The sequence below is a fragment of the Oryctolagus cuniculus genome, chromosome 1 (assembly GCF_051225735.1).
Source record: "Oryctolagus cuniculus isolate XC-2025 breed Fujian yellow rabbit chromosome 1, ASM5122573v1, whole genome shotgun sequence".
Lineage (NCBI taxonomy): Eukaryota > Metazoa > Chordata > Mammalia > Lagomorpha > Leporidae > Oryctolagus > Oryctolagus cuniculus.
In genome coordinates, this window is record NC_142867.1 from 178,415,894 (window position 1) to 178,560,072 (window position 144,179).

The 144,179-nt window shown below is 42.8% G+C and overlaps 2 protein-coding genes and 2 pseudogenes across 8 annotated transcripts; 2 read left to right on the forward strand and 2 right to left on the reverse strand.

Moving 5' to 3' along the window:
• Window positions 1-15,639: 15,639 nt before the first annotated feature.
• Window positions 15,640-65,758, forward strand: SNAPC3 (small nuclear RNA activating complex polypeptide 3). 3 transcript variants are annotated; one of them, XM_002708086.6, is made up of 9 exons: window positions 15,640-15,960; window positions 16,679-16,756; window positions 32,052-32,136; window positions 47,577-47,681; window positions 49,193-49,342; window positions 56,441-56,523; window positions 59,576-59,740; window positions 63,671-63,778; window positions 65,388-65,758. In XM_002708086.6, the coding sequence occupies exons 1-9, from the start codon at window positions 15,644-15,646 to the stop codon at window positions 65,533-65,535; spliced, it is 1,239 nt and encodes a 412-aa protein (XP_002708132.4). In that variant the 5' UTR covers window positions 15,640-15,643; the 3' UTR covers window positions 65,536-65,758. The 3 variants fall into 3 exon arrangements, with proteins under 3 accessions (XP_002708132.4, XP_089173467.1, XP_089173476.1); XM_089317341.1 differs by lacking the exon at window positions 16,679-16,756; XM_089317350.1 differs by lacking the exons at window positions 15,640-15,960; window positions 16,679-16,756 and adding an exon at window positions 22,679-22,886.
• On the forward strand, window positions 35,317-36,739 carry LOC127484784 (cytochrome b-c1 complex subunit 2, mitochondrial pseudogene; annotated as a pseudogene).
• Window positions 43,543-44,322, reverse strand: LOC149128773 (large ribosomal subunit protein eL37-like; annotated as a pseudogene).
• A 2,364-nt stretch (window positions 65,759-68,122) lies between the features above and the next one.
• On the reverse strand, window positions 68,123-118,861 carry PSIP1 (PC4 and SRSF1 interacting protein 1). 5 transcript variants are annotated; one of them, XM_002708085.6, is made up of 16 exons: window positions 118,712-118,861; window positions 117,965-118,177; window positions 114,516-114,592; window positions 96,509-96,647; window positions 93,346-93,450; window positions 91,581-91,643; window positions 84,434-84,533; window positions 83,162-83,237; window positions 77,652-77,880; window positions 76,412-76,530; window positions 73,778-73,833; window positions 73,126-73,196; window positions 72,824-72,925; window positions 72,518-72,731; window positions 70,353-70,464; window positions 68,123-69,795 (listed from the first exon to the last, which is right to left on the reverse strand). In XM_002708085.6, exons 2-16 carry the CDS (start codon window positions 118,034-118,036, stop codon window positions 69,735-69,737), a joined length of 1,596 nt encoding a protein of 531 aa, XP_002708131.4. In that variant the 5' UTR covers window positions 118,037-118,177; window positions 118,712-118,861; the 3' UTR covers window positions 68,123-69,734. The 5 variants fall into 5 exon arrangements, with proteins under 5 accessions (XP_002708131.4, XP_017196680.4, XP_008252859.4 ...); XM_017341191.4 differs by lacking the exons at window positions 68,123-69,795; window positions 70,353-70,464; window positions 72,518-72,731; ... (1 more) ...; window positions 73,126-73,196; window positions 73,778-73,833 and adding an exon at window positions 74,495-75,045; XM_008254637.5 differs by lacking the exons at window positions 68,123-69,795; window positions 70,353-70,464; window positions 72,518-72,731; ... (1 more) ...; window positions 73,126-73,196; window positions 73,778-73,833 and adding an exon at window positions 74,495-75,100.
• Window positions 118,862-144,179: the final 25,318 nt, after the last annotated feature.

Genomic DNA, 144,179 nt, shown 5'->3' on the forward strand with positions numbered 1-144,179 from the left:
CAAACTCCCTCCCCTTCCAGTTCCCAGAGCCAATCTGACCCAGAGCCAGATGTGTTCAAATGATTGCAACTCCACATTCACTGCCTGTGAACTCTTGACCCATTACTTCAGCCTTTTTTTTTTTTTTTTTAAGGTAGCATTATAGAGAGGAAGGGAGACACAGACAGGGGGAGAGGATTCTATCCTCTGGTTTATTCCCCAAATGCTTGCACTGGCCAGGGCTGGGCCAGGCCAAAGCCAGGAGCTGGGAATACCACCCTGATCTTCTATGGAAGTGGCAGGGGTCCAAGTACAGGGGACATCTTCTGAGGCTTTCCCAGTCACATTAGCAGGGAGCTGGGTCAGAAATGGAGTGGCCAGGATTCGAATCAATGTTCATATGAGATGCCAGTGTTGCAGGTTGTGGCTTAATCTGCTATGCCACCACGCCAGCCTCTGTTGGTCAAGTCTTAATGGTCAAGCTTCCGTCTGCTCTCACAAACCTGCTTTCTGCTCTCCCCTGACTTGCTGCCACTCTAGCACACATTGTTAGGAAGCCTACTTTCTTGGTGCCTTGGGACCTCAAACAGTCAAAACTTACAATGACTGGCACATAATGATTTCTCCAAAAGCCATGCATGTGCTGCCCTTCTTGTCTTTAACTGTGCCTGAATGAGCCAAGGGAAGTGGTTGCTGACCAACCAGGATCTTTCCTGAGAGTTGTGAGAACTTAATTGGAGATAAAAAGTGGTAATTAGTAACCTCTTGAAATTTTCAAAAGAGAAACCTGTGGGTTCTTCCTGTTTCTGAAGGGCTAACCCTGTTATCATCCTTCTTGAGAATTAGCTGTTTGTATCTTCTATGTTAAGTTTCCACAGGCAATCCAACTTTTGCTTAAGTGTGGAAAGATCCAGAACAGAATCACTCTCAGCTCAGCCAAGCCAAATGCTAAAGCAGAACAATACACACTGTACCTAATATTGACCATGATCTGAGGTTCTCATAAACCGTAATCTTACTCAAGCTGATGTCTTTGGTTGTACTCACTGATTCATCATCTCTCCATCCATCTCAAGCATAGACCGCTGGGCACTGTCCATGGTCCTGGGGTTACAAAAAAATATAGCAGACAGCATTTCTGCTTTCCAACATCCTAGAACAGTGGATGAGACTTCCATACCAATTAATAATCTCAGTGTGAAGGTGTAAGAGCATGGTGGAGGGGTGAATACAGGGCAATGAGAGCACAAAAGGTGAGGGCAAGCAACTATTCTCAGAAAGGAGGTCAGGGAAGCCTTCAAGGAGTGGCTAGTATTTAAAATGAGAATTGGAGAATGAGGGTGAATTTTCCAAGAGGAAAAAGGAAGTATTAGTTTATGAAAATACCATGAGTATGACAAATTTATGAGCTATTAAACCTAAGTAATCTATTGCTGGAATTTATCCTACAGATGTATTTTAAATAAATGACTTACGTATAAGATGAAATATTGCAGCATTGTTTGTCAGAATAATTGAAAACAATCCAAATGTAAATTAATAGAGCACTAGTTAAGTAAATACGGCATATACATTTGATGGAAGTTTTCAAGGGCGTAAAAAAACAGAATGAGAAAGATCTCTATTTACCAATAGGAAATATCATTAAGATACAATGCTAAGTAAAAAAAGAAAAATTTAGTGCAATAGTACATTTTGTTTCAAATAGGAAGCAATGATAATATATATTTATACTTGTTTACCTTTATGTTAAAAAGCTGATGGAGGGACTGGCGTTGTGGCACAGTGTGTTAAGCTGCTTCCTGTGATGCTAGCATCCCATGAGTACTGGTTTGAGTCCTGGCTGCTCCACTTTCAATCCAATTCCCTGCTAAAGCACCTGGAAAATCAGAGGAAGATGGCCCACATACTTGGGTCCCTGCCGCTCACATGGGAGACCCAGATGCAGTTTCTTCCAAGCTCCTGGCTTCTAGCTGACTAGTGCTGGCTGTTGTGGCCATTTGGGGGGTGAACCAAGGGATGGAAGCTATATATATCTCTTTCTCTTTCTCTCCCTATGTAACTCTGCCTTGCAAATAAATAAATTTTTTAAAAAATCTGAATTATATTCATCTGATAAGATAAATGTCATTACTATTAGAGTGGAGTGGTGAGAACTAGAAGACATCAAAAGGGATGGGAGTAAAGTTTTTCACTTACAACTAATTTTTTTGTTTTTAAGCTATGGAAAATATTATATATTAAAATTGTTTTCAGGCCGGTGCCGCGGCTCACTAGGCTAATCCTCCGCCTAGCGGCGCCGGCACACCGGGTTCTAGTCCCGGTCGGGGCGCTGGATTCTGTCCGGTTGCCCCTCTTCCAGGCCAGCTGTCTGCTGTGGCCAGGGAGTGCAGTGGAGGATGGCCCAGGTGCTTGGGCCCTGCCCGCCATGGGAGACCAGGAAAAGCACCTGGCTCCTGGCTCCTGCCATCGGATCAGCGCGGTGCGCTGGCCGCGGCGGCCATTGGAGGGTGAACCAACGTCAAAGGAAGACCTTCCTCTCTGTCTCTCTCTCTCACTGTCCACTCTGCCTGTCAAAAAATAAAAAAAATAAAAAAATTAAAAAAAATTTGTTTTCAAAGACTGTATTGTGGCCGGCGCTGTAGCTCACTAGGCTAATCCTCCGCCTCCGGCACCAGCACCCCGGGTTCTAGTCCCGGATGAGGCACTGGATTCTGTCCCGGTTGCTCCTCTTCCAGTCCAGCTCTCTGCTGTGGCCCGGGCGTGCAGTGGAGGATGGCCCTGGACCTTGGGCCCTGCACCCGCATGGGAGACCAGGAGGAAGTACCTGGCTCCTGGCTTCGGATTGGCACAGCGTGCCGGTCGTAGTGGCCACTTGGGGGGTGAACCAACGGAAAAAGGAAGACCTTTCTCTTTGTCCGTCTCTCACTAACTCTGCCTATCTAAAAAAATAAATAAATAAAAATAAATAAATAAATAAATAAATAAATAAAACTAGCAACTGACTAATAAAGGCGTGATAGGCACTGTTCAGACTGCTTTATAAAAAAAATAAAAATAAAAATAAAGACTGTATTACAAGGAAATACCAAAGTTAGACCTAGAACTTAGAAGACAATACTTTTTTTTAACTACTCTATAAATCAGAAACTTGACAGCAAAAGAAAGTAATAACTTCATATGCCTCTTTTTTTTTTTTTTTACAAAGATTTATTTATTTGAAAGACAGTTACAGAAAGAGGGAGAGGGAGAGGGAGAGGGAGAGAGAGAGAAAGAGAGAGAGAGAGAGAGAGGTCCTCCATTCATTGGTTCACTCCCCAAATGGCCACAACAGCCAGAGCTGAGCTGATCCTAAGCCAGGAGCCACGAGCTTCCTCCAGCCTCCGGGTCTCCCACATGGGTGCAGGGGCCCAAGCACTTGGGCCATCTTCCACTGCTTTCCCAGTCACATTAGCAGGGAGCTGGATCTGAAGTGGAGAAACTGGGGCAGGAACCAGTGTCTATAAGGGATGCTGGCATCATCACAGGCAGTGGCTTAACTGCTACAGCACAATGTTGGCTCCTATTCTCCCTTATTCTTTTATTTATTTATTTATTATTTTTTTAAATTTTTTTGACAGAGTTAGACAGTGAGAGAGAGAGAGAGAGACAGAGAGAGACAGAGAGAAAGGTCTTCCTTTTACTGTTGGTTCACCCCCCAAGTGGCCACTGCGGCTGGTGTGTTGTATTGCGGCCGGTGTGCTATGCCGATCTGAAGCCAGGAGCCAGGTGCTTCCTCTTGGTCTCCTGTGCCAGTGCAGGGCCCAAGGACCTGGGCCATCCTCCACTGCACTCCCAGGCCACAGCAGAGATCTGGCCTGGAAGAGGAGCAACCGGGACAGAATCCAGTGCCCCAACTGGGACTAGAACCTGGGGTGCCGGCGCCGCAGGCAGAGGATTAGCTTAGTGAGCTGGGGCGCCAGCCCTGCCTTATTCTTAAAAGGACGTGAAGACTTTTCACTGCAAACACTAAGAAAAAAAAATTCAATTGCTGCCTTGCCACTAGGGCCACTGTAACAAAATACCACAAACTGGATGACTTACAAACAACAGAAAGTTATTTCTCCCAGTTCGGGAGGCTGGCAAGTCTATGATTAAGGTGCTGGCAGATTCTGTGTCTGGTTGGGACAGTCCCCTGATGGCACCTTTAAGACAGGGAGTTGGAGGGAAGAGTTGCGCCACCTGGAGTTACTTCCTATTATCTCAAGACCTGCAGGGTAAGTATTTGGTTCCTCTTGCTCTGAAGATAAACAGACCCCCAGCCCAGACCAGGCTAACACCAGGGGATCAAGCCTGACCTAACTTGACCTACATCTCACTAAGCGCCCATTATAGTACATTAGCATGCTAAATGACACACCCACCTGCCTGCCATGACAGGAAACATTGGAGCAAAAAACAAGGAGCAAAAAGGACAAGTAGTTAGACTCTGGAAAATCAGGAAAAACCATGAATGTTCCTCCCCTTTATTAGAATGTAATTCTCTTTTCATTAAATCCGCATGTCGTTAAATATAGCTCAGAAACCTTCCCTCCAAGTGAGGCCACATTCTGACTGTGGAGTATGTACTTTCTCTTTCTCAGTGAAACACTTGTTGCCCGCTATTCACTGTTCCCTAACTGGCTCCTGGATTCTTTCCTTGAGGCGAAGTCAAGAGGATAGGCAGTCCGTCTCCACCTTCTTGCTGTGTCCTTACACAATGGAAGGGAAACAGTTTCTGGAGCCCTTTTATAAGGGCACTAATACCATTTATGAAATCACTGCCCTCATGACCTAGTTACCTCCCCAAAGTCCCATCTCTTAATACCACGTCAATAGCTCTCAACATGCTTTTAGGTAGTTAGAAGGGAGTTAAATTCGTCTGATGCATCTGCTGGTTCTCAATTGACTTCAGCTCAAAATAATCCTTATGCTTAAGTGGCATATTTTGGGTGACATAGCTTAATGGCCAGACTGGAAAAATGTGAGCCGCAAAATAAATAAGTAGTCTATGATTTTTTTAATTGTTTATTTATTGGGACCAGCATTGTGGCACAGTGGGTAAAGCCACCGCCTGCAACACTGGCACCCCATATGGGTGCTGGTTCGAGTCCTGGCTGCTCCACTTCCGATCCAGCTCTCTGCTATGGCCTAGGAAAGCAGTAGAAGATGGCCCAAGTCCTTGGCCCCCTGCATCTGTGTTGGAGACCCGGAGGAGGCTCCTGGCTCCTGGCTTCAGATTGGTGCAGCTCCGACTGTGGCAGCCATCTGGGAAGTGAACTAGTGGATGGAAGACCTCTCTCTCTCTCTCTGCTTCTGCCTCTCTGTAACTCTGCCTTTCAAATAAATAAATAAATCTTTGAAAATAAAAAAGAAGAAGAAAAAGATTTGGCTGGTTTGAGTGGTTTCAGTGAGCTCTGGGGCACAGGGGTTGTCCCTGGGTGTTTGTCCCTGGGCCTGGGGTAATAAGGCAGGGGAATAGTAGCCCTGAGTATGAGAGCCCAGTAGGAGAGGGGTTGGGAATATGTGCTCTGGTCTGGTTGGTTTGTATATGAAATGTGTACCTGCTCAGTTAGATTCCTAATGATTTCTATAAATTGGTCATCCCTGGGCCGGGGAGGGGGGGTGGTCTTGCCAGCATCAGCAGGCCCCCAAAGACAAAATATCAAAAACACATGATTAATACAGTTACTGTAGGAGAAGTCTTCAAAACATCCATGGAAAACATGAAACAACTATGCATGGATTTCGAAGTTTTTTGTACCCAAATAAACTTATCTTTTAATTCCATGTTTCACAACTTTTTGAGGTACTCCTATTGGATGATAATCTGATAAAAATAATTATAAGGAGCAGGCATTGTAGCACAGTGGCTTAAGCCACTACTTATGAACCAACCATTCCAAATCAGCATGCCTGGTTTGAGTCCTGGCTACTCTGCTTTTTCTGATTCAGCTTCCTGCTAATGCAACTTGGGACAGAAAGAGATGGTCTTCATGCTTGGGTTCCTACCATCCTCATGGAAGACCTGGGTTCCTGGCTCCTAGCTTTGGCCTGGCTTAGTCCTGGCTGTTGTGAGCATTTGGGGAGTGAATCAGTGGATGGAAGAACTGTGTGTGTGTGTGTGTGTGTGTGTGTGTGTCTTCCTCTGTCACTCTGCTTTCAAACAAATAAATCTTTTTATGTTAACTTGACAGCTTTGGGCTAAACCAACAAAGACAAGACCCAAAGAAACTGCTCCCTCCAGCTGCCCATTACTTTCCTGTATGCTGAAGATCAGTCATCAAGGCAACATTGCATCCTGCATATAGAACCAACCAAGAGGCAAAAAGCTCTTCTCTTTAGGGACTATCCTATCCCAGGACACGGCTGGTTTTGTCATATCCCACCTCCCATCTACAACCACTGTAGGGTCAGCATAAGCAGCTTGTGTTCTTCTCCCACCAAATTTCACTATAAAATATCCTGGTTTTTTAGAGTCAGTGGACCTTTTTCCCAATACTACCTCTCATGCTGCTAGTAGCATATGAATATGTCCCAGCATCGGTCCTTTATTTAAAGTGCCTAGCATCTGTAACAGCTCAATAAAATTTTAGAGATCTCTTGATATCTAAATTTAAGAAATTAAAGTATAAAATAAATACCCAGGCCAGGTATTTCGTGTAGTGATGAAAGACACCATTGGGAAAGACACCATATTGGAGTGCTTGGGTTCAAGTCCCAGCTCTGCTTCCAATTCCAGCTCCCTGCTAATATGTACCCTGGGAGGCAGCAAGTGATGGTTGAAGAACTTGAGACCCTGCCACTCGCTGGAAGACCTAGTGTGAGTTCTAGGCTACCACCTTCAGTCTAGGCCTGGCCCCAGCTGTTGCAAACATAAAGATAGGGAGCCAGCAGATGCAAGGTCTCTGTCTCTGTCCCTCTGCCTTTCAAATGAATAAAAATAAATTTAAAATAAACATCCATAGTTTAAACTGATATAAATAAAATATTGGCTAACTGAATGATGAACGAAAGTCTCCTTCATAGAGTTGGTTTTTTTAAGATTTATTTATTTGAAAGGCAGTTACAGAGAGGCACAGGCAGAGAGAGAGAGGTCTTCCACCACTGATTCACGCCCCAGATGGCTGCAACAGTCAGAGCTGCTCCAATCCAAAGGCAGAAGCCAGGATCTTCTTCTGGGTCTCCCACATGGGTACAGGGGCTCAAGGACTTGGGCCATCTTCTACTGCTTGCCCAGGCCATAGTAGAGAGCTGGATCATTAGTGGAGCAGCCGGGACTTGAACCAGCATCTATATGGGATGCCGGCACTGCAGGCCGCGGCTTTACCCACTATCCCAGAGTGCCAGCCCCTTTCACAGAGTTCTGACTAGTGTAACTACTCCCTACTCCAGGAGATGGAGCTTAATCCCCACTGCTTGCCCCTTGAGCATGAGCTGTGTTGAGTGACTTCCCTCCCAAAACTATGGTATGGAAAAAATGGGGCCAGTGGACAGGGAAGTAGCCTTATAATTCAAAGATGCTTTCCATCCAAGAGGGGGGCAAAATCTTATCTTACAGTGTTTGATTATCTGGTTCCAGAGCTTTTAGCCTTCAGTCACTTTCTGCTATTACCAGGATCCGTTCCCCTTATTACAGAATATCCCCCCAAACCTGGTTGGAGGAATTGCTATAGGAACCTTAAAAGTGGGTCTGGGCCGGCGCCGTGGCTCAATAGGCTAATACTCCGCCTTGCGGCACCAGCACACCGGGTTCTAGTCCCAGTCAGGGCGCTGGATTCTGTCCCGGTTGCCCCTCTTCCAGGCCAGCTCTCTGTTATGGCCTGGGAGTGCAGTGGAGGATGGCCCAAGTCCTTGGGCCCTGCACCCACATGGGAGACCAGGAAAAAAGCACCTGGCTCCTGGCTTTGGATCAGTGCAATGCACCAGCCGCAACGCACTGGCCGCGGCAGCCATTGGAGGGTGAACCAACGGCAAAGGAAGACCTTTCTCTCTGTCTCTCTCTCACTGTCCACTCTGCCTGTCAAAAAAATAAAAAAAATAAAAAATAAAAAAGTGGGTCTGAAGTGGGAGAGGTGGGGTTTAACTGTATTCCAGGTCCTTGCCTTCTACTTAAGAGAAGCATTCTAAGTACAGGCACGTATATGGCGCACAAAGTTAATTTAAAAGGTGAGAAAGCAGTCGCACACACCTGTGGGTATAGTTGAGGAGTGGAGTGGACTAGAGGGAGAAAAGAGGTGGGGGAAGGGAAGTGGAGGGATGGCACCTCAGCACCTTCTCTCTTCTCTGTCAGCAGAGAGCCCCACCCAGGTGTCGGCCCCTTTTATCAGAATAGAAGGGGCATGGTTACATAGCAACTCCCCTCGTAAGTCCCGATGAAGGTGGGTGGTTTGACTAACAGGTAGGTGGATAGGATTACATAGGGTGGGGGTGGAGGGCCAGCTGTGGCTTCCAGATGGAGGCCTTAATCCAGCTGTCCCATATTAGGTGCACCCACCCAGCACAGAGCAAACCAATCATTGATTCCAGGAAGACAGAAGGAGTTTATTTGCGCCATATAGAGGAAGAAGTCAGGCATCTGTCGCTCAATTCCTAAACACCCTGAGAGATTAAGGACAGTGAATCTTATAAAGTGGAGAGTGAGCAGTGCATGATCAGCTCCAGTGTGGGCCTTTGGTTGGCCCACAGTGCTCATGGCCTTCCTTAGTTGGTCGGCAGCAGGAAGCTGGTATGTTCTGAAGGTGCATGTGGGCTCCAGCCTGTCTGGGGTTTCCAGGTGGATTGATTATCACTTTGATCATGGCTTGAAGATCCTATACAACATCTCAAAATACCCTAACATAGGTTGTTAGTCATAGAGTTGATGATGGAATTCTGAGTCTTGCAATCCAGAGCTCTGCGGAGTCACCCTGACCCTTGTTCCACTCCGTATTAATCTTTAAGAAGTTGATTTGTTATCACAAGGATCACGAGGAACTGGGAGCTGCAGGAGAGACTATGGCAGGATAAAGTCTGCACCAAAGGCATTAGGGATGGGTGCTAGGTTCTGCCCTTGCACCAGTAAATGTGATTCACAGATACCCTTGAATTCAAGAAAAACTTAAGCAAATAAAAAGAATGGTTGGTTGGCAGAAATTCAGGCTAATGCCAGCCTCACCTCATGGGAGTTAGTGTTCTCGTCCAAGCCTCTCTCCAGCTTCTCCCAAATGTCCCCTCTATGTCCACAGCCCCTGTAATCAATAGGGGCCAAAACATTTCCTAATTGTTTTCTGTGCTTTCTACCAGTAGACATTTTTTGCTTTACTTGCTCATCCAAAATTGAAAACATCTTACAATAAAATTGGCACTGTTCTGGGGGAAAATGTATTAGCTAATTTTTGCATATCACCAGAGCAGAGCTGGGGGGGGAGGGGTGGGAAAACTGGAAGCCACAGAGATCGCCTAAGACAATGAGCTGGAGGCAATTTAGAGAATAAAAAGAGAATCATTATGCAAATATAGATCTACTAATAGTTATTCAGCTTTGAAAAGGAGGGCTGCTTTAGAATTGCAGAGGGCACAAGATGATTGCACTTTTTCACCTGAGTTGCTGGAATCCTATAAAATTAATGTCAGGCCTCTGAATGGTTGTTATTATTCAGCTGACGGCCCTGGTGACTAGGAGCTTTCTGTAGTCTTCCAGCTCACAGTAATCTCCATCCTACTAAGACTCTGTTCTTTGATAAAAACACATCCCTATGCGACCCTCTGGCTTCAAGAAAGCTGTTTTAACAGATGGGTGAGGATGAGGCATATGACCTATCCCTTTCTCACTAGAAAGGTTTTGGCTGTAGCAGCAGCTGTTCCAACCAGTCGTCCAGGGCTTGTCTTTGAACCTGGTACATATGCCTGCCCCACGGAGCAAGAAGGAGAGAGCGATCGAGCTTGTTCGGAATTGTCACTGACAAGGTAAAATGGAGGATGCTTCTGTCTTAGTCTGTTTGAGCTACTGTAACAAAATCCCATAGGTTGGTTGGCTTATAACAACAAAAATTTATTTATCACAGTTCTGGGGGCCGGGAAGTCAAAAGATAAAGGGGCTTGTAGATTTGGTGTCTGGTGAGGGCCTGCGTTTTTGTTCACAGATGGCATTGTCTGTGTTTCTCACAGGGTGGAGGAGACGATGCTAGCTTCAGGGGTCATTTTCATGATGGCACTAATCCCATTTATGAGAGTTTTGCCCTCATGACTTACTCACTGCCCAAAGGCCCCACTTCCTAATACTGTGAGGAGCTGGGTGGGCTAATAGGAAGTTAGGTCAGATCCCTGTTGGAATGAAAAAAAAAAAAGGAGAGGCCCCTTAAAAGTGGGCAAAATGCTTGCTTCTCCCCAGGAGCCATCTTTAGCAGGATCAAAGTACTGAATGGACCCCTCTGAGCTTCTAATTTTATCATGGGAATAGAAAGATGAAATTGCCAATCCCACCCTTCCAATGAGAACACTGGACAGGGTCACAATTCCAGCCCTCCGATGGGCTTTGTGCCTCCCTCCGTTGATTGTTGGCTGTTATTCTGTCCCTCTCCAGAATTGTGCTTAGAAGGCCTCATTTTGACAAGTTTTCTGGGTTTCCTACCTTGAAGACCCCTCCTGATGCAGCAGCAGGAAGTTTCTGACTTAAATAAATACATTTTGGATTTATTATGTGTTTACCTACATAGGCCATTGTAGAGGAGCTTCTGAATGTATAAGTAAACATGATTTATCCAGAAAGATGCACAAAAATATGCTAGTATGGTTATCATTTCTTCCAGGAAGGTGCTCTCCATGGCTGATAATGTGTAATATTTTTATTTTTAAATGATATGCTATATAAGGCTATTGCCTGTTCAAAAAAAAAAAACTAAATTAATTCTAAACTAAGGGGGAAAAAACCCTGAAGCCAGAAGATAATAATAAACTAAATGACTGATCTATAGGAAAGATTTAGACATTAGAGAGAACTGGCTGGAAATGCAGCTGCTATAATTGGCATTGAAGTGATGGGTAATGGGCATGCGTTCATCCCAAGGTGATGCTCTCAGGCGTCTATTATCTAATTCTGAAAAAGAATGCCTTGAGCAGTGGCAAAATTACTCTGGAAAACAAACTGAAAGAATTTCACATGTGGAATTACCTAAATTGGGAGCTAAATAGATTTTAGAGACAGAAAAGATCAAAGATCACAAACTGGCAGACCCATGGGCCAGATGCCTGTGTATATTGTATTTGGCCTGAATTCTGTTTTTAAAATTTTGTATAAGTTACTTGCTAACATGTTAAGATAATTTCGCATAAAAAAATTAGTTATCTAGCATCTTTTGAAAGTTTGGGAGCTCTGGAAGATAAAGCCTGCAGATTCTGGCATGGCATCATTGCAACTGTGCCCTTTATACAGAGGCTGAGGGATCCCCAGTTTGTCACAGGTCCCACCATCAACTCTTTCTAATTTTATCACCTGCTGAGTCCACCTAAGCATCTCAGGTGAGGAAAGTAATGCTCAGAGCAAACACTGGGAGCCCATGTGACCCTATTCCTGTCCACCAAGTCTTAGCCTTTGATAAACAGACTTCGGAAACCAAGAGCCAGACAATACTCTATAATCTTGATTATCAAGAATTCCTCACTCTAAATCCCACACCACTACCCCAGTCCAGTGCTTTGTTCCAACACTCACAATTGGGAAATCTTAGCTTTTTTTTTTTTTTCCTCCCCTAAGATTTGTACAAAGCTCACCCAGAACTGGAGGGACTCTACTTATCCTGGACTTTGGAATCACCCCACATCTTTGCTGTTGCTGTCCAGTTATAGTGAGAGGCCCAGCAACACTCCTGTCTTCTCCCAAGTTTGCCACAGAGCCAGAACCTGCCTTTGCCATGGCCTCATCCCAAGACCGGGCAGCTGCTGCTAAAAACCACTGACTGCCACATTGTGACTGGTGCTGATGCTCCCCATGAACCCTTTCCTGCGGATCCCTGCAATCCACGCCTTTTTAAGTTGCTGTTCTCTGATGCTGCACCTCGCAGAGACACCGAACCACTTTCCCCGTCATGCTCACTCTGATGCTACTCTCACCCACAGCTGCCCAGGAACCTCTCTGTTCTCCACTCCTGAAGCCAATGTTACTAAATCTCCAGAAGTGTGTTCCTCTGAGTTCTTCCCCAGGGAAGTGTGACCTCATTGTCTGGAGTGACAGCTCCCCCTATTGAAGGATTGGTACCAAATCTTACAGGTTTTGTGAAGACCATTAGTTTTTAGGATGTAAGAGAATACATCTCAAACTAGCTTAAGATAGTAAATATAAATATAAATAAACATATACTTATGCATATACTGATGGAGTTAAAACATGTCATCCCAAAAATATAACTGGAACATTGAATATTTTAAGTTAAAGACAAAAAACAGGTGCAAGAAGGTCCCTCTGCTTTTCTGTTTCTTAAAAGCAGGAGATGAAATTTGCACAAGAAAGATACCCTCCCTGTAGCAGAGGTATATTGGCATTGTTATCATCAAGGATGGGGCGCTGAAGTGGAAGGAAATATGTACAGACAAGCCTTGTTAAAAACAACCCTTCTTTTTCTTGTCACTTCTCTACCCAGTTAACCACCCTAGCCTAAACCCCTTTACTTGATCACACTTTCATAAGTTGCTGTGCTGTAGTCAATTCAGTATCAAGATTACTTCAGAGTTCATGGAAAAATGAATGAAAAGATGTGCAAATATGGCTGAAATCCATGCCTAGTTTTTTTCATATTTTCCATGAACTTTTTGAGGCTACCTTGTATAAGGGTTCCACCAACTCTAATTGCATCTTTACACCTTCATTTCCTGTGAAATCTCCTGTGCCACATAAAACTTGTATTTAATATAGATGTGTGCACTTTTCTCCTGTTGATCTTTCTTTCAACAATTTCATTCTCAGGTTCAGCCAAAGATCTCTGAGATGGTCAAAGTAAAGTTTTGCCTCCCTTTCCTTGGCAAGTATAATGGAGGAGATAGCTTTAGCCACAATCGTTGGCTCCTTTTTCTCTATTTCCTGCCTTTGTTTTTTCAAACTCTTGCTTCTCTTCCTAACTCTTCCACTGACGGAGGTAGGTTCTGTCTAGGACACATCCTCATGGCCTTGGAATGGAGGAAGAGTTTCTTAGTTCATTGATAAAAATCTCAGAGGAAGATTCTGATTGACTGTAGTTGAGCCACTTGTTCATCCTTGAACCAATCTCTATAGCCAGAGGTGGAAGGGTTCTAGGATTGGCAGCCCCAGGAGGACCAAAAGGAGCAGAGAAGATAAGATCTAAGAAATAAAAGGCCAGGCAGACAAAAATGAGAGACGTACCCTACAAGACTATACTGAGCTTCTCGAAAAAGACAGCTTTACATTAAAATGGGCAAAAGGACTTGAACAGAAACTTCATTGCCTAAAGAAATATGCCAATGGTCAATAAGCTTATAAAATTTTGTTGGAGATCATGTCATCAGGGAAATGAAAAGCAAAGCCACAGGAGGCATGGGTGTTGGGGCGCAGTGAGTCAAGCTCCACCCACATCAGAGTGGGTGAGATGGAGTTCCAGCTCCTTGGCTGTTGATCCAGCTTCTTGCTAATGTGTCTGACAGTCAGCACATGATGGTCCAAGTACTTGTGTTCATAAAATGTACTGTCTTATCTATGGTGCCATCTATGCCCCTGAGGCTATCTTAGGCCCTACCCCACCCCCACCTCGGGGCATAGTAGGCTTTGGTCCTAAACCTCATGGTCCAACCAACATGTTAGCTTCACCCCACCCTAATGGGATTCGCTACCCCTACTTCCCTACCCATCCCCTGACAAAGGGATATTAGGACCCTTTTCCCGGGACACATGCTCTCTCTTTTTCCTTGTTTGCCCCTTCCCTCCCGTCTGTCGGGTTTCTTCCACCAATAAACCCAACCCTTTCCCCTTACTTCAATGTTTGGTGTGTTTTGTGGCGGCCTTACACTTGGATTCCTGTCACCCTCGTGGGAGACCCGGATGGCGTCCCTGGTTCTGGCTTCTCCTGGCCCAGCCCCAGCTGTTGTGGGGGCATTTGGGGAGCAAACGAGCAGATGCAAAATCTTTTGTCTCTTTGTGACTCTCTGCCTTTCAAAAAATAAATCTTTCTAAAAAACACAAGAGATTGATAAGATTGCTTTTTAAAACTACAAAGAATACTATTTCACAGCTACCAAGATGGTTACAATAAAAAACTAAGATAGTGTTGGCAAGGATGTGGAGAAGTCCATACATCATACCCTACCAGCAGGAATACAAAATGGCATAGCCATTTTGAAAAAAAGTCTGGCAGTTCTTTTAATGGTTTAACCACATAGACTGACCATGAATAACATCCTAGGTCTCTACCCGATAGAAATGAAAACATGGTTCTGTACAAAATCTGGTACACAAATGTTCAGAGCAACATTATTCATAATAGCCAATAGGTGGAAACAATCTTTTGCTAAATAGCAAACAAAATGTAGTACATTCATATAATATATTTATCGGGCTCAAAAAGGGGGGTTACTGATATGTGCTAGACATGGATGAACCTTGAAAATTTGCTAAGTGAAAGAAACCAGACACAGTAAAACCAAGTGTTATACAATGCTGTTTGCACTAACTGCTCAGAATAGGTAAATCTCTAGACAGAAAGCAGAATAGTAATTGGCTAGGGCTGGATGTACTGGGCGGGCCGAATTGGAGGTGATAGCTACAATGGATGCAGGTTTCTTTCCTGGTGTGGTGAAAATGTTCTCTAAACTGGTTGCAGTAATGGGTACCCAACTCTGAAAATCCTAAAATCCACTAAAGAACACTTCTCGTGGGTGGATTACGTGGTACGTGATCAGAGCATCATAAGCAGCCAGGGCTTTTTCTGTGTGTCCTGCTCCGCTTTTTGGGGCCTCCATCTGAAGCTACACCAACTGAGCTCCAAAATTGCTGGTTCTTGACAGTTAACTCCCTCCTCAGCCAGCAACAAGCAGATGACAATGCCTACCTGGCAATGTTTGGTGATTTAAATGACACATACATAAGGGCTAACGATGTACACTATGGGTTACACAGGGGGCACTCCGTAAACAACATCGTGCGTGTGAACAGCCATGCTTGGGTTTTACACAGGAGCAGGGGGTCTGGGGAGTTTCAGAAGGAACCTGGTTTTAGACCTTGCCCCCTTGTCTAGCACAACAGTGCAGCCTCCGAATCCCAGAATCAAGTAAAAGTCCTGCACTCTTGAGCCTCGGGAAGCAAGGAACTGGACCGAAGGGAGTGGCAAGGCCGCGCTAACATGCAGAGGAACGCGCTTCGTAAATGGAGGCCAGGAACCCAGCCAGGACTGCCACTGTAGCACAGGTGCAGCAAATGAGCCACAGCCGCATCCCGCACCTCCCCGCCCGAGAACAATGCGCTCAGACCTGGGCGCAGAGCCTCGCGCGACCGCGCCCGGGGACGGGCCTGGCCCGGGGCCTGCCGGGAAATGCAGTTTGTAAAGCCCCGCCCGCGCCGCCCCGCCGCTCGCCGGCCGGGAGCCTTACGCAACTACAAGTCCCGTCACGCTCCGCGAGACCTTGCTCGCTCGGCTTTGCAAAAGGGAAGGGAGTGGGGACGAACATGGCTGAAGACAGCCGGGGTGGCCCAACGTGCAGCTGGATGGGGGACAGTCAGGACCCGGTCCCCGGCAGTGGTGGCTACAACTTTCCAGAGTACGAGATTCCCGAGGTTAACACGCGCGCTTTCCATGTGGGCACCATTGGGGAGCTGTGGCGTGGCCGGCTGCGCGGGGCCGAGGACTTGTCGCTGAAGGAGCCGCGGGCACCGGAGCTGCCTGGGTGCCCAGGGAACGCTGCCTCCGATCCGGGGGATGCCGCGGTGGCCCGGGATCTGGACTGCAGCCTGGAGAAGGCGGCCGAGCTGAGGGCGGTGTGCAGGTGAGTGCAGGGTCAGGCGGTCCTTGCAGCTTGGGGCCCGTCGGGAGCCTTGCTCCCGAGCTCCCTGGGGGATCCCTCTCTGGGAGGGCCTGCGGTTCAGACCCGGCGTAGGAGGACCGCCCTTCCAAAGCGTTCCACACGCTGGAACCTTCCCGGAACTCGGGGACAGGTCCTGGCATCCGAATGCTCAAAATCTCTGCGAGTTGGAGTGAAAGAAGGAGACAGCTGCATAAAGGCTAACGTTTCCATTCGCCCGTCTATAAAGTGCTTGTTAATGAAGAGCAGCGGTCTGGGTAACACGACGTGTCCCTGCCATTGACACTTCGACAATGGAGGAGCAGCGGAATGATGAGGCTGGAGGAGACTTAACGCGAGGACTGTTAAAACCTTGCTTAACTCTGACCTTTTGAGGGACGTCCGAGGGATGCTGTTACTGCCCCCCAAAGTGGATTGTTTGGGGTGCAAATATAAACATAACTTTTAGTGACCTTTCGTCATTTAACAGTACTGGTCGTCTTCAGTCGGCCGTGTATCCCTTTCAATATGCACTGACGGCACAGAAATCATTGCGGTGGATTGTAGCCTCTCCTCTGAGCCGCCTCCTGGGTTTTGTCTGACTTCGTAATTATTCGGTGATGTGTTTAGCACACAGCCCCAGCTCGCAGTGGACAGGATGCACGTGCGTCGTTGAAGCAGCGCTTTCCCTTTTTTGTTCTAGCCTTGATAAACTGAAGTGCCTAGAGGAAGGTGAGGATCCGGAAGTCATCCCGGAGGACACGGAGCTGGTGACGTTAGGGTATGCCTGACTTTTTTTTTTTAAGGTGACACTGGTTGAAGCATTTTTTTTTTTTTTAACATTGTGTTTTGGAAAGTTGAAACTATAGTGTCGTTACCCTTGCATTCACACCTTAAATACAACTGTTGTTAGCATTTGGCCATACTAACTTCAGCTGTGTCTGTGTGAGCTGACTGCTCTGTCCTATTCACTTGCTGTGCCATTCATTAAGTTGCACCTGGCGTGATATTTCACCCCAAATACATCAGCATGTCACTCCTAAAAGTGCCATTTTCTTGCATAATCAGCACCTAGGAAAATTCACGATAATTTGATAGCCTCTGCTATCTAACCCATATTCAAATTCATGTTATTTTTGAATGTGCATTTACAAAGGTAGAGTTAATTTGGGGTGCAAGGTAGTAAATACTTGGATAGTGTTTCTCAGACTACCTGTGGTAAAGAACCAGTTCTTTGATTTTTAAAAATGTTTAGTCTTTGACACATCCATACTTTTTAAAATACTGTTAAGATTATTTATTAGAAAAATGGTATTAAAAACACAAGTGCACTTTTTTATTAAATTTAACATCAAATGATTGTCAGCTTACACTGAAAGCTTCTAAATGCTTACTTTCATCTTTCCTGTACATGTTGGATAATAACTAGTTCAGAAATTGGTTCCAGTCTGCCATCCACACTCTGAGATGCTGAAGTATACTATAGAAAATTGTGTGTGTTGTGATGAAATTTATAATTTCCTGTTTGCGAGCCACTTAGTTCACACCAGCGGAGCTGTTTCTGTCCTCCTTGATCCTCTCCTTTCTATTGTTCCCGCAGATACTCAGGCACTCACTTTGCCTTTGTTTTCTTTTGCTGTAACTGCCAAATCTGTTCCCCTGATCTACATTGCTAACATTTACATTGGCAGCTCTGGCTTCTGCCTTGCTTAAGTCCAGTCTTCTGTCCTTTTAATTTATCTATCATGTTATCACCTAAGCATGCTGTTTTGTTTAGATACTGTCAATGGTGCCCATATGGAAAAATTGTTAACTCCTCAGCTAGACATTTGAAGCCTTCCAGGTACCTCCCAAATCTTCCCTTCCAGATTTATTTTCAGTCAATTACTGTTTTAAATGGCTCAGGCTGTTCATGGCCTCTTCCATCTGAAACCTACCCATCTTTTAAAAATATTTAGGGGTGGCGCTGTGGTGTAGCAGGTAAAACCGTGCTGCCTGCAGTGTTGGCATCCCCGTTTGAGTCTCGGCTGCTACACTTCCGATCCAGCTCTCTGCTATTGCTTGGAAAAGCAGTAAAAGATAGCCCAAGTTTTTGGGCCCCTGCACCCACTTGGGAGACCCAGAGGAATTTCCTGGCTCCTGGCTTCAGATTGGTGCAGCTCTGGCTGTTGTGGCTGTCTGGGCAGTGAAATCGGGTGGAAGGCCTCCCCACCCCCCACCCCCTCTGCCTATCTGTAACTCTGCCTTTCAAATATATAAATAAATATTTTAAAATATATATTTATTTGAGAGGCAGAGAGAGAGAGTTCCCATTGCTGGGTCACTTCCCAAATGCCTGCAACAGCTGGAATGAAAGCTGGGAACTGGGAAGTCGACCTAGGTCTCCCATGTGGGTGGCAGTGGGTGACAGTGGGTGGCAGAAAGCTGGAATCAGGAGTGGAGGCAGGACTGAAACCCACACCCTCTGATACAGGATGCGGGAGTCCCACATGGTGTCTTTACCACTGGGCCAAATGTCTACTCTGAAACTCATCTTTGAGATTCCTTTCCAGCTTACTGCAACCCACCTGTTCCTTAGGAAGCAGAAGTGGTTGTACTACCTTGAGCTCTCACATTTCTGAGGTCCTTGAAAGCTCCTTGAGAGTCCAAACTCTGCTGGACTTGTGTGCATTGCTCCGGTTGGTGCTCTCTAGTGCCGATTGATAGTTATTTGGCTTTGTCTAAAATGCATACCTGATTGTATTACTCTCTTGCTTAAAACCTTTTGTTGTCCCTTTGGCTAAAGACCTGAGTTCCTAAGTGGCTCACAGAGGCCTCAATGGAGTGGACCGTGCTGATCTTCGGCGCTGTGGAAGCTCTCTCTCTGGGGCTTTGCCTGGAGTGCTCGCTCTTCCTTATCCCCTTGGCCTTGCTAATTTCTACTCACCCTTTAAGTCCTAGCTAAAGAACTCCGGACTCCATCTAGGTCCCCTTGTGTGTTCCTGTGGTACCCCGTGCTTCTCTATGGAAATACTCATCACATTTAAATTGTACTTGTATGATTTTCTGTCTTGTAGATAACTCAAAATTCCCATACTATATCTTTCATACTCACTGCTATATTCCTAGTTCCTAGAACTGGGACACACAATAGGGAGTCAATAAATAGTTGTGGAATGAGCAGAAAAATAAAGCTTTCATAGACTGAGGTACGTTTGTGATAACCATAAACAAGCAAACTCATTTTTGCCCTAGTTAATAACATGTTAATTGGCTTGCAATGATTTTATTAAGCCATGTTAGATAGTAATTTTAAGACTGTTTACCACATTGCTCACTTTGACTGCTTCCCACTACTTAGTCAACTGGATGTCCTTCGTTGCCTTCTCATCCTTCCAAATACAGGATATGTGGGTAGAATTAGATCTATAATCTAATGTAAAAGGATTCAATACAGCATTCCTTAGCTGGGATTGTTTTTGATGTACTGTGAAGTTGTTGTCTTTAAAACATGACTAATGTTAATCTCATTGATCCTAAAAAAGAAAATTAGACTGGTGGCAAAAGTCTAAATCTATATCACTATGCTTTCTCTTTTCTAAACACCTGTAACATGAAAACAAGACCTAAACATGTGATCCTTTATTATGACAAGAACATTTCTGGTTCTCTTTTCTTTTCCCTGACAACTGAGAGAGTCAACCATGAGGTTGACTCATTTTGTGTAGGTAAGGGGAAAAAGGTGGTTGGTAGAAGTCTCTAGTAGTATTCTTTTCATGTATCCATGGCAAGCTAGATAACACTTTTAGCACTCTTGAACATTTTTGACTACTTCAGTAATAGATTTTATTTCCTAGAAGTAGAATAGAGAATTGCTACTACTGTTGTGCTGCTGAAATTTATCTGTCATCCCGGGGCCGGCGCTGTGGCGCAGCAGGTTAATACCCTGGCCTGAAGTGCCAGCATCCCATATGGGCGCCGGTTCGAGTCCCAGTTGCTCCTCTTCCAATCCAGCTCTCTGCTATGGCCTGGGAAAGCAGTACAGAATGGCCCAAGTCCTTGGGCCCCTGCACCCACATGGGAGACCCAGAAGAAGCTCCTGGCTCCTGGCTGCAGAAGGGTGCAGCCCCAGCTGTTGCAGCTGTCTGGGAAGTGAACCAGCGGATGGAAGGCCTCTCTCTCTGTCTCTACCTCTCTCTGTAACTCCGTCTTTCAAATAAATAAAAAATAAATCTTTTTATTTATTTATTTATTTACTCTCTAACACTACCTCTCAAATAAATATATAAAATCTTAAAAAATAAAAAAAAAAGTAATGTTGAAGCTTTTGGGATGACAGATAGATTTTTTCAAGATTTATTCTTGGCCGGTGCTGCGGCTCACTAGGCTAATCCTCCGCCTAGCGGCGCCGGCACACCGGGTTCTAGTCCCGGTCAGGGCGCCGGATTCTGTCCCGGTTGCCCCTCTTCCAGGCCAGCTCTCTGCTGTGGTCCGGGAAGGCAGTGGAGGATGGCCCAAGTACTTGGGCCCTGCACCCCATGGGAGGCCAAGATAAGTACCTGGCTCCTGCCATCGGATCAGCGCAGTGCGCTGGCCGCAGCGCACCAGCCGCGGCAGCCATTGGAGGGTGAACCAACGGCAAAGGAAGACCTTTCTCTCTGTCTCTCTCTCTCACTGTCCACTCTGCCTGTCAAAAAAAAAAAAAAAAAAACTTACTGCAAGAAAATCAGAAAGCAACTGTTCATACAAATTGGCTTGGGAGACTACCTCCCTTCCCCTAGAAAATAACTAGGAAACAGAAGTAAACCTGGACTCCAAACATTGTTGAATATGCTCACACAAGTATTTAATGGTGTGGAGATTCCTTAGGTTAGAAACTTTAAAGCCGAAAAAGTAATTGATTAAAAAAGAAATGATGAGAGCAGGTGTTTGGTGCAGAAGTTAAAACATGGTTTGGGACACCTGCATTCCATGTCAAGAATTCCTGGGTTTGAGTCCCACCTCTGCTTCTAATCCAGCTTCCTACTCATAGAAAAGCAGCAGGTGATGGCTCAGGTTTGTGGTTCCCTGCCATCCACCTGGGAAAACTAGATGGAGGTCCAGGTTCCTGGCTTCAGCCTGGTCCCATCCCAGCGGTTTTAGGCAATAGATGGAAGATCTCTCTCTGCCTTTCAGTAAAAATGAGAATTAAGAAAGAAGGGGTAGGGGAGGTTAAAGGAAAGAAATGAAAGAATAACACAAAAGTATCTCACAAGCAAAAAAATTGTGAGACATGCAAGGTAGAATAAACTCAAGTAGAAATTTAATAAGAGGTGGGGCTGGCGCTGTGGCACAGCAGGTTAATGCCCTGGCCTGATGTGCCGGCATCCCATATGGGTGCCAGTTCGAGACCCGGCTGTTCCACTTCCAATCTAGCTGTCTGCTATGGCCTGGGAAAGCAGTAGAAGATGGCCCAAGTCCTTGGGCAACCCTGCACCCATGTGGGATACCCAGAGGTTCCTGGCTCCTGGCCTTGGGTCAGCTCAGCTCTGGCTATTGGGGACAATTGGGGGAGTGAACCAGCAGATGGAAGACCTCTCTCTCTTCCTCTCTCTCTCTTTTTCTGCCTCTCCTTTCTCTGTGTAACTCTTTCAAATAAATAAATCTTTAAAAAAAAAAAGTTTAATAAGAGGCAATGAAGAAAGGCATGACAACATCTAAGAGAACTGGAAACTAAATAAAAAAAATGAGTTAGGGAAAGCATTAGGAATGGAAGAAAGGCAAAGAAGATAAAATAGTTATATTATCAGAGTCCCTGAAGAATAAAAATAAAGAAATTGAAAAAAATTAACATTAAAAATATAATCTAAGAAAAATTTCCAGCAATGGAAAACAAACCTAAGTCTGCAAATTGAAAGGACTTGCTAAATACTGGGGAAAACTGATCCAGAGTTACCAATTCTGAGATTATATCTTAGTAAAACTATTAGGTTTCAGAAATAAAGATAAAATCATAAGGCTTCCAGGCAAAATGAACACATAATTTACAAAGGCAAACTTCCAAGAAATATTAAACCACAAAAGTGACATACAAATTAAGATCATAAAAAGGCAGTGTTTTTAAGATCTTGAAGTCTGAAATAAGGATTTTATATGCTACTGAGATGTCCCTCAGATATCAAGGTTATAAAAAAAAAGTTTCCAACATCCAAGATCCTGAGTAACTGTACCTACTAGCCATTTCTGAGAAATATACTAGAATATGAGCTTAATGCCTCTGCAGATGACTAGAAAAGTTTCAGCAGAAGTACCATTCAGGTAAGGATGAAGGTGGGAGACTACAGTGGCTGTGTGTTGAAATGGAGTTTAATATTGCAGCTGAGAAGAGGAGAGAAGAGGATAATGTGCTAGCCATTGATGGCTTTAGTGCTGGGGACTGGGGGAACCTTAACTAATAAAAGGTAAAATGAGATAATAATCCAGACTAGAACAAAAGTAGAAATTCCAATCCCCTCTGCCCAGTTTCTAAATTTCTAAAAAGTATATGAGAATACACATAAAACAGCTATTATGACAAAATCTGTGTGATTGGAAGATACTGTGATAGCATTGAGACTAAGTAACCTAATAAAAGGAGTTTCAGGGACAGGTGTTGTGGCCTGGCATGGTAAACTGCACTTTAGACTCTTGCATCCCATCTCAGAGTTCCTAGGATTTATTCCCTGTTATTCCACTTCCAATCCAGCTTCCTGCTAATGTGCATCCTGGGAAGGCAGCAGATGATAGCTCAAGCGCTTGAGCCCCCACCACCCATATGAGAGATCTGTATGGAGTCCTTGGTTCCTGGCTTTGGCCTGGCCCAGCCCTGGCTGTTGTGGGTCCCTGGAGACTGAACCAGTGGAAAAAAGATCTCACTCGCTCTCCCTCTGTCACTATGCCTTTGAAGAGGATAGGTAAGTAGATAGATGAAACTTTAAAGAAAATAAGTTTCAATTTGGCTTCTAAAACAAAAACCTTGGCAAGATGAAACACATCTAAAATAGTGATTCAGAGAGGCTAAAAATAAGGGGTTGGAGAAAAGTTTATCAGGTAAATAGAAAAATAAAGCAAGAGAAGTGATTCTGGTACTAGATAAATAGAACCCAGGCCTCGAAGCATTAGATGTAGCAAAGGACACTTTTTAGAAAATTATGTGTTTGTGAGACAGAGCTCCCATCAGCTGGGTCACTCCCCCAAATATTCACAGGGACCAGGCCAAAGCAGGAAGATAGGAATACAATCCAGATTTTCCATGTGGGAGATAGCAAGTGGATTATTTGAGCTATCACCACTGTCTCCTAGGGTCTGCATTGGCAGGAAGGTAGAGTCAGGCCCTAGAGCTAAGAATTGAACAGTTTAGGGGCCGGCACCGTGGCTCACTTGGTTAATCCTCCGCCTGTGGCGCCGGCATCCCGTATGGGCACTGGGTTGTAGTCCCGGTTGCTCCTCTTCCAGTCCAGCTCTCTGCTGTGGTCCGGGAGTGCAGTGGAGGATGGCCCAAGTGCTTGGGCCCTGCATCCGCATGGGAGACCAGGAGGAAGCACCTGGCTCCTGCTTTGGATTAGCGCAGTGCACCGGCCGTAGCAGCCATTTGGGGAGTGAACCAATGGAAGGAAGACCTTTCTGTCTGTCTCTCTCACTGTCTATAACTCTGTCAAATAAAAAAAAAAAATTGAACAGTTACTCTGATATGGGACATGGGCATCTTAATTGGTATCAATCACTAGGCCCAATAGAACTAGGCCCTAAAGAACGTTTTTAAATATATATCTTATAAGGGTATATATACATAAAATTTATAGCCTGAATGGAGACCATATGGCATGTTCACAACAATTATCTATTAGATCACAAAAGGAACATCAATAATGCCCATAAAATAGAAATATTACCAGTAATATTCTCTCATTACAATGACATAAACCTGGAGTTTACCAACAAACACAAAAATCAGATAGGCCCTTCACCTGAAAATTTTAAAACTTACTGATTGAGTAATTAACTCCTGGATCAAAGGGGAAATATATTCTGAAATTACAGAATATTAAAAAGGGTATTGAAAACACATGGTAGAACATAAGATAAGGCCAGCGCCGTGGCTCAATAGGCTAATCCTCCGCCTTGCGGCGCCAGCACACCAGGTTCTAGTCCCGGTCGGGGCGCCAGATTCTGTCCCGGTTGCCCCTCTTCCAGGCCAGCTCTCTGCTATGGTCCGGGAGGGCAGTGGAGGATGGCCCAAGTACTTGGGCCCTGCACCTGCATGGGAGACCAGGAGAAGCACCTGGCTCCTGCCTTCGGATCAGCGCGATGCGCTGGCCGCAGCGGCCATTGGAGGGTGAATCAACGGCAAAGGAAGACCTTTCTCTCTCTGTCTCTCTCTCTCACTGTCCACTCTGCCTGTCAAAAAAAAAAAAAAAAAAAGAACATAAGGTAATATATTTTAAGCAGTAATTAAAGGAAAAGTCAATGCACTAAATATCTGTTAATAAAAGTGAGAGAATGCTCAGAAAACTAAAAAGGGACAAACAAGTAAACCAGGAGAAAAGGAAATAATAAAGTATAATAAAAGCAGAGATTAATGAGGGAATAATGGGTCTAATTAGTAAATCAAAACACTTTTGAAGTAATTAAAACAGGGGGCTGGCGCTGTGGCACAGCGGGTTAACACCCTGTCCTGAAGTGCCAGCATCCAATATGGGCGCTGCTTCACTTCTGATCCAGCTCTCTGCTATGGCCTGGGAAAGCAGTGGAAGATGGTCCATGTCCTTGGACCCCTGCATCAGCATGGGAGACTCAGAAGAGGCTCCTGGCTTCGGATTGGTGCAGCTCCGGCCATTGTGGCCGATTAGGGAGTGAACCATCAGAATGAAGACCTCTCTCTCTCTGCCTCTCTTTGTGTAACTCTGCCTTTCAAATAAATAAATAAATCTTTAAAAAAAAATAAAAGCTTAGCCCAGTTGATTAAGACAAAATGGGAGTTGACACCATTGAAATGAATTTTTAAAATTTGTCCAAGGATTAGCAAACTGGCCCCCAGGCTGGCTGTTTCTATATATAGCCACACCCTTTTATTTATATAATATGTTTTGCCTCTTTTTTACTTCAATGGCAAGTTAAATTGTTTTGAGAGAGGTCAGATTGCCCACAGCCTAAATATTTACTATCTGATCTTTTAAGGAAAAGTTTACTTATCTCTGTTCTTCATAAATAAATGATTGATAATTAGAAAACATTGTTAAAGAGTAATCTCTGCTCTATACAAATAGATTTGGAAACAGATGAATTAGATAATTTCCTAGGGTAAAACAGATTATTGAAATTAAGCACATTAGAGTTAGAAAACTTAGATAATTTCCATAGAAAACAGAGAAAATTATTTGATGGAAACTGTTCCTGAAAAACTGCAAGTCCAGGTGGTTTCACAGAAAAATTTTATCAAACACTCAAAGACCAGATAGTCCCAGTGTCTTAGTTTTTTTTTAATAAAGCAAACATGATACTGATACTTAAACTGGAAAGCAACAGTACATAGAAAGAAAACTTGATACCAGTATCACTCAACACAAAATAATAGCAAACAGTGTAACACTGTATTAAAAAGATACTATATGGGGAGGTGCTGTGGCACAGCGATTTAAAGCCCTGGCTTGCAGTGCTGGCATCCCATATGGGCACCAGTTCAAGTTCTGGCTGCTCCACTTCTGATCCAGCTCTCTGCTAATTTGCCTGGGAAAGCAGCGGAGGATGTCCTGAATCCTTGGGCCCCTGCACGCATTTGAGAGACCCAGAAGAAGCCCTGGCTCCTGGCTTCAGATCTGCTCAGCTCTGGCCGTTGTGGCCATTTAGGGAATGAACCATTGGGAAGAAGATCTCTCTCTCTCTCTCTCTCTCTCTCTGTCTCTCTGTCTCTACCTGTCTCTGTAACTGTCTTTCAAATAAGTAAAATAAAGCCGGTGCCGTGGCTCAATAGGCTAATCCTCCACCTTGCGGCGCCGGCACACCGGGTTCTAGTCCCGGTTGGGGCGCCGGATTCTGTCCCGGTTGCCCCTCTTCCAGGCCAGCTCTCTGCTATGGCCAGGGAGTGCAGTGGAGGATGGCCCAGGTCCTTGGGCCCTGTACCCACATGGGAGACCAGGAAAAGCACCTGGATCCTGGCTCCTGCCATCGGATCAGCGCGGTGCGCCGGCTGCAGCGGCGGCCATTGGAGGGTGAACCAACGGCAAAGGAAGACCTTTCTCTCTCTGTCTCTCTCTCTCACTGTCCACTCTGCCTGTCAAAAATTAAAAAAAAAAAAAAAAATTTAAAAATACATATTTATATAAAAAGATACTACACAATTGCCAAGTGGAAATTACTTCAGGAATGGAAGGTTCAAAATGAGACAACTCATTTGATTATTTCCAGAGATGATGAGAAAGCCTTAATACAATTCAGCACCCATTCATGATAAAAAAAAATAAATAAATATACTCAAGGAAACAGATTTTGGAGAGAGATTGATTCAACATGATAAAATACATATACTTGAGTTGCAAAGTGTCATTTAATAATGAAGCAGCACAGGTATTTCTGCCAATATCTGGAACAAGGCAAGTGTGCCCATTTTCTGTACTATTTTGCAACATTGTCCTACAGGTATTAACCATGCACTTTGGCATAGAATAGATAAAGAAAAGTTCTCTATTAAGCTGAAAAATCCCAAAGAAATCAATGCTAACTCAAAAGAGCAAATAATATGGTGAAGTGGTAGGATACAAAATTGACATACAAAAATCAGTAATCTTTTTAGATACACAAAGGTAAATAATTAGAGTATATAATGGCACAGGAAATTCCATTTACAATAGCCAAAGTAACATTGAGTGCTTGGAAATGAGATTTAACAAGAAATGTGTAAACTCATGTGAGGAAAATTTTTAAATACTGCTGAAAGACTCAGAAGAAGACTTGAACAAATTGAAAGTTACTCCCTGTTCTTCAATAGGATGACTAAACATTATAACAATATCAGTTCTTCCTAAATTAATGCATAAATTAAGTATAAGCCCAATAAAATATTTTAATAGAATTATCTCTTATTTTATGGAGTTAGACAGTTAATAATTTCATATGAAAAACATGCAAGAATAGCTAGGAGGGAAAATTATGATAGAGTGGCAATTTTATCAGATACTAAAATATACTACCAAGCCTTTATAATTAAAACAGTAGGTACTGGATCATGAACAAGTAGACCAGTGGAACAGATTAGAAAGTCCAGTTAGAGTCAAACACATATGAACATTTTAGTATGGCACTACATGTAAGAATAAACTCCGGGGCCAACACTGTGGCATAGCAGGTAAAGCTGCCGCCTGCAGTGCCGGCATCCCATATGGGTGCTGGTTTCAGTCCCGGCTGCTTGACTTCCGATCCAGCTCTCTGATATGGCCTGGGAAAGCAGTGGAGGATGGGCCAAGTCCTTGATCCCCTGTATCCGGTGGGAGACCTTGAAGAAGCTCCTGGCTTTGGATCGGCGCAGCTCCGGCCATTGCAGCCAGTTAGGGAATGAACCAGCCGATGGAAGAACTCTCTCTCTTTCTTTGCCTCTCCTTCTTTCTGTAACTCTGATTTTCAAATGAATAAATAAATCTTTAAAAAAAAATAAAAAGAATAAGCTCCAAGGAGATTAGGGATCAAAATGTAGAAAATGTAACACCTGAAAGACTTTCCAACTGTGATTTTAAACAAATGATGAAATTGACTACCTAAAAATTAAAAATGTTTGCATGACTAAAGACACTATTAAAGTCAAAAGACAACTGCCAAACTTGGAGAAAATATTTATAATGTGTTCCACAAAGTCCTAATTACCTCTGATGTAGAATAATTCTTAAAAATTGAACAAAGACCAAAGCTGGGAAAAAGACACAAACCAGCAATTTAGACAAAAGTAAAAAAAAAAAAAAAGGCTCGTAAACATTTAAAGAAAGCCAAAACACACTTGTAAGAATGTTAAAACTACATGAAGATACCTTTTCTTAACCTTTCAGATTGGTACAATTTTTAAAAAAATATTTATTTATTTACTTTAAAGAGTTACACAGAGAGAAAGAGGTCTTCTGATGGTTCACTCCCCAATTGGCCACAACAGCTGGAGCTGCGCCAATCTGAAGCTAGGAGCCGGGAGCTTCTTCCGGGTCTCCTACACAGATACAGGGGCCCAAGGACAGGGGCCATCTTCCACTGCTTTCCAGGCCATAGCAGAGAGCTGGATCGGCAGTGGAGCCGCTGGGTCTCAAACTGGCACCCGTATGGGATGCCGGTTCCTCAGGCCAGGGCGTTAACTCACTGCGCCACAGTGCCGGCCTCTCCGATTGGTACAAATTTTAAAAGTACACATTCCATCGTCGATGCAGCTTTGGAAACAAACATATTTGGAAGTTGCTTGGGGAGGCAGATTGGTGTAGCTCTCCTCTAGGGGAATTTGGCAGTACCCAACACAACTGCATTTGCTCTTACCTTTTGACCCATTATCTGACTTTCAAACTATACTGAAAATACACATGTCAAAGGTTATTCATTGTAGCATTGTGATCGAAAAATATTTCAGATACCTTAAATTGTTTATGTAGAATAATTTTGAACACTACTTATGGGAAATCTACACAGTGGAATATCTTGTAGCAAATTAATAAAGTATGAAAAAGTGATATTCAGGATGTCTGGGTACTAGTTGGTGAAAAAAGCTAAGCTCCTAAGCATGTGCTATCTTTTAGGTAGGAAATAAGGTGTGGCGGGTGTAATTTATCGGCTCTCTTCGACAGATTATTCCTTTTGCCAGCTCTGTTAAAATAGACCTTGACCCTTTAAATATAAGTGTTTTTCTATTGCCAGTTGGCACATTATTAAGTGTTGTCAGAAAGAGGGATGCAGAGATCTTGCGGATACCTGGGAAGATTCGTTTTGCTTTCTGGTCCAGTGTACTGGCTCGGCAGGATCCTGCAGTGCACACAGCTTCCTTTGTGCCAGACTTCTGCAGTACAGTGCACCCAAGGCCCAGCACCTTTCCCAACCTCCCGCACTCACATTGATACTTCCCTGAACACTTCTGCTGGTGCCCTGGGGAGTGGACTTTCAGCCAGTTCTGCTGATGCAGCACTTTAGTGACTTCTCTGCCCTCCTTGTTACAGCCATGTCCTCCCTAACAAGTCTGGACTTGAATCTTGGCAGGAAGAAATGGACTTCCTTGGGAACTTTTTCTCAGCCTTAGGGGAAGGGTGCTCCTTATATCTGCTCTTCCTTTATTCTTTAGGGTTCCCTTTACTTCTTCCTTGACAATGCTTCATTACTCCAGTCCTCTGTTAAAGTTAGTAATTCCTTAGATTAAGCTTTCTCTGTTCAAATTACTGGTCCATTTCTTCCTCCTAATTGAATTTATACTGGTACAAGAGATAAAATACACAAATATCTGTTCATTTGAACAAAAGAAATGGAACCCAGAGTTGTAGTGATTGGTTGTCTGCAGCAGTTACATGTGAAAGGTATGTAAAGAAGGAGGGAATTAGAACAAGTAAATGGGGGCAAAGAAACAGTGACACTTGTGACTTTTAAAGTCATAGTCATGTTTCACCCATCTTTCACTTATCTCAGAAATAAAAAGACAGTAAAACCAAGTAGGGGAGGCCGGCGCCGCGGCTCACTAGGCTAATCCTCTGCCTGCGGCGCTGGCATATCAGGTTCTAGTCCCGGTCGGGGCGCTGGATTCTGACCCGGTTGCTCTTCCAGGCCAGCTCTCTGCTGTGGCCCGAGAGTGCAGTGGAGGATGGCCCAAGTGCTTGGGCCCTGCACTCTATGGGAAACCAGGAGAAGCACCTGGCTCCTGCCTTCGGATCAGCGCGGTGTGCTGGCCGCAGCGTGCCAGCCACAGCGGCCATTGGAGGGTGAACCAACAGCAAAAGGAAGACCTTTCTCTCTGTCTCTCTCTCTCTCTCACTGTCCACTCTGCCTGTCAAAAACAAACAAACAAAACAAACAAACAAAAAAACAAGTCGGGGAGTCGGTGCTGTGGCACAGCAGGTTAAAGCCCCGATCTGCAGTGCTGGCTTCCCATATAGGCACTGGTTCGAGTTCCCAGCTGCTTCACTTCTGATCTAACTTTCTGCTATGGCCTGGGAAAGCAGTGGAAGATGCCCCAAGCCCTTGGGCCCCTGCACCCATGTGTGAGACTCAAAAGAAGCTCCTAGCTCCTAGCTTCATATCAGCTCAGCTCAGGCTCTTGTGGCCATTTGGGGAAAGCAGTGGACAATGGCCCAAGTCCCTGGGCCCTTGCACTCCCATGGGAGACCAGGAAGAAGCTCCTGGCTTTGGATCGGCCCAGCTCTGGCTGTTGCAGCCATTTAGTGAACCAGTGGTTAGAAGACCCCTCTCTCTGTCTCTACTTCTCCGTGTGACTCTGTCTTTCAAATAAATAAAATAAATTAAAAAAAAAAAATGGGAACCAAAATAAAAAACAAAAACTTAACAGATGAGCCTGATTGCATTATAAATGAAAGCTAACACTGAAGATGTTGAGGAAAAGGAATTAAGACTCAAGTCTATATATAAAAGTATATTTTGATATAATATAAGGCTGGAGACAAAGAGAAATGTTCTTAATTTTTACCAGTTTTCTTATAAGGGTATAGGTCAGCAATTCTGTAACTATTTATTAGAATTGAACAAATGTTAATATGTCAGTAATGAGAGCTGGCCTTCTCACTTGTGGAGAAAGAAGTTGTAAACAAGGAAAGGTTTAAGACTAAAATGAATCCTGTGGTTTTAATTTGCCATCAAAAGTATCAGTATAAACTCATGGTTTTAAATATAAAGTATAAAAATCCAGAAGTACACACATTTGTACATATATGCACAGGATCATACACATACATTTGTTTCCTGCCTGTCTCAGTTCAGAGGCCCAACAGTTATCCCAGTAACAATGAAAATGCCTGGCACTCAGATCCTGGCCTCTAAACCAATAAAGGATCTGCACTCCTAGAAGAAGTGATTGATTCCAGGACCAAGACAAGATAATAACAGGATGGGCCTTGAACATTTTGTAGTGTCAGAAAGTAAAGAAGTGCATAAAATAAGCATCAGAACTTGTTGAAACAACAGGAGCCAATCTGAGAGGGTTCATCATGACCAAAGCTGAATAACTTCAGCAACGAAGTGATTATTGTGTTGGGTTTTAATCCTTTGAATAAAGTAAATATCTATAAGTTGGTACTAATTATGATGAAATAAATGGGAGGAGAGGGACAGGTCTTCCTCCTAAAAGAATTCCCAATGGATAAATGTAGAAGGAGGGAAATGGAAAATGCAAAATTACCATTACAGGTGTACTACAGTAACAAATGTTGTAGACGACATCTAGTGATGAATGCTAAAATTCCTTGGTGAAATTAAAGCAAAGGAAGTGTCTAGTGGAGGGACCTGGCAGAGGGAACTTGACCAAGGTGGACGTCAGTAAAATGACATATTTCCATCATGGACCTTCTGGTATGTGAACTCTGATTACATCATTCTTCATGTTTATTCTTGCCCAGATTGCCAAGTTTACTCCAGTGATGAGCAAACAGCAGTCAAATCCACATTGAAGGGCTCTTCAAAAGTGTCAAGATCATGAAAGACAGGAGAGTCTGAGGAACTATAACAGACTGGAGGGAATCAAGGAAAAATGACAGATACAATGGGGGATCCTGTATAGGAATCTGGAATAGAACAAAAGAAATGACATTTAAAATTGTGTGAAATTTGAAAAGGGTCTAATAATAATTATAATAATAACATAATATTATAGTGATATAATATAGTAATGTTGATTAATTATTATATATGTTATAATATTAATGTTGTTTTCCTGTTCTCGGTAATTCTAGGGTTATATAAGGTTTAATTTAGGGGAGGCTGGGAAAGAGATATAAGGGAACCCTGTACTGTTTTTGCCACTTGAAGTTTAAATTTAGTTCAAAATAAAAATTAAAGATGTTTTTTGCAATCCCAGTAAAGAATGTTGAACTTTGATTTTTTATTTTATTTTCTTTTATCTACAACAGGATTAGAAAGAGGTTCTTGGAACATCGGGAAGAAACCATAACCATAGATCGCGCCTGCCGACAAGAAACATTCGCTTATGAGATGGTGAGATTCTCAGCTCTTTGACCCTTTTCCCATGAACCAGTGAGCTGTTCATTGCTGACTGTTAGTGATGACTGTATGGTGGCTTTACATAGCTTAGCTTTGGGTATTCTTAGTTGAAAACAAACTAGGGAAACTTCTTTGGGGCTGGGGACTGGTGAGAGAAAAGAACCGCAGAACTCCTAGGTTTACATACCTTTCAGCTCTCTGCCTGTACTGGTTTTTATTTTATTTTTAGTTTGGCCTTGTTCTCAGGTGAAATTTCTGCCTTTTCATCACCCTACTTCTGATCTTTTTATTCTGCTCCTCATTTTGGTTCAACCACTTTCATATTCTTTTATTTATTTTTTAGATTTTTTTTATTTAATTATTTGAGATGGAGAGACAGAGAGAAAGGTCTTCATCTGCTGGTTCACTCCCCAAATGGCTGCAATGAGCAGAGCAGAGCCGATCGAAAGCCAGGAGCCAGGAGCTTCCTCCGGGTCTCCCACATGGGTGCAGGGACCCAAGGACCTGGGCCATCTTCTAATGCTTCCCCAGGCCATAGCAGAGAGCTGGATCAGATGAGGAGCAGCTGGGATGTGAACTGGTGCACATATGGGATACCTGCGCTGCAGGCGGAGGCTTAACCTACTCCGCCACAGCCCCAGCCCCAGCAGTCACTCTTTAGTCTCCTCTTGCAGAGCCTGCCAACCTCTATTCTACTATTTCTCTCTGTGAATTTGCCTATTCTAGATGCCTCACATAAGTAGAACCGTAACAATATTTGCCCTTTTGTGTATATTATAATGCTTTAAAGGTTCATCCACGTTACATCATGTATCAGGATTTCATTCTTCTTTAACTTCATTCCTGTTTAATAATACTGTATTGTATGTTATCTATTCATCTGTTGATGGACATTTGGGTTGTTTCTACCTTTTGGCTATTTTAAATAATGCTTTTGAGCCTATTGATGTGTAAGTATCTGTTTGAGTCCTTGTTTACAATTCTTTTGGTTATATATTATACCAAGAAGTGGAATTGCTAAGTCATATGGTAATACTATATTTTAAATACTGAGGAAATACCGAACTGTTTTCCACTGCAGCTGCACCATTCATTTTCCATTCACATCAGCAATATATGAAGCTTTTAATTTCTCCATATCCTTTTCAATATTTATTTTTTGTTATTGTTTTAAAAAATAGCCATCCTAGTGGGTGCGAATGAAGTGGTGTCCTATTGTGGTTTTTACTTGCATTTCTCCGACAGCTAACCATGGTGAGCATCTTGCCACTTAATTATTGGCTATTTTTTATTTTTAAGAAAAATGTCTATTCAAGTTCTTTGCCCATTTTTTAATTGAGCTGTTTGTCTTATTGAGATGTAAGAGTTGTCTATTCTGGATAATAGACCCTTACTGCAGATATTGGGGTTTTTTTTTTAGATTTATTTTTTATTTATTTGAAAGGCAGAGTTACAGAGAGAGAGAGAGAGACCTTCCATCCACTAGTTACTCCCCAAATGGCTGCAATGGCTGGGTCTGGGCCAGACTGAAGCCCAGAGCTTCGTCCAGGGCTCCCACATGGGAGGAGGGGCTGAAGTACTTAGGCTATCTTCTACTGCTTTCCTATGCCATAGGAAATAGATGTGAAGAGGAGCAGCCGGGACATGAACTGGTGCCCATATAGGATGCCAGCCTGCGGTCAGAGGTTTAACCTATTATGCCACTGTGCAGACTCCTCTAAGTCAGAATTTTTAAAGACTACATTGCTCAAGCAGAAATAGCCCTGCTGCTCTCCCTTTTCTACATCCTGGACATTCCTCCAACCTTTGCTTTTTTTTTTTTTTTTTTAAGAATTATTTTATTTATTTGAAAGAGTTACAGAGAGAGGTAGAGCCAGAGAGAGAGTTCCACTGGTTTACTCCTCAAATGACCACAACAGCCAGAGCTGAGCTGTTCTGCAGCCAGGAGCTTCTTCTGGGTCTCCCATGTGGGTGCAGGGGCCCAAGGACTTGGGCCATTTCTGCTGCTTTCCCAGGCCATAGCAAGAGCTGGATCAGAAGTGGAGCTTCCAGGACTCAAACTGGCGCCCATATGGGATGCTGGCATTGAAGGCGACGCTTTTACCCACAGTGCTGGCCCCAGCTGCTCCATTTCTAATCCAGCTCCCAGCTAGTATGCCTAGGAAGGCAATGAAGAATGACCTTAGTACTTGAATTCCTGCTACTCATCTGGAAGACCCAGATGGAGTGCTGGACTCCTGCCTTCAGCCTGGACCAACCCTACCCATTGTGTCAATTTGGGAACCAGTAGATGGAATCAATCAGACTGTGTGTGTGTGTGTGTGTGTGTGTGTGTGACTCTCACTCTTCCCTTCAAATAAGTAAATATATTTTATTTGAAAGATTTATTTATTTGAAAGGCAGAGAGACAAGGAGGGAGGGAGGGAGGGAGAGAGAGGGAGGGAGAGAGAGAGCGAGAGAGATCTTCCATCTGCTGGTTCACTCTCCAAAAATCCACAATGGCCGGAGCTGAGTCAGTTTGGAGCCAGGAGCTTCTTCTGGTCTCCCATGTGGATGCTAGGGCCCAAGGACTTGGGCCATTTCTGCTGCTTTCCCAGGCCATAGCAAGAGCTGGATCAGAAGTGGAACACCCAAGCCTGGAACTGGCACCCATTTGGGATGCTGGCACCACAGGTGGTGATTTCACCTGCTATGCAACAGCACTGGCCCCTAAGTAAATCTTAAAAACAAAAAAAGGATAGTTTGAGGGGCAGTCACTGTGGTGCAGCAGGATAAGTCACTGTCGGTGCTCCCACATCCCACATTGGAGTGCCTGGTTTCAGTCCTGTTTACTCCACTTTTCTGATCCAGCTTCTGCTGATGCACACGCTGGGAGGCAGTGGGTGATGGCCCATGTACCCACGTGGGAGAGCCAGATGGCTTCAACCTGGCTCAGGCATTTGAGTGTAAGCCAGTAGATAGAAGATTTTCTCTTTCTATCTTTCAAATTAATAAATCAGCATTAAAAAAAAGTTGGCTTGTTTATTAAAACAGGGCGTAGACATGAGGTCTCCAACAGTTTAGGATCCTCTCATTTGCAGTGTCTACATCTAGCTGGACTATAGAAGGTGGGTCATCTTTCAAGATAACAGGTAGAATTGAAATGGTTGGTGGTAAATTAAGTTTGACCGCTACATGGGAAAACATGGCATATATAGTGTGGAATGCCTGGGGCTGGTATGAATATTCTAATGAATTCCTTGCTCACTGTCACCATAGCACTGGAATTTTGTGTTAGGAAGTAGCTGCGGCAGGCGCCACGGCTCACTAGGCTAATCCTCCACCTAGCGGCGCCGGCACACCGGGTTCTAGTCCTGGTCAGGGCGCCGGATTCTGTCCCGGTTGCCCCTCTTCCAGGCCAGCTCTCTGCTGTGGCCCGGGAAGGCAGTGGAGGATGGTTCAAGTGCGTGGGCCCTGCACCCGCATGGGAGACCAGGAGAAGTACCTGGCTCCTGCCTTCGGATCAGCGCGGTGCACCGGCCCTGGCGGCCATTGGAGGGTGAACCAACGGCAAAAGGAAGACCTTTCTCTCTGTCTCTCTCTCTCACTGTCCACTCTGCCTGTCAAAAAAAAAAAAAAAAAAAAAAAAAGGAAGTAGCTGCCATTGAGTCTCTTAGTTAAGGATTGACACAGCTGGGGCTTTTCAACATCCATAGGCTCCAGTCATTGAAAATTTGCTTGCTATGGCTTACAGGAATGCCTCAGCCAGTTCCTTGTACTGTCCTGACTGTAGAATTGGAAAAATGATATCAGAGTAGTAACTACTATGTTTAGAACCATTATGCAAGTGCAAGAATGGATTTGATTGGATTTGGTGTGACTCATGCTCTAAGGCAAGTCCCTGGGTTTCCGTAGTGAGGGATGGGCTTGGTTTATCTGATGCTAAGGCCAAATACTGTGGGGGTGAAATTCAAGAACAGACTGGAGACAGTCTTGTCCATGCTGATGCATTTAGTGTTCTCTTTAGCATGTCGTCAGCGCTGGACCACTTGTCAAGAGGGTCAGCCATGCCACCAGCCCTCTGTACTAGTCCATTTGCAAGGGAGTTCACGAGCCGTCTGATGTTTCTACTTTTAACCCCAGTTACTGAGATTCTAGATTCACGAATTTACAGTATCTCCTTAGCAGCTGCTGCTGTAGTTATTACTGCAGCTCCCTTTAACCAGGTAAAACTAATTGCTCCAGGAAACCTGCCCGATATAGATGTTCCAGCTGCCAAGAACAAGCTGAAAGCTGAATACGTAATGTCACTGGTATCTTCTGAGGGTTTCCTGGATGAAGCTGAGTCAGGCTCTAGCTGCTGATTCTTAGGCGTCAGAGTCCACAGTCCCTGAGCAGACTGACTTGGTGGCTGATGATGCCATAAATACTGCCAAGAAGTTTGTGGGTAGAAGTCAGTGGCAGCAGATGGAAACTTGGGGCATTTGCCTTTTGTTGACGAGTTGTAATCCTGAAGCACATATTACCGGAGAGAGCTGTACATTTCCTCTCCCCAGAGCAGCAAATACATGAAAGTTAGAAGTATCTAAAATAACAGTTATCTTTTTTTCCCCACTGAGGTAAAATATTTTAAAGCATATATGCAAGGAATTATTCTTAGCTGAATTAAAGTCAACAAAAATTTCCAGTTAAATGTTTTTCTTGCATTTTTCCTAGCTAATCAACAGTATTTGTTATATGCTGAGACGTTTGTTTTAAATGAAATGCATGAGATAGGAATATAACTGTATAAAAGTATCAGTAATTATTAAAATTAATACTAACTAGTTCTTTAAAAATTCCAGATTCTTACATTGTTTCAATATAAAAGCATGTTGGATATCTGTCATTTTAGATAACAACAGTTAACTGTTCTGGTTTGTTTGCCTTTTTTACAATAAAATTATTTCTGAGAAACCTTAAAAAAGGTTTTTCTGTGGTGCAAAAATATTTAACATCCATGTATAGTTTTTCATAATAGGGCTTTTCCATTAACTTTTTTTTTTAAAGATTTATTTATTTTATTTGAAAGAGTTACACAGAGAGAGGAGAGGCAGAGGTGGGGAGGGGGAGAGGGAGGGAGTGAGGAAGGGAGGAAGAAAGAGAGGTCTTCCATCTGAATGGTTCACTCCCCAATTGGCTGCAGCCGATCAAGAGCCGGAAGCTTCTTCTGGGTCTTCTCATGTGGGTGCAGGGGCCCAAGGATTTGGGCCATCCTCCACTGCTTTCTCAGGCCATAGCAGAGAGCTGGATCAGAAGTGGAGCAGTCAGGACTAAAACTGGCGCCCATATGGGATGCCAGCGCTTCAGGCCAGGGCGTTTACCCGCTGCGCCACAGCGCTGGCTCCTACATGAACTTTAATACTAATTTTTACTTGTTCATTTGAGAGAGAAAGATGTATAAACAGAGCTGTCACGTGCTGGTTAACTCCCCAAATGCCTGCAATGGCCAATACTGGGCCAAGCCAAAGTCAGGACCCAAAAACTCAATCCAGATCTCCCACGAGGGTGGCAGGAACCCAATCACTTGAGCCATCACTGCTGCTTCTCAGTGTTTGCATTATCAAGAAACTAGAATCAGGAGCTGGAGACGGGTATCAAACCCAGGTACTGTTGTTTGAAATACGTGTGTCTTGACAGAGGCATCTTAACTGGCAGTTTATATGCCCACCCCTCCATGAATTTTTTTGGAGTACCCTTGTATGTCTGATGTAAGACTTCCGCTTCATCCTTTCACATGTAGATATTTTTCTTAGCATCACTTGTTGAAAAGACTATCCTTTCCCTATTGAATGATCTTGGCACCTTTGCCAAAAGTTGATTGACTATACAATTTCTTCTGTTCCGTTCCATAACAGCCCTGTTTTAATTACAGTAGGTTTAGATTTGTAGTAACTTCTGAAATCAGAAAAAGTGAATTCCCCAACTTCATTTTTCAAGATTTTTTTTTTTGACTATGCAGAGTCTCTTGAAATTTCATATGAATTTTAGCATGGTGGTTTTTCTATTTTTGTAAAAAAAAAAAAAAGACTATTGGAATTTTGATAGGATTGCATTGATTCTGGAGACCACTTTGGGGAGTATTGACATCTTAAGAATATTAAATCTTTCAGTCATGAGCAAGAGACATATATTTTCATTTATTTAGATTTTCTTTCATTTCTTTCACCAATATACATCTATTTTTAAGATGTATATTTAAGATTAAAGAGAGATCTTCATCCACTGAGTCTCTATCCCAACAGCTAGGGCTGGCCTAGGCTGAAACCAGGAACCTGGAACTCCATTTCATTTTTGTGTATTAATTTTGTATCCTTCAACTTTACTACACTTATTGATTAGCTCTAACCTTTTTTGTGTGTGCATGGACTCTTTAGGATTTTGTACTTACTAGATCATGTCATATGCAAGTAGAGATAATTTTATTTCTTCCTTTCCAATTTGCCCTCTCTTCTTCCTTCTTCCTTTCTTACCACTCTGGCTAGAATTTCCAGTACTGTTTTTTTTTTTTTTTTTTTTTTTTTTTTTTTTTTAAACTTTTATTTAATGCATATAAATTTCCAAAGTATGACTTATGGATTACAATGGCTTTCCCCCCATACCGTCCCTCCCACCCACAACCCTCCCCTTTCCCACTCCCTCTCCCCTTCCATTCACATCAAGATTCATTTTCGATTATCTTAATATACAGAAGATCAGCTTAGTATACATTAAGTATGGATTTCAACAATTTGCTCCCACACAGAAACATAAAGTGAAAAATAATAGATGATTTTTTAAAATGATGATGAAATCAGAGCAGACCTATTGTCATGTTTAATCCCAGTGAGAGTCAAGTTGGGAATTGATAATTTCTTTTTTTTTTTTTTCTTTTTTTTTTTTTTTTTTACAGAGGATCAGTTTAGTATGCATTAAGTAAGGATTTCAACAGTTTGCACCCCCATAGAAACACAAAGTGAAATATATTGTTTGAGTACTCGTTATAGCATTAAATCTCAATGTACAGCACATTAAGGATAGGGATCCTACATGAGGAGTAAGTGCACAGTGACTCCTGTTGTTGACTTTACCAATTGACACTCCTGTCTATGGCATCAGTAATCTCCCTATGCTCCAGTCATGAGTTTCCAAGGCTATGGAAGCCCTCTGAGTTCTCCGACTCTTATCTTGTTTAGACAAGCTCATAGTCAAAGTGGAGGTTCTCTCCTCCCTTCAGAGAAAGGTACCTCCTTCTTTGATGGCCTGTTCTTTCCACTGGGATCTCACTCGCAGAGATCTTTTGCCAGAGTGTCTTGGCTTTCCATGCCTGAAATACTCTCATGAGAATTTCCAGTACTGTTGATATGTTGCTGTTGATCGATCACATCCTGCTCCTGATACTAACACACGGGGCGGGGGGGAGTTTCAGGCTTTGACCAGTTAATATGATGTTAGTTGTCGCTTTCTTTCATACATGGCCATTATCATACTGAGGAAGTTCCTTTCTGTTGTTGAGTTTTTTTAGGTGTTTTTTTGTTTGTTTGTTTGTTTGTTTGTTTGTTTTTTTTAGGAAAGGGTGTAAGATTTTATCAAATGTTTTTCTGCAGCAGTTGAGATGATGATATGGTTGTTTTTCCAAGTATTCTGTCAGTGTGGTGTATTCAAATGATTGGTTTGCTAATGTGAAATTGCCCTTGCTTTCCAAGGATAGACCTCATTTGGTTGTAGTGTATACTGCTGAATTTGGCTTGCTAGTATTCTGTGGGATTATTGCATTGATTTTCCTATGGGACATTGGCCTATAGTTTTAATAGTGACCCTCCCCCCCTTTTTTAAAAGAATTACTTATTTATTTGAAAGGCAGAATTGCAGAGAGACAGAGGCAGAGAGAGAGAGAGAGGTCTTCCATCCTCTGGATCAGTCCCCAAATGGCCACAACTGCTGAAGCTGGGCCAATCTGGAGCCAGGAGCCTGGAGCTTCTTCGGGGTCTACCACAAGGGTGCAGGGCCCAAGCATCTGGGCCATCTTCTGCTTTCCCAGGCCATAACAGAGAGCTGGATCGGAAGTGGAGCAGCCAGGATTCTATCTGGCTCCATATAGGATGCTGGCACTGCAGGCGGCAGCTTTACCTGTTATGCCACACACACACACACACACACACACACACACCCAGCCTCCCTGCTTTTTAAAGATATATTTATTTATTTGAAAGAGTTACAGAGGGAGAGGGAGAGACATAGAGAAAGAGATAGTTCATTCGCTGGTTCACTCCCCAAATGATCGCAATAGTTGGGACTCAGCTAAGCTGAAGTCAGGAGGCTGAAACTCCATCCACATTTCCCACATGGGTGGCAGAGCCCAAGTACTTGGCCATCTTCTGCTGCCTTCCTTGGTGCATTAGCAGGGAGCTGAGTAAAAAGTGGAGCAAGGGGTGGTGTTGTGGCATATTGGGTAAAGCTGCCACCTCCAGTGCTGGCTTCTCATGTGGGTATTGATTTGGGGTCCAGATGCTCCACTTTTGATCCAGTTCCCTGCTGATGGACTAAGAAAACAATAGAAGATGGCCTAAGTGCTTGGGCCCCTCTATCTATGTAGGAGACCTGGGTAAAGCACCTGGTGCCTGGCTTCAGCCTGGCCCAACCCTGGCTGTTGCAGCCATTTAGGGAGTGAACCAATGGATGGAAGATCTCTCTGCCTCTCCTTCTCTCTAATTCTTTCAAATAAGTAAATACATTTTTTTAAAAAAGGATTTATTTATTTAAAAGGCAGAGTTGCACAGAGAGATCTTCCATTTGCTCGTTCACTCCCCAGATGGCTGCAACAGCCAGAGCTGGGCCAATCAGGATCCAGGAGCTTCATCCGGCTCTCCCATGATGGTGGTGGGGAGTGGTGAGCAAGTACTTGGGCCATCTTCTGCTTTCCCAGGAGCATTAGCAGGCAGCTGGATTGGAAGTGGAGCAGCTGTGACTAGAACTGGTCCCAAATTGGATGCCAGTGCCACAGGTGGTGGCTTTATCCACTATGCCACAGCGCTAGCCCCTACTGTTTGTTTGGTTATGTTTTGTTTTTGTTTTTGTTTTTGTTTTATAGATTTTATTCATTTATTTGGGAAGTAGAGTTACAGAGAGAGGGGGAAACAGAGAGAAGAAAGGTCTTCCATACACTGGTTCACTCCCCAAATGGCCACAACTGAACTGATCTGAAGCCAGGAGCCAGGAGCTTCTTCTGGCACCAGAGGAGGAGGTGGCTTAGCCTACTACATCACAAGGCGGGTCACTGCTGTTGTGCTTTAATTTTCATTTGCTTCAGAGTACTTTGTAGTCCCCTTGTGTTTTTTCTTTTGATCTATTGGTTTTAAGAGTGTGCTGTTTGAGGCAGGTATTTGGCACAGCAGTTAAGATACCTGTTGTGGACACCCAATCCCACCTGGGAGTGCCTGGCCTAGAGTCCCAGCTTTGCTTCCAATTCCAGCATCCTGCTGCCTGTCACCCATGTGGGAGACCTGGATTGAGTTCCTGGCTGCTACCTTCAGGATGGCAGAGATTGGTAAATCGGGTTTAAAAACATGGCCCATTTATATGCTATCTATGAGACTCACTTTAGATATAAAAACACAAACAGGTTGTAAGTAAAAAGAAAAAGATACTCCATGCAAATAATAGCCAAAAGACATCTGCTGACTGTATTATTATCTATAAAATAGACTTTAAGCCAAAAAAGTTTCTCAGAGACTTTGGAAGGTAGAGAGGAGAGATTAGTCAGTAAGTACAAAGCTACAGTTTGATAGGAGGAGTAAGTTCTGATGTTTATTGCACAGTAGAGTGACCAGAGTTAAAAGTAATGCTACATACTTTTTGGAATAGCTAGAAGAGGGGATTATGAGTGCTTTTATTATAAGAAATGATGAATATTTGAGGTGATGGGTATGCTAATTACACTGATTATTGCATAAATGCAAACCTGCACTGAAATACCATATTGTACCCCATACATATGTACAGTATGTGTCAATGATATTTTTTACATTTTTACTAATGCAAAGAGAATAGATTGCATGAGTTTCATAGATACAATTTAAAAAAAAAAAGATTTTATTTATTTGAGAGGTAGAGTTAGAGATAGAAAGGTCTTCCATCCACTGGTTCACTCACCAAATGGCCACAATGGCCAGAACTGGGCCAATCAGAATCCAAGAGCCAGAAGATTCTTCCGGGCCTCCCACAAGTGCTTGGGCCACCTTCTGTTGCTTTCCCTGGCCATAGCAGAATACTGGATCAGAAGTGGAGCAGGCGGGACTTGAACTGGCACCCATATGGGATGCTGGCACTGCAAGTGGTGGCTTTTTACCTGCTACTCCACAGCACCAGCCCCCAAATGTATTTTCTTCTTCTTCTTCTTCTTCTTTTTTTTTTAAGATTGATTTATTTATTTGAAAGAGTACAGAGAGAGGTAGAGACAGAGAGAGGACTTCCATCTGCTGGTTCACTCCCCAGATGGCCACAGCGGCTGGAGCTGCGCCAATCTGAAGCCAGGAGCTTCTTCCGGGTCTCCCATGTGGGTGCAGGGGCCCAAGGACTTGGGCCATCTTCTACTGCTTTCCCAGGCCATAGCAGGGAGCTGGATCGGAAGAGGAGCAGCCGAGACTAGAACCGGCGCCCATATGGGATGCCGGCACTTTAGGCCAGGGCTTTAACCCACTGTGCCACGAAGCCGGTCCCCAAAATGTATTTTTTCTAATCACAGTTGAGTGATGCCAGGAATCGGTAACAAGGGAAATTGGAAAGTTCACAAATACATGAAAATTAACACACTTTTAAAAAGTTTTTGTTTTATTTCAAAGGCAGAAAGAGACAGATCTCCTATGTACTGATCTAGTCCCTAAATCCCCACAACAGCCAGGGCTGGGTCAGGCCAAAACTTTCGAGCCAGGAACTTCATCTGGGTCTGCCACATGAGTGGCCAGGGCCCAAGCACTTGGGCCATCACCTTTCCTGGTGCATTAGAAGGAAGCTGAATTGGTAGTGAAGCTGCTGGTATTCAAACCAATACTCCAATATGGGGTGCAGTGTCATAAGTAGTGCTTTAACCTGCTTGCCACAATACCTGCCCCTTCGGCGTGAATTTTTATTCTCTTAAATATTCTGTAACTATTCTAAGCATTTTCTTAGTGTTTACCCTGGGAATTACCATTAAATTTTAAAACTTAAGCTAGCATTAATAACACCAAATTTGTTTCAGTAGTCTATTACTGTGCTATACATCTCCATTCCTCCCCCTTATAATGTCACTGGCACACAGGTTGCCTTTTTTTGTGTTATGTATCCATTAGCATAAATTTAGAAATAATTTTTACCCAACTGTTTTGAAATAATATAGGAAAAATAGAGGAATTACAATTGAAAAATGCAGTATACTTGCGTTTATAATTAACCAGCACTGCTAGCATTCCCAGTGTTCTTCATTACTTTTTATGGCTTCAAGTTACTGTCTCGTATCTTTTTTTTTTTAATGTATTTTAAAATCAGAACATTTATTGCATGACCAATTGTTGAAATTCTCAAAATGAACTGGATGCTGCACCAGCTACGCTCTCGGAGGTTGCTCCTTCATGAAATCCATGCCTGAACCTGGGGTATACAGTTTTTAGATGCCTCATCCAACCAGTCCCAGTGTCATTTCGTGTTTTAGCTCGGCATTCCAGTTACGCTTTGTCTTGCACTTGGCCAAGTAGCCACATTATAGCCACAGGTCTCAACTTCTGAAGGTGTTAGGCCTTAGATCTGTGGTGGTGGCATAACAGGTGTGTCTTGTGATGCTTTTCACTTTCCAACCCATGAGGTTCCCTTGGTCATCTGTCTTTTTTTTTTTTTTTTGACAGGCAGAGTGGACAGTGAGAGAGAGACAGAGAGAAAGGTCTTCCTTTGCTGTTGGTTCACCCTCCAATGGCCGCCGCGGCCGGCGCATCGCGCTGATCCGATGGCAGGAGCCAGGAGCCAGGTGCTTTTCCTGGTCTCCCATGGGGTGCAGGGCCCAAGCACCTGGGCCATCCTCCACTGCACTCCCGGGCCACAGCAGAGGGCTGGCCTGGAAGAGAGGCAACCGGGACAGAATCCGGTGCCCCAACCGGGACTAAAACCCGGTGTGCGGGCGCCGCTAGGCGGAGGATTAGCCTAGTGAGCCGCGGCGCCGGCCAGGTCATCTGTCTTCTAAGGGCGAGACCAAAAGGACTGGAGGAGAAGGCACTTGTACTGTCTGATGCTCAGAAGCCTCTGCCCAGTGTGTTGTCTTCATTTCAGTATGAAGAACTCTCTGTAGAGTTTCTTCTAGGGCAGGTCTGCTGGCATGCGCTCCCTCAGCTTTTGTTGATCTGAGAAGACCTTAATTTTCTCTTCATTCCTAAAGAATAGTTTTGTTTGATAGCCTTTTTTCTGTGATGGCTTTAAGTGCATCATCCTACTTGTTTCTTGTGGTTTCTGATGAGAAATTTGCTGTTAATCATATTGAGAAACCTGATTTCCTGTAGTTATTTGTGTTTGCTGTAATTCTTAGAGGATGATTTAGCTTCCCTTTTTGTTTAGTGGGCATTTTTTTTTTTTTTTTGACAGTTAGATAGTGAGAGACAGAGAGAAAGGTCTTCCTTCCATTGGTTCACCCCCAAAATGGCTGCTACGGCCAGCGCTGTGCCAATCCGAAGCCAGGAGCCAGGTGCTTCCTCCTGGTCTCCCGTGCAGGTGCAGGACCCAAACACTTGGGCCATCTTCCACTGCCTTCCTGGGCCACAGCAGAGAGCTGGACTGGAAGAGGAACAACCGGGACTAGAACCCGGTGCCCATATGGGATGCCGGTGCTGGCTCCCCCCACCCCACCCCAGCATTCTTGATTAGAATAATTAATTAAAATCTTTGGCCAGTAATTTCAGTGTCTGGGCTTTCTCGGGATTGGTTCCTCTGATTTTCCTGTTAATGTGTTTTCTAAGTTTTTGTTGAGAACTGGATATGTGAAAATGGTTTTTCTTCTTGAGGCTGCAGCTGCCTGTGCCTCTTCCAAACTGTTTTTGCAAAATGTGTACTACTTGTGTGTGGTCACTAACATTTCTGTTGTATTACTTCTGTGGTCAGTAAGTGACCTGACAACGAATTCCTTAAATGTTTGGCTCCAAAAAGAAAAAAAGGGTCCTATCTCTAAGTTTTCCAGTCGATGGTGCTGGGGAAATCTGCTGCCACCAAGGGAGCCCAAACCAAGGCAGGCATCCAAATCAAGGGACCACCCGTATATAACCATCAGTTTTGGGGAGATAGGTTCCTCACTGCCTGTCCGGGTACCAGCCAACTGTTCCAACAGCTCAGGCTGCTGTTTCCACATCTGCTTTGGGACTGAGGAATGCAGTAGCTTCTGTCATCATCAAGTACTCTTGCTGTTACAAGTCTCTGACTAGGTTCCAGAATCCTGAAACAGTTGATTACAGTTTCTCTGGCTTAATGCCTGCTTCAGCAAATGAACAACTTCTAAAGCTTCAGCTTCCTACTCTGCCATTTTGTGTGACATCATTCCCACTTTTTTTTTTTTTTTTCAAGATTTATTTATTTGAAAGGTAGAGTTACAGAGAAGCAGAGAGAGAGAGAGAGAGGGAGGGAGGGAGGGAGGTCGGTCTTCTATCTGGTGGTCTACCACTCAGATGGCTGCAACAGCCGGAGCTGGGTCCATCTGAAGCCAGGACCCAGGAACTTCCTCCAGGTCTCCCACCTGGGTGCAGGGGCCCAAGCATTTGGGCCATCTTCTCCTGTTTTCCCAGGTCATAGCAGAGAGCTGGATCAGAAGAGGAGCAGCCAGGACTCAAACTGGCACCCATATGGGATGCCGACATTGCAGGTGGTGGTTTTACTTTATAGCACTGCCCCCCCACACTTATTTTTTTTATTTTTTAAGATTTATTTATTTATTTGAAAGATAGCGTTACAGAGACACAGTGGCAGAGTGGGGTGGGGGGGGGGTGGTCTTCAATCTGCTGGCTCACTCCTCAGATGCTGCAATGGTCAGAGCTGCGCTGATCCAGAGCCAGGAGCCAGGAGCTTCTTCTGGGTCTCCCACGTGGGTGCAGGGGCCCAAGGGCTTGGGCCATCTTCTACTGCTTTCCCAGGCCATAGCAGAGAGCTGGATCAGAGGTGTTGCAGCCGAGACTTAAACCAGCACCCATATGGGATGCTGGCACTGCAGGTGGTGGGTTTACCACAGCGTAGGCCCTGCCCCCACTTATTTTTAAAACATCTTGTGGGCCTGGCACAACAGGTTAAGTCATGGACTACAGTGCTGGCATCCAATATGGGTGCTAGTTTGAGTCTTGGCTGTTACACTTCCAGTCCAGCCCTCTGCTGATGTGCCTGGGAAAACAGCAGAAGATCACCAAGTCCCTGGGCCCCTGCACCCTCAAGGGAGGCCTGGAAGAAGTTCCTGGCATCAGCCTGGCACAGCCTTAGCCATTGCCACCATTTGAGGGGTAAACCAACAAATGGAAGATCTCTCTCTGTCTCTCCTTTCTCTCTGTAACTCTCCCTTTCAAATAAATAAATAAATCTTTAAAACATCTTGCATCTTCTTAACCAGTCCACATTGGTGGTCCCTATGTTTTAGTTACGAAGCTCATATAAAAATATGATAGATTAGGGGCTGGCACTGTGGCGCAGAGGGTTGAGGCCACAGCCTGCAGTGCCGGCATCCCATATGGGTGCCAGTCTGAGTCCTGGCTGCTCCACTTCCGATCCAGCTCTCTGCTGTGGCCTGGGAAAGCAGTAGAAGATGGCCCAGGTCCTTGGGCACTTGCACCCTCATGGGAGACCCGGGAGAGGCTACTGGCTCCTGGCAGACCTCTTTCTCTCTACCTCTACCTCTACCTCTCTACCTCTCTCCGTAAATCTGTCTTTCAAATAAATAAAATAAATCCTTTAAAAAAATACGATAAAGATGTGATGCTATTGTAAACAACAAGACTTTCAGTGCCAGACATATCTATATTTGCACACTAATTCTCTAGCCTGACTTTGGGTACATCCCTGAGTTTCTGAGCTTCATCTGTAAGACTGCTTTTTTAGAAATTAGATAAAGTATGTGAAAAATTGTAGTGACTGGAAATGCCAATGTTCTTCCAACATTAGCTAGTGTTTTTCTTTTAACATTGATTTCTAAGCACTTACTGCTAAACATCTTAATAGCTGCGTTATGTGCACATTCTTGGCAACAATTCTCTAAAAGACTCATGAGTATTTTCCATTTTTTTAATGGAAGCTGAAGCTCAGAGAAGTTCTTAACAATTTTCCTACAGTAGAATTAGGTGTTAAACCAAGGGCCTGACTGACCCGAGCCCTTGCTGATAACCATTTTCTACACTGCCTCTTACCTGAGTTATACTATTTGATTTCAGAGTCTCTTTTTCTTTCCTCAGGAGTCACATGCAATTGGAAAAAAGCCTGAAAATCCAGCAAATATGATTGAAGAAGGAGAACTTATCCTATCTGTGAATATCTTGTACCCTGTTATATTTCATAAGGTTCGTAGCAAAACTTTCTAGATTTCATGGATAATATGAGTAACTTTTGATTATGGATTTAATTATTTGAGGTCTTGTATTCCTTAGGATCTAAAACAAATGCAAGCGTATGATGTCTGACAGCTTATTTTTAGAGCTGACAGTGTGTGTTCTTATGTTTTTTGTCTTGATAAGAAATAGTGGAAATAAGGTCAAATTTCAAACCATCTCTTGGTCAGTAGGTTTACAGTTGTATTGGAATATAGACCTGATTTCTGCCCTAGAAGCAACTAAAAGTATATAAATCTATAGTGATTCTAATCCTACAATTTCTTGTGGATTTTTTGGAGAATAGGTAGGTGGTATAAGAATGTGGTGAATTGTTCACCAATTCATAATACTTAGGAAGTTACCAATCTAACTAAAGGCAGCTCTTCTTTGATGAAAATGCATAAAATTAAGAAGTGAGGAATATCCAGTAATTTCTAATAAACAGAAGTATATCCTAGCCTAGAGTTTATATATATCCTTGATTCTCTGAATAATAAAAAGGAATATATCCTAGCCCAGAGTATACATATATTCTTGATTCTCTGAGTAGGTGTGTATTAAACACTGATGAGATTTAGTTGAAATGTTAGTATATATAAATTGCACTTATGAATAAATAGGCTCTTATGAAGCTTCTGGGATGTACTTAGTACTAATTACCTCGTTTAAGAAAGCCAAAAAGGGAACCTTTGTTTATAACCTGAACATAGGTTTTAGATTGCTTGACTTGAATGAAGTAACTTCCAGGAAATTTTAAGACATTGGTGCTATAAGAAACTACATTCCAAAGCTATTGTCAGGTTGGTAGCGTCATGATTATAAACTTAAGCTTAAAATAAAAAGGTTCTGTTGACAATTATCCCAGTTGTACCCATGGAGTTTTAATTTATGGAAGTGAGTGAGTAATGACAAAGAGGCCAATGCCATTGAAAGATTTTTATTCCTTACATTTGGTAAGAGGAGGCGCTGTGCCACACTATACCATGCAGGGCCACTATGTGTAGCATCAGTCTTGGACAGGAGGCAGAAAGGAGAGAGGGGAAGGCATGAACTACCACCTTTACTGGGGGTTCCCTCGGCAAGGCAAGGCAGTAGAGCAGGGTAAACTATTTGGGATTGACTAGTTGGAATAATTCCAGCAGGATTTGGTGCCTCAGGGGTGTTCCCTGTTGTCTGATACCTGGCCTTTGATTTAGGTTGATTTGGTACCAGAGGAAATACTGGTTTTGCAACTGAGAGTAAACCAAAGAGATGGTTTTGTAGTTTGGGCTCTGGATTGCAGGAGAGTTGTCAACAATTTTGACTATTTCTTTGGCCCTTTGACTAATGGCTATAAAATAAATACAGAATCTAAGAGAATATAGTTAGAACACCCAAGTTATGGGAACAACTTAAATTAAGAAAACTAATAAACTTATGTTAGATCTGGTTGTTACAGGATTCATGGTTGGGTAGCCATTTCTTTGCTGTTTGACTTTCAGCACAAAGAACACAAACCTTACCAGACGATGCTGGTGTTGGGCACTCAAAAGCTCACGGAACTGAGGGATTCAATTTGCTGTGTCAGTGACCTCCAGATTGGTGGAGAATTCAGCAACTCTCCTGACCAGGCCCCTGAACACATCAGCAAAGTAAGGTGATTCCCTACTCATGGCCCTGCCCCATCAAACAAAAGGAAATGATAGCAGTAAGCTAAGGCCATAGTGACTACTCTGGTAGGCTCAGAAATATCCCAGTAAATGGTCTTCTTCCATGTGGTTCTGTCTTTCCTTCCCTTTATCTTCAGAACTTTTTCACAGAGGAGGCTAGACTTTTGTTATATAAATATTCTTAAGAGTTTACTTTCCTAGTTGGTGTTTCTCAGTGTGGTGCTCTCAAAGGGCAGAGAAGCCCCATGTACCCATTGTATAAGGATAAAAGCGAAATGGTAGACTGTTCACGAAGTTCACAGAAGGGATTGCTACCTAATAGAGCAGAAGGGCGTTGATTCTTCTGTTTTTCAGTGAAGAACAAGGTTGAACTAATTCTGTTTGCTGATGCAATTCTGGGAGGAATCCGCCATTTACCACCCTAGTTGAGGAGAGTGGAAAGACAAAGTAACAGTGTACTCTGAGGTTACATTAGGTTAATAACAGAAGTAATTTCTTAAAATTGTCTTTCCATATATGTTGATGATTCCTGCCCCCTCCCTACCATCTTGGAACTTGGTTAGCTAAACTAGCTAAAGTATTGACAATATAGAGAAACTGGTTAGTGATTAGTTTCTATGGAAAATGAAAATTAACTGTTATTCACATCACTCATATCTTCTATAATACCCATTTATATACTGAGATAAGGGAACGTTATTAATGGATAACTTAAGATTTACATGGAAAATGTTATCATTTTAGAGTTTACCTTGTAATTAATAATTATGTCAAAACACATTGTTGCTTAAATTGCGTAAGACAGAATTCTTTAGAAATATTTTATAATGAACAAAATTTTGTATATACTAAACTTGTTTTTTTCTTTTCTTTTTTTCTTTTCTTTTTTGACAGGCAGAGTGGATAGTGAGAAAGACAGAGAGAAAGGTCTTCCCTTTGCCATTGGTTCACTCTCCAATGGCCGCCGCGGCTGGTGCGCTGCGGCCGGCGCACCGTGCTGATCCGAAGGCAGGAGCCAGGTGCTTCTCCTGGTATCCCATGGGGTGCAGGGCCCAAGCACTTGGGCCATCCTCCACTGCCTTCCCGGGCCACAGCAGAGAGCTGGCCTGGAAGAGGAGCAACCGGGACAGAATCCGGTGCCCCGACCGGGACTAGAACCCGGTGTGCCAGCGCCGCTAGGTGGAGGATTAGCCTATTGAGCTGCAGCGCCGGCCATAAACTTGGTTTTTTCTAAAACAATACAATAGTTATCCTTTATAACTTTTTTTTTTTAATAGATTTTATTTTTTGGAAGGTAAAGTTACAGACAGTGAGAGGGAGAGACAGAGGGAAAAGTCTTCCATCCACTGGTTCACTTCCCAAATGGCCCAGTGGCTGGAGCTGAGCCAATCCAAAGCCAGGAGCCTGGTGCAGGGGCCCAAGCACTTGTGTCATGTTCCACGGCTTTCCCAGGTCACAGCAGAGAGCCAGATTAAAAGAGAAGCAGCCAGGAATAGAACCAGCACCCATATGGAATTCCGGCGCCTCAAGCAAAGGATTAACCTACTCTGCCACAGTGCCAGCCCCACCTTTTTTTCTAAAATCCTTGTTTACCTCTTCTAAAGGTTTAGAAGTATATTAAGGGGCTGGCATTGTGGCATAGCAGGTAAAGCCACTGCCTGTGATACTGGCATCCCATCTGGGCGCTGGTTGACTTCTTGGCTGCTCCACTTCCAGTCCAGCTCTCTGCTGATGGCCTGGGAGAAGCAGTGGAGGATGGCCCAGGTCTTTGGGCCCTTGCTACCCATGGGGGAGACACAGATGAGGCTCCTTTCTTCGGTCTGGCCCAGCCCTGGTTGTTTAGCCTTTTTGGGGAGTGAATCAGCAGATGGAAGATCTCTCTGTCAGTTCTTCTCTCTCTATAACTTTGACTTTCAAATAAATGAACAATTCTTTTAAAAAAGAAAAAAAGTATTTTAGGGGCCAGCGCTGTGGCATAGTAGACTAAGCCTCTGCCTCTGGGGCTGGCATCCCATATGACTGCTGGTTTATGGCCCGGCTGCTCCTCTTCCAATCCAGCTCTCTGCTGTGGCCTGGGAAAGCAGTGGAAGACGGCCCAAGTGCATGGGTCCCTGCACGCATGTGGGAGACCTGGAAGAAGCTCCTGGCTTCAGGATTTTGATTAGTCCAGTTCTGGCCATTGTGGCCATTTGGGAGTGAACTAGTGGATGGAAGACTTCTCTCTCTCTATCTCTCTGTAATTCTGCCTCTCAAATAAATAAATGAAATTTTAAAAAATTAAACGGCAGATTTGATGTTGTAGGAGACAGGCATGACATTCTATCTTTTTGTCTCCACAATTATCTGTGAGGAAGGTCAGAGCTTTTCTCAGGTTTTACCTGAGGAAGTAGAGGGTCAGTGAGATATATAGTGACTGGTCCAAGGAGTAACAGCACAGCTCACCTTGCGAGAGTACTGATGCCAATGCAAGGTGAGCTATAAAAGAGAAAATGAAGATAAGTAAGAAAGAAAAATAGAAGCCTCAAATAAGTCAAGAAACTCTAATGTTAGAGTAAAATTATTTTAATATTTTCAGATATCTTTAAGATGTTATGTAACGTGTATTATCTTATATATGTAAGATTATATTTATCTAATACATATCATATATATCTAGATATTTTAGGATTTTAAAATATTTTAATATATTATTGGATATTGTCTATAGGTAAAAATTGCTTTTTTTTTCTTTTTAAATTTAGTTGAGAGGGAAAGACAGAATAGTCTTCCATCTGCTGGTTCACTCCCCAAATGGCTGCCATGGCCAGAGCTGGGCTGATCTGAAGTCAGGAGCCAGGAGCTTCTTCTGGGTCTCCCATGTGGGTGCAGGGCCTAAGGACTTGGGCCATCCTCCACTGCTTTCCCAGGCCATAGCAGAGAGCTGGATTGAAATAGGAGCAGCTGGAACAGGAGCTGGCACTGCAGGCGAAGGCTTAGCCTACTGTGCCACAGCACTGACCCCCATAGATTGCTTTTGATTCTCACTACAATCTTGTCAGATTCAGATATGGTTATTCCCATTTTACAGGTGAGGAGACAGAAGTCTACAGAAAGATTGTTATATACTCAGGGTCCCGGTGCTCTTAAGCGAAAGGTTAAGGAAAAGAACTCAGGTCTCTGACCCTCATCCAGGGTTTTATTTTTCAGCATACGATGAAGGATGAGTCTAAATAGAGCTGTCCTCAGCTGTAGTTGCACATTGTTTCTGGAGAGTTTTGGGAAAATGCCTGGGCCTGGGCCACATCCTCAAAGACTGTCATTTAATGAGTCCGAGTCAAGACTTGGTCTTTGGTGGTTTTGAGATTCTGTTATGTAGTCAGGAATAAGATCTATCCCTCTGACAGCAAGTCTGATAGAATGAAAGTGAAGAGTTTACTGTGCTCTGACCATGGTGCCTAGGGCAAGATTGCTAGAGTAAAAATAGAAATTCACGTTGTTTGTCCATGAGTTACTGTGTTTGCCACAGTGGTTAAGATGCCACTTGGGATGCCTACATCCTGTATCGGAATGCTTGGGTTTGAGTACCAGCTCTGCTCCCAATTCAGCTCCTGCCGATGCGTGCCCTGGGATGCAGCAGGTAATGGCTCAAACATTTGGGTCCCTGCCACCCATATTGGAGACTCAAATTGAGTTCCTGGCTCCTGGATTTGGTGTCAGCCCAGCGCTGGCCCTCGCAGGCTTTTGGGAATGAACCAGCAGTTAAGAGCTAGTTCACTCTCTCTCACTCTCATCCTCCCTTTACCTCTCAAGTAAATTTTAAAAGAAAAAATAAAATATAAAGAGATATCCACTGATTTATTCCCCAGTGGCCACAATGACTGGAGCTGGGCCAGACTGAAGCCAAGAGCAGAGAACTACATCTGTGTCTACCACATGGATGGCAGGGGCCCAAGTACTTAGTCCGTTTTCTGCTGCCTTCCCAAGTGCATTAGCTGGATTGGAAGTGGAACAATGGAGAGACCCTAACCAGAGCTCCGATATGAGATGTCAGCATGGCAAATAGTTTCTAAATCTGTTGTGTCACAGCGCCAGCCCCGGGTTTACTTAATTTCTAATTGGGTTCCTTTCTTGAATCTCAGGAGAATATACAAAATTAAAGCAACCCTAATTATTTTTTTTTTATTTTTTTTTGACAGGCAGAGTGGACAGTGAGAGAGAGAGACAGAGAGAAAGGTCTTCCTTTGCCGTTGGTTCACCCTCCAATGGCCACCGCGGCCGGCGCGCTGCAGCCAGCGCACCGCGCTGATCCGATGGCAGGAGCCAGGAGCCAGGTGCTTTTCCTGGTCTCCCATGGGGTGCAGGTCCGCAACCCTAATTATTGAAACAGCAATAGGATAAAAATTGAAAATAGCAACAAGGATCACATCATATGCCTTGATCCCTGAACAGTACTTGGCATGTAGTAGGTTTCCTTTACATTTTAAACATGGAGCAGGCCTTTCACCCAGTGGTTAATGTCCTCTCCCATTCGCCGGAGGAACGACACTGGACCCTGCACTGTTCTCTTTGCCCAGCCCTTCCCGGGTTTGCTGCCATTCCCTCACTCGCGGAGGAATGACGCCGTCCCGGGTTAGCTGCCGCCCCACCCCCACCCCGCTGCCGCAGAGGAGCGGCACACCGCCGGCCGGCTCTCTCGGGCTGCTCAGATGTTCCCGGTGCATATTGTCTCCCTCTTTTACAGTCCTCTTCCACCAATCCATGCTCTGCTTACCCACATGCTGAGCACGCTGCTCTCCTCCAATCAGGAGCAGGATCAGCTCCTGCAGCTTATCAGTCAAACTGGTGAGGCAGCTGTGTAGAAGTTGTTTGCTGTCTCTCAGCGCCATATTGTGGGAGATTGGATGCACAGAATTAGTCTTAGTTCCAGTAATTTAGTCTAGTCTCAATTGCTCCCCACAGTTCCCCCTCTCTTTTTATTCTTTGGCGTTGATACGTGCCTGTCTTCGGTGCCCCGCGGCACACACTCTGCTCTGCTCTGCTGAAGTTGCCCAAAGGTGCTTACAGTCCTAACAATCAGGCAAACCGAATCCGGGTCCTCTCATCGCCATGTTGTGGGGAGGTTTTTAGGTGCTGATGCGTGCCTGTGTTCGGTGCCCTGCGGCGCATACTCTGCTCTGCTCTGCTAGAGCTGCCCACAGGTGCTTACTGCCTTGCTAACTGAATCCGAGCCCTCTCATTGCCGTGTTGTGGGGAGACTTATTGGTGTTGATAATGTGCCTGTCTTCAGTGACCTGCGGCGCATACTCTGCTAGCCGCCCGCAGGTGCTTATCACCTTACTAATCAGGCAGACCGAATCTGAGCCCTCTCATTGCTGTGTTGTGGGGAGGCCTTTTTTTATTTTTCTCTATTTCTCTCTATCTCCGGGCATTCTTATTTCTCTCATTTTACTTCTATCTCCCAGCATTCTTATTCCTCTCATTTTACTTCTATCTCCAGGCATTCTTATTTCTCTTATCCCTGCGGGTTCCCGGCGTCCGCCCCGCGGTGGCTTCTGGCGCCCCGCCCCGCGGCGGCCTCCCGGCTCTGCGTGGCTTCAGCCCGCGCTTCTCTTATCTGCGCGGCTTCCCAGCTCCTCGCGCGCTCAGCGGTCTACACACCTTTCGCGCTCGCCCCCACGGCCTCCGCGCTAGCCCTGCGCTCTTATCTACTCGCGCCCCGCGTGCTCTCTCTGCGCTCGGCGGCTTCCGCGAATCACGGCCTAGCTCACGTTTCCACTACCGGTTTAGTTTCCAGTCTAAGTTCCCCGGGCTAACCTGACGAATTCCAACCTAGCTTACGTCTCTGCTTCTGGTTTGGCTTCCCGTCCTTTGCTCCGTGGGCTAATCTGATGAATGCCAACCTAGCTTACGTCTCCACTTCCGGTTTAGTTTTTCGCCTTTTGCTCCCCGGGCTAACTTGATGAATCCCAACCTAGCTTACGTCTCCGCTTCGGCCTACCCCCGCAGCTTCACTTTCCCTAGCTTATGTTTTTCTCTCCCTGGTACTTTTCCTAGCTTTCTTCCAGCAATATTTCTCTCTCATTTCTCCTAGCTTCTCCCCACAGCCCGTATCCGAGTCTATGCCTAGGCTTTCGCTAGCTTCTCCCGGCACTTTTTCCGTCCGGCTTTTCCCTAGGCTCTCCCTAGTCTCTCCGATATTTTCCTGCTTCTTCCCTCCTAGGTTTCATATTCGAGTCACGGCACCATTATGTCGCTCCCCCATTCGCGGAGGAACGACACTGGACCCTGCACTGTTCTCTTTGCCTGGCCCTTCCTGGGTTTGCTGCTGTTCCCCCATTTGCGGAGGAACGACGCCATCCCGGGTTAGTTGCCGGCCCCCCGCCTCCGCGGAGGGGCGGCACCCCTGCCACTTTCCCCGCTTCCGCGGAGGAGCGGCACACCGCCAGCCGGCTCTCTCGGGCTGCTCAGATGTTCCTCAGATGTTCCTGGTGCATGTTGTCTCTCTCCTCCTTTATAGTCCTCTTCCACCAATCCATGCTCTGCTGCCCACACGCCGAGCACGCTGCTCTCCTCCAATCAGGGGCAGGATCAGCTCCTGCCGCTGCGTAGAAGTTGTTTGCTGTCTCTCAGCACCATATTGTGGGAGATCAGATGCATAAAATTAGTCTTAGTTCCAGTAATTTAGTCTAGTCTCAGTTGCTCCCCACAGTTAAGGTACTAGTGTCCCACATCACAGTGCCCAGGTCCAGTTCCCAGCTCTAGCTCTTGACTTCAGCTTCCTGACCATGCAGACCAGGAGAGGCAGCAATGATGGCTTGATTAATCAGGTTCTCGCCATCCACATAGGGTACCTGGATTACAAAAATCCTGGCTCCTGCCCCTTGCCCCAGCCTCGCCCTGAGCATCTGGAGAGTAAAGAGTGGATGGGAACTCTCACCATCAATCTATTTCTAATAAATAAAAAATAATTTTTAAACAGAATTTATGACCTGAGAATGTTGTGAAGTTCCATAAGATGATTGCAATAGATACATGATTTTTATGATATATAAACTTTGTGTTAATGCCAATTGTTATCTTGGTATGTCTGTTCTCTTATAGGACCTGTACAAATCAGCCTTCTTTTACTTTGAAGGCACATTTTACAATGATAAAAGATACCCAGAATGCAGAGATTTGAGCAGGTATGGTTTCCAAAAGTCTTCTCAAAATACTTTCTTATTTGTAGTTCTGAAAGTAGTGATACCTCCACAAATCTCATCATTGGTCTCTTAAGGATCTTTGCCAAAGAGTTAAATTTTATTTTTGATAGACGGGAGAGTTCCTGTACTTTAGTTTACTCCACAGATGCCTGCAACAGCCAGGACTGGACCAGGTCTCCCATATGGGTGTCAGGAACCTGGAAAAGCAGCAGAGGATAGCCCAAGTCCTTGGCCCCTGCACCCATGTGGGAAGACCTAGGCTCCTGGGTTTGGCCTGGCCCAACCCCAACTGTTGCAGTCATTTGGGGAGTGAATGAGCAGATAGATGATCTCTCCCTGTCTTTCTACAACTCTTCTTTTCAAATAAAAAATTAAACCTTTTTTCTTTTTAAAGATGGTAAATAGAAATTATTAAGTATTTGCCATTGTTAAGTAGCTTCCCTCTTTTTAAATGTGAATGTAGAAAAATAGTGAATATTTAAATCCAGTTTAAGTAAATCAAATATCTCCTTTAAAATGATGTTCTGAAAATAGCATTTTTGTTTGTTTGTTTGTTTCTTTTGTTTTTTTATTTTTTGACAGGCAGAGTGGACAGTGAGAGAGAGAGACAGACAGAGAGAAAGGTCTTCCTTTGCCGTTGGTTCACTCTCCAATGGCCGTTGCAGCTGGCGCGCTGCGGCCGGCGCACCGCACTGATCCAATGGCAGGAGCCAGGTGCTTATCCTGGTCTCCCAAGGGGTGCAGGGCCCAAGCACTTGGGCCATCCTCCACTGCACTCCCTGGCCACAGCAGAGAGCTGGCCTGGAAGAGGGGCAACCGGGACAGAATCCGGTGCCCCAACCGGGACTAGAACCCGGTGTGCCGGCGCCGCAAAGCGGAGGATTAGCTTAGTGAGCTGCGGCGCCGGCCCTGAAAATAGCATTTATGAATCGCATTTAAATAAGTTTTCTGAAGGGCAGAATATCCCTTGACTATCGTTTATTTTAGTCATAACTTAGACAATAAACATCACAACCCAGCTTTGGTTCCCATATTTTATTCACTTATTTCATCACTTAGAAAAAAATTAATGTCAAATTCTTGAAAGAAAGCTTCAATTTATTTTAAAAGCTGTATTCAAATAAAGATAAGATCTGAATATAAATCATTTGTGCTTATTTTCATTTATGGCTGTTCATTGAGTTTTTACATATCATGGAATTGTATCATAGTCTTGAATGAATTTCTTGTGATCTTCATGTGGCTGCATTTATTTGAGAGAAGAGAGGCAGAAGGGGAGGGAGAGAACATGAGCAGGCAAAAGAGAGCGAGCCTCCTCTCCACCCCATCTGCTGATTCACTCCCCAAATGCCATTGACAGCTGGGGGCCAGGTATAGGCCAGAGCTGGAACCTAGGAAATTAGTTCAGGTCTCCCATGTGAGTGACAGAAACCCGATCATTGAGTCATTCCCACTGCCTCACAGAGTCTGCATCAGCAGGAAGCTAGAGGCAGGTATCCAACTTTGCCTGCTGTCTGATACAGGCTGCAGGTGTATTAACTGCTAGGCTAGACACACCCACTCCACAGCCCCATTTAAAGCATCATCTTTAATGAGTGTTAGTAATACATTGGCAAACCTTGATGAATCCAAAATTCCATAACAGTTTACATCTGTGACATGACTCTTATACTCTATATGTTGTTCTACATTTTCTTCTTTTTCGGTGGATTAAAAAACAGGTCTGGGCAGATGGTATTCAGTCTCACAACTCTGCTCATAAGATTAGCAGCCATTGCTGTTGAGCATATGAGTCCGGTTATGCTGAGCTTTGAAGCATAAACACGCTGTTGTGCATTAGGCACCTATCCTGCTAAGGATGGCACATTGAAGTGCCGGTATTATGGCTTAGCTGATTGGACCACCCTTGTGACATCGGCATCCCACATCAGAGTGCTGGTTCAGCCCCAGCTGCTCTCCAGATCCAGCTTCCTGCTGATGCACCTGGGAAGACAGCAGAGGATGCTACAGCGCTTGGGCCCCTGCCACTGATGTGGGAAACCAGGATGGAGTTTATGGCCTGGCCCGGATCTGGATGTTGTACCCATTTGGGAAGTGAACCAGAAGATTGAAGATCTCTCCCTCTCCCTCTCTCCCTCTCTCCCTCTCCCCCTCTCCCCCTCCCCCGTCCTCTCTCCCCCTCCCCCTCTCCCCCTCAAATCAATCAACACAAGGTTTAAGAAAAGATGGCATGTTGACAGTGATGCTACTACCTTCATCAGTGTTTTGCTTACTTGCATAATCCAGTTTAGAGTACACTAATGACAGAAACCAAATCAGTTTGTAGGTTTTATTCACTACAGCATTACTGACCAAAATGTCCAAGCTTCCATAGTAGTCTACTGCTTTTCTAAACACATCTCGCAGTTGTTCCTGGTCAGCCACATCACACTGCTCATCCAGGGTAGCTTTAGACTTCTCCTCTGCTTCAAGATGTCAGTCCACCAGTGCTGCCCTGACACCTAGTGCAGCAGCACCTCTGCACATGCTGTGCCCAGATGCTGCGCCCCCAGCTCACCAGCACCTCTGGGCCATTCACATGCATGGTCTGGCCACTGCTCAGCTTGAGCACCAGGCTAAGAGGTATTAAAAATATTAGATATTCTCATTGTATGTTAACATGTTTGTGAAAATGTGAAGTTTTTTTTTTTTTAAAGTAAAATGGTATTATTATACATTTTACATCCAAACTGAAGTGATAGATATCACATAGCCTCCAGAAAACTCACTTCCTGGAGAGGTCAGTGTTGAAAATGGCAGGTAACACCTTAGTATTATTGCAAAGGCAGATTTGTCCACAGGGACCACATTTTGAGAACTGCTGCTGTAACAGGTAAGGAAGAACTTAGTGTTTGTGGAATTGATGTCAAAATGGCAGTTGTCCTGTTAAATAGGTGAGCCAGGTTATAGGAAATCCTGCAGTCCCAAACCCTCTTCTGTCGTTTTTAAGTTTTTGTGGAGCAGTGTGCTATATCCTTGTCTTTTCTTCCCTCAGCACCATCATTGAGTGGTCAGAGTCCCATGATAGAGGCTATGGGAAGTTTCAGACTGCCAGAATGGAAGATTTCACCTTCAATGACTTGCATATTAAACTGGGCTTTCCTTACTTGTACTGTCACCAGGGAGATTGTGAACATGTTGTGGTCATTACCGACATAAGGTTAGTGGCAGCATTCACAATATTTCCTTCTCTTTATTTCACAATATAAAAGTAGAGGTGGTTAACAGCAAAACTCATCGTGGCAGCTTGGTTTGAGAGCAGCAAAAATGAATGTGTGTTTCCTATGCATTGGCCAACTCTCTGTGTCGATCTATAACTCTGTTGGTCATATTTTTGAAAATCTATTAAAAATACTTTATTATTTATTGCAGGGTTAAAATATGTAATTACTTTTAAAATGTCTCCATTTCTATATTAAATAGCTATTATTCAGGTAGTAGCTATCCATTCTGTTTATCAGATAGGCATACAGGCCCTTTGTACATTTGCAACTATAATTCTGGGTATCTTGTCCTTTTGCCAAAATTTGAAGGACAGAAAAGGAACTGGGGGAAAGGAAAAGTAATTCTAATATTTGACAAATGTTCAGTCTTAATTAGTTTCAACAAAGATTTTAATTGGGCAGAAGCTAAATGGCCTAAAAGAGATTTGGAGGGGTTAGTTATGGTTTTTGTTTGTTTTTCCATAGCTGTTACCTTTATTCCTCCTAAGACTCTTCATTTCCACCTTAAGGAAGTATCAGCCTACGAAGGACCAATATGTAGGAATAAGCTCTGCCCTGCTGGTTCATTTTCTGAGAGCATTTTTAAGTTTTTCATGGAGCGATAATATATCCATGTTTTTATTGTATCAGTCATAGACATTGACTCTTTTACAGAGTCCCTGCTTCTACTTCTTTGGAACTTAGTGACTGGTCCTCAGAATTTTATATGCTATGCATTCCTTCTCAGGAAGCTTCCCGAGGGCGTCCTTCACACCGAGAGTAACTATGAAAAAGGCAGTGCAGAGCAGAGAGCAGCCCCAAAGGGCTTCTCAGAAAGATGGACAGAGGGAACACCAGTGCTAGCTGCATGGCAGATCCAGATAAGCTTGGTTCAGAGACTGGAACCAAGGAGCATGGAGGACTCAGAAGCTTGCCTGGGGACGGGGAATCAAACTGATAGACCTCCTATTGATGTTTACCCCATATGGAAAGTATTTTCAGCATTTAATCAGAAAATAAGGACCTGAATCAGTGACAAGCATGCTGAAAAATAAGCGGATGTAAGCAAGAGAGAATAAGTAGCTAGAAAAAAGTTACACAGTGAAAGAAAAGTGAAGTTGGCTGGCGCCACGGCTCACTTGGCTAGTCCTCTGCCTGTTGCACTGGCACCCCGAGTTCTAGTCCCAGTTGGGACACTGGTTCTGTCCCGGTTGCTCCTCTTCCAGACCAGCTCTCTGCTATGGCCCAGGAAGGCAGTGAAAGATGACCCAAGTGCTTGGGCCCTGCACCCGCATAGCAGACCAGGAAGAAGCTCCAGGCTCCTGGTTTTGGATCGGCGCAGCGCCCTGGCCGCAGCAGCCATTTGGGGAGTGAACCAATGGAAGGAAGACCTCTGTTTCTCTCTCTCTCTCTCTCTCTAACTCTGCCTGTCAAAAAAAAAAAAAAAAAAAAAAAAAAAAAAAAAGTGAGGTTGGTTATGTGGCTTAGGTGGAAGTGGTGTTAATTTGTCACAATTTAAACATTAAGTTTCTGCTTACCTAAAATTATAGTAGCTCTACACAGGTGAGTTGAGCTGAATTCTAAAGAAATCGTTGCCTGTAGGAGAGATTGGTGAGACAAGAGCCAAGGGATCACATAAACCTTACATTTGTGTGACTTGCAATATGATCTGTAGGATGTTTATGTCCTTGTAAGGCTGTTCCTCCTGCATGACCCGAGAATGTGCCTTCCTCATAATGAACACAGGGTGGAAGGTCACACAGTCTACCTTCATGGCCTGCTGAAGGAAGAGACGTAGCCCTTAAATGCAAGGACATTTCTTGATGCACTGACCAACAAAATAAACAATGATGTATTTCATTGCTAAAGAAAAAGCAGTTTGTATTTATTAAAAGTTGGCAGTGTGGGATGTTGAGAAATTTTATAGACAATTTAAATAAGAAGCTCAATTGTTTTCTGATGGTGAATTTAAATATATTACTACCATTTTTAAAGAAGACTTGAGGGGCCAGTGATGTGGCATAGCAGGTAAAGCCTCTGCCTGCAGTGCCGGCATTCCATATGGGCGATGGCTTGAGTCCTAGCTGCTCCACTTCCGATCCACCTTTCTGCTATGGATTGGAAAGCGGTAGATGAGCCAACTCCTTGGGCCCCTGCACTCACATGGGAGGCCTGGAAGAAGCTCCTGGCTCCTGGCTTCGATCAGCCCAGCTCTGGCTGTTGCAGCCATTTGGGGAGTGAACCAGCAGATAGAAGACTCTCTCTATGCTCTGCCTCTAACTCTGCCTTTCAAATAAATAAATAAATCTTAAAAAAAAAAAAAAAAGACTTATTTGAGAGACAGATCATCCATCTTCTGGTTCACTCCCCAAATGGTCACAGCAGGCCAGGTCTGGGTCAGGCTGAAGCCAGGAGGACCCAGGAACTTGATTGGCTTTCCTTTGTGGGTGACAGGGACCTGAGTATTTGGGCCATCATCTGCTGCCTTTCCAGGTGCCTTAGCAGGAAGCTGGATTGGAAGCAGAGCAGCTAGGGCTTAAACTGGGACTTCTATATGGGATGCCCATATCTGAAGCAGCAGCTTAATCTGCTGTACCACAATGCTGGCCCCTGCTACTGTTTAATTTTTATTTTTTTTCTATTTTTAAGATTTATTTTGAAAGTCAAAGTTAGAAAGTGAGGGGAGACAGAAAAAGATCTTCCATCTGCTGGTTCACTCCCTAGATGGCCACAACAGCCAGCACTGGACCAGACTGAAACCAGGAGCCAGGAGCTTTATGGGTGACAGGGGCCCAGACACTTGGGCCATCTTCCACTTTTCCCAGGCACATTAGCAGGGAGCTGGATTGATGTGGAGCAGCGGAGACAAAAACTGGTGCTATACATATGAGATGGCATTGTGGCAGGCAGCAGCTTTACCCACTATGCCACAAGGCCGGCTCCTACTGTTTAAGCTTTTAAGAATCAAATTTTAGAATTGGCAGGGACCTTTAGAATAATTTTGTGCAGTCATTTCATTCTTCAGATGAAGATCCTGAAATCCATCATGATTTAAGGATTTTTTCTAAAGCCATATACCTGGTTAGTGACAGAGTAGGGATTGACTGCATTTTATTAAAATCTAGTTTCTCAATTCTCACACCTAAAACTAAAATCCTGCCAGTTCAATCATACCAAAAGCCAGATTTGGATTATCCTAAAGGGGATAATAAAAAAAAAAATAGCTATGTTGTAACAAAGAGGTAATCTGGATAAAAATATCACTGAGTAGCAATTGTGAAGCAACCCCAAGGATTATGTGATAGAATACATTTAAAGCTGGCCGGCGCCGCGGCTCACTAGGCTAATCCTCCACCTTGCGGCGCTGGCACACTGGGTTCTAGTCCCGGTCAGGGCGCCGGATTCTGTCCCGGTTGCCCCTCTTCCAGGCCAGCTCTCTGCTGTGGCCAGGTAGTGCAGTGGAGGATGGCCCAAGTGCTTGGGCCCTGCACCCCATGGGAGACCAGGATAAGCACCTGGCTCCTGCCATCGGATCAGCGCGGTGCGCCAGCTGCAGTGCGCCGGCCATTGGAGGGTGAACCAACGGCAAAGGAAGACCTTTCTGTCTCTCTCTCTCACTGTCCACTCTGCCTGTCAAAAATAAAAAATAAAAAAAGAATACATTCAAAGCTAGCTGTTGGATGTCCCACAGGAAAGAAAACCTCTCAACCCAAAATGTTCTTTTGAAGGGAGGATTTCGTGGAATACAATTCAGACTTGGTGTTACAAGTCAGTTTACCTAATCTTCTATAAGCAGAACTGAAAAATTATCTAATTTTGATATATTTAATCCTTTATAGATCTTAAGAAATTGCACTTTAATATGTTTATTTTCTTATGAACAAAAGGCTTGTGCATCATGACGACTGCTTGGATAGGACACTTTATCCCCTTCTCATCAAGAAGCACTGGCTTTGGACCCGAAAATGTTTTGTTTGTAAAATGTACACAGCTAGGTGAGTGTAATGCTGTTTTTTTCTTTGGGAAGTATTGGTTTTCAGCAATTAAATACTTTTGACTTATGGTTTTTTCACTTTTCCATTGTAGATCTGAGGGCTTGTACTTTGTAAGATGTAAGGAGGTTCCACAAAATCAGTGTGAATTAAAACTAGTGTTTTTTCAAAAATTAGAAAACATATTACCCATATGGAAATACAGGGGTGGGTCACGACTTAAGTGCTCAAGGAGCCATGTTCCGCCTTTTATCATGGTTTGAAAGGCAGGTTGATAGACATCCTCTGTCTACCAGTTCAATCCCCAAATGGCTTCTACAGCCAGGTTTGCAGCAGGCTGAAATCAGGAGCCAGGAACTCGATCTATCCGAGTCTCCCGCATTGGTGAGAGGCCCAAGTACATCAATGTATATATACAGTCCATCAGTGCTGCCTTCCCAGGTGCATTAGCAGGAAGCCAGAATGGAAGTGGAATAGCTGAGACCCAGTCTGGATGGGGGTGTTGACGTAGTAGGTTAAAACCCGTTGTGCCACAACACAAGCCCAGCTGTCTGCTTGTCTGTAGTTTTCAAAGTCAGCTTAATCCCACAGCTTCTCAATGAAGTTATGACAGCCATATGACTATGAGGTCAAAACATTTCATACACATTTTCCTTTATACGATTATGTTTAGATTATAAAGTGTTTCTTCTTATGGGTCAGAGTCCAAAACAAGTTTGAAAACTGGTTTTGGATTCACAATATACTTTTCTGAAAGAGCAATAGGAAAATAACATAAGTCATTATCAGCAGGTATTCTCTAGGATGTAGAACTCAAAGAGGCAGGAAAACAGTTAACAGTAAGGTTTCAGGCCATATAATGATACCCATATTCTAGGCTGTAACATTTTATCCTGTTCTAGATAAGACTGTTGGGAGTTTTAATTAATCAGTACTCATTTACCAAAAAGATAAATTAAGCAAAAGTTTATCAGGTCGGTAGCATCTCATTTTTACAGTTTTTCATGGCCTGTAGGGTAGGCATTTGGTATAATGATTAAGATGCTGCCTGAGATGCTCACATCCCATCTTGGAACACCTGGGCTCAGGTCCCCGCTCCCCTTCTGATTCCAGCTTCCTGCTGTGTACCTTGCTTGGGAGGGAGGCAGCAGGTAATAGCTCAAGTAGTTGGATCCCTGCCCCCAATGTGGGAGAACTGGATTGAGTTTCCAGCATCTGGCCTGTCCTAAACCCAGCTATTGTGGGCATGTGTGAGGGGAGAAACAGAGGATGGAAGGTGTCTTGTTTCAGGTAAATAAATTGAAGGAAAAAAAGAGTCATATTTACAATAAAAAAAAAAAAAAGGCCTGTCAGAAGATTATTGTTCATAGTAAGTTTATTTGGGGGACAGGTGTATCATGGCCAGTGTATGCTGCTATCGGGTACAGAGTCACAGTTTTCTCTACTTACCTTTCAGGGAGTGTTACTTAGTATTAGATGCCACTTTGCCTTGTGGAGTGTATGTAGACTAATAAGGCAATACTGAATGTTATATTTACAGATTAGCTACATGTTAAAACATGAAAAACTTGATTGTAATGATGTACTTTTTTTTGTTTTCTTAAAACCACAGATGGGTGACGAACAATGACAGTTTTGCACCACAAGACCCATGTTTCTTTTGTGATGTTTGCTTCCGAATGCTCCACTATGACTCTGAAGGCAACAAACTGGGGGAATTCCTTGCTTATCCTTATGTTGATCCTGGAACCTTTAATTAAATAACAGCTGCCCCTGTAAAGTACACCACTGTCAAGTCCCCATCCTCTGGGATAGTTTATTTCCAAAGTACACCACTGAGGAACAGATGCACCTGGAACAGAAGTAATCCAAGTGTTTTGGAATGTTATTTCATTCACTCCAAAGTACATTTAACTTATTTGAAGGGGTTGTGTATTTTACTGAAGTGCTTTCCATATCCTAAATATAAACTAGGTACATACACATGTTCTCATTCTTTTCTCCCAATCCATGGCTTGCCTATTCATCCTGTCTCAAGTGTTTTCTTTTGCTAAGGCTAGAATTCAACTAGATACATCAAATAGTAGAAGTATTTTGGAAATTCTCTGAAGAATTTGAGAGCTACACCTTCTACCTTGAGGCTCCCGAGGTAAAGATTCTTCACCTTAATTTTTGTTAGATATTTGAAGTTAAGGATAAAAGCAACTGTTTAACAAAATTAAAAATTGAGCATAGCTGTTGTGATATAGTCACACAGTGGGTTCTTTTGTAATTGTGATAACTGCGCACACAAGACATTTTAAGAAGACTATAGGAATAATCAATCTGCAGAGATGTTGGGTATATTATCTGATTTTATATTGCCATGTGAAAAACATCAGGATCCTGAGAAGTCTAGCTTTGGCTGACTTATTCATGGGCAGTAATACTGTTGAGTAATTATGAGCAAAAAAAAAAAGCAACAGAGTTTTCTGGAAACCTTTTTAGGTGATAATTTTAATATGCTATAAAAGATTTTAAATGAATCGTTTTTTTTTTTTTCTCCTAGGTTATATTTAAATTCAGCATATGTACACATTACTTTTGATGGCTAAGAGCAGACACTTACCATAAAAATCAAAACCTAATGAAACCTGTAACTGCGTGTTTAAGGCTGACAGTGCAATATGTTTTAAGGACTTAAATGTGGCATACCCAGTTAAGTCAGTTGGTGTGAAGATGAGAAGTACCTGCTTCTGGTATGTCTAGATGGGGTTCTTCCTCATTGGTTCAGAGCATCATTATAAAGAACTAAAGAGGCCCCTCCATGGCTGGCTTATGTTGTGCCTACATTTTTACTTTAATGTATCCAGTGGTGCAGACATGGAGCAGACAGAAAATTCTGTAAAAATAAAATTTTTAAGATAAATGATATACCCAATTCCAAAAATCCACAGGTTAAATTTTTTATTTTTATTTTTTTTGACAGGCAGAGTGGACAGAGAGAGAGAGACAGAGAGAAAGGTCTTCCTTTCATCCCCTCAATGGCTGCTGCAGCTGGCACACCACGCTGATCAGGAGCCAGGTGCTTCTCCTGGTCTCCCATGGGGTGCAGGGCCCAAGCACTTGGGCCATCCTCCACTGCCTTCCCGGGACACAGCAGAGAGCTGGACTGGAAGAGGAGCAACTGGGACAGAATCTGGCACCCCGACCTGGACTAGAACCTGGTGTGCCAGCACCACAGGCGGAGGATTAACCTAGTGAGCTGCGGTGCCAGCCTAAATTTTTTCTAAGAGGGATCAGGTTACTCGCAGTTTGCCAGTGTGAATCAGTTACATAGGTATTCCATCAAGTCATTCCAAAGAAATTTCTAACTGTATATTTTGGGAGCTACATCTCTGATACAAAACAGCTATTCTTTATACATATTTCAATCTTTTAACTATTAAATAAACTACAAATACCATTGTATATTGAAGGAAAGCAATTATAAAAACATTACTAATCAACGTTCTCTAGTAAGAAATGAATTAAGATTTTTGATTCAATAGTGGATGTGCATATTAGCAGCTCTCTCCAGAAAAAAACAGCTATTTTTTCATCTGTTAAACATATTTCTGCCTATTATAGCAGTTTTGGCACTTCTTAAGGGTACAATGATGCAAGTTTTGCTGTTTCCAACAGATGAACCGTTCTTGGGCCAGTGTGACAAAGTAAGTTGTTAGCAAAGCCCTCAACACAGAGCCCTATGTAAAAAAGCCTTTGCCTCTGCATGAGATGAGATGTTGGACCTCATCTTGACCTGACATCTTTAACTAGGTAAGTATGTGGGCAGAAATATTTTTTGTACACTATCAACAAAAATGGGTAAAATCTGTAATAGCTGAAATCTCCAGATAGAATTATAGGACTTAAAAGGTACTGTATGTTCAAAGTCCCAAACTTCAGTCATTTGTGTTGGGTCATGTATAATTTACTCTTTAAAATGCAATCCAATCATCAAAAGCACAAAATAGGTGTTGTATATTCACATACACACACACATTTTGATGGCTAGTTATAAGTTATCTCTATTTGTTTGACTGTAGGCATTGTTCCTGTAAAACTTCTTGGTAGTTATAAGACTTTTTCTTGTAAGTTCTTGGGCTGTTATCTGTCAATCAGCTTATGACAAAAAAAATTCTTGAAATGAAGGTTAAGGTGGAAGAGAAGGCAACGTGCTTTAAGTAGAGTGCGTACATCAAGCCAGACTATGCAGGCAAACAGGTGATCGGAATGTTACTTGTATCTCCACAAATTGAATACTCTGTGGCTTCTTGATAAAACTATAACAGGGTCATAGGAAAGAAAAGGAGGGTGAACAGAAGATAAATAACATTTCCTTTATTTTTACCAGTTTGAGTTTACTGTTTGAATTGTTTGGGGATACAGGGTTGATTAATCTCTATGACCAGTTAACTAAGAAACTGTTTCCTTAGCAGCAAATCCAAGATTCCACACCTTCTTGGAAAATGGCAAAGAAGTAGTTTACTAGTAGTTTGATAGAAAAATTCTTTAATCAAAACAAGTTTACACGTTGACACTTATGGCTTGACTAGAATAAATTTGTCCAAGTTAAAACTGAATTATGGACCGAAACAGGTATATATAATGTAACAGCAGAGTTCCCTCCAAACATTGGGTCCTAGCTTCCCTTCTAAGACCTCTGAACTGCACAAGTCCAATTACTGAAGTAATGTTCAAATGTTAACCTGTAGATGAAAAGTCAGAACATACAATGCATGTTGCACACAAACACTGGTTTTAAAGTCCTTTTCCGATATCATATAGTGTCAAAACGTAAGTATCCTTCTACCTATTGAAAACCAACAACTGCCCTAATATTCAAAATATCTTAGAAACACTATCCTTTGTTATTACACTTATAATCTGTGATAACATTGGTACACTCTGATTTAGTCTCTACTTTATGTAATCCTGTTACATGTATGAAACAGAAATGGAAATACAAACTACTTTCTAATATGGCCTTGTTATCAAATAGGTTAGTTCACTTGTATAGCATTTATATTTTCCGCATAAGCATCATGGATTGATTTTTTTTCCAATTAAAAAATATAACGGCTTTCTTAATGTGTGACTTTTAAAAATATTTAGAAACTTGAGACACTTCTCAAAAATAAATGTATATAGTTTTCAGTGTTACTAATGCCTGTAAAGGATCTTAGATGGTTGAACTCTAAAGCCAGATTTATAATACACCCAGCGTGTTCGCTTTAGGTAAGTCAGGTGACTTCACTGAACTCCCAGCAAAAAAAACTATTTCCAAAAATTAAGTTTGTTCTGTACCTCCTAGAATTGCCAATTAAACATCAGTTGGGTATCTAGCTGTCATACAAAAAGGCATAGAGACTACAGATTGTTACAAAGAAGCAGGATAATGTACCACAATGTAGAGACTGTGATATTAAAATTAACTTTTGGTGACAGGAGGGAGTGAGTACTTACATAGAAGTAACATTTTCTCTACCGTAAAAATGCTCAACTTCTACAAAACCCACAAACAGTGAGATCCAAGATTTGTAATAAACTATGCACAAAACCCACGGTATTTGGGAGAAGAGGAAAGGTTTATACAGGTAGCATTTTTAAAAATGTAACTTTGTTCTACCAATTACACATTAACATACACACACTAATTGAAAATATGCTACAACCATTTCTGGAAAAGCAGTTTTAACATTTTCTAAATGGACTTTCTCCCCACGTTTACTGTTTAATGGAGCTGTTAATACTGCACAAGAACAATTAGTGATAAGTTTAATTACTTTTAAACAAAGGCATTTTCTCCCTCAAAACAAGTTTTAAACATCAAAACCTATGCTTATAAAAATTTAAAACTTTGAGCAGTCTAAATATTTCAAATGAAAACCATTACAAACTTCTTCAAATGTTAACTTTAAACTCCAGGTATGTCACCCTAGTTATCTAGCGTAGAATCCGTCAGCGATATTTCAGTCTCTCTCTCTTCACTGCATGGCCTAAAGAAAAGGAAGAAAGAAAAAGGTGTGACAACTGGGATTCTCCTAAGAACTGCATTCTCCTAAGAAAAAAACGACTTGTTATTCAGATTTTTGTTCTATCAGGTTGTATTTTCTTTGCAAAGTAACAGAACACCATTTTCAGCTTTAAAGTGAATTCTCTTTAAGAACATATACCAGCATATTACAAAGTTTAGATTTCCAAAATTGCTAGACTCCCAAGTCAAGGTACAGTGTTACAAACTAAGCCTAAATAAGTATGGTCTCACAGCTAGTTATTTTAAGAAAGTTTGTAACTTAGAGTAGCCTATAATTCTACATCTAATTTTTAACATTCTCACAATTAAGTTAATTTTCTTTAACTGGGCTTTTTCACCAGGCTCCACTTCCTTGAATACAGTAACAAATTAGCAGTCTACAAATTTTACTTTTGCCTTTTTCATTTGCAGTTTGTTTACTGAAATCAGAAATTAAGTGATCAAAAAACACCATTAACCCTGGCACAATGCTGTGATTAAAAACTTTAAGACTATGAAGACACTAAAACACATCCTCACTTTTTCTTGCTGCTGGCCTCATGACTGTCTTTGCTTTCCTCAGTGCTGTCGCCATTGTGTTGCGGCTGATTGCTATCTTGCGCCTCAGATCCTCCATTTACAGTCTTTGAACCTTTTAGAAGGATAATAATGGGAAACTTCGTTAGAACTACACAAAGAATATGGTGTTGTCCTCTAGAGATCTAAAAACATGACCTTCAGCTTTTCTAATATTTAGTATCTTACGTGTGAAATTGCATTGTTAATTCAGCCCTCTTAGATTTTAGGACTTGGTTTTGATGCCATTTCAAAAAAAAAGGAATAATGAACATTAAATAGCTATATTGTCAACACTCCTTTCAGTAGCTAAGGCACAGAAACATTCTATTTGTTATTAATCTGGAAAACTAGAGGCGGCTACAGAACTCTTTAGCACATTATGGTTTTACTTCATCGTGAATTTTGTATTTAGCTTTAATGGTAATTTAGAATAATAAGTGCTGAAAGTAGTACTTTGTCCACTGCCTGTGACAGGCAGAGTGGACAGTGAGAGAGACAGAAAGGTCTTCCTTTTCCGTTGGTTCACCCTCCAACGGCCACCGCGGCCAGTGCACCGCGCTGATCCGATGGCAGGAGCCAGGTACTTATCCTGGTCTCCCATGGTGGGCAGGGCCCAAGCACTTGGGCCATCCTCCACTGCACTCCCTGGCCACAGCAGAGAGCTGGCCTGGAGGAGGGGCAACCGGGACAGAATCCAGCACCCCGACCGGGACTAGAATCCTGTGTGCTGGCGCCGCAGACGGAGGATTAGCCTATTGAGCCACAGCGCCGGCCGATAGTAGTACTTCTAACTGTCATGATTTTTGCTGCCTGATAAGTAAATAACTGCAGTTTCTTCTGGTCAATCTTAGTTACAAAGGAGACCTATATCATTTCCTAATAAATGAGAGCAAACCAGACAAAACAGCTTCTGAAATGTTGGTTTCTACCTTAAAACCACCTGGAATTGGGGGAGCTAATAATAGTACTATAAGGCATAATAGCCCTTAAAACATACATTCTGAACTATTTATGGATGAGATGGTATGTCTCAGAGTGGAAAACCACATTAGCCATGTACAGTCTTCCTTATCTGACATGCTCAGGGCCAGCTGTGTTTCAGATTTTGTGAATATTTGCGTAACAACATATACACAATCAAATAGGATGGGGATGGACTCTCTCAACACAAAATTCATTTTTTACAATATTTAAGCAAATATTTTGTGTATGGAATGCACTTAGCATACATTAAGCCATCGCAAAGGAATTGCTATTTCAGCTACCAGGTAGACAACCTGTGGTGTTTGGCCTCACCATCATTCCTGACTCACTCTGTATGCTGCTATGAACACTGTTGTTTTTTTTTTATCACATGTGAGAACCTCAGAAAAATGACATACCATTCAAGAGGGTACTTTAAAAAGTTCATGAAAAAATGAAACTAAAAGGACATGTTTTAGTGCAAAATATTCTTGTAGTCCATGTGTAGTTTTCTTTTCATAATAGGCATTTTCCATGAACTTCCTGACCAACGAGCCCCCCCCCTCCAGTGAGGGTAACTAGGCAGCATAGTTAACAGCACCAGCAAAACGCCTGTTACCAACTGCTAACCAACAGCAAACGGCATCCACCCATCATCCTGTGTTTTAGCTAACAGTGTGTTTTTGTAGGTGAGAAGCATCAGAAGCAGTTGAGGGGACCAGGAAATAGGTTAAGGGCTGAGGAGGTGTTCTTCTGAATGGCTTTTTAAAATGTTTTCTCCAGAGTCACGTGCCTCATTAGCAGTGGTTTCTGTGCTGAATCTGTTTCTAAACTGACAGTTTTTTCTGTTACCATGCAGGCTGCTCTAGTCCTCCAGTAAGCCCGCCAGTTTCACCAACTGTTCTATAGGCAGCTTTTCTGCATTGCTCATGTCATCTTTGTCAGCACTGTTCTCACAGTCACCTTGACTGAGGAAATGAAACCATTTTAATTATTTCATCTTTCATCAATGAATGAACTGGAGCCTTAGCACTGACATTTAAGAACTCCAATATCCACTTCTTTTGAACTCTGAAATTGTATTTTTGCTTATGTCAAAGCTATTTTTAAAAGCAGTCCTGGCAAAGAGTTAAAAAGCTGGCCTGAAGTTGATGACCACATACCTGTTTGTTCCTTTTCTAGCTTTTTGTTTGGCCCTTTCTTTCCTTGATCTTTGGTTTTATTTGCTTCCTCATGCTGTCTTTGTTCAGCAAGAGATTTATTCAGCACTTGGGTGATCACGGAATCCCCTTCACCAACCAAAAACATGTTCTTAAACTTGTTATACAACATTGTAGACTTTTCCATGATAACTTGGCTAACTTTGAATCGCCGTATCTGAAAAAATATACATTCACAATTGCTTTCGTGATATTTCAGTTTTTTAAATGAGAAAGTTTTAAGAATCTACAGGACATGGAATCACTTACTTTTTTCAGCGTTGTAATCATCTCTGTGTGTTTCTGAGCTTGTTGCATTGTGACCTGCAGTGAAGCCAGTTCATCCAAGGCCTCAATGCATCTGTTCACATCCTTCATAATAAAACAGTGATTTCATAACTGTTAATTATCACAACATAGACAATATCTATTTCTCAAGTTTTTAAGAAATTTCAAAGCAGTATAATAACCAATAATTGTACCTTTTATTTTAAATCCACATACTTAAGTCATGTGAGAAATATGAAGCTATAAGAGCAGCACTATATCTTTAAATGAGATTAAACACTTACAAGATTATCAATTTTGAGTGAATTTTTAATTTCAGCATGTATCCTTTGAAGCCGAGAATCCATTGATGTTTCTATAAATTAAAATATGTGAAAAACAGTAAATAGTTTTCCCAAAACCAGTATTTCTGTATAGTCTAAGGCAAAGTATTAATGGAAAGAACAGGTAAATTTTTTAAAATGTTCTCAGTAATCTTTAAAATGAAGAACCAAAATAGTTATGCTACTTTAGGACTTGGTTTAGGAAAGCAACATGCACCATAAAAACTCAAAATCACCATCCAGCTGCATCTGTTTCTAAGATAGTCTACATCCAATTTTGAACTCCTGAAACTCCAATCCTTACATACCTGCTTTACCCTTACATGTTTAACCAAAGGATTTGTCAAAAATGGAAAAGCATCTAGCTTTTGACAAAGCAACCCAAAATCTGATTTGTCAAATAATGAATATTAAAAAAATATGGACAACAATTTAACATATTCACTTGATTTTGCTCAAAATACAATGCAATTTCTATAGAATCCATTATGGATTTGAAAAAGTGTAGGACATAAGAACATAAAATGAGACTAATTTGTGGAAAACTAAGCATCCATAGACTCTTCCTTCTACGTATAATTTTTACACATCTTAGGAAGTGAAGTTAACTAACCTCGCTTCTTCTCCACTTTCTTAACTTCTGGCTTCTTTCCTTCATCTTTATTCTGCCTATCAAATGTTAACACAAACATTTCAAAACATTGGAAGTTTGTGATGGATTACCCAATGCCCACAATTCCTTATGTATAAGTTACATTTTTTCCCTTCAAGTAACAAATCATATCCTAGGCCACAAGCAATTGACTGTAGATCTTTCAACTATGCAATGACACAGCATTGATATAAGCAGAACTCAAAAAGTAACATGCTAAATCAAACATTTTTTCAGTTGCATCACACAATAAAAAAATCTAAAGTTGTTTAAAATGGTGAAATTTTCTTTGCAACATTAATTTGTTGTTAAAAGACTAATTTCAGGGTCAGTGGACAAACGATTTACAATGAGAATACCTATAAATGTTTAATCAATTCTGCATCACAACTTTTAAAAAGCAGCGTGTCAAAAGATGATTTAATTGTTGCCCACATCTTCAAAGTGTGGATAATTTGAGGGATTTTGAACCAAGGTTAAAACTGTTTTATCACTCAAATGACATCTAACATTTATATACCATTTCACAAATGAAAAGGTACCATATTTTACTGTGAATCACAAAAATAACCACTTAAAATTACAATCTTAGTAATTTCTAGTACCTTGGCTTACAGAATTCAGGCCATATCATCAACCAATTGAAATAGACAAGAACAAAAAAATACCTAAAAATCGTTTTTTTTTTTTAAAAAAACTTTATTTTAAAATTTTGGTTACAGGTTCATTTTTCTTAACAAGTCTACTATTTAATCTCTCAGGATTAAAAAAAAACAATTAAGACTCTAAAGAACTGAACAACAAAGGAATGTCAATGGAGGGCATAAGTGCCCCATTCTCAGGGTTGTATTATCTATTCCAGTTTAATACCTAGTTTCAAAACAAAACGAAAGTTTATATTTTCTAAATGAAATTATGTACAACCACCATCTTCATCTAAGCTTGTTATAATTTTCAAACACAAAGCTTCATTTTAAGCTTGGTTAAGAAAAAAAAAACTTAACAGGAATGATGGCCGACCTTAGTATGTAGTGTGTACCTTACAGGATATTTTGTTAACAATCATAACACAGTAATAATGCCATTAATAAATGAAGTCCTCAATTTAGAATCTGGAACATTCTTCCATCAAAGGGGGGTAGGGAAAAATTCAGTCCAATGAGTCTGTCTCAAGATCTTCATCTCTTGTTTGCTCCACTTGTATTCTCTTTTCAGTAACTGGATTAATGCTTTGAGCCCAAAATGAGATATATTTTTTATTACTGTAGATTACATGTTGTTTGGCTGGGAATACAATACAATAAACTTTATTTTGCATAATGCATTTCACACAAGCTGCATCTGAAATGCTTTACAGAGCAAAACTGTCCAAGTACAAAGTTTTGTAATAACAGGAGAAGGAAAGAAAACACAAATATTAGAATTTGAGAAAGTTACATTGGAGGACATTCAAAAGAAACTGAAATACATAGAGAACTTTGAGATAGTGCAGTAGAGGTTGGGCTAGATTTTGTGTCTTACTTTGGGGAGCACAATAAAGTTAAAAGCAACAAACAGTCCAACTTTTCATTGAAATGAGAGAGGAAAGGTAACAAAAAAATATTTTACAGGAGTGGTCGAAGTCTTAGAGGGAGTAACATTTCTGAGCCTTAGAATGATTTTTAAAATTACTCCCTGAGCAGCTGAAACTGCTTATGATATCCTCCAAACAACTAAGAAAGAAATCAGAGTCAAATGCTATACGTGTAAAGATGTTCAGCTTCAGAATGTATTAGATAAGGAAAAAAATACAGAACTGCTCTCATTGCTAACTGTCTTTAATGACCTAGAGTGTTTCTAAAATCACATTTCTCAAATAACAAAATAAGTTTAGTCAGAATCTAAGACACTCGACAAGGAAAGAGAAGCATTCCAGAGAACTCAGAAGTGACAGTCTAAAGATAACTATGTTATAAAGACGAAGTCTAATCATCATTACCATTGCTATTACTTTTCCTTCTAATAAAATTTTATATAATCAAAGGGAAAGAAATTCCCGATGGCAAGTATATATTGTCTCCAAATACCAAAACTTAAGACAACAAAACAACTTTGCACTTGATTTATATTGCACATATCTAATGTAAACCCTGTTACAGCCTTTAGATTTACTATTACTGGCTGCCTGGGTCTCCAGCTGTGCTTTCGTTACTTTTGCTGGTCTTTAGGGGGAGGCCTGCTGGTGGTATGATGAATTACTTCCTGCATTCTTTCTCCACCAATATATTGTCACCACTCTTTGTATATTTAATATATTATACAAATAATAGAGGATAAGTACATTTTCTGCAAATCCACTAACAGTTAAATTCTATCTTCACATTCAGTTTAAACTAAAAAATAATCCACAGGATGACTGCGCCTCAGTGGAAGTCATCCCCTCAAAAAACAATGAAGCCCAAAATAAGATAATCATACACTGAAGACTTTTCTAATATATAGGAAAAGTTACTTCTTCAAAAGGCTTCATGAAGGCTGGAAAATGAAAATCTGTTGTTTAAAAATGTCATGCTACCCTTAAGAAAAACTCAAAATTTAGAATGAAAAAATACTTACTGCTCAGTTTCCATTTGTTCCTCTTGCTTGCGTTTTCTATCTGCTGCTTCTTTCTCATGTTGGCCTTTGAGCATATTCCTTCTGTGCGCAGTCTGAAAGTTTCTTCCACCTTTTCTCTTCTGTTTTATGTAAGAATTAGGATGGATTCAGTTAGCTCTCAAGTTAGTGCTTATATAATTATAATCATAAGAGAAAAAAGCAACTAGTTTAAGGACTGAATACTTAAAAATTAGTCATTTAAAAAGATGTTCTGTAATTACAGCCTGCTCTACAAATTTAACTTTCCCTTGATGACTCTGGATTGCTGTAGGGATGCTGTTCTTTTGTTAAAATGACATCTTTAGGCTGTTTGCCTCTACATAGTGATGCTAACTTCAATACCAATAAGCATGCAACTCAACCTATCCAATTAAGATTTTGGGCTTAAACTAAAGACTGATGAGACCTAGATTTGTAGATCCCTAACATTATACAAAAAGATTGTGTTTTTCTAGACAAAAGGATATATAGCTTTAATGTTATTTCCAAACAACTATGGCATCCAAATGAAATTAGGAATCAATGACTAAATATGCAATAGGTCTGAAGAATGAAAAAATTTGAGAGTAAACCTGTATAAATACACCTTTTACTTTTGTCTTCACTGGTCACAACCAACTTGGTTTAATCTCCTACCTTCTCTAGTAGGTGGGGTTATTTTAAGTATCTTTCAATGTGCAAAGTTAAGAAATTTAGAATAGACAATATAAGAAATTTTCAAAATTTTTAAAATGTTACTTACTTTAAGTTTATTCAAGACTGGTTTACTCCCATCTAATCTCCTCAATGGCCAGAGAGTGGACTAGGCTGAACCTGGAAGCCAGGAACTCATTCAAGATGTCCCACTGAATGACCAACCACTTGAGCCATCACCTACTGCCTCCCAGCATCAGCAAAAGGCTTGCAATCGAGCTGGAGTTGGGAATCTGACCCAGGTACTCCTTTATGGCACATGGACACCTTAACCAGTGTATTATGGCTAGGTCAAATGCTCCCACTCCCACCCCCAAATATGCTGTTTAAAAAATTCAAATCTACTCAATTCAAATCTACTCAATTCAAATCTACTCAAAGATAAAAAAATTAAATTGAATCTTCACTGATACTCAGACTTCCACAGAAATATTGAAAGCTTACAAGGTGAATATTAACTACATAAGAAAAATAGAACCAATATTTTTACATGATATGTAAACTCTACCTTTTCGCCTTCTTGATCGTCTCCTTCTTCTTCAGAATCAGAGGTTGACGTAACCCCTGGTTTAGCTAAATTTTTCCTTTTTGATTCAGCTTCTTTCTTCCCGTCTTTTTTGTCTGGTTCCTTTCTTGGCTTATCATCTTCCTTCTGGCCCTCCTCATCCTTTTTAAGCTGCTTTTTAGGTGGTTTTTCTTCTTGCCCCTTTTTCTTATTTTTGTCTTCCTCAGTAACCCTATTATGGGAGAGTCCAATTGGGGGAAAACAAGTCATTATGTATCATTAATATTTGGCATTCAACTATACACCAAACCAAATAAATACATTAGATAACAATCTGCTGTCATTTTTTATTCAAAGGCAAATTTAAAATATGGTTATTTTAGAACTAAAAGAAATATTCTTTGCAGTGCGAAAAAAACAGGTATGTTTATTTTGGTGCAAAATTTTTTTTGAAATTCATGCATTTAAAAAAAAAAAGATTGATTGATTTGAAAGAATTACAAAGAGAGGGAGAGACAGATCCTCCATCTGTTGGTTTACAACAGCCACAACAGTCAGGGCAAAATCAGGTTGGAGCAGGGAGCTTCATCCAGGTTTCCCCATGTGGGTAGCAGGGGCCCAAGCATTTGGGCCATCTTCTGCTGCTTTCCCAGACCATTAGCAGGAACCTGGATTGCAGGTGGCACAGAGGGAACATGAACCAACACCCATATGGGATACCAGTGTCACAGGCAGTAGCTTAACCTGCTATGCCACAACAGACTGTCATGTACTTTTTAATACTTTCCCTCTGTGTACATGGACTTCACAATTTTTCTGCACCAAAATAAAACTTATATTTTAGTTGCATGTTTTTGATGAACTTGCTGAACTACTCTCATATTAGGTAAATATCTCATATTGGGCAAATATCTGACCACCTAAACATAGTGTCAGACAGCGCTGAGCTGCCAAGCACCTATAGTGTTCCTGTCATCAACAGATTTTTATCAGCATGCCCTGCAAACTGCCTAAATTGCTCTAATTACCCTAACTACTACTGGGTAATTAATATTAGCCACATAGCAACTATTGTGTGGTCTATATACTAAACTAAAGCAATTCCTTTACAAATACTTGAAGATCTAACAAGCCATTTTATATAGAGTTTTTACTAAGGCATTTCATGAAATTTTTTAAATATACAATGAACTCAATGCATTTGAGGGATGGAAGGGAAGGCCTTTTGTATCATTCAGTCCAACCTTTCCATTTGACAAATAAGATAATGATGGTTCAAAAGATCAAATACTAGGCCCAAAATCTCAATTCCCAATCCACTCACCCACTTCCACATGAGCTTCCTTGAACACTTAACAGACTACTAAATCAAAGAGGAAAAATTTACTTTGTTTCTTTAAAAATCCTTTCACATTGTTGAGTATACTTGCTTTCAAAAGTCATCTTAAGTGTTTATTTATAAGGCAGAAAGAGACAGTTTCTGTCAGTTGATTTCCTCTCCCAAATGCCTGCCACAGCCAGGACTGAAGCTATCAGCCAGGAATGAAACCCAGGTCTCCCACATGCGTGGCAGAACCCAATTACATGAGCCATCACTGCTGCCTCTTAAGATCTGCATTATCAGAAAGCTGAAGTCAGGAGCCAGAAACAGGAATCAAGTCAAGTACTCTCTGGTGTGAAACACAGGCATCTTAACCAACAGGCCAAATGCTTGCTCCCTTATTATTTTACTTTTTTCATGGAAGAAAAAGCATGGAAATAGCACCACTACATCCTTTGTTCAGAATTTCCACTAATGTAAATATTTTGATAGTAATTCACTTTAAAAAAAATTTTTTTTGACAGGCAGAGTTAGACAGTGAGAGAGACAGAGAAAAGTCTTCCCTTCCGTTGGTTCACCCCCTAAATGGCCGCTACAGCCGGCGCACTGCTCGGATTCGAAGCCAGGAGTCAGGTGCTTCCTCCTGGTCTCCCATGTGGGTGCAGGGCCCAAGCACTTGAGCCATCCTCCACTGTACTCCCAGGCCGCAGCAGAGCTGGACTGGAAGAGGAGCAACCAGGACAGAATCTGGCACCCCAACCGGGGCTAGAACCCAGGGTGCCGGTGCCACATGCGGAGGATTAGCCTAGTGAGCCGTGGTGCCGGCAGTCATTCAGTTCTTAAAAATAGTATGAGTCAAGAAAGCATTTCTGTGGCTCTTAAGCAATACTGACCCATTGCTTTCTCCAAACTGTTAACCCCATGAAAGGAAGTTAACTATTAAAAAACACAAATACCCTCTGACTTGACCCAGCAAATCTGCTTCTAGGCATATATCCTACCCAATACATTTGCACGTGTACAAAACAGACAACAAATATTTCACTATGTATCCACATGAGATGGATCTTAAAAATGATAATACATACACAGAATACCCTGGCATGTATTTTCAGAATCTCATAACGTCTTTGACAAGGGATTAGTATTTCAATATTTTCTGAACAGTATCAAAGCCAAGAATTACCATGAACATAACTATCACTGCTTGGTACAAATGAGTCTTTTCCCAATGGTTCTTGCTATCTTCCATGAAACAGACTTGTGACAATTTCCCTTTTACTTTCTAAATTATATTTATTTGAGAGGCAGACAGACACAAAGAGCAAACAAGCTCCCGGTCTTCTCAAATGCCCACAACAGCTGGGCCTGGGCCAGGAACTGCGAACCAGGAACTTAATCAGATCTCCCCTGTCAGTGGCAAGGGTGCAACTACCACATGGAAACTGAATCACTGCTGCCTCCTCTGGGGTGTTCATTAGAGGAAGCCAGAATCTGCAGCAGAGCTGGAACTCAAAGCCACACACTCCAGTGAGTTGTTGGTGTCCCAAGTGATGTTGTAACTGCTACGCCTGTCCCCAGTTTCCCTTTTTAATCTGTCACGGGACATTAGGAAAACTGTACTTGTCAATTTCTTTAGGCAAGGCTAAGGCAAATAACCTCAAATACATCAGTGGTCAACAAGTATTTTTAATTATATGCGAGGATTCTACTCTAGTCATTTCAGTACTCACTGCAAAGCAGCAGTTAACTAGCACATACGTGTTACTCTCATGGAGCAAAAGTGTCAAAAGGGCTTTTATAGTGTAGCTCTGTACTCCACTAAATATATGTCCAAGAAACTTCCAAGAGTAAAACTACAGCTAACACTCAGACTACAAACAGCATAAGAAATAAATGTACACTTCTGCTATTTTAGGGTTGTTTACTGCCTCGGCAAAAACCTCCCTAATAGAGACAATGAACTTAAAACCTGTGGCACTTGGCATTTGGCTGGGAAACTGGAAACCATAATATAAAAGGGATCTTCAAAAAGTTTATAGAAAATGTGTATTATGAAAAATTATGCATGGATTTCAAATAATTTTAAATCAAAAATGAACTTATCTTTTCATCCCATTTTGGACAAGCTTTCTGAAGTCCCTTATGTGGTTATACAATGCATGAAACTGTTGAACTGCAGTAACTTGAGAGAAGAAAACTGTGGCTTTGAGTAAGAGGTTTCAAGACAGAATACTGGTACCTTGTGTTAATTATTGCCAAGATAAATTTGCAAAGGTATTCAAGAAAAAGGAGTTTAAAAAAAAAAAAAAAAAAAAAAAAAAACAGTATTTTTGAACAAAGCCCGGGGTCAAAGATTCAATCAAAGGGTTGGTGCCAGTCTTCAGAATTCAAATTGGGCTGAGTCCTTCAGATAGGTAAATGGTTCCTGTGCGGTCAATCTATAAACTCAAAATGTTTGAACTTAGTATAAAAAGACAAGCCTATCAGGTAAAATCTTACAAATTAAGCCACTGCACAAGAAGCTGACTAGAAAAACCACAAACCCTACAGAATAAGTATATTTCAAAAAGTGACAACAAACTTCATTAAGAGAAGTGAGTGGGTTCTAAAAGGGGATGCCAGGCCCCCAAATCCTTAGTCTGAAAACAGGCTGAGGAAAGCTGTTCAATCAGTAAAAAAGGGCAGTATTTTTCAGTTAGGATGATAGCGAGATCTGAGGAATTAGCCAAAAAGCCATGGGCACAAGTGGCTAGAAGGGACAGGTGTAGGGTAAACTGAAGCTCCAATATTCCTCATATCTAGAATGTGGAGAATCTCCCAAAATTTTCTTAGAATTTCAGATTTCCTAGGGAACAATGAATGCCAACAACAACGCCACCTACAAGTTCCCAATTTCTTAACTTCACTATAGAATTAAGCCACACTGTATTTTGCAAGTTGTTTAAATTATAAAACCATGTTTTGATGTGGAATGGATCCACCAACGCATTTAACATATGCATCACCTCACATACTTGGATTGGGTTTTTTGTTTCAGTTTACCATGCATTGTTACTATGTGCCACTCTTAATGAGAGCTGGAAGAGCTAGGCTGGCAATAAAACACAGCTCTTTCTGTTTTGGTTTAAAAGTATCAACTCTAATTTTCTATAATAAAAATTTCCTACAAATCAGGGCATTCAAAATATATCCATTCTTAATTTGAAATACTTGAGCCTCCCCTACAAAATCCTTAAACATAATGGACACAAAAGTTTTTCCTCCTGTCTCACTCAATACAGTCCTCCTGGTGAGGATTCCCTAGAAAAGTAAAAGTAAACAAGATCCTTGAATAGAAAGATGTCAAGGGAGGGAAAGAAACCTTACTCTTTGCTAACTGCTTATCATTTCAAAATACTTAAAATTATTTATAATGTGAATTTAATATTTTAAACACTTTTTTTTTTTTTTGAGAGGCAGAGTGGACAGTGAGAGAGAGAGACAGAAAGAAAGGTCTTCCTTTGCCATTGGTTCACCCTCCAATGGCCGCCGCGGCTGGCGCGCTGTGGCCAGTGCAGCACGCTGATCCAGTGGCAGGAGCCAGGTACTTATCCTGGTCTCCCATGGGGTGCAGGGCCCAAGCACTTGGGCCATCCTCCACTGCACTCCCGGGCCACAGCAGAGAGCTGGACTGGAAGAGAGGCAACCGGGACAGAATCCAGCGCCCCGACTGGGACTAGAACCCAGTGTGCCGGCGCTGCAAGGCGGAGGATTAGCCTAGTGAGCCGCAGCGCCGGCCTAAACACTACTTTTTAAATAAAGCACCTATCTATACTATAGGAGCTAGAAAAAAGTTTGTGGACATCACTTCAAAATTTATATAAGGTTTTTAAAATTATTTCAAAAATATACTATCTTGCTTTATTTCCCTAACGTAGATATGACCATGCATTATCCAAAGATTCTTCTATCATGATATGGCAAGAAAATATATTTTAATTAGACTAATGAAATAACCATGTATTTCTGATTCCCTTACAATTTTACATTTCACAAAATTTTTCCAAAGTGTTTACAAAATCTTTAGAAATATCAGAATCGTGACAGTAACAAACATCCTGTAAGACTGGTGAGAATACAAAGAGATGCTTGTTCATAGCCAAACGTCTCACTTACTGTATAACTAATTATGTATTAAAAATAAACTCACATGTCACTCTCTGAAGGACAGGGCTGTTTTACCATTTTAGGTCTGCCTCTTGGTTTTGGAATCTTGACTTCTGTAGCTAGTGTTCATATGGGAAGAAAAATCATTAATTACCAGTTTACCCTTAAGATACAGTCTTACAAATAAATATTACAAATGACACATAATATAATGAACGTTAGTGCCTTATTGCAGATATAATTATTTATAAATTGTAAAAACAGTATTTTCCCCCATGGTTCAAATGAGCAACAGCAAAAAATTTAAAGGAACAAACCTACTGAGAAATTTTCAATTTGTCCTTAGTATGGTTGAAAGGACTTAAAATATTTTACAGTTTTTTTTTTTTAAACAGGAATGTCACTGATCATTAGCACTAAAAAGTTGCACTTATATTCAATATTAACTTAAATAATATTATGTGTATAATATTCTATGTATGCACATCTTTGGAGGTCTGACCAGAATTTACTGAATTTTCTATCACCATTTTTTTCCTATCACCATTAATTTAATCCATTACAATACTGAATTCCAAAATACTATGTAAACAATCGATTTTTTTTTTCTTTTCTGATCTATCCCCTTTCATTAAAAACTCCACTGTGGAAAATGGGACTGAGGGTGGGAGTCCACTGTGGAAAACGGGACTGAGGCTGGGAGTCCACTGTGAAAAACGGGACTGAGGGTGGGAGGAGGAGGAGGAGGGAGGGGTGGGAGGGCGAGTATGGTGGGAAGAATCACTATATTCCTAAAGTTGTATTTATGAAATGTATGAAGTCTGTATGCCTTAAATAAAAGGTTTCTTGGGGTGGGGGGAGAATTACACTGCGTAGTAGAAAAAAAAACTGGTTTTATTTTGATTCATTTCCTTTGTTTTACTTTGTTATTAGTTAGATCCTTCCAGAATATTTCCAATTTGCCAAATTAAGGAAGCACTTTGGACAATTTTGAAGAGAGCTACATATTACAAACATCCTAAAAAACAGTGCCTTAGAAGTAAGAGGTCAGATAAACTCATTTATGGTAATTTCAACCTCACCACAGCCTCATTTGTTACTATTTGGAGAAAACAGCAATAAAACAAAGAATCACAGCTATTTCAAATTTAAATACTTTATTTTTACCCAGTAGAAACCACAGTTTATCTCCCTTGAATTCTATTCCATGTAATCAATTGCCTACTACTTTATTCCAAAATACTTGAGGCAGCAACACTTTAATGGATTGGAATATTAACTATAAGCCAAACAAATATTTAAACAATAATCCTACCTGCAGGCCGTCCTCTTTTAGGACTCACTTTTAGATTAACAGATGCTGTTGTTGCTGTTGTCACTACTCCTGCCTCCTCAGTTTCTACTTGTTTTTCTGCCTGAATCACAAAAATTTAACTCATTTAGCAACAGGAGAAAAAGTTTAATTCAATGGCAAAAACGACAGTCTATGACAACATAAGTCAAAACATAAGCATAACTTCTGTAAGATGGTTATTATTTTCAAATCAGACATCCTAACTCAGCTTGAATTTTTAAAAAAAAAAAAGCAGTTCACTGAAGATTTATTTGAAAGGCAGAGTTACAGAGAGGCAGAGAGAGAGAGAGAGAGAGAGAGAGAGACAAAGTCTTCCATCCATTGGTTCACTCCCCAAATGGCTGCTATGGCCAGAGCTGGGCCAATCCAAAGCCAGGAGCTTCTTCCAACCTCCCACGTAAGTGCTAGGCCCAAGGACTTGGGCCATCTGCTACTGCTTTCCCAGGTGCAGTAACAGAGAGCTGGATCAGAAGAGGAGCCACCAGGACTCAAATCACTGCCTGCAGTGCCAGCATCCCATAGGGGCATGGGTTCAAGTCGCAGCTCCACTTCCAACCCACCTCCCTGCTAATTCGCCTGAGAGCAGAAGATGATTGCCCAAGTGCTTGGCCCCTGTACCCATATGAGACCTGGAAGAAACTCCAGGCTTCAACCTGGACCCAGCCCTGGCTGTTGTGGCCATTTGGGGAGTAAACCAGCAGAGGGAAGATTGATCGTTCTGCCTCTGCCTCTCAAATAAATTTTTAAAAATTAAAAAACTAAAGCTAATTTTTAAAAGGATTTTATTTATTTATCATACAGATAGAGTTACAGATAGTGAGAGGGAGAGACAAAGGTCTTCCATCCACTGGTTCACTCCCCAAATGGCCACAAAGGCCAAAGCTGGAGAAGCCAGGAGCTTCTTCGGGTCTCCTATGCAGGTACAGGGGCCCAAGCACAAAAATTTGTTCTTTAATTTCTATTTGAAAGGCAGAGACACAGATCTTCCATCTGCTGGTTCACTCCCCATATGCCTATAACAGGCTGGCCAGGCCAAACACAGGAGCTAGGAACACAAATATTTGGCCCATCACTGCTGCCTGCCAGTCTATATTAGCAGAAAGCTGCAGTCAGGAGCCAGAACCAGATACTCAATCCAGATACTCTGATAAAAGACATGGGAGGAATAATTTCCAGGCCATATACTTACCCTTGGGTAACTCTTTTTTTAAGATTTATTTATTAACTTGATGATGGAAAAGTCAGGGGCGGGGGCAGGGAAGAGAAGAAGGGTGATCATCCCTTCTTCCTGGGGAGCTGGTACACCCCCCAAATAGCTGTTAACAGCCAGGGCTGGGACAGGCTAAAACCAGAAGCAAAGAACTCCATCTGGGTCTCCAATGTAAGTAGCAGAGACCCAAGGACTTGGGTCATTTTCTCTTGCTGTCCCAGGGAGCTGGTTTGGAAGAGAAAATCTGGGACTCAACCTCAGTCTCCAGGGACCAGTGTTGTGGCTTAGAGAGTTAAACCACCACCTGGCAATACCGGCATTTCATATGCGCACTGGTCCAAGTCCTGGCTGCTCCACTTCCAATCCAGCTCCCTGCTAATGCCCCTGGGAAAGCATTGGAGATGGCCCAAAAGCTCAGGCCCCTGTACCCAATGTAGGGACCTGAAAAAAGCTCCTGGCTTGTACCTGGCTCAGCCATGACTGTTATGGCCGTTTGGGGAGTGAACTAGCAGACAGAAGATCTGTCTCTCCTTCTCCCTCTGTAATGCTTTCAAACAAAGAAATCTTAAAAAAAAAAAAACACCTCTCTCATGTGGGATGCCAGCATTGCAGGTGGTAGCTTAGCCTGCTGCACCACAGTGCCAGTCCCAGATTAATATTCTTGATGCAATATTCAGACTAAAGTATCATGCAATTACATTGTGACAAGACACACACTGCTATTTCTAATTCTGTAACTTTATTAGTATATACAGGTTTTACTTTAGAGCTGATACTAGTGTCTGTTATGCTCCCCCAAGAAACTACTTTTCAGAGAGACTGACTACAGCAGAGAAGGAAGAATCCCCGAGATCCTTTGCATACTTTAATGCTCCTATATAAACTGTGGTACAACTCTCAATCAGTGTTACTAATTTAGGCATGAGAGTAGAACAAAGGTGAAGAAACAGAAATCAGAAAGGAAACAAGACATGACACAGTAGTACTGATCCCAACTCCAAAAAGGAGTGAAGAAACTGAAGGAGAGACCAAAGCAAAGAATGGGTGAACCACTAAGAACTGCTCTCCCACCTCCTATTGAAAACTTAGCTTTTTATCAATAAGAATAACCCATTCAGAAACATGAACAACCCAAACCCATTGGTTAAAAAAATCAACTTATAATTAACAAATTTGATTTGCAAACATAATGTCCTGTGTTTGTAAAATAGAGAATCATTCATGTACTGATTATTAATGGTCAATAAACTGACACTACCTTTTAAAGAAATTATTTCGAATATGGCAATAAAGAACATTCAAATCTAAATCTCAAATTCCACAAAGAATCTGTCATAATTGTAACATAATCATATACAAAGTATTAAAATTCATCTAAGGCAACCTTTGAATTGTTCTCAGGAATGCTACAAAAATTCCTCCTGCTGCATTAGCTCAGGTTGTCTTTTTACAATTTTAAGAACCTGCACATCAACTAACCCTGCCCCAATCCTGACTCCACAGTTAAAAGTCAGGGGAGCCAGGCATCTGTGTTTCCATAAAGCTCCATAGGTTCCCAAGGTAGAGACCTGCTGTGTAAGAGCTCTTTTCTTATTAAGGTGTACAAAGGGCAACCATTCTCCAAAATTCAGTTCAAACTAATGTGCTCTTCAGGGCAAGAAAACCTCTTCACTTACACCTTCTGCTTGTGGAAATAAGACATCAAGAATTATAAGTAGAATGGAGATACCAATAAGAGACAATAAAACCATCAATTAGTAAATAAAAATATATTAACACTAATATTAGGCAAATAATCTTTACCTGACTAGTAAAGTGAAATCATACAAGTCAAAACCATTCCTCATAAAAATAAAATTGAAAAATAAGAGGAGTATTTGAAGTATACACACATCTAAAGATTTAAAATACAAATACCCTGATTACAGAATTGATTTCTTCCACAATACATTTGATCTTGCGGAAACCTCTAGCCCTTTTACTCATTTTCTCCCCAACTTATTACCCTACTTCCTCTGATCTTCCCTAAAGCTACTCTCTATCAACAGAAACCTCAGGGGACTGTTACTCATATACATTCCCAAGCCCCCTGTGTCCTGGTTTTATAGCACCTGTCCCACAATTCAGCAACAGTGGATCACTACACAATTCTACTTCCTGGCATTATTCCCAGCTGCTGAGCCCAGCTTGGGGGGGGGGGGGGTACATAACTATACCAACTCACTGTATGTATGCAATCTCAGTTGGAATCTCAGCCAGTCATTAAACCCTTTCATCAGGTACTGAATAACAAGCACAAACTTTCAATCCATTGTTCCTTGCACCATATCTTAAGTCTACTTTGAATTGGGTGGGGTTGAAGGAAGAGATTAAAGCCAGTAAGAAGCAATTCCCCTAATTTCTCATAAACTCTTGTCTCCGCCACACTTTCTTTCTACGTTACAGAGGCTGCACTGTTCCTCTTCAGTTCCCATTAATGTGCCCTTCCTTCCCTCTTGTCTAGCATACACTAAAATAACTTATACTGACTCCACATTTTTAATCTGTCCTAGTTCTGCTAAGAGAAAGGGTTAAGGTTAGGCAACTTCTTATTATCTTTCAATTTTAAAGACTCCCCTTTGAGGCCATACTTCTGATCCAGTTCTCTGCTGTGGCCTGGGAAAGCAGTGCAAGATGGCCTAGGTCCTAGAGCCCCTGCACCCTCATGGGAAGACCAGGAGGAAGCTCCTGGCTTCAGATCAGCATAACTCCGGCCCTTGTGGCCAATTAGGGAGTGCACCAGTGGATGGAAGACCTCTCTCTCCTCTCTCTGTGTAACTCTTTCAAATAAATTAAGTCTTAAAAAAAAAAAAAAAAAACAAACTTCCCCTTGCCCATGCAAATTTATTAAATGACCAAATTTGCTCCCCCTTTCTTCAGATTTCAGAAGTTCAGTGTAACTGCACTACAACACATTTTCGTCTCCAACACAGTGCTTCTGGCTTCTGCCCTTAATGTTCAACCAAATGGAGCTCCCCCTAAAGAAATGGGGCCCTGACAAATACCACAACTTGCCCATGAGGCATCCCCTCAGTCCCAAGAGCCTCCTCTTCCTGCTGGGGCTGGTTCTGCAGTCCACTCTCAGGCCCCCGACAATATGGTGGAGGATCAACCCCCACCTCCCCTCCACTGTATTCCCTCTGGATTCTGGTTTCTCCATTCTTGCCAGTAAGCACCCTCCCCTTTGACTTCACCCATTCTTCTATTTTTATATCAGTGACTGCATCTTCAACTTTTCTTTTTTCCCTCTTTGGTTCCAAAAGGATACACAATCCCCACAGATACTTCCTTTCCTCCTCCCAATGACTTGGATTCCAGACTAACTTCTCCATTTCCAGTATCTAATGTGGTCATCCAAGCCAACACCCTCAAGTCCTATTAGATTCTACCTCTCCCTTTACTGTCCACTCCATCAGCCATCAACTTAACCACCAGTGCTCTTAAATCTGATCTCCTACACTACTGAAAGAACTGCTAGGGTCACTTTGTCCCTCTCACACCAGCACTTTCAAAAGGCCTTCTTAACCTAGTCAGTTATCAACAGACTACCTTAACTCTCCATTTTAACTTTCTTGTTTTATACACTTATTTTCTGTCTCAATTAAAAAAAAAACAGCTTCCATGAGAACAGAACCCATGTTCTCTCTATTCACTACACAATGCCATGCATGACCCAGAAGTCAGTACTAAAATTCTGAATGAATTTTTCAAGGAGTTGGTCTTGCAACCCCACCTAATCCCCATCATCACACTGCTTTAAAAAAGAAGGTATAAGGTCCAGCCTTGTGGTGCAGAGGGTTAAACCACTGCCAGCCACGCCAGCATCCCATGTAAGTGACGGTTCAAGTCCCAGCTACTCTGCTGCTGATCTAGCTCCCCACTAATGTGCTCAAGAAAGCAGTAGAAGATGGGCCAGAGACCTGGTTGGAGTTCCAGGCTCCTGATTTCCACCTAGCCCAGCCTCAGCTGTGGCAGGCATTTGGAAAATGAACCAGCAGATGGAAGATCTCTCGCGCTCTCTCTCTCCATCTCTAACTCTACCTTTCAAATAAATAAATCTTTTAAAAATAAAGCATCTCTGGGTTGGGCTTTTGATCTAGTGGTTGAGACACCATTTAAGATGTCCGTATTCCTTATGGGAACAGTTCCTGGCTCCGTTCCTGACTCCATCTTCCTGATAGTGCAGATCATGGGAGGCAATGGTGAGGGGTCCGATGTTTGGGTTGCTGCCACCCATGTGAGAGACCTGGACTGGGTTTCCAGTTTTGGCTCTGGCCCAAAAGAAATTGGGAACTGAACTAGTGGATGGGAACTTTCTCTCTCTCTCTCTCTCTCTCTCTGTCTCTCAAATAAATAATCTTCTAAAAGTAGTCTCATTGAAAAACTAAATTAATAAAAGGGAGGAAACTAAATGTTAAAATGATTCAGTGACTTCCTACCTACCACATCTCTGTTTCAGTTCTTCAGGGTAACACTTTTTTCCCCTCAAAATTTACAGTCTGGGACCGGCGCTGTGTCACAGCAGGTTAATGTCCCAGCCTGAAGCGCTGGCATCCCATATGGGCACCGGTTCTAGTCCTGGCTGCTCCACTTCCGATCAAGCTCTCTGCTATGACCTGGGATAGCAGTGGAATATGGCCCAAAGCTTTGGGGCCCCTGCACCCGTGTGGGAGACCTGGAAGAAGCTCCTGGCTCCTGCTCGGCACAGCTCTGGCCATTGCGGTCAACTGGGGAGTGAACCATCGGATGGAAGCCCTCTCTCTTTCTCTCTGCGTAACTCTGACTTTCAAATAAATAAATACATCTTTTTTTTTTAAAAAAAAGAGTTTATAGTCTGGTAAGACTGAAATACAATATATAAAATACTTGCATTTTCTGTATGCCTCTGTATATACTACTCAAATTGCCTCACATGTCTTTCCTCTCTCCTTCATGTGCATGACAAAATTCTGCCTCTTTTGAAATCTTGTTAAAGTTACCCCATTCCTTCCCATCTTAACCTACAAAGGATACAAAAATCACTAATAATTTTTCAAATTTTGCTTCCTCATGAGATGCTGAAGTCATGGTTTTATTTTTATCTGTACATAATAGAGGCATCAACAGGACAGAAATAGGTGTGAATAAAACCTCATATAGGTAAAGACAAATTCACATTAATTAAAAGCACAACATGTATCTGGCCCTACACTGACACACGCTCATTTCACACAATGCAGTTACATAACAAATAACGTCACAGACAACACTGATAATGTACTTACGCGTGTTTAGGAACCAGTTTTATAAACATTTTACATGTATTAAATCATTTCACTTTTCAACTATAAGGATTTATTACTACAATATTACAGGGACAACAGAGGCAGAGAGTCACTGAAATGAATGAAAACTGATGCATTTTATTTCCAGTTGGGCGGTAAAGCACTAAGAAAACAAACAGTGCTTCTTATCTGTGGCACCATCTACACTTCAGACACCATCCTAAGCTCTAGTCCCTGCTGAAGCCAGGTGACCACATGGCCCAACCACATGTGTCAGCTCCACCTCCACCCTAATAGGATTCAAGGTTTAACAGGAGCTGTTCCTGAACATCTCTCTCTCTCTCTCCCTCTCTCCCCCTCTCTCGCGCCCTCTCTTGCCCTCTCCCTTTGAGCTTCCCCCACCAGATAATAAACCTTTCCTCTAACTCTGGTGTTTGGTGTTTTGTGGCAGCCTTACAGTGCTGCTAATTCAACAGTCTAATCTAAAAAAGGGCTCAGAGTAAAGGTCAAGTTAAATAAGGGTTTGTTATCTGTTATTCAATTCAAATAAAATAAAAATTCCTTTAAGATCCCTGTAATTAATCAGTGCAAGTACCTTTCTCTTTCTCCCTCTTCTAGCAGCTTTTGGAGTGGTGATGTCAGTTGCTTTAGACACATCCTGAAAAAAAAAAAAGCAAATAGCAATAAAACTAGATAAATTACACAAATACTGAAAGAAACATTCTTAAACTGAAATTAACCAGCATGTTTCACCAAAAGCACTGGGAAAATTGCCTTGCTTCTCTGGCCTTCGAAATTGTAAACATTGAAAGTCTTGGCATTATAAAGTGAAAGTAATAGCTATTATCTTCATCTGGAAAACACATTGCCATAGTCAGACTAAATCTAATACATGCTTGCTAATACCCAGAAAGTCTGTCTGTTTAAATGTATAAAACCACCTTTTCTACAGGAGAAATTGAAGTTTAGGGCTGTGAATCTTACAGGTGGCTTGGGTCTTTGGAGATGACCATTTCCTAAGGCCTACAAAGGCAGAGTGCCCCACTTGGAACTACAGAGCTGCAAGTCAAGTAGGTTTAAGAGCAATTCAGTCTAATGCCTTTTCCAATACATCCACCTGCAGTAGCTCTCTGTAATATGGGAAGATGTGGACCCAACACAGCACGTTAAGCTACCATCTACAATGCGAGCATTCCAAGTGAGCTCCAGTTCGAGTCCCAGCTACTCCTCCTCCAACCCAGTTCCCTGCTAATGGCCTGGGAAAGCAGTGGAAGATGGCCCAAGTGCCTTAGGCCCCTGCCAACCACATGGGAGACCCAGATGGAGTTCCAGCTTCCTGCTAACATGGGAGGCAGCAGATAACGGCTCAAGCACACACATGGGAGACAGGGATGGAGTTCTAGGCTCCCAGCATCAGCATGGCTCAGCCCCAACTATTATTACAGGCATTTGGGAGCGTGAACCAGATGGATGATCTCCCTGTCTCTGGCATTCAAATAAAAATATAAAATTTAACAATATTCCTAACAAACACTAATTACCTCATAGCTGGACTTCATGTTTTGTTTTAAGATTTATTTATTTGAAAAGGCAGTTACAAAGAGAAAGGGAGAGGTAGATCTCCCATCTGCTGGTTTGCTCCCCAAATGGCTGCAACCTGGAACTCCAGCCAGGTCTCCCATATGGGTACAGGGGCCCAAACACTTGGACCTTCTTTCGCTACTTTCCCCAGGCCATTAGCAGCGAGCTGGATCAGAAATGAAGAAGCTGGGACACAAACTGATCCTCACATGGAATGCCAGCATCACCTTAACTTGCTATACACAACACCAATCCCAGACCTCATGTTTGAAACATAAAAATAATTTCAAATAAAACACCCATGCCTCTTAAAGATGCAAATTATGACATTTGGCAGTTATACAAAATATAAGCCTCAAATGTCTTCTCATTCATTTCTGACATACTTTCTGATTACTCTCAGGGACAGGCATTTAGCCTCACAGTTAACATACCCACATCTAACTGGAATAACTGAGTTGGATTCCAGGCTCTGGCTCCTATGTCCTGCTTCCCAAGCATACAGACCCTGGGAGGCAAAAATGATGGCTCAAGTAATTAGGTTCCTGCCACCCATGTGGGAGACCTGGAATGTAATCATCCCAGCTTCTGGTTCTAACTCTGGCCTACCTGATCATTCCAAGAATTAGGAGAAGGAACCAGTGGATAGGAACTACCTCTCTGTCCACCTCTCAGGTAAATTTTTTAAAATTTACTTTCTACTTTGTCACAATCAATTCATTTCACAATTTCTTCCTTGCAACAAAATGGGTTTAGAGTGAATGAGAAATGACACATACCTCATTGCTGGCTTTTTCTTCATGATCAGTATCTTCCTTTGAAACACTAGTTTCTTTTTCTTCAGCTTCAACATCAGATGAGGCATTTGATTGTTTAGTTGATGCCTGTAAGGAATCAACTCTATTAATTTCACAAAATAAGGTTCTACCCCAATTTAAAAAAATTTTGCACTCATGAGAAAAATCAAAAGCCTGTTTACAAGAAAGTTACAAAAGTATTCTGATTTCTGCTCCACAGGACACTTAAAATATGTTCAATTTTAAAGTAATTTTAAATGCCAATGTTTCTTTTTAAGTCTTATAAGGGACTGTATTCCTGTACAAAGTGTGAGAGTTAGACTTTCATCTATTAAAACCCAGTTTATGGGGGTTGGCACTGTAGTGTAGTATGCTAAAGCCTCTGCCTGCGGTGCCAGAATCCAGTAAGGGCACCAGTTCAAATCCAGGCTGCTCCTCTTCCAATCCAGCGCTCTGCTAATGGCCTAGAAAAGCAGAAGACTATGGCCGAAGTGCTTGGGCCCCTGCACCTACATGGGAGAACCAGAAGAAGCTCCTGGCTCCTGGCTTAGGATCAGCTCAACGCTGGTCACTGTGGCCATTTGGGGAGTGAACCAGTGGTTGGAAAACCTTTCTCTCTGTCTCTCCCTCTGTCTCTGCCTCTCAAGTAAATCAATCTTAAAAAAAAAAAAAATCCCAGTTTATTTAAAATGCTGATTCCTGAAATCCAAATTTGGGTGATTCTCATTTAAAGCTGTTTAGTCCAGTAATCATTGCTAAATTTTAAAAAGCACTCTTCCCTGCGATAGACAAACTTAAGTCTGGGAGTCCTGGACTTTCATAATGCCAGTCAAAAGGGGGAGTATCAGAAACGACCCAGAATACTTTTGGGAATGGAGCAAGCCAACATCTAGTAGATTCCAGCAGTCTAACCCAAACCACCTCCTTTTCTGTTTCCTCTGCGAAGTTTTATAAACTGAACCTATTTCCTCTGTTGTAAGCAGACAATGCTGATATTCTATTATTATAAAGATGATAAAAAAATGTCCTGGGGGCTGGCGCTGTGGCACAGCAGGTTAAAGCCCTGGCCTGAAGCACTGGCATCCCATATGGGTGCCAGTTCTAGTCCCGGCTGCTCTTCTTCCGATCCAGCTCTCTGCTATGGCCTTGGAAAGCAGTAGAAGATGGCCCAAGTCCTTGGGCCCCAGCACCCGTGTGGGAGACCAGGAAGAAGCCCCTGGCTCCACTGCGGCTGTCTGGGGAGTGAACCAGAGGAAGACCCCTCTCTCTGTCTCTACGTCTCTCTGTAACGCTTTCAAATATATAAAAATAAATCTTTTTTAAAAATGCCCTGAAGATTACTTATAGTGATATAGGAATTTTTAAAAATCATGACAACCAATCTTTTTTTTAATTAAATGTGGGCATCACTGCTTTTCCAAAACCCTAGAATATGGGACACTGTGGATGTGTCTGGACCTGGGAATCACAAGAGTATATCAGATCAGCACAATCATTCATACTTTGATAAAAACAGAAAAGTTAATTTGGTTGCATCCACACAACCTACCAAGGCTTTCATGGTGGAGCAGAAAATCCCATTTCTACAGGGAGAAAACTACCTGGGGATTAAGTAGGGAGACAGAATAGAGGACAGGATTATCATGCTGGGCAATCTGGAGGACAAAAAGGATCATGATCGTGACAGTGCAGTCACAGAACTGCGAAATGTTAATTTCAGAAACAATCCATTTCATTTATTTAGACAAATTCCTCCCATTACACTGTCAGGGCAATGATGGGAAACCTAGCATCCATTCAATGCATACACAGTGAATATTTATGCTCACTCACTGTTTCCCTCTCTCTTTATGTGTGTTGTGTGTGTGTGTGTGTGTGTGTATAAAATCTGTGGCAGTTACTGACAAATATCAAAGTAACAGATGGTAATCAAGGCACATAACTGCAACCCTGGAGCATCAAAGATTTCTATATTCCAGATAAAGGAGCATCTGAAAAGTTCTCAAAGGTGAGACAAGCATAGCACTCCTGTGAAGAACTTTAAAAAGGCTGAGTACAAAGTTGCAGAATGTTCGGTTTTCTCTCCAGCTGCTGACCACTCAAGTCTTAATAAAAGAACTTTTATTGACAAATGAGAAGCTATCAATAGTTTCATAAAGATCTCCACTTACAGCTTTCTGGTCCCATTATAAAACCTGGATGGTTTATTTTAAATCATAAGTGTTTTAGGATAAACTTTTAGGACTACATAGTTCAAGAGTGCAACTGACAATATAGAAAAAAAAAATCATTAAGTACTAACAGCCAGAATAGAGAAAAAAAAAAAGAGAAACAGTAAGTTCTGTTGTATGAAAAAAATGATACAAATTGGGTACCAACCACTCCATGAAAAATTTAGTGTCATGTATAATTAACAAAACCTTTGGACACACAAAAATAAGAGAAAAGAAAAGGTCTAATAAGTCTGCCGTTTTAGATGTGGTATATTTAATCTGCAGTGTTGTACTTTTGTAACCATTTCATTTGACCCATGTGAGGTTCATATTCTAATATTATGTATATAAATAGAGAATAAGAAAACTGAAGCACACACTCTGTAAATTACAGAACCTGAATTAAGAAGGAAAAAAATAATAGCACACATGGTTTAAATTCAAGAATATAGGCAGCAGGAGTTTGACCAAGGTTAAGGTACCCACATTCTGTATCATAGCTTCCTGCTAAGGCACACTCTGGGAGGCAGCACTGATGGCTCAAGTAGTTGGTTCCTTCTACCCATTAATGGGGAGACCTGGAATGAGTTCCTAGCTCCTGGCCAAGTCATTGTAGGCATCTGAGAAATGATCCACCAGAGGAAAGCTCACTTGGCCTATACCTCTCTGCCTCTCAAACTACAAAAAATTTAATTTCAATGATGTGTCAAATAATAAACCCTTAATCAGTAAGTTAATAACTGAGTATTTGTTTTCTTTAAAATGCTTAGCCATGCAAAGTAATTTTTAGCAATTCATCTACACATGAACAAGTAAGAACACACCAATTTAACCTGAATTTTGTGATAAGACATTTATTTTCCTACAATTAGGGTACTGATTATTCCCCAAGATGGAGTAAATAATACTAAATTTTATGTAATATGACTCACCTGTTGACTTGAAAATTTCACTTTCGGATTGTTATCAATCTCCCATAAACCTTCATTAAAACCTTTTCGTTTATTTGGTTTGCCGTACTTTTCCTTATTTTCTGAGTAAGGAAAAATATCCTTTGGTCCTAAAAAAGCACTAAAAGAGAAGATGGATGTGAGTGCAAAGAAATTTCAGTTAAATAATAAGCCACTGAACAGCACTACCCCATGATCTACTCATCAAAAATTCTTAATCTAAACTGCATTATAAATCTTAAGTAAATGGTAAACACAAGTAAATACACTTAATTCTTTTACTAAGATCTGTAATCCTATTAAAAAAGAAACATGGCCAGCAATGTAGTGGGCAAAGATGCCACCTGTGGCACTGGCATCCCATATGGGCACCAGTTAGATTCCCAGCTGCTCTGCTTCTGATCCAGTGCCCTGTTAATGTGCCTGGGAAAGCAGTGGAGGACGGCCCAAGTCCTTGGGCCCCTGCACCCACTTGGGAGACCAGGAAGATGCTCCTGGCTTCATTCTGGCCCAGCCAAGTCACTGCAGCCATTTGGGGAGTGAACTAGCAGATGGAAGACCTCTCTCTTTTTCTGTCTCTCCCTCTATCTCTCTACGTCTGCCTTTCAAATAAATAAAATCTTAAAAAAAAAAAAAAATAGATGGCTGGCACCATGGCTCACTAGGCTAATCATCTGCCTTGTGGTGCCAGCACACCGGGTTCCAGTCCCGGTCGGGGTGTCGGATTCTGTCCCGGTTGCCCCTCTTCCAGGCCAGCTCTCTGCTGTGGCCAGGGAGTGCAGTGGAGGATGGCCCAAGTCCTTGGGCCCTGCACCCCATGGGAGACCAGGAGAAGCACTTGGCTCCTGCCACTGGATCAGCGTGGTGCGCCAGCTGCGGCGGCCATTGGAGGGTGAACCAACGGCAAAGGAAGACCTTTTTCTCTCTGCTCTCTCACTGTCCACTCTGCCTGTAAAAAAAAAAAAAAAAAAAAAAGATGGGGCCAGTGATCTGGCATAGTAGGCTAGGCCTCCATCTACAGCGCTGGCTTCCAGTATGAGCGCCGGTTCATGTCTCAGCTGCTCCTCTTCCAATCCAGCTTCTGCTGTGGCCTCAGAAAGCAGAACATGGCCCAAGAGCTTGGGCCTCTTCACCTGTGTGTGAGACCGGGAGGAAACTCCTGGCTCCCAGCTTCAGTTAGGCCCAACTCTGGCCACTGAGGCTATTTGGGGAATGAACGAGTAGATGAAGACCTTTCTGTCTCTCCCTCTGTCTGTAACTCTCTCAAATAAACAAATTTTTTGAAAAAAAATAGAGAAAAAGAAACCTCCAAAAGTCGGACAATGTAAATGTACTTAACTCAATGAACCATACATTTGAAAAGGTTAAAACAGTAAATTTTCTTTAACCACAAAAAACACAATCATAAAAACCTTTAACAGCATTAATAAACACTTTGCACTCCAAATACAATTTTCCTGCAAAACAATTTGGTTACACAATTTATGAAACTGTCAAAAGCTTATTATCTAAATTTACATTCTTAAAATGTCTTAAGTATTTCATTCAATGAGTGAATTAGATAAATGTTATAACCAGTTTACATATATACAGTCAACTATCAATATTTGTGGCAGTTATTTTTTTTAATTCACCATGAACACTAAGTTGGTGACTTAGAGCTGAACCACTGCTCCTTAAGAAATATATAAGATTAGGCCCTTTAACAACATTTTAGTAAACCAATCAATATCAGTTGATTGTGTTTTTTCTGTGTTATATTTTTCTGTATACTTTTATTAAAAGACATCTTATTTAATGTAAGAATAGACTGTTAATTAACATTGTGCTCAAAGCCAGCCACCTACATAACACATACTTTCTCTATGAAGGCATATCTTAGCCACCTTGCACTCTACAGCATTGCAGCACTACACCTGACAGCTAGGTTAAGAAATAAGTGCAAAAATGCAAAAACCTATGGCAATAAATAGATTGCAAAACAGACTTGTTTACAGCATGAGAATCTGAACAAAGTACTTCCTTGTTCAACCTCTGCAGGAAAAGCATCCATTAGACACCTCAAATTGTTTTGCTATTCTATGTACATCTTCGGATGATCTCACAGGTGCTACAAGTATTTATTTGGGATGACAAATTTTAGTGACTAGGCAAATTCACAAATAATGAGCATCAATTGAGTATGCACGACTACACATATATGCACACATTTCTTTATGTCATTTTTGCAGGAGTCTGTCAATCTATAAAGGCAGACAGCTTTTGAGTTTTTTGCTAATGAGAACAGGAAAACGGAACTGATACTCATTTCCTCTAAAATGTACTAAAACTTAAAGGTATTACAATTAGATATATTTATTTATAAAGACATTTATTTACAAATATATATATATACACACACACACACACACACACACATAAATCCACCTGCTGGAGCCGGCGCTGTGGCACAGTGGGTTAATGCCCTACCCTGAAGTGCCGGCATCCCATACGGGCACTGGTCCGAGACCCATCTGCTACACTTCCAATCCAGCTCTCTGCTGTGGCCTGGGAAAGCAGTGGAAGATGGCTCAAGTCCTTGGGCCCCTGCACCCACATGGGAGACTGGGAAGAGGCTCCTGGATCCTGGCTTTGGATTGGCGTGGCTCTAGCCATTGCAGCCAACTGTGAACCATCAGATGGAAGACCTCTCTCTCTCCCCCTCTCCCTCTCTCTCCTCTCTCTGACTTTCAAATAGATAAATCTTTAAATAAATAAATAAATCCATCCATCTGCTGAAATTCTATAAGAAATCAGGGACCTAATGACTAGTTAACTCTAGCCAGAATATTCTGAGAGGATTTTAAAGAAAATTTCCATTAAAGTGAAAATTAGGGGCAGATGTCTGGCCTAGCAGTTAAGACATTCACATAGCATATGGGAGTGCCTGTGTTTGAATTCGAGCTTCCCTCCTGACTGCAGCTTCCAGCTGAAGTACACTCCGAGAGTAAGCGTGTGATGGCTCCAGTGGTTCGGGTCTCTGCCACTCACAGAAGACACCTGGCCGTTGGAAGTGAACCAGTGGACGGAAACTTTCTTCGTGTGTGTGCATGCAAATGTTCATGCCTCTCAATAAATAAAAACTGTAACAGCACATTTTGGAGCTCTATTTAAATATAATGAGGGTATATAAAAGTTTATTATTTCAATTCTGTAAATCAGGGATACTCAATATATGTATTTTAATTGTACATCTCAATTTCAAAATAATATGCATTACATATATGCTAGGAGTAAAGAATACCAGTAACTTCATTCATGAAGAAATTTACTTGGGGCAGGGGATATGGGGGCTGGCACTGTGGCATAGCAGGTTAAGACACCGCCTGCAGTGCCAGCATTCTATATGGGCGTTGGTTCTAGTCCTGGCTGCTCTACTTCTGATCCAGCTCTCTGCTATGACCTGGGAAAGCAGCAGAGGATGACCCAAGTCCTTGGATATCTGTACCTGCATGGAGACCCAGAAGAAACTCCTGGCTCCTGGCTTCAGAACTGCCTGGCTCCGGCCATTGCGGCCATGCGGCCATTTGGGGAGTGAACCAGTGGATGGAAAACCTCTCTCTCCACCTCTGTAACTCTGCCTTTCAAACAAATAAATAAATCTTTAAAAAAAAAAAAAAAAAAGGAATAAATTTACTTGGGGATTAAACAAATTATTATTTCATCATGAAATTCAGGTTTTTATTAGGTATCATTCATTTCTGCCTCAAATCAGAAAAATTGGCATTTATAGTTAGAACAGTACAATTCTCCTATGCAACTGATTTCAAATTCTAAGTGTATGACTTCAGTTCAATTTCCATCAAAAATATGCTTCTAATGGCAGGCACTGTGGTTAACTGCTTTTTGGGGTACCTGTATCCCATATCAGAGTTTCTGACTCAAGTTCCAGCTATCCACACTTATACTCCAGCTTCCTACTGATGTGCCTGGGCAGCAGCAGATAATGGCTTAAGTACTTGGATTCTTGCCATCTATGTGGGAGACTCTGATCGGAGTTCCTGGATCTTGGCCTTGGCCTGGCATAGCTCCTGGTTGTTGCGGGTGTTTGGGGAGTGAACCAGAGGATGGACAGAAGGTAACTGTTGTTGTGTGTCTCCCTCCCTCTCTGTCATTCTGTCTTTCAGATAAAATAAATAAATCTTATATATTTCTAGCTAGAATCGATGCAACACAAATTTTCAGTCCCTCATGAAACCCCACAAAAACAGAAGGATTATTTTAAAGGCATAAATAGACTCAACACCAAGCAAGACAAGAGATAAACTGGAATCTAAACAGATTGAAAAGGCTGACTCCTAAGCCAACAATGGAGATAAAGTCAGCACTCTCATTTACAGTTCAAATGCCCTAACGGGCTCAAAATTGTCGACAGCAACTCCAGAAAGTAGGGAGAGACTTTAAAAACATCTAATTATAGAAAAATGCTTTAAAACCTCAAATATGAAGTATATTTAGATGACTCTAAACATAAAAGCCATTGAAAATGACTCATCTATCATAACGTTATTTAGTATATCAAGGTTTGAAATAAGTATTTCTAAACAGATTATTTTTATTCATCTCAAAACAGGCAGTCTTTCCTTTGCATGGGAGTGTAAGCAAAAATCACTGTGCAAAGCACAATGGGAAATAATCAACAGAAAAGTCAGTGATTGTTCCATGACTTAAAAATTGTCAAGGAGTCAGCACTGGGGTGCTGGTATTTGTTATGGGAGCTGGCTCAAATCCTAGCTGTTCACTTACAATCCAGGTCCCTGCTAATGGCCTGGGAAAGCAGTTTAAGGAGGCCCAAGTATTTGGGCTCTTGCACCCATGTGAGAGACTGGGAAGAAGGTCCTGGCTCCTGGCTTGGGATCGGCTCAGCCCCGGTGATTGTGGCCATTTGGAGAGTGAACCAGTGGATGAAAGACCTCTCTGTCTCCCTGTGCTGTAACTCTGCCTCTCAAATAAGTAAACCTTTAAAAAAATAAAAATTGTCAAAACACTAAACAGTATTACTGACAATTATCAATTTGTCATGAAATAAAACAATAAAACCAATACTTAGTACACTGTAACTTAAAACACTAGAAACATCAAGATTAAATTTATTTAGTTTCAACAGGAGTTGCATTCTTCTATAGCTTAACATATGGAGCAAGCATATTCTAGACCTTGGTGAATTGTGATATTCCCAATTTTGGATCTGCTTACAACACTTAATTCTTTGTACATTTTTATATTTTAAATTTCTTTTATTTGAAAGGTAGAGAAACAAAGAACAAGCTCCCACCTGTTAGTTCACTCCCCAAAGTCTGCAACAGCCAGGGCTGGACCAGGCTGCTGCCTGGAGTCCAGAACCCAATCCAGATCTCCCATGTGGACAGCATGAACCCAGCTATTTTAATTATCACCTGCCGTGTGCATTAGCAAAAGGTTGGGGATCAGTCTTCGGTATATAAAGATAATTGAAAATGAATCTTGATGTGAATGGAATGGGAGAGGGAGCGGGAGATGGGAGGGTTGCGGGTGGAAGTTATGGGGGGGGAGCCATTGTAATCCATAAACTGTACTTTGGAAATTTATATTTACTAAATAAAAGTTAAAAAAAAAAAAAGTTGGGGATCAGGAGCAGAGCCAGGACTCAAACTCAGCTACCCTAAGATGCCGTCCCAGGTGGCATCTTAGTCACTTTGCCAAACATTTGTCCCTCTTCGTACTTTTTAAGTCATTATACTATCTTTATTGTTTTTCTGTTGGCATCATTTCCTCTGGAACATCATCCTCCCTACTGCACTCACTTCCCCTCATGTTCGGTTAATAATACTGCTTGCCCTTCATCACTTCACTAGGACATTAGTGTCTCTCCAACTGCACATATCTTCATTCACAAGGTCATCTATTTTTCTAAACTCCATTAATATTAATCAATTTTTTTTCTAGTAATGTTACTGGTTTCTTCCTGAACTTTTCATCTTTGTTGGCTAATTTCCTCTTCTTTTTATCTTGGTAAGATCAAACATGGGTATATTACTGGAAGAGGCCATCTATGGGGCTGGCACTGTGGCTCAGTAGGTTAATCCTCTGTCTGCAGTGTTGGCATCCCATATGGACACCGGATCTAGTCCCAACTGCTCCTCTTCTGATCCAGCTCTCTGCTTTGGCCTGGAAAAGCAGTAGAAGATGGCCTAGACACCTGTGCCCCTGCACCTGATGCGGGAAATGCAGAAGAAGCTCCTAGCTCCTGGCTTTGGATCGGTACAGTTCCGGCCACTGCAGCCAATAGGGGAGTGAATCAGCGGATGGAAGACCTTTATATCTCTCCCTCTCACTGTCTGTAACTCTCTCTCCCAAATAAATAAATGAATAAAATCTTAAAAAAAAAAAAAAGGCCATCTATGCTCTGCTGCATGATTTGAAAAAAAAAAGATGCTCAGTCACCAATCACCAAGAATTTTCAAAGTGACGAAATGCACCCAATTTACATCTTTATTTATGGACTGAAAAGCTAGCAGCAAGTATCAGTCTATGCAACTGCACAGACTATAACACAGCAGGATAAGCCAAAGTTTAACCATATTGCTAGGTAACAGTGTTACTTAATTAAACCAAGGTAACTGAAACATATGCATACTGGAATCAAGCAAACCTGATGGCATGTGCCTTCTCTTAAATTCCACTTTTATCAGTCAAGCAAGTGACATTCTTGCTCTGTTTCTGACTGCACTGTGTCATTACTTGGTCTTGATTTGATTTTTGTCTCACAAAATAAAACATTGCTACTTCATTGTATTAATAAAATCTGAAAGTCTGAATAGAATTCTAACATTCACAGAATATAATCAACTCACATTTGGTCTTATTCAATCATCTCATTTCACATATAGCCTTTCATTATATTTGGTTTATCTTTATCTTCAATTTTGCTGAATAGGTTTTTAAAATTCATCCCTCATTCCTCCTTGCAGATTTATTTCTGTGTCCTACTTTCCATTTTTTATAACTCATGTTCTTACATCACAAATAAATTCACAAGTCTTTTTTTTTAATTTTTGACTGTGTGGACAGTGAGGAGAGAGAGAGACAGAGACAGAGACAGAGACAGAGAGAAAGGTCTTCCTTTACCGTTGGTTCACCCTGCAATGGCCGCTGCAGCCAGCGCACCATGCTGATCTGAAGCTAGGAGCCAGGTACTTCCTCCTGGTCTCCCATGTGGGTGCAGAGCCCAAGGACTTGGGCCATCCTCCACTGCCCTCCTGGGCCACAGCAGAAAGCTGGACTGGAAGAGGAGCAACTGGGACAGAATCCGGCGCCCCGACTGGGACTAGAACCCGGTGTGCCAGTGCCACAGGCGGAGGATTAGCCTAGTGAGCCGCGGCACTGGCCACAAGTCTTAATATACCAAAAATTAAATGCCCTCCCAACAGAAAAAGACCTTTACAAATCAATATAGTTTGCTTTAAAAACAAAAGATGTTTTAATAATTCACATATGAACAGACGTTCAGTATCATTAGCTACCAGGGAAATGTACATCGAAACCACAGTAAGACACAGCTTTATAGCCACAAGGATGGCCATAATAAAAAAGGTACTAACAAGTACTGGGAAGCACATGGAGACATAAGAAAATTCACACACTGCCACCAGGAATATAAAATGGGGACAGCTGATCTGGAACAGTCTGGCAGTTTCTCAAAAGATCAAACATAAAAGTTGCCATTTGACCCAGGAATCCCACTTCTAGAGGAAATGAAAACATATGTCCACACAAAAGCTTGTATACAAATAGTTACAGCAGCATTGTTCACAAGAGCTGAAAGTGAAACAACCCAAATGTCTATCAAGAAATGAATAAATAAAATACAGAAGACCAATCAATGGGATATTCTGTGTCAGTAAGAAACAAAGTACTATTCACATGCTACAACACAGATGAATTCTGAAAATGCTGAAGTAGGGGGCTGGCGTTGTGCTGTAGGGGTTTAGGCAGATATGTGCAGCAGCGGCATCACATTATAGGCACGGGATTGTGTCCCAGCTGCTCCACTTCCAATCCAGTTCCCTGTGAAAGCAGAAGATGGCCCAACTGTTTAGGTCCCTGCCATCACCATGGAGACCTGGATAAACCTCCTGGCTTTAGCCTGGCCCAACTCTGGCCATTGTGATATTTGGGGAGAAAACCAGCAGATAAATAATCTGTCTCTAACCCTTTCAAATAAATAAGTAAGAAAAAAAGAAGATGCTAAAGTGGAAAAAAAAAAAAAAAAAAACAGTCACTAGAGATTTCATGGGGCCTGGGCTATGGCATAGCAGGTGCCAGCATCCCATGTGGGCTCCAGCTGGAGCCCTGGCTGCTCCACTTCTGATCCAGCTCTAGTATGGCCTCGGAAAGTAGAAGATAGCCCAAGTCCTTAGGCCCCTGCACCCACGTGGGAGACCTGGAGAAGGCTCCTGGTTCCTAGCTTCAGATTGGCTCAAGCCATTGCAGCCAGCCGGGGAGTGAGCCAGCAGATGAAAGACCTTTCTCTGCCATTGCCTAACTCTGCCTTTCAAATAAATAAATCTTAAACAAAAGGGTGCTTTATATCATAGAAAACATCATATAAAAAAGGTTTATTTATTTATTTTTTTTTTTTTTAAAGATTTATTTATTTAGGCTGGCGCCGCGGCTCACTAGGCTAATCCTCCGCCTAGCGGCGCCGGCACACCAGGTTCTAGTCCCGGTTGGGGCGCCGGATTCTGTCCCGGTTGCCCCTCTTCCAGGCCAGCTCTCTGCTGTGGCCAGGGAGTGCAGTGGAGGATGGCCCAGGTGCTTGGGCCCTGCACCCCATGGGATACCAGGAAAAGCACCTGGCTCCTGGCTCCTGCCATCGGATCAGTGTGGTGCGCCGGCCGCAGCGCGCCGGCCGCGGCGGCCATTGGAGGGTGAACCAACGGCAAAGGAAGACCTTTCTCTCTGTCTCTCTCTCTGTCCACTCTGCCTGTCAAAAAAAAAAAAAAAAAAAAAAGATTTATTTATTTATTTGAAAGTCAAGAGTTACCGAGAGAGAGAAGTAGAGGGAGGTCTCCCATCCTCCGGTTCACCCCTCAATTAGCCGCAACGGTCAGTACTGTGCCAATCCGAAGCCAGGAGCCAGGAGCTTTCTTCAGGGTCTCCCACACAGGGGCAGGGGCCCAAGGATTTGGGGGCAATCCTGTACTATTTTCCCAGCCCATAGCAGAGAGCTGGATGGGAAGTGGAGCAGCCAGGTCTTGGACCAGCACCCATGTGGGATGCCAGCACTGCAGGCAGCAGCTTCATCTGCTACACCACAGTGCCAGCCCTGTATGGATCCATTAATAAGCAATGTCCACACCAAGAATGTGGCTGTCTAAGCCAAGGCAAGAGGGATGACTGGGAAATAACTGCTAATGGGCACTGGGTTTCTTCTGGGGATGAAGAAGACTGTACTACTGGCTGCACTACTTCTAAATATACTAAATTCTACACTTTAAATGGGTGAATTGTATGTGAAATGGAATGTCTCAATACTTAAGTTGTTAAAAATTTTGAGAACATATCGTATCAAATTAAAAAAAGAGTAATCAATTTCACTCAACTACAGCCACTTTAAAAAAAAAAAACCTTTCATTTGAAAGAGTTAGAAAGAGGTAGAGATGTGGGAGTGAGAGGGGTCTTCCATCCTCCTGGTTCACTCCCCAAATGGCTCCAACAGAGCTGGACCAATCTCAAGCCAGGAATCAGAGGCTTCCTCCAGGTCTCCCACGAGAGTGCATGGGTCCAAGGACCATTCCAAGTACATTAGCAGGGAATGGAAATGGAGTAGCCAGGGCTCAAACCGGCGCCCACAGGCATGCCAGCACTGTAGGCCAGGGTTTTAATCTGCTGCACCACAGTGCCAGCCCATACAGCCACTCTTTTCAACCCACTTATTTGTATACTTAGAAATGTAGTTTCAATATATTATACAGTCATTCACAAGTAGCCCTTATCAAACTAAAATAAATGTCTTTTCATATCAACAGTTACTTAACATCTTACCTATTTACTAAAAAGCTACAACAAAATTAATTTTTGGTGGGACCATTTCATATTCCAAGTTTTGTTATAAAATAATGCCACAATAATAAAGTTGAGGATTAAAAATATACTCAAGACTCATGAACTTCTATTGAGACTCAGAAACAACAGTAGTTGAAAAGGAATCCTCCCTGAGAATTCAACTCCAAAAACTTGATGAACAGGCCCATATCAGTTTCTAGACAGCCATCACTAGCTCCCCCAAGGGCCACCTAGTATGGCTGCAGCAGATTCATTCTTCAATGCATTCCCATTTTTAAATGACACACAAAAAATGCTTAACATGCAAAATAAAAGCAGGATATAATTACATACAGTAGCAAATACCAAAAAAAAAAAAATATGAAAGCCAGTCTGCAATACTGCAAACTGTTAACAAGTTTGGCGTTTTTAAATAGGAGTAAAACTTATTCTGTTCCCTTTTTAGATAATATTTAATCTTTAAAAATTAAATGCAAAGACATATTAATTCAAGGAAAGTTACCCATGCAATAATGACACTTAAGGAGCACCACAAGCCTTATTTTAAAGATTAGAAAACTGGAGCCAGCACTATGGCACAGCAAGTTAAAGCCCTGAACTGCAGCACCTGGATCCCACATGGGCACCGGTTCGAGTTCCAGCTGCTCCACTTCCCATCCAACTCTTTGCTATGCCTGGGAAAGCAGCAGGGGATGGCCCAAGTGTTTGGGCTCCTGCACCCACATGGGAGACCCAAAAGAAGCTCCAGGCTTCAGATCGATTCAGCTCTAGCCATTGCGGCCATTTGGCGAGCCAGCAGATCGAAGACCTCTCTTTCTGTCTCTACCTCTGTCTGTAACCCTTTCAAATAAATAAATCTTAAAAAAAAATTAGACTGAAGGCCAGAAAGCTGAAGTGAATCAGGCAAGGTAATCTGTTAAAAGCAGAGCCTCACTCCACACAGTGCTCCTTAAACAAGGCTGCAAGTTCCTTTACCCACTGCCACACAGACTCTGAAACACTACCTAATATATCTCTATACACAGCAACTCAGACCTCAAGTACCAATGTCAAGAAGGAAGGCTAATGTAAAACACCCTAGGAAAAGAGCAAATCACTAACTGAATACAATACTAATTTTATAATTCGGAAGTGATCTAAAGCCTATAAGTATGTTTCTTACATGGTACTTGTCAAAGCTCAAAGTGTGTACCTATGAGTATCCCAATTTTTTTTTTAAGAATGTCAGTACACTGAAAGCAGTTGTTTCTCTGAATTCTGTTTACAATCGCCTCCAAGAATGTATGTACATATCACTCACAGAAACATCAGTTATCACAAATTCTGAACTCTTCCTTTAAAGCAAAAAGTCACAAGTTAAAAAATGGGAAAGCCTATTAGAGTTGAAGATGAGATGTTTACAACTCATTTAACTTTGCTAAGTTAGTAATACCAAACAGGAGCTGGTGCTGTGGCAAAGCAGGTAAAGCCACAGTTTGCTGTGCTGGCATCCCATAAGGGTGCCGGTTTAAGTCCTGGCTGCTCCACTTCCAATCCCCCTCTCTGCTATGGCCTGGGAAAGCAGAAAATGGCCCAAGTCCTTGGACTCCTGCATCCAATGTGGGAGACCGGGAAGAAGGGAATCAAATCAGAATTCAAATCAGAACAGCTCCGGCCACTGTGGCTATTTGGGAGTGAAGCAGCGGATAGAAGACTTCTCTTTCTCTCTCTGCCTCTGTCTCTCTGCAACTCTGCCTTGCAAATAAATAATCAAAAAAATTACTAAACAGAAAATCCTATTTAAGCACATATTGGGGTTCCTTTTTAAGATTTATTTATTATTTATGCGAAAGGAAGAGTTACAGAGAGGCAGAGACAGATCTTCCATCTACTGGTTCACTCCCCAAATGGCTGCCACGGCTGGAGCTGCGCCAATCCAGAGCCAGGAGCTTCTTCCAGGTCTCCCACACGGATGCAGGGGTCCAGACAACTGGGCCATCTTGTGCTGCTTTCCCAGGCTATAGCAGGGAGCTGGATTGGAAGTGGAGCAGTTGGAACTCAATATGAATGCCGGCACTGCAGGTGAAGGCTTTACCTGCTATACCACAGCACCAGCCCCCTCATATTGGTTCTAACTTGAGGCATTTCTCATTAAATCACAAAATGTGAAACATACTTCTCTACAAGTATATATTTTATTTTACAACAGCATCCATGATTTAAGACAAATCATTGTTTATACAATTAAATATGCATTTACTATGTGCTATGAATCTGCTGCTATAAGGCTTAAGAACAACTATCCAAGTCCCACAGCAACACATTCTGCTATGCTGGTCATGGAGAAATTGTACAGAAGAACCAGTGTGGAAGAACACAAGATCCCCATTTTTTTCATTCCTTTCTTGTGAACACTGTTAGTATCTCCTCATTCACCTTCATTCCTCAAAATATAAACTAGAGGCAAATTTGAAAACAGCCTGTGATATATGTATCTTTAGAGTTCCTAAAATTTAGCTTCCAACTTCTTTGTATTACAATTGATTAAAAGCAATTAAGAGGGGCCGATGCTGTGGTGTAGCAAGTAAAGCTGCCACCTCTAGTGCCAGCATCCTATATGGGCACCGGTTCTAGTCCCGGCAGCTCCACTTCCTATCCAGCTCACTGCTGTGGCCTAAGAAAACACTAGAGGATGCCCAGGTCCTTGGGCCCCTGCACCCAAATGGGTGATCCAGAGGAAGCTCCTGGCTCCTGGCTTTGGATCGGCTCAGCTCTGGCTGTTGCAGCCATCTGGGGAGTGAACCAGTGGATGGAAGACCTCTCTTTCTGCCTCTCTGTAACTGCCTTTCAGATAATAAACCTTAAAAAAAAAAAAAGGCAGTAAGAGAGAAAGGCAGCAGGCTTCAGATCAGCGCAGTGCGCCGGCCATAGCAGCCATTTGGGGGGGGTGAACCAACAGAAGGAAGACTTTCTGTCTCTCTAACTCTGCCTGTCAAAAAAATAAATAAATAAAGAGAAAGGCAGCAAAACAGCATATTTATTTAAATATTTCACACTTCAGAGACACAGAGCTGGGTGAAAGTATTTCCTCAGCGAGCAAAACTCAAACTGACATGCATTTCAAACAACTCCATACACACTGCAAGTAGCAGTCTTGTAAAAATATGTAATGTTACCTTTAATTTATCAATTTCCACATATCATTCCCAAAATGAAAGTCAAAGCTGTACAATTTGTCATGAGTAACAGCTGACATTTGTTTTGTGTAACACATGCCAAGCAGTGGTCTAAGCAATTATCAAGAAATAACCTTGTATGGATCCAAAAATTCTGAAGTTGATTATATTGCTATTCCTTTTACAAATTAGGAAGAAATTAACACAAGGCAAGTAATCTGCCTGAGGTCATACAGCAGGCAAATAGCAGTGAGGATTTACTTCTGAATTAATTGTCTTAAGCATGATACAGTGTTAGCTAAATGGTCAGAAAATTCATAATCAACAAATAATTATCTAGCTTACAGAGCTTTCGATCACCAAATATTTACTTAACAGCTACTAGATGCCAGGCACTTAAGTAAATGATGACAAGATGAATGAAGACAAGGCCCCTGATGTCCTAGCTCTTCATGTGTAGGTGAAGAAAGAAGAAAAAATTCAGTCATTGTATAATAGAGAAAATAAACATACACAGAGGATTTGAGCTAAGTACTGAATCCCAGCTTCGGATTGGCCCAGCTCTGGCCATTTGGGGAGTGAACGAGCAGATGGAAGAACTCTCTCTGTAACTCAGCCTTTCGAGTAAATAAATAAATCTTAAAAAAAAAAGATACCTAGAAGAGGGTATTGTGGTATGCCTAATTCTCAAAACTTGATGGCTATACAAACTGACTTTCAATGTTGTAAAATGTTTGAAGGTCAGGAAAAGAAAGCACCTACAAAAGGACTTTGCTTTTTTTTTTTTTTTTTTTTTTTAAGATTTATTTTATTTATTTGAAAGAGTTACAGAGAAAGGTAGAGACAGAGAAAGAGGTCTTCCATCTGCTGGTTTGCTCCCCAGATGGCCACAAAGGCCGGAGCTGCTCTGATCTGAAGCCAAGAGCCTCAAGCCTCCTCCAGGTCTCCCACATGGGTACAGGGGCCATCCTCCACCACTCTCCCAGACCACAGCAGAGAGCTGGATCAGAAGAAGAGCAGCCAGGACTAGAACCGGCACCCATATGGGATGCCAGCACTTCAGGTCAGGGCTTTAACCTACTGCGCCACAGCACCAGCCCCAAGTTTTTGTTCTAAATAAATACATCAAAAATGCAGACTACAAATTATTATGAATTACAGCAGTTTTCCAAATTGCTATTTCTGCTTGTCTGTTCTTTATATTCCATCTAATTCCTGGATATTAGGATAAACTTTCATTTATGCAAAATCTAAACAAAAAGTTTAAATATCTGCCCTCTCAACTTTTTTTTTTTTTAAAGATTTATTTTACTTGAAAGTCAGAGTTACACAGAGAGGTCTTCCATCCACTGGTTCACTCCCCAATTGGCCACAATAGGCAGAGCTGCGTCAATCCAAAGCCAGGAATCAGGTGCTTCTTCCAGGTCTCCCACGTGGGAGCAGGAGCCCAAGGACTTGGGCCATCTTCCACTGCTTTCACAGGCCACAGCAGAGAGCTGGATTATAAGTGGAGCAGCCAGGTCTCGAATTGGTACCCATATGGGATGCCAGCACTCCAGGCCAGGGCGTTAACCCACTGTGCCACAGTGTCGGCCCATGCCCTCCCAACTTTTGAGGGGAAAGATGAACAGAGACCTCTTTTCTAAAAATTAATCTTGGGGTCAGCATTGTGGTGTAACAGGCAAAACGTCAGCCTGTGGCACCGGCATCCTACATGGGCACTTGTTCAAGTCCTAGCTGCTCTACTTCCAATCCAGCTCCCTGCTAATGCACCTGGAAAAACAGCAGAGGATGGCCTAAGTCCCTGGGCCCCTGCACCCCCATGAGAGACCTGGAAGAAGCTCCTGGCTCAGGCCAGGTCCAGCCCCTGTCGTTGCAGTCATTTGGGGAGCAAACCAGCAGATGGGAAGATCTGTCTTTCCTTCTAACTCTGCTTTTTAAATAAATAAAGATCCCTTTAAAATATTAAATAGAAAAAAAGTTACCACACCCACGAATATATAGTGCTACCTTTCCAAAGACTAATGGTGGGGCCGGTGCTGTGGCGCAGTGGGTTAACACCCTGGTCTAAAGCGCTGGCATCCCATATGGGCACTGGTTCTAGCCCCGGCTGCTCCTCTTCCGATCCAGCTCTCTGCTATGGCCTGGGAAAGCAGCAGAAGATCTCCCAAGTCCTTGGGCCCCTGCACCCACATGGGAGACCAGGAAGAAGCTCCTGGCTCCGGATCACCGCAGCTCTGACCATTGTAGTCATCTGGGGAGTGAACCAGTGGATGGAAGACTCTGTGTCTCTACCTCTCTCTGTAACTCTTTCAAATAAATAAATCTTAAAAAAAAAAAGAAAAAAGACTCATGGTATATTTAAAAGTTAGGCACAAAACATTGCCGAGTGCATTTTGAAAGGAAAACTTGGTATCATTAGCTTAATTTAAAGACATTTTAATTCCTTGAATATATACTAATTTACTGAACCGGAATAATTCATTGTCTTATTAACCACCTTAATTCTTATTAAATCAAAAAGTGCTTATTTTGTGCAGTTTGTTTTAAAATACAGATATTTATAATTTAAACCGTCTACTATATATTCACTCTTATATAAAAAGATTTATTTGAAAGGCAGAGTTGAGGCCAGCGCTGTGGTGCAGTGGGTTAAAGTGGCATCCCATGAGTGCCAGCTGCTCCACTTCCAAGCCAGCTCCCTGCTAATGCACCTGGAAAAGCAGTGGACGATGGCCCAAGTACTTGGGCCCCTGCACCTGCATGGGAGACCTGGAAGAAGCTCCTGATCAGCCCAGCTCCAGCCATTGCGGCCATTTGGGGGAGTGACCAGCAGATGGAAGGCCTCTCTCTCTCTAGCTCTTAAAAACAAAAAGGCAGAGTCACACACACAGAGAATGATCTTCCATCCGCTAGTTTCACTCCCCAAATGGCTCCAATGGCCAGGAGTTTCTTCCAGGTCTCCCATGTGGCTGCAGGGGCCCAAGTACTTGGGCTATCTTCCATTGCTTTCCCAGGCGCATTGGCAGGCAGCTAGCTGGAGGCAGAGCAGTCAGGACTGGAATGGGTGCCCAAACGGGAAGCCAGGGCTGCAGGTGGCAACTTTACCAGCTACACCATAGCACCAGCCCCAAAACCACTCACTTTTAAACACTGTGAAGGGGGGCCAGCACTGTGGCATATCAGATAAAACTACCACCTGCAGTGATAGCATCCCATATGGGTATCGGTTTGAGTCCCAGCTGCTCCACTTCTGATCCAGCTCTCTGCTATGGCCTGGGAATGCAATGGAAGATGGCCCAAGTCCTTCCTGCGCCCACAAGAGAGGGCCAGCACTGTGGCATTGTGGGTTAATAAGCCTCTGCCTGCAGTGCTAGCATCCCATAGAGGCACCAGTTCGAGACCCGGCTGCTTCTCTTCTGATCTAGCTCTAAGCTTATGGCCTAGGAAAGCAGTGGAGAATGGCCCAAGTGCTTAGGCTCCTGCACCCATGTGGGAAACCCGGAGGAAGCTCCTGGCTTTGGATCACCTCAGCTCCAGCTGTTGCACCCATTTGGGGAGTGAACCAACAGATGGAAGACCTTTCTCTATGTCTCTCCTTCCTTCTTTCTGTAACTCTACTTCTCAACTAAATTTTTTTTAAAAAAAGCATATGGGAAAATGGACTTAAAAAATAACTATTTTGAAAAAAAAAATAAAAAGAATTATGTGACATGAGATATCATTAATATGAAACGTCCAGAATTAGCAAATATATACAGACAAGTGGCTGCAGCAGGTGGAACCAAGAGTGATCACCAGGTAGGTACGGAAGTAAATACACTAAAATCTACTGACTTACATACTTTAAACAGGTGAATTTTATGGCATGTAAATTATATTTCAATAAAGCTGCTGTTAGTGAGAAGTTTATACAGTAGCTAAGCAACATTAAACCAAATGCTATCACCGTAGCCACTCTTAGGAATACAAAATTCTAATTAGAGTACCAACAGCTTTGCTTCTTCATGTCCCAGGTAAACAAGCCTACTCTGAAAATTACTGCAAATCCAAAATCAGATATGCAGTACTTGTAAAGCTATTAAATTATAGGCATGTAGGAATAGTATTTTTGGAAATTAATGAGATGGCCTCCAGAGTAATCCTTTGTACCCAGAGCTAACAGTTCAACTCTCAGCTGCAATTTTGAAAAATTAACTTGCTTCACCAAATCATTTCTCTGCCCTCAAATTCACCAGGGGCAGTAGAGCAGCCAGAGTGGCTCAAGGGATCCATTACATAAACACACACAGAGCTCTATTCAGATTCTCTCATCTTTCCCACATATATAGTTTGTGTGGCTCATATCACAAATGGAGTGCCATGTGGTCCTTATAAAAAGCACTTGTTTTCTTAACAGGAATACTGAAGCACTATTAAATCTTTTCTTCATACTTTCATCCACCAAGCAGCCCTCTGAATGCTGGGAAGATCTTTACCTTCTTTTTTGATCAAGAAAACATCTACTAAAAATAAAAAAAAAAAAAGAAAAAAAGGGAAAATTCTACTCACATAAAAATTAAGCCTACAGTGTCATTAATCGCTACCTTAAAGATTGAAGGATATGTTTTTCCAAAGTTCATGGAGGATTTTACGGTTTTTCTATTATTTTAGTTTTCCCCCTTGAGTGAATCTCTACTTGGTTTTCATTTTATGTCCCATGACCCAGTTAAATTAACAGTCTTGCCTTTAAAGACAACAGGACTTACGTCTCATGAGTTCCAAAAAAGAAAATGGGTAGTTTGTTGGTAGGTGGCTTAACAGCTCCATCAGGAACCTCATCTACCTAAAAGAAAGATTAGAAAAATGAAAATCTTCTAAATCATACATATCTCAACACAACTGAATAAACTGAGACCAAGACATCCGGAAAGGGTATCAAACAAAACAGACCAGTTCTATGAGCCAATAATCCCATATCCCCAGTTCTGGAACCCACTGGCAACAAGGCTAATATAGTCATTTCCTTAACTCAACTAGTACTTCCACTGTTGTTCTCTGCACAAACACTGTGTTATCATGTATTATGCCTGATCCTATTAGTAGCAAAATGTATGGCACTTGTACCATCACCACCTTCTTACAACCATAACTTCTGAATTCTTAAATCATATCAAAATCTAAGCATTTCAGATGAGTCTAAATCTGTTTGACAATCCTAGGTGATCTTTCTGTAAGAAGGCTAGATAAAGAATAATTGTAAAAACAGATATTAACAAAAGTTGAAAGCAGTATTTTTCAAAAGATGCAACATGTATTACGGAAAGATCCTTCACCTATATGGCTGAATCACAGCAGGATACAGTCCCTTTTTCAATTTGCCTTCAATCCTTTTAATTAAGGAAGAAAGCATCAGGTTCTACTATGTCTAATGCATGTGTAATATTTGTCATTCTCTTTTATCCGTAAGGAAAAAGCAAATCCAAGGTTAAAGCCCCTAGGTTATTGTTCCTAGCAGATTTTAGTAACATTTTTATTTTAAATATTAACGTTTTATAATTTCAAAAACACTTAATTTTTTTACAAAATCAGCTTTGTTAAGAAAAACACTGCCGATCAATGGGCTTCTATAAGCACCGTAGTGTTGAAGAAAAATCCTAAGGATAACTAGACTGGTTATTTGCAAGGGCAAGAGAAAGGTTCCACTGTCTGGCAGAATTCATTACCACTCAGCATCTGCAGGAACTCTGATTTCCCTATCAATATGGTTCTCCCAGTCTTTTCAGTTTTGTGGAAAAAGACCAGAGGTGTATGTTTTCTGTCAATCTGGTACATGTTTCTTCTGCTGGCAGAAGGCTTTCAGACTTTGTGTAAACGCCTAGCACTTACAGAGTTTAATAAACATTAAGCAACTTTTTAAAAAGTTGATTTTAAGAACTATTGATAAAAGATTAGAAAAGGGCCAGCGTTGTGGCATCACAGGTAAATACCAGGATCCCATATAGGAGTCCATTCATGCCCTGACTGTTCCGCTTCAAATCCAACTCCCTGCTAACAGCCTGAGAAAAGCAAAAGAAAGTCCAAATGTATGGGCCCTCTGCTAGCCACGTAGGAGACCCGGAGGAAGCTCCTGGCTTCTGCCTGGCCCAGGCCTCAACAAAGCAGCCATCTGAGGAGTGAACCAACGGATCCAAGACCTCCCTCTCTCTCTCTGCCTCTGCTTCTCTGTAACTCTGCCTTTCAAATAAATAAACCTTTAAAAAAATCTCAAAAAAATTAAAAAACAGAAGAATCAAGTTTGGAATATGTAAACAAAAAATGTTAAAACCAAAACTGGAACAGGCATCATCTTTACAGCTGAGGCCTTAAATACATCCCCCTTTCTCTTCAGCCAGGATTTAGAATTCCTAAAACTGAAGAACAGAACATAATTCTAGGATACAGACTGTCAAAACCAAATTAATTGCCTCAAAGAAAAAATGAGAAAAGGAAAAAAAGACAAAAATCTCACATTCTAACCCATATGAACTTTTATTTTTTTAAATGAACTTATTAAATATAGCATTTGTTAAATCAAGGAGGAGAAACCTGGGCTCCCCCAAAGCTATTTCACTTTTAATAGCACTAAAAGTTTCATCACCTAACATTAATAAAGGGTGGAGAGGATGATTTGGAAGTAGGTAATTTTTAAAACACTCCTATTTGGCCCTCAACGGCATTGTGGCACAGAGATCTGAATACAGATGTAATAAGACAATCTTGGACTTTACAGTGCCTCAAAAAAATAAATAAAAAGGATGCTTCTAAAATCATGAAATACTATCAGGCAGAGGCCTTAAACCGACCCTTAAACAGTTTTCCTGGGCCTTCTTCAAATATATGTTTAAACATGCAAGGTTATGTATTAAGGATGGGGGGAGGTAGAGACATTTCAGGCTTCTGCCTTCACGCATCTCACAATACATCTGAAAATCAAACTATACTCAAACTAAGAGTTAAAAGATTTTCATAAAGGCAATAGATTAGAATGCCAAATATATGAACCAGGATCATGACTGTGGAGCTTTCAAGTTGATTCCACTGAAAAGGTAGACTTGATAAACAAGGAGTACACAGTTTTGGAATGAAACCTGTGCAGGTGTCTGAAGGGCTGCATGGGCGCAACCTCGGGCAGCAGCATCTGACAGCTGGCTGACACTCTCTCTCAGCTTCTCCGTCCACAATTCCGTTACCTAATGGGTCTTTCCCCCCATTCCCCTTCTCAGTTGAGACACAGGATTTAATATTTAAGAAACACGGTTTCAAAGGAAAAAACACAGTGGAAAATAAACGGCTTGTAAAAATAATGCCATCGTTAGAGTACCACATGGTCAGACTTTAGAAGGATCTTGAGCTTACCTAATCTAACAGATCTCAACCTTTTTTTAGATCCTGTATTGTCTTAGAAAGCAAGTTTCCCAACAAACTAACAAAAAGATCTTTTTTGAAATATCACGTAGATACTGACTCAACTCCTGAGTGCCACAAAACATCTTGGGTCCTTAATGACTTCTCTGTACCTCTAGAGAACCTAGAAAACTCTGGTCTACTCCTTTTGCCTATGGGAAACAGAAAGGTAAAACTACTTCTTCAAGGTCACCAAGCAAACAGCATGAACAAAAACGTGGGAAAACATTTTCTGGGCCTTCCCTGGTACTTACTCATTGTTAGATGTTTAAGAACACCCAGTCCTGAATCTCTTCATTAAATTAGCACACCTGTAAGGCTTCATTATTTACATTCTTGCATATACTTAAAACTTCCTAAGTCCAATTTAATCAGACACCTTTCTGTTGCACATCTTTCATCTGCACAGACCCCACTGACATCTTGTATTTTATGCAGTAAGACACCGTCAATGTTGGACCAATTTCTAAAGCTAACACCCCTACCGGATTATTATTTCACCTACAAGGGAGCCGTCACTGGCATCTCCTTTCAATATTCCTTCGCTCCGAAGAAAACCTGTGGGAAGTCGCCCAAGAAACCAAGAGCGGGGGCACCTGCATTTTTCTACTTCCACGGGAGCCTTCCGGACAAAAAAAAAAAAAAAAAACTAGAAGGGAAGGTCAGGTTACACACGAGGCGACGGGGAGATTCGGAGCCGCGGTAGGAAGCAGGCCTCCGAGGAAGGAGGCACGAGCAGCACCGCCCGGCGCCAGGGCTGCCGTTCACTCACCCGAGCTGGCCAATGAGGATAACCTTTCATCTTGGCGAAGATGAGGTCTCCAGGTTTGAAATCGCGAGTCATGTTTCGGGGGCGAGGCCGGGGGTCTACAGCCCAGGAGGAGGAGGAGGAGCGGCGGCGCGGCCGGCGGCTGAGGGATGCGGCGGGAGCGCAGGCTCCCCGGCCGGCGGGCGGAGGAGGATGCCGCGGGGCGTCCCGACGCGCCTGCGAGGGACAGCACCGAGGGCGGTTAAAGCGAAGACGCCCGGAGGGAGGGGCCTCACGGGGAGGGGGAGGGGAGCGGAGGAGGGGGAAGGGCAGCGGGGAGGGGGTGGGAGAGCGCGAGCGGGGCCGCCTCCCGCTCCGCCCCTGCAAGTGCGCGGCCTCCGCAGCCCCGGAGCTGCCCCTGCGGGCCAGGAAGCCCCGCCGCTCCAACGACGCCACCACCTGAGGCAGGGATGCTGCCCGGCCCCGGACTCCCCTCCCTCCCGCCCCATCCTCCCTGGAGCTTTTTCCTCAGGGCTCAAGCCCCAAGAGGGAGGGGGTGCAGGGCAGAGGGAAGGAAAAAAAAAAAAGGCGGTTCAGAGACGCGAACGACCCCCCTCCCGTGCACACTCGACCGCCCCCCACCCGGCGGTCCGACGGTCGCAGGCTGGGGCCGCTCGTCGGGCCCCCCGGGAGGGCCGCGTCCACTTCCCCGCTACAGCCAGGAGCGAGGCCACCAAGGGGGGGCGGGGCGACTCGCTGCCGCCCGCTCACCTGCCGGGGCCGCGGGCGCGGAGGCTGCAGTGGCGGGCCGGCCGCCTCTGCCCGCGTCCACGCAAGCCACCTGCGCCACCAGCTGCCGCAGAGGCGTCCCAACGGTTCCGAATCGCAACCGCCGCCGCCGCTGCCGTCGCTGCGCTGCTCCCGCGCGGCTCCCGCTCGGCGCCCGCTAGCACTAGGGCGGAACCAACTGCTCGCCAGGGGAGGGGGGAGTCATGCCGTCCCTCGCCCAGGTGTGCGGCTCCGAAGCGGAGCTTCTGAAAACGCTACAGATGAAAGCTCTGTTTTGCCTGGCAAATGCATCCAGAGGCAGTGGGAGACGGGTGCAAAGTAGCTAAGGAGTGAGCCGAAACAGCTGGGCCTGCTGTGGCTCCCCCTGCGGCTGGCGGAGTGGTTGGGCCCGGCCCGCCCCTGCTGGCCGCTCTGCGTGTGTGTATTTGTATGTGTACTGTATGTAAAAGGCGGGGAGGGAGGAAACGATTGTTGTGGACCAGGTTTGGGGGCGGGTATCCAGGCCTGTAGCCCTTGGCTGCGTGTTAAGGAGAAACTGGCAGCGTAAGCTATGTTCTTGCATCGTTTCCCTGGGTGGGGAGGCATTAATACAGCTCTTGCACAGTTTGCATCATCCAAAAAAAGAAGAGCTGTGCAAAAAAAAAAAAAAAAAAAAAGCCCATAGATGAAATTGGAGCAGGAGGCGGTTTGCGGGGTGTGCAGCTTGTAGGCCTCTTGCACCTCGCTGAATGGATCTCGCAGTCTCCTTTTAAAAATCGTAATATGAGAAAGCCCCATTTCATTTATTTTACATTTAAAGCACCTGGAACTATTAAGAAACATAGGCAATCCTAACGAATGTAAAAGGTAGAAAACAATGACAGGAAAGCCTAAGCCTTTTAGATAGGATGTGGGTTTGGGCCCCGCACTAAATTTCAACTGCATCTAAATTTTATTTCCCTGGTAAGATGGCAGCTGTTACAGTTTTGAAGTGTTACTGAAATACTCTCTAGAAATTTTAAAGATTATTTTTCAATTCTGTAGCCCATGCATTTTAAGCTATGTTGCCAGTAATGGGCCCAGCCTTGTGATATGAATGAATACTTTAATATTTTTACTGTGCCAAAGCTATGTCACCAGAACTGACTTAATATTGCTTATCCATTAACATTCACCTGGGTTCCCGATAAATACGAGGAACCTCCAAAAGTTAGTGGGGAAATGGAACTCAAAGATGTTTATTTCTGTGCAAAAATTATGAAACAGTTTTCTCGCAGTATGCATTTTCCATGAACTTGAAAACCCCACATACATAGTAACTGAGGCATTTTGAAATTTAATACAGGTTAATCTGAAGGGTTTTTTTTTTTTTCATTCTTTATTAATCAAAAAAAAAAAGTACTGAGTGTATGACAAGCACTGTTAGGTGCTGGGTATACAGCTGTGAAGGACTGACACGTCCTACTTAAAACCGAGTCTGAAAACAGCCAAACACAGGAATGTCAAAATACATGAGTGTTAGTAACTAGCTTATAATAAAGGATGCACAACTGGAAACAAGTCTGGAAAAGCTTCATTAAGGCTTTTAATTAAGTAGGTAAAAAATTGAGAGTTTTTTTTTTTTTTTTGAAAGAGAGCTTGCTGTTAAAAAAGAATGAGAGAAGACATTCCCCATGTAAAGTGTCCTGCAAGGAGTTTGAAGAAATTAAGTCGTATGTGGCAATATGCAGAGGGTTCCAAGTGAAGCAAAGAGAAAAACTGTGTCTTAAAGCTCCTCATCCTGAATTTGAATTTGATATAATAAATACCATAGGTTGCCGAGAAAGAAAGGAGTAGGAATGGTTCTTTAAAGTTGTTCTCCCTGTTTCAATTTACATGATTGTAGAAAGAGGCTGGAGGTCTGCAGAACTCACTAAATGATTCTGTTTCTGGTGGAGATTGATGATTATGAGCAAGGGCACAGCCAAGTAATTACCCAAAGGAACAGTTGTCAGATGTCAGTCATATGTGATGCACAAGAAAAGGTGGAGAGACATGCAATGAATAGAAGTCCAAGATACTGAGTAGGCGAGACCTGGGCATCCTCCAGAAGTCATGTGTTGTGCACTGCCTTTGTACCAAACCCTTTCAGGCCTTGCGACTCCAAGCGGGGTGACTCCAAGCCGGGTTCAGAGCCCTGCAACATCGCCTTCACCTGGGACCTTGTTAGAAGCTCAGCCCTTCCACACTCCTACTAAATCATAATCTGCATTTTAACAAGCTCCCCAGGTGGTTCTTACCCGCAAATTCAAGTTTGAGAAACTGCTGTGGAGAAGACTACAGACTCTAAGAACTTAGATACATTAGAACAGACAGATAAGTTATAGTCAGTATTAAAAGATAATTTCTTATGAGTTCTACAAGTAAAGAAAGGGTGATTCTTGTGAGTGGGGGTGGTCTCAGAAAATAGAACAGGGAAAACAGAAACGCCTTCATGTTTTGAGTGTTCCTGTTAAACAAAGCAAGGGCCGCACTTAGTTCTTGCTTCTCTGTATGTTTGGGCAGGTTCAACTTACGATAGTCTGTAGGCAACAGGCGGTACCCCTGCAACCATAAGGCAGGGCAAACAGGTGGTAGTTTACTATGCCTCCAGAGAACAAAAGCCCAAGATCCCAGGAGCAGCAGTGCTGCGGTGGAGGGGGTTGGGGGAGGGGTGGGTAGGGGGAGAGGAGGAGGAGGAGGGAAGGCTGTTCGGGTAGCAGCCACTTGGAGTCCTCTTTGCTGAACCACTGTGAGCTGTGCTCCTCTCCAGCCAAACTTGATGCATTTTCTCCCCTAGTCAGCCTTCCTGTCGAGCAAGATAGAGACTGGGGCAACAATGAGAAAGTTATAAGGAAAAAGAATGGAATTCCCAGAGCCACTGAAGCTAGGGGAAGACGTCAGGGAAACGGAGAGGCAGGAGCTTGACCTAAATTCTCTTATTTAATCTCCATTTTCTAGATGCGAAAACAGCCTCCCAGAAGTTAAGCTATTGCCCATGCTCACACACTGAGTCAAGTGGCGGGAGTCGAGATGCCCGCTCTGGAGCCCGGGTCTTTTTGTGATCCCACACTGCCTCTAGGTGGGGCAGGGAGGCAACAAGGCTGCAGGCAGACCGGTTTTAATCAGAAAAAGATGCTGGAAGTAAAAGCAGCCCAGTACTCTTCCACCTTCGGATTTTGAAAGTTTTCCCAGCTTCCGAAGTCCCAACAGGCTCTCTCCACCTCACCCCATTCCCCAGCTTGCCACCACCAGCAGTCCTTTCTGTTTAACTCCTTCCGCTCCTGAAAGATTCAACCCAAAAAGCATCTCTGGAACAACTCTGATCTCATCCCGCAGCTGCACAATTTTTTGTTGACGGTGTTTCCTGGTAGCCTTTAAACTATTTACAAGTAGGCACTCTTCTTCATCTTTACTAACACTTTGCAGGAACTCAATAAACACTTTTGTTTTCAATAAATAATGAAGAAGAAGAAAATGCAAGTGGAAAACTTTGATAAATTTTTCTGATCCTTTAGGCTGAAAAAGCAGATAGGGAGACAATGTTTTATTTTGACCTTGTAAGATTTTCATGTAAAGGTTTACCCTTTCAAAGCAGTATTTTTCTTTCATTGCCAATATACTCATTTTAACAGAAACCTTTCTAAACGAGATTTGATACTTATTCCAAAAATTTTAACAACAATTTCTTCCTTCATGTCTTTTACATAATTCCCTTCTATTTGTTTATTTGAGAGCCATAGAGACAGACACTCCTGTCCACTGGCCCATTTCTCAAATGCATGCAATTTGGGGGTTGAGAACTCAGTCTAGTTCTCTCATATGGGGAACATGGACCCAACTGTTACCCTGGTCATCACCTGCTGCCTTTCAGGGTACACATTAACAGGAAGCTGGAATCAGGAGTGGAACCAGGACTTGCACCTCAGCACTCGATATGGGATGGAGGTATCTCAAGTAGTGTCTTAACTACTAGGCTAAATAGCAGCCCCTAACTCCTATCACCTATTTTTTTTTTTTTGAAGATGTTATTTATTTATTTGAAAGGCAGAGTACAAGAGAGGCAGAGAGAGAGAGAGAGAGACAGAGAGAGATCAATCTTCCATCTGCTGGTTCACTCTCCAGATGGCCCCAATGGCCAGAGCTGTGCTTTTCCGAAGCCAGGAGCCCGGAGCCCCAGTGTGGCGTGGAAAAAGGCTTTGGAGTCACACTTGAGTTGTGATCCCAGCTCCATTACTTCCCATCCATGTGACGTTATGCAAGTCTTTTAACTTCATTGTGCTCATTTTCTTATCAGTGAATTGCGAGGATTAAATTATATCATAAATATATAATGTGCACTGCACAGTATCTTGTACAGCCTTGTTGGCTGCATTTATGGTCAAGGGGAAAAAATTGTCTTCCATATAGATACAGGGTTATACAATGGCCGGGTTTATAATCCAATCAGGTGTAGAGGGGAAAGTTCAGTATCAAATCTCCTCTCCTGCGAACTGCTGGGTGACAAACTACTGGTTTAATTGCTATTGTAGGAGCTGCATTCTTTCTAAGATTGTATTTATTTTGTTTTAATAATTCTTTAATTTGTATTTATTTATTTCGGAAGAAGAGAGAGACAGAGCTCCCACTCCCCATATGCCCACAGCAGCCAAAGACAAGAGCTGCAACTACCTAAGCTATTGCTGCTGCCTCTCTGGGCCCACACAAATAGGAAGCTGCAATAAATGTCAGAATCAGGTATCAAAACCAGGTACTTTGATATAGGACACAGGTGTCTCAACCAGTGTCTATACTGCTAGCCCAAACACTCCAAGGTTTTATTTGTTTATTTGATAGAGTTTACAGACAGAGAAAGGGAGAGACAGAGAGATAGAAAGGTCTTCCACCACTGGTTCAGTCCCCAAATGGCCACAATGGCTGGAGCTGGACTGATATGAAGCCAGGAGCCAGGAGCTTCTTCCAGGTCTCCCATGTGGGCACATGGGCCCAAGGACTTGAGCCATCCTCTACTGCCTTCTCAGGCCATAGCAGAAAGCTGGATCAGAAGTCGAGCAGCCAGGATTAGAACTGGCACCCATATAGGATGCTGGCGCCACAGGTGGGTGCTTAATTCATTATGCCACAGCATTGGCCCCGGTTTGTTTTTTAAAGAAATTTTATGTTCACAGCAAAATTTCCCATATGCCCCTGCCGCCATACCTGCATAGCCTCCCGTAGTTTACTTAAGGGTTCACTTTTGGTGTTGTATATTCTTTAGGTTTATACAAAGGTATAATGGCATGCATCCACCATTATAATATCATACAGAATAGCTTCCCTGCCCTACAAATCCTGTGTGCTCCTTGATTTATGCATCCTTTCCCCAGTTCTTCACAACTACTCATCTTGTTACTCTCTTCTTATTTCTGCCTTTTCTACAATGTCATTTCATTGGAATTGTACAGCAGGTAGCGTTTTCAGATTGGCTTATTTCAATACTTAATAATATGTTTCCGCCATACTTTTTTTTTTGGACAGGCAGAGTGGACAGTGAGAGAGAGAGAGACAGAGAGAAAGGTCTTCCTTTGCCGTTGGTTCACCCTCCAATGGCCGCCACGGCCGGCCCACTGATCCGAAGGCAGGAGCCAGGTGCTTCTCCTGGTCTCCCATGGGGTGCAGGGCCCAAGCACTTGGGCCATCCTCCACTGCACTCCCTGGCCACAGCAGAGAGCTGGCCTGGAAGAGGGGCAACCGGGACAGAATCCGGCACCCCAGCCGGGACTAGAACCCGGTGTGCTGGCACCGCAAGGCGGAGGATTAGCCTAGTGAGCCACGGCGCCGGCCCCGCCATACTTTTTCATGGCTTGATAGATCATTTGTCTTTACTGTTAAATAATATTCCATAATCTGAATGTAGCAGTTATTTGTCCATTCATCTACTGAAATACATGTTGGTTGCTTCCAAGTTTTGAGAGCTATGAATAAAGCTGCTATGAATATGTACAGGTTTTGTGTAAAAACATTTTTTTTCAACTCATTTGTGAAAATGCTAAGGAGTGGGATTTGCCATTTACCAAAGTGGTTGTACCAACTTGCATTCCTATAAACAATGAATAAGAGTTCCTACTGCTCCACATACTTGCCAATATTTTGGCTATTCTAAAAAGTGTGTAGTCAGTCTCATTGTTTTGTTTTGCTTTTTTTTAAAGATTTATTTTATTTGTTTGAAAGATAAAGTTACAAAGAGAAGTAGAGACAGACGAAGAGAGAGAGAGAGAGGTCTTCCATCCACTGGTTCACTCCTCAAATGGCCGCAATGGCTGGAGCTGAGCCGATCCAAAGCCAGGAGCCAGGAGCTTTCTCCAGGTCTCCCACATGGGTTCAGGGGCCCAAGAACTTGGGCCATCCTCTACTGCTTTGCCAGGTGTTATTAGCAGGGAGCTGGATTGCAAATTGAGCAGGGGCCGGGGCTGTGGCACAGCGGGTTAAAGCTCTGGCCTGAAGCATCAGCAGCCCAAATGGGCGCCAGTTATAATTCTTATAATTCCTCCTGACCAACATTTTAAGTTGAAATACAGTATTTTTCAACATGTTTTAATCATTTCAAAGGATATAGTCTCTAGCATATACTATACAGATTTATTTTTTAATTTTTAAAAAATACTTATTTATTTGAAAGGTTACACAGAGAGAAAAGGAGAGGCAGAGAGAGAGAGGTCTTCCATCTGCAGGTTCACTCCCCAATTGACCACAATGGCTGAGTTGTGCCAATCTGAAGCCAGGAACCAGGAGCCTCCTCCAGGTCTCCCACATGGGTGCAGGGTCCCTAGGACTCGAGCCATCTTCCACTGCTTTCCCAGGCCATAGCAGAGAGCTGGATTGGAAGTGGAGCAGCCGGGACTTGAACTGCTGCCCACATGGGATGCCAGCACTGCAGATGGTAGCTTTACCCACTATGCCACAGCACTTGCCCTCTATACACATTTAAAATTAAATATATTACATATAGTATAAATGTCACAGTCATTTAATAACCACTATTATTCATTTTCAAAAAACCATGAATGGGGGTTGGCGCTGTGGTATAGTGGGCCAAGCTTCCGCCTATAGTGCCAGAATCCAACATGGGCACCTGTCCTATTTTCTGCTGCTCCTCTCCCAATCCAGCTCTCTTCTTTGGCCTGCGAAAGCAGTAGAAGATGGCCCAAACATTTGGGCCTGTACACCTGGCATGGGAGACCCAGAAGAAGCTCCTGGCTCCTGGCTTCAGATCCGCCAAGCTCTGGCCATTGCAGCCATTTGCCAAGTGAATCAGTGAATGGAAGACCTTTCTCTCTGTCTCTCCCTCTCTCTATCTGTAACTCTAACTCTCAAATAAATAAATAAATAAATCTTAAAAACAAAAACAAAAAAATAGGGGCTGGCGCTGTGACATAAAGCCACTACCTGCAGTGCTGGCATCCCATATGAGCGCCAGTTCCAGTCTCAGCTGCTCCACTTCTGCTCCAGCTCTCTGCTCTATGGCCTGGGAAGCCAGTGAAGGACGGCCCAGGTCCTTAGGCCTCTGCACCCATGTGGGAGACCTGGAAGAAGCTTCTGGTTCCTGGCTTTGGATCAGCACAACTCCTGCCATTGCAGCCAATTGAGGAGTGAAGACCTCTGTCTCTGTGCCTCTCCTCACTCTGTTTAAAAAAAAAAAAAAAGAAACAACTAATATAGCTCACTAAAATGTCTGCTTTCTCGCCAAACTCTTAGATAGCTGACCCTTTATCATTTTGTTTCCTCCCCTTTGTATGTCCCATCTCGGCTTCTTCAGATCATGGCAATACTTCTGAAGTTCATGGTTAACCTTGACTCATCCTCAATCTTGGCACATCGCCTCGCTGCCCATAGAGAAAATCTGCCACCTAGCTCTGCTTAAAGTCAAAGTGCTTTCTTCCATTGACTCTGCTTCCCCTGGGCACGAGTTAAAGAGTTCCCCAAGAGCCGGCGCCGTGGCTCAATAGGCTAATCCTCCACCTTGCGGCGCCGGCATACCGGGTTCTAGTCCCGGTTGGGGCGCCGGATTCTGTCCCGGTTGCCCCTCTTCCAGGCCAGCTCTCTGCTGTGGCCCGGGAGTGCAGTGGAGGATGGCCCAGGTGCTTGGGCCCTGCACCCCATGGGAGACCAGGAAAAGCACCTGGATCCTGGCTCCTGCCTTCGGATCAGCGCGGTGCGCCGGCTGCAGCGGCGGCCATTGGAGGGGGAACCAACGGCAAAGGAAGACCTTTCTCTCTCTGTCTCTCTCTCTCTCTCACTGTCCACTCTGCCTGTCAAAAAAAAAAAAAAAAAAAAAAAAAGAGTTCCCCAAGTCTCTCCAGGGTTAATTCTTTCCATTTTGGAATGGGGAAAAGATGACGCTCTAAAGTACAAAGGACTGTTTATTTATTGTACCTATCATTTTCATAATACAAGCCAAAGGAAATAAAATTATGGAAAAAATTTTACTGTGGCAACACATAAATGAAGAAAATAAAGCATTATAGGTAACCTGTGTTAAAAAAATTTGAGAAAATACTACAAGTATTGCATTCCTCTCTCTCCACTGGCCCTGTTGTAGTTCCTCGCCATTACCTGTATACAGATTTTTCGTGCATTCAAGGAAAAGTACCTCTTCAATTTCAATTAATAGACCTATTTTTTTTTCTTTTTGCTTTGAAATAATTAGAGATTCACAGGAGGTTTTAACAACAATACATAAAGACCCTATGTACCACCATCCATTTCACCCAATAGTTATATCTTTTTTTTTTTTTTTTTTTTTGACAGGCAGAGTGGACAGTGAGAGAGAGAGACAGAGAGAAAGGTCTTCCTTTTGCCATTGGTCCACCCTCCAATGGCCGCCGCGGCCGGCACGCTGCGGCCGGCACATTGCACTGATCCAAAGCCAGGATCCATTTGCTTCTCCTGGTCTCCCATGCGGGTGCAGGGTCCAAGGACTTGGGCCATCCTCCACTGCACTCCCAGGCCATAGCAGAGGGCTGGCCTAGAAGAGGGGCAACCGGGACAGAATCCGGTGCCCCGACCTGGACTAGAACCCGGTGTGCCGGCGCCGTAAGGCGGAGGATTAGCCTAGTGACCCACAGCGCCGGCCGCCAATAGTTATATCTTAAGTAACTATAGTACAATGACAAAACCAGGAAATTGACCTTGACACAATGTGTATGTATACTTCTATGCTGTTTTATCATGTGTGTATATTTCTGCAATCACCAATACAATCAAGATACAGAACTAGGGGCCAGCGCTGTAGCACAGTAAGTTAATCCTCTGCCTGCAGCACCAGCATCTCATATGGGCACCGGTTCTAGTCCCAGCTGTTCCTCTTCCAATCCAGCTCTCTGCTATGGCCTGGGAAAGCAGTGGAGAATGGCCCAAATCCTTGGGCCCCTGCACCCACGTAGGAGACCCAGAAGAAACTCCTGGCTCCTGGCTTCGGATGGGCCCAGCTCCAGCCATTGCAGCCATTTGGGGAGTGAACCAGAAAATGAAAGACCTCTCTCTCTGCTGTTCCCTCTCACTGTAGCTCTACTTCTCAAATACAATCTTTTTTAAAAACGATACAGAACCTGGCCAGCACCGCGGCTCACTGGGGTGATCCTCCGCCTTGCAGCACCAGCACACCGGGTTCTAGTCCCGGTTGGGGCGCCGGATTCTATCCCGGTTGCCCCTCTTCCAGGCCAGCTCTCTGCTGTGGCCAGGGAGTGCAGTGGAGGATGGCCCAGGTGCTTGGGCCCTGCACCCCATGGGAGACCAGGAGAAGCACCTGGCTCCTGCTATCAGATTAGCGCGGTGGGCCGGCCGTGGCGGCCATTGGAGGGTGAACCAACGGCAAAGGAAGACCTTTCTCTCTGTCTCTTTCACTGTCCTCTCTGCCTGTCTAAAAATAATAATAATAAAAAAAGATACAGAACTAGTCCATCACTATGAACCTCCCTAGTGCTACCCCCTTTAGAGACATCCAGTCTCTCTCCCTTCCCCTCACTATTCATTTTCCCATCCTTATAACTTTGTCATTTTTGAGAATATTACATACTGGATATGGAATCATATAGTATGTGGCCTTTGTAAAATGTTTTTAAGTTTATTTTTTTATTTATTTGAAAAGTAGAGATGGAAGAGATAGAGATTGATCTTACATCTACTAGTTCACCCCCAAATGTTTGCAACAGTTTAGGCTGGGCCATGAACTCAATGTGAGTCTCCCATGTGGGTAACATGAACCTAACTACTTGAGCCATCACCTGCTGCCTCCCAGGGTTTACATTAGCAGGAAGCTGGAATTTGAAGCAGAGCCAGGACTCCAATTATGGAATGCAGGCATCCCCAGTGACATCTTTACCACTACAGCAAACACGCAAGTATTTAGCCTTCTAAGATTACCTTTTGTCAATCATCTTAAAACTCTTGAGGCCGGTGCCATGGCTCAATAGGCTAATCCTCTGCCTGCAGCACCGGCACCCCGGGTTCTAGTCCCGGTCGGGGCACCGAATTCTGTCCCGGTTGCTCCTCTTCCAGTCCAGCTCTCTGCTGTGGCCTAGGAGTACAGTGGAGGATGGCCCAGGTCCTTGGGCCCTGCACCCCATGGGAGACCAGGAGAAGCACCTGGCTCCTGGCTTCAGATCAGCGTGGTGCACCAGCCGCATTGGCCATTGGAGGGTGAACCAATGGTAAAGGAAGACCTTTCTCTCTGTCTCTCTCTCTGTCCACTCTGCCTGTCAAAAAAGAACGAAAGGAAGGAAGGAAGGAAGAAAATAAAAAAACTCTTGAAACCCATGTAAGTTTTCCCATTTGGCAATAGTTTGTTGCTATTTTTTTAAAGATTTATTTATTTATTTATTTGAAAGGCAGAATTACAGAGAAGCAGAGGCAGAAGAACAGGGAGAGGGAGAGGGGGAGAGAGAGAAAGAGAGAGAGAGATAGGTCTTCCGTCCACTGGTTCACTCTTCCATCCACTGGTTCACTCCCCAAATGGTCCCAACCAAGAGCTAGGAGCTGCGTCTGAGTCTCCCATGCTGGCCCAGGGGCCCAAGGACTTGGGCAATCCTCTGCTGCTTTCTCAGGCCATCAGCAGACAACTGGATCAAAAGTGAAACAGCCAGGACTCAAACCAGAGCCCATTGGGATGCCAGCACTGTAGGCAGCACTTTACACACCATGCCACAGCACCAGCCCACAAGTGTTTGTTGCACTTTATGTCTGAGTAGGATTCCACAGTATGGATGTACAATTTATTTAATCATTCACCTTTTGAAAAACAAGTTGATTTTTTTTCCCAGATTTTCACTATTACAATAAAGTTTATATGAACATTTGTGTATGTATTTCTTTAGATGTACCTTTTCATTCCTCTGAAATAAATTCTCAAAAGTGCAATTACTTATTTATTTATTATTTATTTAGAGGGTCAGCACTGTGGCTCAGTAAGCTAAACCTCCACCTGTTGCACGGGTTTCCCACATGGGCACCAGTTCCTGTCCCGCCTGCTCCTCTTCCAATCTTGCTCTCTGCTATGGCTTGGGAAAGCAGTAGAAGATGGCCCATGTGCCTGGGCCCTGCACCCATGTGGGAGACCTGAAAGAAGATTCTGATTACTTGCTTCAGATAGGCCCAACTCCAGCCGTGGCAGCCATTTGGGGAGTGAACGAGCAGATGGAAACTTTTTTCTCTCTGCCTCTGCCTCTCTCTAACAATGCCTTTCAAATAAATAACTAAATCTTAAAAAAAAAAAAAAAAAAAAAAAGATTAGGGGCTGGCGCTGTGGTATAGTGGGTAAAGCAACTGCCTGCGGGGCCAGCATCAATATGGCACCGGTTCAAGACCCAACTGCTCCTCTTCTGATCCAGCTCTCTGCTATGGCCTGGGAAAGCAATAGAAGATGCCCCAGGTCCTTGGGCCCCTGCACCCTGAAGAAGCTTGTGGTTCCTGGCTTCAGATTGGCACAGCTCCGGCCATTAAGGCCAACTGGGTAGTGAACCAGCGGATTGAAGACTTCTCTCTCCACCTCTCCTCTCTCTATGTAACTTTTACTTTCAAATAAATAAATCTTTGAAAAATAAAAAATTAAATTATTTTGGTACAAAAAATTTGGTATTCAAATATACAATGAATTTTCAAAAAGTCCATGAAAAATACTTATTATTAAAAAACAATGCATAGATTTCAACCTTTTTGTACAAAACAATCTTATCTTATAATTCTCTTTTCCACAAACTTTGAAGAGCCCTCAAATGAGGTACATTATAGCTTACTTTTGTTGAAATTTACCAGACTGAATGAAGTTCAGAAAACCTTTTACTTTTTTTTTAAATATAAATTTTGAAAGTACAACTTTTGGATTAAAGCGGCTTTTCTCCCCATAACTTCCCTCCCACCTGCAACCATCCCATCCCCCACTCCCTCTCCCATCCCATTCTTCATCAAGATTCATTTTCAATTATCTTTATATACAGAAGATCAGCTTAGTATATACTAAGATTTCAACAGTTTGCACCCACACAGATACACAAAGTATAAAGTACTCTTTGAGTAGTCGTTTTATTGTTAATTCGCATAGTACAACATATTAAGGACAGAGCTCATACATGGGGAGTAGGTGCACAGTGACTCCCGTTGTTGATTTAACAATTGACACTCTTATTTATGATGTCAGTCATCACCCGAGGCTCTTGTCAAAAGCTGCTAAGGCTATGGAAGCCTCTTGAGTTCACAAACTCCAACCTTATTTAGACAAGGCCATAATCAAAGTGGAAGTTCTCCCTTCAGAGAAAGGGACCTACTTTTTTGATGGCCCCGTTCTTTCCGCTGGCATCTTATTCACAGACATCTTTCATTTAGGTTATTATTATTATTTCTTTTTACACAGTGTCTTGGCTTTCCATGCCTGAGAAACTCTCATGGGCTTTTTAGCCAGATCTGAATGCCTTAAGGGCTGATTCTGAGACCAGAATGCTGTTTAGGACATCTGCCATTCTACGAGTCTGCTGTGTATACCACTTCCCATGTTGGATTGTTCTCCCCTTTTTAATTCTATCAGTTATTATTAGCAGACACTAGTCTTGTTTGTGTGATCCCTTTGACACTTAATCCTATCATCATGATCAGTCATGAACTGAAACTGATTACTTTGACTAGTGAGATGGCATTGGTACATGCCACCTTGATGGGACTGATTTGGAATCCCCTGGCATATTTTTAGCTCCACCCTTAGGGGTAAGTTCGAGTGAGCATGTGCCAACTGTACATCTCTTCCCTCTCTTATTCCCACTCTTGTATTTAACAGGGATCACTTTTCAGTTAAATTTAAACACCTAAGAATAATTGTGTGTTAATTAAAGAGTTCAACCAATGGTATTAAGTAGAACAAAAAAAAATACCAAAAGGAAAAAAATAGTAAGTTGTTCCTCGACAGTCAGGACAAGGGCTGATCAAGTCATTGTTTCTCATAGTGTCCATTTCACTTCAACAGTTTTCCTTTTAGGTGCTCAGTTGTCACCGATCAAGGAGAACATATGATATTTGTCCCTTTGGGACTGGCTTATTTCACTCAGCATGATGTTTTCCAGATTCCTCCATTTTATTGCAAATAACTGAATTTTTTTATTGCTGTATAGTATTCTATAGAGTATATATCCCATAATTTCTTTATCCAGTCTTCTGTACATGGGCATTTAAGTTTATCCCATGTCTTAGCTATTGTGAATTGAGCTGCAATAAACATTGAGGTGCAGATGGCCTCAGGTTTCTGAGGAATCTCCAAACTGACTTCCATAGTGGCTTGACCAGTTTACATTCCCACCAGCAGTGGATTAGTGTGCCTTTTTCCCCACATCCTCTCCAGCATCTGTTATTAGTGATTTCTATATGTAAGCCATTCTGACCGGGCTGAGGTGAAACCTCATTGTGGTTTTGATTTGCATTTCCCTGACTGCTAGTGATCCTGAACATTTTTTCATGTGTCTGTTGGCCATTTGGATTTCCTCTTTTGAAAAATGTCTATTGAGGTCCTTGGCCCATCTCTTAAGTGGGTTGTTTGTTTTGTTGTTGTGGAGTTTCTTGATCTCTTTGTAAATTCTGGTTATTGATCCTTTATCTGTTTCATAGTTTGCAAATATTTTTTCCCATTCTGTTGGTTGCCTCTTCACTTTGCTGACTGTTTCTTTTTCAGTACAGAAACTTCTCAATTTGACATAATCCCAAATGTTAATTCTGGCTTTGACTGCCTGTTCCTCTGTTGTCTTTTCCAAGAAATCTTTGCCTGTGCCTATATCTTACAGGGTTTCTCCGATGTTCTCTAATAACTTGATGTATAAACCTTTTTCTTTTTTGCTTTTTTTATTTTTATTTTTATTATTGACAGGCAGAGTGGACAGTGAGAGAGAGAGACAGAGAGAAAGGTCTTCCTTTTGCCATTGGTCCACCCTCCAATGGCCAGCGGGGCAAGCGTGCTGCAGCCGGCGCATCGCGCTGATCCAAAGCCAAGAGCCAGGTGCTTTTCCTGGTCTCCCATGCGAGTGCAGGGCCCAAGGACCTGGACCATCCTCCACTGCACTCCTGGGCCATAGTAGAGAGCTGGCCTGGAAGAGGGGCAACCGGGACAGAATCCGGCGCCCCGACCAGGACTAGAACTCGGTGTGCCGGCGCCACAAGGCGGAGGATTAGCCTATTGAGCCACGGCGCCGGCCAACCTTTTTCTTAAGGAATACAAACTTCATGCATTTCATAAGTACAACATTGGAAATGTATTTTACCTCACTTATCCCATTTACATGTGGATATGAATGTATTTCCCTTATATACGTCAAGAACCACATCAGGTAAGGTTAACATTATTGCTTCAATCATCAAATATTGCCCCTATTTTTATCTCTTTCCATTTTATTCCCTTCTTCTTCGCCTTTGTCTTCATCTTCAATTTTATCTTTGTCTGCATTTATTTTTCAATTGTTATTTCTTCCCAATATTCCAAGTTTCATTCTTTTAAAATTTCTTTTCTGTTTTTAGACTATTTTTCATGATAAATCTTTAGACAATAAATTCTCTCTTCTTTCTTATTAGAATGTGTTGATTTCTCCCTTTATTCCTGAAGGACATTTTTATGAGATATAAGATTCTGGGTTAACGGGCATTTCTTTTCTTTTTCTTTCTTTTTTTTAAGACTTATTTATTTATTTGAAAGGCACAGTTAGAGAGAGAATCTTCCACCTGCAGGTTCTCTTCCAGGATGGCCACAATGGCCAGTACTGGGCCAGGCTGATGTTAGAAGCCTGGAACTCCATCTCAGTCTCCCATGTGGGTGAGGGGCCTAAGCACTAGGTCCATCTTCCACTGCTTTCCCAGGCATATTAGTAGGGAGCTGGATCAGAAGTAGAGCAGGCAGGTGCCACAGCTCAATAGGCTAATCCTCCGCCTGTGGTGCTGGCACATCAGGTTCTAGTCCCGGTTGGAGCGCCGGATTCTGTCCCGGTTGCCCCTCTTCCAGGCCAGCTCTCTGCTGTGGCCTGGGAGTGCAGTGGAGGATGGCCCAGGTCCTTGGGCCCTGTACCTGCATGGGAGACCAAAAGGAAGCACCTGGCTCTTGGCTTTGGATCAGCGTGGTGCACCGGCTGCAGCAGCCATTGGAGCGTGAACCAACAGTAAAGGAAGACCTTTCTCTCTCTCACTATCCACTCTGCCAGTCAAAAAAAAAAAAAAAAAAAAAGAAGAAGAAAAAAAGTAGAGCAACAGGGACTCGAACTTGTACGAGTATGGGATGCCAGTGCTGCAGACAGAGCTGCTTTACCCATTATGCCACAGTAGTTAACCCCCCAGGCATTTCTTTTAATAAATAAAAACAGCTCTGCTACCTCCTTCTGACCTTTGTGGTCTCTGGTGAGAAATTCGCTGTTATTAGAATTGCTTTTGGGGGATAGAGGGAGCAGGTTTTCTCAGGGCTTCCTTTGTCTGTGCCTGTTGCTATTTCCATTTGCTGGTTTCTTGAGACTGTAGCCCAGGTTATATGAGGCAAAAAGAAAACCCGTCAGGGAACTCACTGCTGTTCCATTCCTGGGGTCTCAAGCTCGTATACCAGTCTGCCTTTCTTCCACCTTTCAGACACTTCACAAATATTTGTGTTTTTTTTTTTAATTTATTTTTTTATTTTAATTGAAAGGTAGTTACAGAGAGCAGAGGAGAGAGAGTGAGAGAGAGATCTTCCATTCACTGGTTCACTCCCCAAATGGCTGCTTCAGCTGGGGCTGTGCCAGGTTGCAACTAGGAGCCCAGAGCTGCTTCTGGGTCTCCCACATAGGTTCAGAGGCCCAAGAATTTGGGCCATTTTCTGATACTTTCTCAGGCAGATTGGCTGAAGTGGATCGCAAGTTAAGCTGCTGGGACTCAAGCCGTGCCCATGTGGGATGCTGGCATCACAGGCGGAGTCTTAATCCAATGTACCACAAATATTTGTTTACAATTGTTCATTTATTTGTTTTTTTATCTACTTGATGAACAACAGAGAGAGTGAGAGTGAGGGGGAAGAGAGATCTTCTATCTGCTACTTCATTCTCTGAGTACCTAGAACAGCCAGGGCTCGGCCAGGCCAAAGCCAGGAGCCTAGAACTCCTTTTGGGTCTCCCACATGGATGGCAGGTGCCCAAATACTTAGGCTATCATCTACTGCCTCTGAGGATGCATTAGCGGGAAGCTGGATCAAAAGCACAATTGGAAGGACTCAAACCAGACGCTCCAATATGGGATGTGGGCTTCCCCAACAGTGACTCAATCAGCTGTGCCACAATGCCTGGGTATTTTTATAATATCCAGTAGACCTATTCCCCCCCCCCTTTTTTTTGTCACCAAGCCTCTGGGGTGCAGTTTGTAGTATGCCTCCTCTTCCTTATTCACATTTTAACTTTCATTTCCAATGGGATTTAACTCCGTGAGTACAGGAACTCTGTATTGTTTATGACTGTATCTCAAGGAAACAATGCTTAGCACATAAAGGGCCTTTGGTAAATATTTCCTATAACTACATTATCCTAGTAACTTCCTTTTATTTCTATTCCCAATGCACCACTCTAGTAAAGAAACTCATCACCTCCTGTGGAAATTGAGATATTGGTTTGTTTTATGCCTTTCTCCCTGGACCTTTCATCAAACCATCGAAATGCCCTTCAATTATTTTCTGCCTTTCTGTTTTTTTTGTAGTTATTGATTTATTTTTCTTGTCCATTTTTTTTCCTTCTCTTGAAGATCCAAATCTAGTCATACTTCCTGAGGCTCTTCTTCTTCACTTTGTCATCAAATCCTATAGTCACTACATTCTGTAAGAGTTAATTTTGAATGAACATCTCATCTCAATTAAAAACACTTTCAGCTATAATTAACAGAAAACTCTGCTTTGGTGGCTTGTGCAAAAGGAGTTAAAACGCTGGCATTGCACCTTGGTGACTGCAGGGCCAGTGTCTCTCCAGTTGACGTCCCCTTTTCCTCATACTGAAAAAAGTCTCGTGCACGAGCCCTTGAACTGAAGATGACTGCTCTTCTGGGAGCCACTTTGAATTTCAGGCAGGAAGAAAGGGCGTGTGATGACAGGATAGGCTTACCAGGTCCACCTGCTTTTTATTCAGAAAACAGAAGCCCTCCTCAACGTCTTACCTGGTCTTTCTTCTTATATCTCATTGGAGAGAATTCTGTTACATAGCCAGTCCTAGCTGCAAATTGCAAGTGAAAAGGAGCAAACCAATGTTGTCTACCATAGGTATGCATAAATATCTATACAATATACTTGGATAAATCTTCTGTCTCCTTAACTAGTTTGGAATATCTTTAAGATCAAAGATCTGATCAGACTTAGTGATTTTCATGCTTTACACCAGGTGATTGTACATATCATCCTAATTTCACGTATTTCTGGTACTGTCAGCAAAGAGTTCTGAAATTGGGACTTTAAACCAAAAAATAATTATTTGAGAATGATTTAATGAGCTCAGTTTCTTCTGAAAGCTTTCTAATCAGAGAAGCAGATCCACCATGAGTTATCCTATGATGAGTTTCTTTTTTCTTTAAAAATTCTTTTGGAGCTGGCGTTGTGGCATAGTGGGTAAAGCCACTGCCTGCAGTGCCGGCATCCCATATGGGCACTTGTCGCTCCCCCTCTTCGTGGAGGAACGACACAGGACCCTGCGCTGTTCTTTCGTCTGCTTGGCCCTCCCCGGGTTTGCTGCTGGTTCTTCCCGGGTTGGCTACCATCCCTTCCACCTCCGTGGAAGGGCGGTTCCCCCTGGCCACTTTCCCCACTTCCGCGGGGGAGCGGCACACCGCCGGGCGGCTCTCTCGGGGGCTGCACAGGTGTTCCTCTTAGATGTTCCCCTTAGATGTTCCTGGTGCATGTTGTCTCTCTCCTCCTTTATAGTCCTCTTCCACCAATCCCAACTCTGCTACCCACACGCCGAGTACGCTGCTCTCCTCCAATCAGGAGTAAGTCCTACAGTTTATTGGTTGAACTGGAGGCAGCTGTGTAGAAGCTGTTTCTCCCTTCTCAGCGCCATATTGTGGGAGAGCAGATGCATAGAATAAGTCTTAATTCCAGTAACTTAGTCTAGTCCAAGTTGCTCCCCACAGATCCCCCTTTCTTTTTATTTTTTGGCGTTGATACGCGCCTGTCTTTGGTGCCCCGGGGCGCACACTCTGCTCTGCTTGCTAGAGTTGCCCACAGGTGCTTACAAGCCCTATCAATCAGGCAAACCGAATCCGGGTCCTCTCTTCGCCATGTTGTGAGGAGGTTTTTAGGCGCTGATGCGTGCCTGTGTTCGGTGCCCTGCAGCGCATGCTCTGCTCTGCTAGAACTGCCTGCAGGTGCTTACAAGCCCTATCAGGCAAACCGAATCCAAGCCCTCTCATTGCCGTCTTGTGGGGAGACTTATTGGTGTTGATAACGTGCCTGTCTTCGGTGACCTGCAGCCGCCCACAGGTGCTTATCGTCTTACTAATCAGGCAGACCGAATCCAAGCTCTCTCATTGCCGTGTTGTGGGGAAGCCTTATTTTTCTCTATTTCTCTATCTCCGGGCATTCCTATTTCTCCTATTTTACTTCTATTTACCAGCATTCCTATTTCTCTCATTTTACTTCTAAACTTGTTTCTCTTATCCCTGCGGCTTCCCGGCGCCCACCCCGAGGCTGCTTCTCGGCGCCTTGCCCCGCGGCGGCTTCAATTTCCCTAACATTTTTCTCTACCCGGTATGTTTCCTAACTTTTCTTCCAACAATATTCCCCTCTCATTTCTCCTGGCCTCTCCCCACAGTCCGTGGTGTTCCTTCTAGGTTTCACTTTCGCTTTCAACCTGCAGTCCGTATCTGAGTCTAAGTTTCTTCTTGCTTTCACTTTAAATCCTAACTTCTTTCCCACAGTCCGTATCCCGAGTCTATGCCTAGGCTTTCAATAGCTTCTTCCGGCACCTTTTCCGTCCGGCTTTTCCCTAGGCTCTTTGCTAGTCTCTCTCTCCGGTATTTTCCCACTTCTTCCCGTTTCTTCCCTCGTAGGTTTCCTATCCGAGTCACGGCACCATTATGTCGCTCCCTGTCTTCGTGGAGGAACGACACAGGACCCTGCACTGTTCTTTCGTCTGCTCGGCCCTCCCCGGGTTTGTTGCTGGTTCTTCCCGGGTTGGCTACCATCCCTTCCACCTCCGTGGAAGGGCAGTTCCCCCTGCCACTTTCCCCACTTCCGCGGGGGAGTGGCACACCGCCGGCCGGCTCTCTCGGGGGCTGCACAGGTGTTCCTTCAGATAGATGTTCCTGGTGCATGTTGTCTCTCTCCTCCTTTATAGTCCTCTTCCACCAATCCCAACTCTGCTACCCACACGCCGAGTACGCTGCTCTCCTCCAATCAGGAGTAAGTCCTACAGTTTATTGGTTGAACTGGAGGCAGCTGTGTAGAAGCTGTTTCTCCCTTCTCAGCGCCATATTGTGGGAGAGCAGATGCATAGAATAAGTCTTAATTCCAGTAACTTAGTCTAGTCCAAGTTGCTCCCCACAGCACTGATTCAAGTCTCAGCTGCCCCACTTCTTATCCAGCTCTCTGATATGACCTGGAAGAGCAGTCCCCAGGCCCAAGTCCTTGAGCCCCTGCACCCATGTGGGAGACCCAGAAGAAGTTCCTGGCTTCGGATTAGCACAGCTCTGGCCATTGGGGCCATCTGGGGAGTAAATCAGCGGATGGAACCCTCTCTCTCTCTCCTCTGCCTCTTTGAAACTCTATCTTTCAAATAAATAAATAAATCTTTTTTATTTTTTATTTTTTTTATTTAAGGTCTGCCTTCCATTGGTTCACACCTGCAAATGGCCGCCATAGCCAGCGCTGTGCCAATATGAAGCCAGGAGCCAGGTGCCTCCTCCTGGTCTCCCATGTGGGTGCAGGGCCCAAGCACTTGGGCCATCCTCCACTACCCTCCTGGGCCACAGCAGAAAGCTGGACTGGATGAGGAGCAACCGGGACCAGAACCTGGCTCCCATATGGGATGCCATGGCGCCAGCCCAATAAATCTTTTCAAAAATTTCCTTTAAAAATTTATTTTCTGGGGCCAGCACTGTGCACAGTAGGTTAAGCTGCTGTCTGCAGTGCCAACATCCCATATGGGTACACCAGTTCAAGACCTGGCTGTTCCACTTCCAATCCAGCTCCCTGTTGATATGCCTGGGAAAGCAGAGGAAGATGGCCAAGGCCTTGGAGCCCTGCACCCATGTAGAAGATCCAAAAGAAGCTCCTGACTCCTGACTCCTGGCTTCAACCTGGCCCAGCCCCAGCCAGCCGTTGCAGCCATTTGGGGAGTGAACCAGCATATGGAAGATTATCTCTCTCTGTCTCTCTCTCTCTCTCACTCTGACTTTCAAATAAATAAATAATATTTTGAAAATTTATTTTCTTTATTTGAGAGGCAGACAAAGAAGATGAGAGAGAGAAAAAGCTCCTATCCACTGTTTCACTATTTCATTTCCCAAATGCTCCGAATAGTGGGACTGGGCCAGGCCAAAGCCAGGAACGCTATCCATATCTCCCTTGGGGGTAGCAAGAACCCAATTACTTGAACCATCAAAATTGCCATCCAGGGTGTGCTTTAGAATGAAGATGGAATGGGGAGAAGAGGCAGGACACGAACCCAGCACTCTGATAAGGGACCTGGTTGTTCCAACTGGCATCTTAACCACTAAGCCAAATGACCACCCCTCTTTTTAAAAGATAGAATGTGGACCATACACCATTATAGGAAGAAATGTAGATGTGAAGATCCAAGAAATATGTTGGAAGACAAGAAAGGCAGTAATTAACAAGTCAAACTGAGAAGCCAAGAAAGCCAGGCTGCCAAAGAGCAGTAGAGAAGGTTTATGGGGAGATGGATGAGATGCTATGTGTGTCTGTTCATCTGCCACCTCGCAGGGCACCTGCCAAGTACCTGGTTGGTGATGCGCCTGGCACCATTGGTAGTTAGCAGGGTCAGGAGTTGGGCCAGATGTGGATTGGAGGAGAATGAGAACAAGTCAGAAGCTGTGGATCCTTTCTATGTGCTTTTCTCTCTTTCTGTATCTAACCACAATGATGTTCAGAGGGTAATAGCCTCTGCTTCACTTCTACCTGCCAGATCTCATGCACGTCTGTGTTTTGGCCAACTCTAATTTGGAACCCTCTGGGGAAAGAGAATTTTGGAAATGCAGTCCAGTTTAAACAAGCTGCCATAGACCAAACCACCACACTAATAAACTATACAAATGGAAGTGGAATCCCTATTAACTAGGGAGTTAATATAGTTGTCTTTCCTGGAGGGCTGAGGATGTTTCTTCTGTCCTTTTAGTCTGGGCCAATAATTTAATTATTTTTCTCAAAGATTTATTTTATTTATTTGACAAAGTTACAGAGAGAGGTAGAGCCAAAGACAGCGAGCAAAAGAGAGAGAGAGAGAGAGAGAGAGATAGGTCTTCCATCTGGTGGTTCACTCCCCAGATGACTGCAACAGCCAAAGCTGAGCTCATCTGAAGCCAAGAGCCAGGAACTTCTTCCAGGTCTCCCATGTGGGTGCAGAGGCCCAAGGACTTGGGCCATCTTCTGCAACTTTTCCAGGCCATAGCAGAGAGCTAGATCGGAAGATGGGCAGCCAGGACTTGAACCAGCACCCATACAGGATGTCGGCGCTGCAGGCTGGAGCTTTAACCCACTACGCCACAGCGCCAGCCCCAGATAATTCAATTTTTAAATCACAACTTCTCCTCATTGATGTCATGCAAACTAGTTTCGCTCTGCTTGCATCTGTTTCCTGATATGGAGGGAAAAGGGAATCCCTTCTTTGGATCTGGGCTATAATATGCTGCAGGTAATCTGTTCTTCTACCTGTATGAGCGTTTCTGTACTCTTGTTTCATCTATTTGTACTGGCCTTCTCCTGTCTCTATTCTGGAGCAATTCTTTTTAAAGGTTTACTTTATTTATATGAAAGGCAGAGTGTCACAGAGACAGGGAAATACACGGAGAGAGACATTTTCCATCCGTTGGTTCATTTCCCAAGTGGTCACAACAGCAAGGCTGTGTCAGCTTGGAACTCCATCCAGAGCTTGCACATGGCTGGCAGAAACCCAAGTACTTGGGTCATCTTCTACCGCTTTCCCAGGTACATTAGCCAGGAGCTGGATCAGAAGTGGAGAAGCTGGGTCTTGAACCATGCTCCAATATGGTACCTCAGGCCACTGCTTAACCTGCCTCTCTACAACACCAGCCCCCCTGGGTACAATTCTTGTTTGTTCTCTAATACATGCAGTTTCTTCTCTTCCATCTAAGCATGTTTTCCAACGTATGACTTCTAGCTAGTAATTTATGTTTGGGTGATATTGTTTCCCCATTTTTGTTTTAACTGATGAATACATACTTAATTCCAGGTATTTACTGAGTATCCTAGATATTCTGCCTACCCTCCAAAGGAACTCAAAGTATAAAAATATATTTAAAAAACAGAGAAAATAAAAAATACCAACACAGAAATAGCTCTTGTTGCTCAGGGAAGGGAACTGAATTCTGCCTCCCTGTGGGCCCCTTTTTTACCTTTTCCAATGAGGGAGCTTTGTATAACGTTTCTAAATCTTCCTAATATTGTCCTAGTATTTGTATTATAAATTAGCTGTGGACAATAATATTAGTTTTTTTGGTTCAAAGAGTTAGGCAATATTTTATAGCAGCATTGAAAAAGCTATGTAAGTAGGTTTGCAAAGACAGATATAAACAATAATAATTTTAAAACATATAGAAGAAACACTGTGAAGATATAAATTCAGAACTAAAATAAAACTAGGCTGTACTTTTATTTCCACTGATTATATTTTACAATCATTTTTCCTTTTGCAATGTTTTAGTGACATAGACTTCTGGGATTCAGAATTATTTAGTGTTGTATGCATTCACTAAAGCTTACTTTTCACACATAAAATTTGTAATTTAACAGCATGTGTAGGCAATCCACTCATAGTGATTTTAGAACATTTTCTCCATACTCAACATCATCATTGATGGATGCCAGAATAGTTTTTTGAGGAGTATGCAAAGTTATATGATTTTATTTTGGGGGCAGCTGTACATTTCCTCTTTGTATAATATTACATGTCATAAACTATTTGGACTGTAGTTATAATTTCATATGAGCATATATTGATAGAGAGCAGAAATATGACTGTGCTCATTATGAAGTTCAAGTGTGGATTTACACATACATGTAGTTCCAGAGTCCAGATAGATGCCCGGTTGGTAAACGATCATAAATGCTATAGATCAGCAGAACTGGGCTTGCTTTACTGACATTTTTGACAAGAGGAAAATAAGATACACAGTTAGACCTAAAGATAGAAAGCCTGGCTTTTCATTTAATCTAGTTTCTTCAATCCATCTTAGATCAGTTGAACCTCTTAAATTCAGTTTAGGGGGCTGTGCTGTGGCGTAGTTGGTAAAGCTACCACCTGCATGCCATCAAATATATGTGCACCGGTTCATGTCCTGGCTGCTCCACTTCCAATCCAGCTCTTTGCTATGGCCTGGGAAAACAGTAGGAGATGGCCCAAATCCTTGGGCCCCTGCACGTGGGAAACTCAGAAGAAGCTCCTGGATCCTGGCTTCAGATCAGCTCAACTCTGGCCGTTGTGGTCATTTAGGGAGTAAACCAGTGGATGGAAGACCTCCCTCTCTCTCTCTCTCTCTCTGGCTCTACTTCTCTCTGTAACTCTGTCTTTCAAATAAATAAAATAAATCTTTAAAAAAATTCAGTTTAGCTCATACTTCTTGCCAACTGACTAAGGTAGAAGAAAAAAATCATTTACCTGTGTCTACTATTCCTATTTACTATCACTGAGGTGCCATAGTGTTTAAGGAATTTTTTCCTATGGTAGAGTGGTTTACAAAATCTGAGATAGCTATATTAAAAAACACTTTTTAGGGGTGAACATTGTGGCACAGAGGATTATGCCACTACTTATGACACTGACATCTTTTTTCTGAGTGTCGATTTCAGTCCCAGCTGCTCAGCTTATCCAGCTTCCTGCTGACACACCAGGGAGGACAGCAGATGATGGCCCAAGTGCTTGGATTGCTGCCATCCATGTGGAAGACCTGGATGGAGTTCCTGCCTTCTGGCCTCAGCCTGGCTCAGTCCTGGCTATTGCAGACATCTGGGGAGTGAAGCAGCAGATGGAAAATTCTCTCTCTCTCCCTTTCTCCCTCTCTCTCTTTCTCTCCTCAATCTCTGTCTCTCTATCTTTTGAGTAAATAAATAAATAAATCTTTAAAAAATTAACAGCACTGCAGCTGGCGCTGTGGCGCAGCGGGTTAAAGCCCTGTCCTGAGACGCCAGCATCCCATATGGGCGCCGCTTCTAGTACTGGCTGCTCCTCTTCCAGTCCAGCTCTCTGCTGTGGCCTGGGAAAGCAGTAGAAGATGGCCCAAGTGCTTGGGCCCCTGCACCCATGTGGGAGACCTGGAAGAAGCTCCTGGCTCCTGGCTTCGGATCGGCGCACTCAGGCCTTTGCGGCATCTGGGGAGTGAACCAGCGGATGGAAGACCTCTCTCTCTTTCTCTACCTCTCTCTGTAACTGTCTTTCCAATAAATAAATCTTAAAATAAATAAACGGCACTTTTTCTATTGTGGTAAAATATACATTAACATCACATTTACCGTTTTGTCTACTTTCTAGTGTACGGTTCAGTGGCCTTCAGTCTGTTTGCCGTGCCGAGCAGCAGGGCTGTATTCCTCAGCCTAAAAGAGCACTTCTTGTTCTAACTCACTAATAGGAGACCTGGGAGTTTGGAATAGAGAGGAATTAGATTAAAAATAGCATATTCTAGGTGTTATTCATGTCCTTGATGGAAAGAAAGAGTGAGCGGCAGAGTCTTGACCTTGGTCGGCAGTCTCCCACCAAAGCCCGTAAAAGAGATA

What these genes read in the sequence shown, in the direction of transcription:
- SNAPC3 (XM_002708086.6), top strand. Translation starts at nt 15,644, where the DNA reads ATGGCTGAAGACAGCCGGGGTGGCCCAACGTGCAGCTGGATGGGGGAC. An exon ending in GAGCTGAGGGCGGTGTGCAG is followed by an intron (nt 15,961 to 16,678) that starts GTGAGTGCAGGG and finishes TTTTTGTTCTAG; the next exon opens with CCTTGATAAACTGAAGTGCC. An exon ending in TGTAAAATGTACACAGCTAG is followed by an intron (nt 63,779 to 65,387) that starts GTGAGTGTAATG and finishes TTAAAACCACAG; the next exon opens with ATGGGTGACGAACAATGACA.
- PSIP1 (XM_002708085.6), bottom strand. Translation starts at nt 118,036, where the DNA reads ATGACTCGCGATTTCAAACCTGGAGACCTCATCTTCGCCAAGATGAAA. An exon ending in TTTTTTGGAACTCATGAGAC is followed by an intron (nt 96,648 to 114,515) that starts GTAAGTCCTGTT and finishes CTTCTCTTTTAG; the next exon opens with TGCTTTTTTAGGACCAAAGG. An exon ending in CACTCAAAATTGATAATCTT is followed by an intron (nt 72,926 to 73,125) that starts GTAAGTGTTTAA and finishes TTTATTATGAAG; the next exon opens with GATGTGAACAGATGCATTGA.